Here is a 122,340-nt window from a genome sequence, read left to right on the forward strand (position 1 = left end):
GAGTGGGGTGCCATCCAGTGGATGTTGGCAATTTGATCTCTGGTTCCTCTGCCTTTTCTAAAACCAGCTTGAACATCAGGAAGTTCATTTCACATATTGCTGAAGCCTGGCTTGGAGAATTTTGAGCATTACTTTACTAACTTGTGAGAATAGTGCAATCGCTAAGGCGCAGGCGGCTGCGACTGGCGCGCTAAAGTGCGGCCTAGAGGAGCCACCCCACGTCCAAGGTCAGGGGCAGTGGCCGAGAGTACCAGACTGCGAAGGCGCAGGAACGGCCAAGAAAAGCTACCCCGCGTCCGAGGTCAGGGGCGGCGACGAGAGGAGTTACCCCGAGTCCGAGGTCAGGGGCGGCGACCAGAGGAGTTACCCCGTGTCCAAATGCTCTAACAGCTATCTAAACACAGAGTAATCCCATGGCTCCTCTGAAATGCCTTGGGAGTGAAGAGCGAACCTCCCGCCCCAGAGCCCCCTTGCCGCCTGCCCTTCCCTGGTGGGGAGGTGAGGGTGTTTGCATGGCCGGCTCCCCGGTGGGGCTACACTCACCGCAGCCCTCAGGGCGCGGCTCTAATGCCCGGGCTACCCCGTCCCCACCTCCCCGGTGTAACTCGCACCTGAGCTCCAGCAGCCCGTCTCCGGGTCTCTCCGCGCGCCAACGGGGCGAGAGGCCCACCGCGCAGCCCGCGCACACAGAGGCTTCGAGGACGCGGGGCGGCGGGGGTCGCTGAGGAAGTGGCGGCGTCCCCGGCGCGCGGGAAGCCGCCGAAACCGACCTGCCCACAGCCACGGAGTGGAACCACAGGCACACCCGCCATCTTGCACGCGGTTGTGCAGCCCCAGAGCAGCGGCCCCGGGAGACGCCCGCCCGCCCCCGGCCTCACGGCGCCCCGCCTCAGGTAGCCTTCCCTCGGCCGCGCGGGGCAGCTCCCGGGCCGGCTCCACGGGCTTCTCGCAGAACACGGCGCGGGCGCCGGGCGGAGAGCTTAGGCCGGGCGTCTTCGAGGGTCGGCGGCGCACAGAGGGCGTGTGAGCAGCCAGCACCACGCCCGTGCCTGGGGGCGGGGTTGTGTGGGCGGCGAGCCGGGCGGGCGCCTGCGCGGGGGGCGTGCGGCCGGGGAGCGCAGGCCGGCGTCGGGGGTTGTGAGAGTGGGAGCGCCGCACGCCGCACGCCGCACTGGGGTGAGGGCAGCGCGCGAGAGGCGAGCGGGGCCATTGGGGAGCGGGGAGAGGGGTGCGTGTGAGCGGGAAGCATGAACCGAGAGCGTACGAGCGGGGAGCCCGGCCGGCACCGCAGGGGGCGTGTGAGCCGGAAACCGGGCCTTGCTGGGAAAGGCGCGCCGGCGCCCGGGCCCTGTCAGTGGGAAACGCGCACCGGCGCCCCGGGGCCCTGTGACCCGGGAGGGCGGGTAGTCACCCTCTGGCCTGAGGGCCGAGCTGCTGGCAGTTGAAACCGGGCCCCCTCCGCGTGGGGCGGGCGAGGCGCCCGGAGAAAGCTGTGAGGCACCAGCAGTGGGCTTGGCCAGTGCCTGTGTCCGGCCGCCACCGGGCTCCTAACTGTTTTTAATTTGAAGATAATGACAATATCCTGATTTTTTACCCTACACTTTGGGTTCTGAAGTGACGTTTATCTAAAAATTGCTGCATTATTCCAGGTCAGTCTATAGCCAAATGTTTGTGTCTCTTCCTTCCGTTCTCCCCTCGATTTTTATTGGAGTACAGTTGATTTACATTATTGTGTTAGTGTCAGGTGTACAGCAGAGTGAATCAGTTACGTGTATATATCAGCTCTTTTTAAAAGCATTTTTTCCGTATGGGCTCTTACAGAGTGTTGAGTTCCCTGTGCTATACGGTTGGTCCTCATTAGTTATCTATTTCCTACACAATAGTGTGTAGTGTGTATGTGTCAGTCCCAGTCTCCCAACCAAATGTATGTTTCTTTGGTACATGTGCACGTGTAAAACTGCTAGAGAGCGTCAGAGAGCAACAGGCTGAATTGTGTTTTTGTTTGTTTGTTTTTTACCACTTTGGCCTTGAAAAGAGAGTTCTTGAAACTTGAAAGTATTACTGCGTTTGAATTGTCAAGTTGATCTGCAAGGAACATTTCAAGGGACGCAAAAGTATGGGGGATAGTGATAAATCTGTGGGCTTATGACAACAGCAGTTTGCTTTAGTGATGTTTTAACAAGGGCTTCCCTGATCGCTCAGTTGGTAACGCATCCGCCTGCAGTGCAGGAGACCCCAGTTCGATTCCTGGGTCGGGAAGATCTGGAGAAGGGAAAGGCTACCCTACCCACTCCAGTATTCTGGCCTGGAGAGTTCCATGGACTGTATAGGGCATGGGGTGGCAAAGAGTCAGAGACAACTGAGTGACTTTCACTTTTACGCTAATAATACAAAGCATTTTGGATGTGCGGAGTACCTTTATGGCAGCCATACTTGAAGTAACGGAAAGTAAGGGTGCCCTGTTTGAAGGTGGCACCAATGGAAGGAGATAGGAAGGGCCTGCTCTCTTCGTTGCAGGCGGCTGCTGCCTGGTGATCCAGCACCGTGCCTCAAGTCAGCATCCTGGTTCTGACACTTAGCAGCTGTGGGATCTTGGCAAAACCTGTCTTACCTGGATTACACGTGGGCAGTTTGTAAAAGTAGGATATTTTCTTAGAAAGGGTTTAGGAAATCTTCATGCAACTCAGTGTTCATTTTAACAGAGTATCTCTGAGAGCCTTCCACAGAAGTATGTGGATCATTTATCTGGAGCTGCTGGTCAAAGAGGAAAAGAAGACATTAAATGGACAAGTAGAAGGTAAGAACTAGATTTGATAGAAAGGTCATTTGACAGAACGTTGAATTAAAATGGGACTGCTGACGTATTCTAATAGCCAAAGCAAATCACCTGTTGGATGGGTAGTGAGGAAAAAGTCGAGGAGGGATATAGTGTATCTTATCAGGTGTCAGCCACAGATTAAATTGAGAATGCCATTTAAGGAGCTAAATTATGAGTTCCTGGACTTCCTTGGAGGTCTGGTCCAATGGTTAAGACCATGCAGTTAAGACTCTGATGCAGGGGGTGCAGTTTCGATCCCTGGTCAGTGTGATCCGTGGCCGAAAGAAAAAAATTACTAGTTGTGTTTCAAGATGCTCTACAACCTCAGGAAGGTTGAGAACTAAGAGGAAAGAGGGAATGAAGGATGAGAGAGGCATAGGGTTCAGGGAGGAAATGAAGGAAAAGGAAGGAAGGGTCTATGGGGGAAGGTGGCAAGAAATGTTAGGTCTTTAGAAAAAGGGAGAGTATTTGACATGGGCGATGAATTTGAAGTGAGCTTGTCTGAGAGGAACAGCAGAGTTTTCCTTGTCTTATTGTTTTTCTGGCTGTGAGAAGGCATTCAGGATTGAGGTCCCTGGGCACGCAGAGCTGTGTGTTAGCCTCTGTGCAGGAACATGGGCATAGGCGCTCAGCTGTAAATGTGTGCAAATTGATGTCATATGAGATGATGCCTCTTCATAGGATGGTGTCAGCTAGGCCAAAACAAAAGAACTGGAAGGAAGGAGAGAGCAGGGGCCATGATGGGGAGATCAAGGAACCGACAGCCTGCTACAGTGTCCACTGGAAGTTTCCAGCTTCTAATGCAGTTTCAGTTTGGAGGGAAGTGTCTCCAAAGTGAGGGGAGAGTGAAGGTATGTTGCTGCTGCTGCTAAGTCACATCAGTCATGTCCGACTCTGGGCGACCCCATCAACGGCAGCCCACCAGGCTTCTCCATCCATGGGGTTTCCCAGGCAAGAGTACTGGAGTGGGTTGCCATTGCCTTCTCCTGAGGGTAAGTTGAGGCTAAGATTTTAGAAGAATAAATTAAGTTGAGGTCATGTAGAAGCAGACTCAGTGTAGACCAGAGTTTCTCACATTTGAATTAGTTGCCTGGGGATCTTGTGGGAAGTGTACTTGCTGAGCAGGAGATCTGAGATTCTGTGTTTCTAACAGGCTTTCTGAGTAGCAAGGGTGTAGCCTTGCCTTTAGAGAAATCTGGAAGAGGAGCATCGGATAGTGCAGGACAGAACAGGATCGAGAAAAAGCATTATTTTGTTTTTCTTTCTGAGCATGTTTATAGCCAGAGGGAAGCAAAGAGTTGCAGTAGCAATTACAGGTGTAAGATACCATTGCTAAGCAAAGAGGGAGAAAGAAGTGGTGGAGATGATCCATAGAAGGAATGTAAAGGGGGAAGAATTCAGACCGCAGATCCAGAGATTACCCTTTGGAGAGGAGAGATTCTAGTGACAGGAGGAAGGGAGGAAAGTAAGTCCTTAGGGAGGTGAGTTTGGAGTTGATGAGGACACTTGAGAGAATTCCTTCTAGATGGCTCCAGTGTATTTCCACTGAAAGAGAAAAAGTCATTGTTGCTCCAGAGAATACTGGGGGTGGGGGAGAAGGGTGGTGGTGCTAGAACTAGGGGAAACCCCACCCCTCTAAGTAACTCTCAGGCATCAGAGGTATATGTTGTATTGGTATTTATTATTTGAAGTAGACTAATTTGAATATGGAAGGCATTGACTTTTTTTTTTTTAAGATAGCTGATTTTTTGGCAGTTGTTTCACAGAAATCCTCTGAAGCATTAGCATGATGTCGCAAATCAAACTAAGTTTTGAAACAAAACAGATTAATAGGGTTCATCCCCTAAATGCTGGAAGTGTTATTTTCAATAAATACTACACTGATTTTGAAACATGCAAGATTTTTAATATCTAATAATTCTGTGGCAATTAAATTATTCACAAAGTTCTTATGGAATACAGAATAGGGAACAAACAGATTGAGTGAATCAATGTAAGTAATACTAGAAAAGTAAAAAGAAAAAATGAGACAAACTAGTTAGTATCTCTTCATAAAGAGACGCTTAGAGTGAGTGACGTGTAAGATACAATAAGCTGTGAAGCAGTAGTGAGTTTGAGGGGAGAGGACAACGTGGAAGTGATTCTCTGAAATAAGAGTTTGTAGAAGGTCGTCAGAGTTGTATTCTTCCTCACGTTCTAATAAATGGAGACTTTGTTTTCATATTTTTCAGGTTGGGATTCTACTGGTTTGAGCCTCAGTAGTGAGACTTGTCAAAGAGCCAGGCATTTGCAAGTTGATGATCAGTGTCTGTTGATTTCACAATCAATGACCAAAAATCAGTCAGCATCCACAGAATTGGGACAGATGACCTTGTTAGGTAGTTAGAATAGGAAAAACGAATCCAGAATGGCGGTGGCTAAAAGACAAGGAAGGGTAGAGTCCGCAAAGATAGAACAAAGGAAGGTCCGAGGACCGGAGTGAGGACCTCAGGTAGAAAAAAACAGCACTCCTGGCTAGCCCAGTTTACATGGGGCAAGTCCAGGGGGAGGAAAAAAACATGTAAAAAGAGGGGCCAAAGGGCCGGGGGTCTCTCTCCCATGCATGTGCGCTCTGTCTCTCTCCCTCTCTCTCTTTCTCTCTTCTCTCTGCATCTTTTGGGTCAGCATGTCCTCACAACTCATGGATGTATTTTCCAAATAAAACTGAGCTGTAACATGGAGCTGTAACACTACCTGAGAGCTGTGACGCCGAGGGCTTTAACGTCTGTCGCTTCAAATGTTTATTGTGACAAGACAGAACCGAGGAAATTACACACTCCCCTGACAACCTTAATAGATAAAGAAAAGGTGAATATTGGAGTGGTGTTTCTGGCAGGGACTTACACGCTCTATCAGCTGTGCAGGTCTCAGCTGCCAGAAAACAGAGAAAGCAAACAAGGTAGTGAAGAAGCCCAGAGCTTTCAGCCCTGGGCCACTTGGGCACTGACGTTTCCAAAATTAGATATTGTGGCAAAATCTACCGTGTGCTGACTCCTTTTATGCCACCTACAGCCAAACGGTATTTCTTAGAAAGGTGTTTGCATTCTTCCTCTTACCATAGTACGACCATCATACCTGACAAAGAGAGTTAGGAGAAAGTAAATTCATTTAGGCTAGTATGTAGCATACCTGATAGTGGTAGCAGGTTTATATTTAGAATTTTGCATCTAGTTGGGAGACCTAGGTAGACATCTAGAGATTGCCTTCTCAAAATGTGGCTTCCTAGCTATATTTTTACATAGCTCTGAATTCATAAGTATTTGTTATAAATTATACTCAGTATGACTGCAAGAGCACCTCTGAAGCCAATGCTAAAGTATTTCTTGTGTTTTCTATGACTTTATATATTTTAGAATTGGCTTTCCTAGTGATAATGGGAGTCATGGGAGAACGCACTGGTCATAGCAAACACCCTCTTCCAACAACACAAGAGAAGACTCTACACATGGACATCACCAGATGGTCAACACCAAAATCAGATTGATTATATTCTTTGCAGCCAAAGATGGAAAAGCTATATAGAGTCAGCAAAAACAAGACAGGGAGCTGACTTCGGCTCAGACCATGAACTCCTAATTGCCAAATTCAGACTTAAATTGAAGAAAGTAGGGAAAACCACTAGACCATTCAGGTATGACCTAAATCAAATCCCTTATGATTAAACAGTGGAAGTGAGAGATAGATTTAAGGGACTAGATCTGGTAATACAGTGCCTGATGAACTATGGATGGAGGTTCATGACATTGTACAGGAGACAGGGATCCAGACCATCCCCATAGAAAAGAAATGCAAAAAACAAAATGGCCATCTGGGAAGGCCTTACAAATAGCTGTGAAAAGAAGAGAAGCGAAAAGCAAAGGAGAAAAGGAAAGATAAAAGCCTCTGAATGCAGAGTTCCAAAGAATAGCAAGAAGAGATAAGAAAGCCTTCCTCAGCGATCAATGCAAAGAAATAGAGGAAAACAACAGAATGGGAAAGACTACAGATCTCTTCAAGAAAATTAGAGATACCAAAGGAACATTTCATGCAAAGATGGGCTCGATAAAGGACAGAAATGGTATGCAACTAACAGAAGCAGTAGCTATTAAGAAGAGGCGGCAAGAATACACAGAAGAACTATACAAAAAATCTTCAGGACCAAGATAATCATGATGGTGTGATCACTCACCTAGAGCCAAACATCCTGGAACGTGAAGTCAAGTGGGCCTTAGAAAACATCACTAAGAACAAAGGTAGTGGAGGTGATGGAATTCCAGTTGAGCTATTCCAAATCCTGAAAGATGATGCTGTGAAAGTGCTGCACTCAGTATGCTAGCAAATTTTGAAAACTCAGCAGTGGCCACAGGACTGGAAAAGGTCAGTTTTCATTCCAATCCCACAGAAAGGCAATGCCAAAGAATGCTCAAACTACTGCACAATTGCACTCATCTCACACGTTAATAAAGTAATGCTCAAAATTCTCCAAGCCAGGCTTCAGCAATATGTGAACCGTGAACTTCCTGATGTTCAAGCTGGTTTTAGAAAAGGCAGAGGAACCAGAGATCAAATTGCCAACATCTGCTGGATCATGGAAAAAGCGGAGAGAGTTCCAGAAAAGCATCTATTTCTGCTTTATTGACTATGCCAAAGCCTTTGACTGTGTGGATTACAATAAACTGTGGAAAATTCTGAAAGAGATGGGAATACCAGACCACCTGATCTGCCTCTTGAGATTTGTATGCAGGTCAGGAAGCAGCAGTTAGAACTGGACATGGAACAATAGACTGGTTCCAAATAGGAAAAGGAGTATGTCAAGGCTGTATATTGTCACCCTGCTTATTTAACTTATATGCAGAGTACATCATGAGAAACGCTGGGCTGGAAGAAACACAAGCTGGAATCAAGATTGCCGGGAGAAATATCTATAACCTCAGATATGCAGATGACACCACCCTTATGGCAGAGAGTGAAGAAGAACTAAAAAGCCTCTTGATGAAAGTGAAAGTGGAGAGTGAAAAAGTTGGCTTAAAGCTCAACATTCAGAAAATGAAGATCATGGCATCCGGTCCCATCACTTCATGGGATGTAGATGGGGAAACAGTGGAAACAGTGTCAGACTTTATTTTTCTGGGCTCCCAAATCACTACAGATGATGACTGCAGCCATGAAATTAAAAGACGCTTACTCCTTGGAAGGAAAGTTATGACCAACCTAGATAGCATATTGCAAAGCAGAGACATTACTTTGCCAACAAAGGTTCGTCTAGTTAAGGCTATGGTTTTTCCTGTGGTCATGTATGGATCTGAGAGTTGGACTGTGAAGAAGGCTGAGTGCCGAAGAATTGAAGCTTTTGAACTGTGGTGTTGGAGAAGACTCTTGAGAGTCCCTTGGACTGCAAGGAGATCCAACCAGTCCATTCTGAAGCAGATCCGCCCTGGGATTTCTTTGGAAGGAATGATACTAAAGCTGAAACTCCAGTACTTTGGCCACCTCATGCGAAGAGTTGACTCATTGGAAACGACTGATGCTGGGAGGGATTGAGGGCAAGAGGAGATGGGGACGACAGAGGATGAGATGGCTGGATGGCATCACTGACTCGATGGACGTGAGTCTGAGTGAACTCCGGGAGTTGGTGATGAACAGGGAGGCCTGGCGTACTGCGATTCATGGGGTCGCAAAGAGTGGGACACGACTGAGCGACTGATCTGATCTGAACTGTTTCCCGATGGCAGGTGTGTCCCATAGGCAGCTGGTGTCCCTGTGAGACCACCTCCCTTTCTCTCTGATGCCCTTTCTCTCCTCTCCCAATTGTGACTTGTTACTTGAGGAGCCCTAGACACATGTGTACTTCTTTAGAGCAAGGTTTACAGGAGGTCTGCTCCGTGTTTTCAGTGTTCAAGCAGTTTATTGGGAATTCCATATACTATATGGCAACTTTAAAAATGCAAATCATTAAGTTGGTGTTTTCCATCTTCCGCAGGACTCATGAGAGGCTGGCAGTGATCAGCACCAAACTTGAGGTAGAGAAGCAGCAGAACAGATCTTTATTCAACACTGTAAGCACGAGGCCAGTCCTGGAGCCCCCTTGTGTTGGAAATTTCAATAATCCTTTAGTGCTCAATGGAAATCTTACTCCAAGAGCAAACGTACGTTTTTCTACCTCAATTCCACGCCCTTCGAATAACAGCATGGAGACTTACTTGACCAAGGTTAGTTCTATTATCTTTTCTCCACTGGGTTTCAGATTTCTGATATGAATGATCCTTGTTTTTAATTTGGTGAACTTCTGAGTTGTTTGTGTGACTGAATGCACACTAAGTAAAAGTCATAATTAGCTGTGCTAATAAAGGAGACAGAAATTTTATGATTTTTTTTGTCCCAGAGTTCTTGATTTTAAGAGATATGTACTAAATTATTAAATTTCTTGAAAAGCTGCATTTAAATTCTACTTTAGAAATGACATCTTATTGCCTAGTATCCAAAAGTATTCTTTCAGATGTTTCACTTCCTTTCTAATTGATTTCAGTTGGCAATGGTTCATAATCATTTCCACGCTCTGCTGTACCCAACGAAGTTTTTCTGCCTCTAAGCATAAGTGAATCACTGGCATCTAAACACTAACATAGATGCAAAAATCCTTAACAAAATTCTAGCAATCAGAATCCAACAACACATTAAAAAGATCATACCCCATGACCAAGTGGGCTTTATCCCAGGGATGCAAGGATTTTTCAATATCCGCAAATCAATCAATGTAATACACCACATTAACAAATTGAAAAATAAAAACCATATGATTATCTCAATAGATGCAGAGAAAGCCTTTGACAAAATTCAACACCCATTTATGATAAAAACTCTCCAGAAAGCAAGAATAGAAGGAACATACCTCAACATAATAAAAGCTATATATGACAAACCCACAGCAAACATTATCCTCAATGGTGAAAAATTGAAAGCCTTTCCTCTAAAGTCAGGAACAAGACAAGGGTGCCCACTTTCACCATTACTATTCAACATAGTTTTGGAAGTTTTGGCCACAGCAATCAGAGCAGAAAAAGAAATAAAAGGAATCCAAATTGGAAAAGAAGAAGTAAAACTCTCACTATTTGCAGATGACATGATCCTCTACATAGAAAACCCTCAAGACTCCACCAGAAAATTACTAGAACTAATCAGTGACTATAGTAAAGTTGCAGGATATAAAATCAACACACAGAAATCCCTTGCATTCCTATACACTAATAATGAGAAAACAGAAAGAGAAATTAAGGAAACAATTCCATTCACCATTGCAATGGAAAGAATAAAATACTTAGGAATATATCTACCTAAAGAAACTAAAAAAAAAATAAAAAAAAATAAACACTAACCACATATGGATGCTTTTTGTTTAAAGGAATCCCAGATAAATCCTTTTTATGAATTAAATAAACTTACAATGAATTAAATAAACTTACAATACTAAACCAAAACACTAATTTCTAGTTTTAGCTTAACCTTTTTTGTTATTTTCTTACATAAATTTTGTCATTTCTTACAAAAATGACATTTTTGTTATTTTCTTTAATTGCTATTTTACCTATAGCATTTTTATTTAAAATTAAAAAAAAAACAATCTTGCTGAGCATTTGTAGAATATTTCTAGATTTGTAGTTATTTCAAACATTTAAACATTATAAATGAAGCTCACTTTATCTGTATCTTGACATCACCTGGATGAATGGTATCTAAGATAGCAATGATGGAGAGTCTTTAAATTGCAACCAGTTTTCATTGTTCAATCATTGTAATTAAAATATCCATTTCAGTCCGTGCACACAGGTTTATAGGTTTAATGGTGTTTTCCTGATGTTTGTGATGCACGGAAAAGTAGCCCTTGTTAAATGCAGTCTCAACCTGTTTTCTCATTTGGCTTCTTGCCATTGTAGGAGAGCAATTAAGCTTTCTTTCACAGCACTGCATCTACGTTAGGTCTTAGTACTTCAGAGCTGTGAAACTGGAGGACATGCTTTAGCTGTGTGGTCATAGTGGGCCTCCGAACACTTCATCCCAAGTCAGACACTTCCCCACGCAGGCCTAAGAGGAGGAAGCAAATGCTTGACCCCCGTCCCAGACACAGGCTGCCTACTGCACACCCAAGTTCACAGTGCTGTGGGCACATACATCTTTTCAAAGTAGAGATTTGGAACCAAGCAAGCACTTTGGGAGAAGTTCCTTCTCCAAAACTCACCAGTTAGGTAAATCTCCTCACCTCTCGTAAGGAGGGTAGAAGTGTAACTCCTCACCTTGAAACTTTTCTCCTTCAAATTCCCTGTAGTGTTTTTTTTTTTTTTTAATTAATGCTTTATAAATTAACTATCAACTGCTACATATAGGAGTTTGACAATAATGTATTCTTGTTTAAAATATGATTTAGTTAGAAAGCTATGTCATGTCATGCCACAAGGATTATTGAATTATATAAGAAAGTTTTGCATATTCATTTTCTCTGCATTATAGTTAAAAATATATGTGTTTTTTCTTAATCTGAGGAAGTAGCTGGCATAGGACTCTGGACTCAGTAAGAAAGTCATTGGCTTTGTTACTTCTTTTGTAGAATTACGAACTTTGCCTAAATCATGACTCTCATACCTTAAAAAAAGTTTTTTTTTTTTTCAAAGAAAACAACCTTTCTTTAAAAAAAAAAAAAAAGCAAACTTTTGTGTGGAACCATATTATATAAAACGGAGACAAGTATAAAGCCTTTTAACCAAAGGAGTGGCCAGAGGTCCTGCACTTGTGACTTCTCAGTTCCTCAACCCTGCAGTGACCCCTGTGGGACCTTCCCCTTCTCTGGGACATAGTTCGGAAACTAACAGTTATATGTTAATCCTTCTCACTAAACACCTTTAGAATAAAAACTTGCTGGTACATTGTTTTCTTGTGTATAATTTTCTCACCTTTCTGTGTTTTTGTTAAATGGAAAAGTTTAAAGAAAACTGCAGATGTGTTCTCCTTCATAACATTCAACTCAAACTACTTCCTCCATTTGCACAGGATCCTCACCTAGAAATCAAAGTAAAGGTCTCAGAAGTAGGTATTTAAGGCAGGAGCTGTTAGGGAGAGAAGACAGTAATCTTATGGGTCATTCCTAGGATCATGGGTCATTCTCTAATTCTTTGAAATTATGTGTACTCGATAGACTGATATTTGTTGTACTTTTTATCAGATTAAATAACGTTCCATATAAGCAGAATAAGTAGGAATGCATTTTCTTTTATTTATGTGATTATTTTTCTACTTAAGTAATCTTCAAGTTAGGTCTAGTCTCTAAAAGTATTATTTAAATGTCACATTTAGTAAGCTGTATAACATTCCTATGATAATCTCTTGCTTAACTTAAAGATAAATAATATTTGACTTATTTCAGATGTGGCAGGAGTTGGACAAGAGTATAACTAGAGAACTAAGAGAAGGTATGTTGCCAAAATGTATGAATTAAATTTAGACATTGATTTCTGAAATACACTGTAAACAATAAATGGCATCTCTTTCCATTGTTTGTTTGGATAACAGATGCTATGTTAAATATTTTTGTCTTATACATAGCTAATGAGAAATGTGAAAGCATGAGCAGTCATAGTGAAAAATATTCTTCTTCCTCATTTATTCATCATGTTCCATAGTTTAAAAAAAACGTCAAAAGGTCTATGTATTTCTATTTATTTCTGGCTGTATCCTTTCTCTACTACTGCCATCGCTGTGGAACTGTCCATCTGCACCCTGACACCATTTTCAGAAAGCATGGAGTTCATCAGCGTCTCGAGTGTCTGGTAGTGGTCAAGGCTAGAACACCCAGACTCAAGCAGTCATGTTTGCGTAGCTGTCACTTGGTGGGCGACTTAGTAATTTCTGTGTCATTGACTTTGTCACTAGTTTCTCTCTTGCCCTCAGGAAAAGCTCCAAACACCTGCATCAATGTGGGTCCTTCCAAAGTAGTTGGCCTTATCTCTTTACCACCTTACTCTGGCCCTTAGCTGTGCATCTAACCAGCCAGACTGTGTAGGATCCCACAGATTTGTTTCCTCACCTCTGGTCTTTGTATGTGCTTCTCCCCTCTGTCTCTTGTACTTCTTCCTGTCCTTCAGGTAGCTACTTCCATAGCACCTCCACCAAAAAGCTGGCAGCATTGACACAAAGCCGGCTGTCCCTTCTGAATGTTCCTTGTGCCATCTTGTATACCTGTCTTAGTATTTATGACTCTGTATGGAAATTGTCCATCTATTTTTACAGTTTATGGCATTATCATTTCTCAGGTTGACTGGGTCACCTTCATCTTGTAATTCCAGTGTTTGTCACGGCACCTTAGCAGATAGTTATTGAGTGAATGAATGAAGAATGAGAAAGCCAGAAGCTCTGATACTCAGCCACATGTGGGACCGTAGGCTGATTATATAATTGTAATCTTGTATTTTGTTTTCTGTCATCTATAGATATGTTTCATTTTTCAGAGCACTTAGATATATCTCAGGTTTGTTTTTTTTTTTCCCACTAATACTGAGTTAACTCAAGTATTTTAGATAAAGAATGTAATCCTTTTTTTTTTCCAGCTGCTGCTGAATTTGAATCTGAGTCCTATGGATTGTCTCCTCTAGGAGCTACAGATGGGTCAAATCTGTCTGAGGACCTGCTTTTGAAAACATCACAAGAATATGTACAGATTTGGAAGAAAAAAAAATATGATCTGAAAGATAAATAGTAAAAATTTCCCTTCTTGACTGTTTTCATGACATTTTAGTTGTTTCTCATTCAACATGATGAGAAAATCTTTATTAAAGGGAAATCTTTTTTGTGTGTATGATGAAAATTTATATGGTATTTTAAAAATACTACTTTTAAGTAGTATTAGTACTACTTTTAAACAGTAGTATCCAAGTACTTTTGGTACTAAGTATTTTCTCTGCAGCTAACTTAAGCGATTTAAAAACCAGCACTGTTAAGTTTTCCATATTCAAAGTGAAAGTGTTAGTCACTCAGTCGTGTCTGACTCTGTGACCAATGGACTGCAGCCTGCCAGTCTCCTCTGTCCTCCACTATCTTGTGGGGTTAGCTCAAATTCATGCCCATTGAGTTGGTGATGCTATCCAACCCTCTCGTCCTCTGTCGTCCCCTTTCTCTTTCTGCCTTCCATCTTTCGCAGCATAAGGGTCTTTTCCGATGAGTCGGCTCTTCACATCAAGTGGCTGAAGTATTGGAGCTTCAGCCTCAACATCAGTCCTTCCAGTGAGTATTCAGGATTGATTTCCTTTAGGATTGACTGGTTTAATCTCCTTGCAGTGCGAGGACTCTCGAGAGTCTACTCCCAACACCACAGTTCAAAAGCATGAATTCTTTGGCAGTCAGCCTTCTTTATTGTACAACTCTCATATCCACACATGACTACTAGAAAATAGTGTATATATGTTAATCCCAATCTCCTAATTTATCCTTCCCCTCATGTTTCCCCTTTCATAACCATAATTTGATTTTGAGATCTTTTTGAGTTGGTTTGTATAAATAAGCTTATTTTTATTAAATTCCACATGTAAGTGATGTGATACTTGTTTTTCTCTGAGTTACTTCACTTAGTATTGTAATTTCGAGATCCATCTGTGTTGCTGCAAATGGCATTATTATTTCTTTTTATGGCCAAGTAATATTCCATTTTTGTTGTGTGTGTGTGTGTGTGTGTGTGTGTGTGTGTGTACACCGCATCTTCTTTATCCATTCTTCTGTTGATGGACACTTGGGTTGCTTCAATGTCTTGGCTACTGTAAATATTTCTGCAGTGAACATTGGGGTGCATGTACCTTTTTGAATCATGGTTTTCTCCAGATATATGCCCAAGACCGAGATTGCTGAATCATATGGCAACTCTGTATTTAGTTTTTAAAGAAGCCTTTATAGAGTTTTCTACAGTGGGTGTACCTAATTGCATTCCATAAGCAGTGTAGAAGGGTTCCCTTTTCTCCACACTCTCCAGCATTTGTTGTTTGTATATTTTTTGATGGTGGCTATTCTGACTGGTGTGAAATGATACCTTACTATAGTATTTCTGCATTTCTATAATAATTAGTGGTGCAGAGCATCCCTTCTGAGCATCCCTCATGTGCTTTTTGGTCGTCTGTAGGTGTTCCTTACAGAAATGTGTATTTAGATCTTATACTCATTTTTTGATCAGGTTGTTTGTTTTTTGATATTGAGCTCTTTGAGCTGTTTGAATATGTTGGAGATTAATCCCTTGTCAATTGCATCATTTGCAAATATTGTGTCCCATTCTGTGGGTTGTCGTCTGTCTTGTTTACGATTTCCTGCACTGTGCAAAAGCTTTTAAGTTTTATTATATCCCGCTTGCTTATTTCTGTTTTTATTTTCATTACTCTAAGAGGTGGATGAAAAAAGATCCTGCTGTAGTTTATGTCAGAGTGTGTTCTGCCTATATTCTCCTCTGAGTTTTACAGGACCTGTCTTATATTTAGGTGTTTAGTCCATTTTGAGTTTATTTTTGTGTATGATGTTAGGGAGTGTTCTAATTTCCTTCTTATACATGTAGCTGTTGAGTTTTCTCAGCACCACTTATTGAAGGGGCTGTCTTTCCTCCTTTGTATAGTCTTGCCTCCTTTATCCTAGATTAATTGACCCCAGGTACGTAGGTTTCTCTCTGGACTTTCTGTTTTGTTCCATTGATGATTAAATGTATTTCTGTTTTTGTGCTAGTACTGTGTTTTGATTACTGAAGCTTGCAGAGTAGTCTGCAGTCAGGGTACCTGATTCTGTCGGCTCTTGCTTTACTTTCTCAAGATTGCTTTGTCTATTTGGGGTCTTTTGTTCCCATACACACTGTAAAATTTTTTGTTCTAATTGTGTGAAAAATGCCATTGGTAATTTGATAGAAATTGCACTGAATCTGTAGATTGCTTTGGATACTATAGTTATTTTGACAGTTACACAGTTATAATGTCACTTTCATTTCTGTATTTATTTCAGTTTCCTCTCTTTCCTTCTTAGTTTAGGTAAGGGTTTGTTGATATTGTTTGTTTCCTTCAGGACATGAACTTACAGTTCTTGCATATGAGCACTGGGCAGTCTGGCACAACAGGCCTCTGTGCGCACGGGCAATGTGTTTAGAGGTGTCGCTTAGCAACGATCATTCTGGGATGAAAGATTCCAAACCGTTGAGCTTCCCAACTGGGAGGTTGTGGCGGGACAGCTCTGGCTTACCTGTAGTGCTCGTGTTGGGTTTAGGGGACTGTGAAGAGCCGACGGAGCGGTGAGGTGTGTTCGGAGTCCATAGGCTCTGCAATGAAGAAGATTTTTGGCTTCAGGAGTAAGAAGGGCAAGTCGCCCTCAGGCTCCTCCATCAACCCGGTGAGAGACAGCAGTCATGGAATCAACCTCCAGCCCAGGTACCGCATCCGAGACAAAGACCTCAGAAAGATCCACAAAGCTGCCATCGTGGGCAACGTAGCCAAAGTGCAGCATGTTCTGTTGTTTGGAAAAAATGGCCTGAACGACAGGGACAAGACAAACAGGTAAGCGTGGTGGAAGGGCCTGGCAGAGATCCCGCCTGTGAGTTTCCCCTCCAAGGCTCCTGGATACCTTCCTGGGATCCAGCACCCTCGCAGACTTGATAGGCAGCAAAAAGCCTTAGCTGGTTTTGGACCCACTTATAATTCCCCTTATAGAGCTTTACTGATAGTTTTGAAGTCATTTAACTGAATGTTGGTAATCACAGACATGAAAGGAAACATGAATAGCATCTGTTTTTCCTTTCTTCCTCCTACTTTTTATTTGCATGGGTTAGCATGATGTACTCATGAGTAAAAGCTCTCAAGTTATATAGCCTTCAAGAAGTCTTGTGAACCTCCTGGCTCTCACATTTTTTCTCATGTGATTTCTGAAAGCACTTCTTCATGGATCGCCTATCGTGGATCATGGCAGTGGACAGATTTCTGATGTTGTCAATATCTTATTTTTTAATATACACATTTTTTATACCGTAAGGTTATATATTACAGAAAACTGCATAGTGAGCAAAATAATTCCCCTGCCAAGTCAAATTCTGGATTAAAAATTCTTCAGATACAATTCAAGATCCACTTTATATCAGTGTACACTTAGGTATATGTGTTCTTTGCTGAAGGACCTTAGAAGACAGCTTTGAAGTAGGAAGCTGGCTGTGTCCTTGAGTAGGAAGACATGTTCTTAGGATGTATGGTCTTTTCTGTATTTAAACCAAATCAATATTTCATGGTTTTAAAGATTTTGGGTTACATATGCTGTCTTTAATTGTTGTGGTGAAATTAAAAGTTTTGTATAGTAGAGGAAGATTTGCCCTTCTAGATATCAAAATGTGCTATAAGTGCCCACAAAGTGTTCATTTACTGACAACTGAAAAGATGGATAAATGAATGGAACAGAATGCCCAAACACCCAAATGTATGTAAAACTTTAGAACTTGATAATGATGACCTTTTCTTTTAGAAATGATAAACTGTGTGTAGATGGTGGAGAAATAACCTGGTAAAAGAGAAAAGTAACTCAATTTTTATCTTACCAAAAAGTTTCAGATAGAGTATGGATCAAACATTTCAAACATGCACAGTGAGAAAAGTACCAGAATAAAACTCAGATTCCTATTTATACATTTTTAATCTGCTGACAGAGACCTTCTGTTTTTTCTATTTCTGTTTCTTAACCTTAATTTTTTTTTTAATTGGAGAATAATTGCTTTACAATGTTGTGTTGTTTTCTACTGTATAACGTGATAAATCAATTGTAAGTATACATATATCCCCTTCCTTGTGAGCCTCCCACCCCAAAGACCTTTCTAAGAATGATTTCAAAGTAAGAATTCTGGAGTTTCATGGATTTCGGCACAAAGAAAAGAAAAGAAATCTGGATGTTGGTTTAACATTTTAACAACACACACAATTTAAAACTCTCAGTAGATCAAGCTGTCTCTGGGCAAGTCGGCTGAGCAGACAGCCTTGTCTTTTTGGCACTAGTAGAAATGTGGCACAGATAAAAATGATTACTCACTTTCAATTTTTTTTAGAATTTTTTTTGAGGATTGATATTTTCTGACAACTTTCAGCCTTTTCAGAAGTCAAGGGAATCTAGGGAGTTCCTTGGTCGTCCAGTGGTTAAGACTCACTGCTGTGGGCCCAGGGTTCGATACCTGGTGGGGGAACTAAAATCCTGCCAGCTACCAGGATGTATTGTACAACATGGGGAATATAGCAAATATCGTAAAATAACTTTCAATGGAGTATGACCTATAAAAATTGTGAATCACTATGTTGTGTACTGTAATGTATAATAATATGTAATATGCATCATCTATACTTTAATTAAAAAGAAGCAACCTTAGACAAAAAGACCTTATGGTAATTAGATCAACAGGAAAAATAAGAAATGAACAAACAAAAATGCTACAAATTACAGTTGTACAGACATTGTGAATTATAAATTTCATTCCAATGTCAGAGACGTTAAAATGTGAGAAAATGAACGTATTAGAATCATTGAAGTACAGTGTTGTCTCTAATCCTCAAAATGTATCTGCAAAGGAGGTGTGATATCCTTTGACTTCGTTGAGATGTTGTCCTTGTCAAATAGTAGTAATAGTAATAAGTATGATTATATTATCTAACAGTTACTGAGCTGTTAACCTGTGCCAGGAACGGTTCTAAACTCTTTGCATGGATCTCATTTAAGCATCGCAGTGCTGTCCTGTGAGAGAACTACTTCTCTCTCTCCATTTTGTTGATGAGGAAATTGAGGCACAGAGAGGCTGAGCGACAGCTGACAGAGTGAAAGTCAAATTCAAACCCAAGTTGAGCTGAATCTCAAGGTCATGGTCATTCTATTCAAGTAAATTGTTCTTTCATTACTGTGTTAAGCAGAGCTAATGCTAATATATAATGTTCTTTCTCCAGAAGGAAACGAAATATTTGTTTTAGAGCAGTAAGAATATCATGCTATTGAATATCTTCAATCACAGGAACAATTGTTTGTTTTGAAACAGTAACACTACAGTTTCCTGAAAACTCCTCTTGCTTTCATAGGACTGCGCTCCACTTGGCCTGTGCCAATGGCCATTCAGCGGTGGTCACTCTGCTCCTGGAGAGAAAATGCCAGCTTAACCTCTGTGACAATGAAAACAGGACCGCGCTGATGAAGGTATGGGGCAGCGAACCGTGTCCACACGAGGTGGATGTGATCTAACTACTGAGACTCAAAGTGAATTCATCTCATTTAGATATAGCAAACCGGTGAAGCCTGTGGCCTGTTTACTTTGAATTCCTAGAATTTACACTCTGTTTCTTGGCACAACACTGACAGGCCGTAGAATGCCAAGAAGAGGAGTGTGCGACTCTTCTGCTGGAGCATGGTGCCGACCCAAATGTCATGGACGTCTGTGGGAACACCGCTCTCCACTATGCTGTCTTTTGCCAGAATCTATCACTCGCAGCAAAGCTGCTTTCCTGCGACGCCAATATAGAAGCCAGGAACAAGGTATATCTCAACTATATTTACAAAATATTTGCGAAGCATTTTTTTAAACTAGAAGTGTTTTATTTCTAACTATGTAAATAGGTAAACTGAAGAGTGTCCATCAAGCCCTGTTACCATGGAAACAACTCCAAAACCAATGCAGGGGGTGGGGGAAAATGTTGGAGCCCACAGAGAGGGCAAAGCTCTGTCTCCCAGCCAGCCGTCTACCCCAGAGGAAGATTTCCCATCAGGACGTGCCCGGGAGTGGGTGGTAGGCTCAGAGCCCACAAATGATGAAGGCCTGGGAAGAGTGAAGTGATGTGACGAGTGGCTGCTTCCAGGGGTTCAGGGAATGGGTGCCCCTGGGGTGGGTGGGAGGAGGAAAGAGACCCAGTGCCCATGAGGGGAGCCGGGTGAGTGCAAGTGGGCCTGGAGGCAGCAGGCCTGGAGCCCTGAGCCCTCCAAGACCCTGGTTCTGAGATCCGGCCAAGAGGGTCAGGTCATGTTTGACTCCCAGCGAGGGCATTCACTTGTGCTGGTGACCGCTTGGTTTGCGATGTACACCTCGGGGTCTCCCGTGCTCGGCCCCGGGTTGCTGCTCGGTGGGGTTTCAGCTGTGCATGTGGAGCTGGTGATGGCGAAGCTGCCCCTCCTGCTCTTTCTTCAGGACACACGTGACATCCTGCAGCTGCAGCCCCGCCAGGAAGTCCCTCCACTCTCACAGATGAGCTCAGTTTTCCATCTTTGGAAGCTGCAGCCTTCCCTGAGTGAAAGTATTTTGAAAGAAGCAAATTGTCTAAGATTTCACTTTAAATTGTGATGTTTCTAAAGAAGCCTTAGAGAGTAGAGTGTTCTCTTATGTGTTTATGGCAGATACTTGTGGTAACACTGAACTTGTTAAAGGTAGAACTTTTTCCAAATATATTCGCCCACTCAAGTTTTTTTTTTTTTTCCTAGTCTAAAATAACACAGTGAAACAAAATTTCCCTCTGAAGTAGACTTTGTCTTAAAATTAAAACATAACAAAAGCATTTTACATAATAGAAATCTTGCTGCTGTTCACAAATTCCCATTTTATGAAAAATGATTTATATAAACATGATTTCTCTCTCATAGCCCAAGTCTTAAGAGGGTAAAAAGAAAGGAAAAGGAGCAAGCAAATGAAAAATGCAAGTGAAGTTGGAATTTTGGCAATTGGGAAATACCAAGAAGGGGATTTATTTATTTTAATATTTATTTATTTGGCTGTGCTGGGCTTAGTTTCAGCATGCAGGATCTAGTTTCCTGACCAAAGCTTGAACCCAGGCCCCCTTTCCTGGGAGCACTGAGACCCAGCCACTGCACCACCACGGAATCCCGAGGTTTTAGTTTTTGGTTTTTATTCCCTTCAGTTTATATATTTCTGTAAGGTGCTTTTCACTTTTCAGGGATAATAGTTGTTATTTTAAGAAAGAGAATGAGTGAATTGTAAATTTGCCTAGATACCAGAGTCTTTAGGAAGACTCTGAGGAAATCAGACTGGCAGTGAACAGGTGGCGATTAAGTGGGAAATAAGAGAGAAGAACAAATAATTAACTGACATCTTATCCTATTCTGGCAGAAACAGCCACTTAGATAAGAGTCTAGACTCTGCTCTCCAATCTAGAATGTCTTGATGGAAAGTAAGGGGTTTATAACTAATGAGATCAGGTTGCCTTTTGAGTTTACCAGTCCCTGTTCTAACACTGTTTACTGAGAAAAATTAAAGAATTTGCAGTCTTGATGACTCTTGCCTCTTACACTTTTCTTTTTTTTCAAATCCTCAAGTAATAGAAGGAATTGGCCATGTGGGTAAGAGATGAGACTGGAGTGGTTGCTGCACTTATTCTTGCTAGATTGTGCTGGTGAACTGCAATCACTTGGGAAAACTTATTTAAAAAATGTATAAGCCTAGGCTGTTCTCTGAAGATTTTGGCTGAATAAATCAAGGAAGGCTTGGACGTGTGTATTTAGAATTATTTCCTTGAGATTGTGATACAGTCCTTGATGAAGAACTATGGAGTGAATAAATATAATTTCTAAATGCACCTGCTGCTGCTAAGTTGCTTCAGTCATGTCTGACTCTGTGCGACCCCATAGACGGCAGCCCACCAGGCTCCCCCGTCCCTGGGATTCTCCAGGCAAGAACACTGGAGTGGGTTGCCGTTTCCTTCTCCAATGCATGAAAGTGAAAAGTGAAAGTGAAGTCGCTCAGTCGTGTCTGACTCTTAGCGACCCCATGGACTACAGCCCACCAGGCTCCTCCGTCCATGGGATTTTCCAGGCAAGAGTACTGGAGTGGGGTGCCATTGCCTTCTCCGAACTAAATGCACCTATCTGAAAGAAAAGTAATCTCTAGAAGAGTTGGAATTTGATAAATGCTAGGTCCTTCCATCAGCTCCCTCCTTTCCAACAATATTAGCCTTGACTTTTTCTCTGTCCCTGTGATTGAGAAGTTAAAACAATATTATTGCAAATATCTATTGGCTTGAACAATAACTCCTTTTCCTTCCAACCACTAATCATTCAGTGGCATTCCAGAAGTCTTTAGAGATTTGCTCATGGCGAAGTCACTTCATCTGTAGAATCTGACCCTTTAAGGATTTTGCACCTTCTCTTATGATCCAGGTCATTAGGTCAACAGATGTTTGTTAGCAACAGGGCTTTCCTGACTGCAGTAATAATAACTCATGAGCCTTTTTTTGGTGTCATCTGCAGGACAGACTCTTGCAGTGTGTCTGTTTGCTGATCCCTGGCATAAGCAGATGAGAGCTTTAAAACCCATGAAGTTCGTAACAGTACAGATGGGAATTGTTTTAATAATTTAGTTTCAGCAGTCTTAGGACCTCATTATCCATTTGATTAACAATCTAGAAGAATTCTGGAGACAGATTGTAGTTTCAACAGGCAGTGGAAACATTCTTGATGTGTGAGTTCTGAGTCTTTTTAAAAGAATTTATTTTTAATTGAGTTATGAGTCTTAATAGCTGTATTTATTACATATTGGGACCCGTGTTTTTTGTGAAACATATGATACTAAAGAAAGGAAAGGTTTCACATACAAGTATTTGCTTTATATCCACCTGTTTGGAAAAAGTAAACATAAAATCACAAGTGGGCCATAGACCAGACGTGGCCCTTGGATATGTTTCGTTTAGTCGACACACTGAGCCAACATTTAAAGTTTAGGAGACTCATGCAGAAGTCTGCAGGTCAGGCTTCTCCAGGAACCAAATCTGCTCCCCCTTGAGCCCATCCTACTCTTTGGTCAGCATGCATAGGCCACCCCTTCGATATGGGGCATGTGTTCTTGGGTTTACTGGCCTTACCTGGCTTTTTCACTTACTCAGTTCACCAGCTTTTCCTCCATAAGCATTTGAGTTTCCAATTTTTGTTTTATAGTTTATTTTGATAAATATTTCAAGGTTTTAAAGACAATCTAAGTAATCATCAATGTCATATTTTGAAAGGATCTCTTAAGAATGGGATTGAATTTTTCGAATTAGAATTTTTAAGTTGATTGTGGTGGTTTCGCACTGAATAACTCTCAGAAACACACAAGATTATAAGAGAGAGCGCAGGGAGAGCTTGCAGAAGAGCAACTGCCCAAGAAAATGCTGAGCATGTTTTTATTGGTAACTTATCTTGTAATCTTTAACTAAGAGCAGTAAAACAAGACAAAGACCAGAACTGTGGGATTGTGGAAGTTTCCTCCTGGAGGTCTGGAGGTAATCATATGAGAGTCATCAAGAAAAGTCTTTGAAGATAAGGTGGGGGAGGGGTCATTTTGCATGCAAATACCATCTGGCTAATGCTGACCTGTCTTAAGGGGGAGTGAGTTGGGGAAGAACAAGCAAGGAGGAGTGAATGAGTAAGATTAAATTCCAGGAGACATTTCTGAGAAAGCAGTAAAACATGTGTTCCCACATTTGGTTTTTTGAAAAAAAAAAAAAAAGTTTTCTGTCTGCATGTTCATATAGAGAATAATATTCCCACTGGACTGTCTGTAAACTTTATGAGTTTACTCATGGTCATCCTTGGATAGGTTATGCATGCTACAGATAATATATATTTCTGCCTCAGCATTGTTCCTAAAATAGGCAGTTGATTTAGTAGCTAAACGAAACCCAGACCCCCTGCACTGGGAGCTCAGGTCTTAGCCACTGGACCACTAGGGAAGGCCCAGAGGAGGAGCAGATTAAAGAGAAAGAAGGTGCACAGGGGGATGAGGAGGGGGCTCCCTTTTATTTACCTTCTGAGTTATGTGTTTCAGTTCAGAGAATCTATTGCACGATTTTAATTTCAGTTTAGAAATAGGTTAACTGTGTACATTAGAAATGGTTTTCCATTTACAGGATAACCTCACACCGCTGTTACTTGCTATAATTGAAAGGAGAGCGCAAATGGTGGAGTTTTTAGTAAAGAACGGAGCAAATATACATGCAGTTGATAAATTGAAAAGGTACGTTGTTCTTTTTCTTTTTAAAAACCTTAGTGTTGTTCTAGGGTGGTAATACCAAGATTAAATGAATAAGAGGATTTGTTTGTGATCAACACATCATCACTTAGGTAGAAAATCAATTTTTCTGACTGGGAATTATGAACAACAATATATAGCAGGAATATACAGCAGGATTCATATTCCTTTATAATATTGACTGATGTCATATGCAACCTATCTTTTTTTGTTTTTTGGTCCATCTTATAGTAGCTGAGGGATTTCACATTAGTTTTATTAGCTTTATAAAATATTGATTCTGCTTTTTAGTTTACCTTATGACAGTATTGAATTTCTTAATTCTTTAAAATAATTCTTTAACCTCTACTTTGTATATACATATATTTTTAAAAGATGCATACTAAACATAAAGGACTTGATTTTGCCTTTTGGATAACTCTTTGCATTAAATTACTTTCTCTGAAGAATGCTGATGTTATTAGTTTGCAAATGAGTCAGATACAACTAAACAACAACAACAACAGCAACGAAAAAGTCATTATTACTCACTGTCACCAGATCCTGTGGGCTCATCAGTTTTTATTCTTTTTCATTTCTAGTACATTTTGATGTTTTCATTTTTAATGCAAGTAGGAGGAAGAAAGACAGCTTTAATTGGATAAACAGTTCCTTTAACAAAGACAAGTCAGAGGTGGATGGTACAGATGAAAATGATGGGCTTTTAGGTTCAGACTGGGTTCAATTCCTAGCTTTCCTGCCTGTTAGGGTTATGACCCTAACATTACTTATCATTGGGCACATTACTTATCATCAGCAAATAAGTTTCCTGATACAAAAGGCGAATAGTAATGCATCTTTCAAAGTTGGCTATGTGTAAGAAAGATTTTATATATAGTTTTTTCATTTAGTGCTTAGCACATGCTTGTCAACATCATTAACTGCCACCATGACTGTTTTTATTCCCATTATTGTTAATATTTTTGTTTTAAACCTGCAAGTAGCCTTTCCTTAACCCAACCTCCAGCTGACTTTGAAGCCTAATATATCAGACTAAGGAGGAAATGGGGAATTCATCCCTTAAATAGTCACCTGCCTCAGATAAGTGACCTAAACATTGTTTTTTGTCCATCAAGGACTTTATTATTTTTTTATAAACATTTATTTATTTATTTGGCTGCGTGGGGTCCTAGTTGTGGGGACTCTTAGTTGCAGCATGTCGGATCAAGTTCCCTGACCAGAGATGGAACCTGGGCCCCCCTGCATTGGGAACATGGAGTCTTAGCCACTGGACCACCAGGGAAGTCCCCATCAGGGACTTTTGAAATAGTAGCTGCTGCTGCATGCCATCCCAGTGGGACAGGAGGCTTCTTTTCCATCCCTTCATTTTAACCTTGAAGGTAATTTACAAAGATGAACACGAGCCTGTAAATGGTCAGTTCTTCATGGAAAGGCAAGATATTAACTTGATAAAGCATATCAAATTAGTTGTTTAAGTAAGTTAACTCAACTTCCTGAGGCTGAAGTCATCTCTCTATTGTTTTAGAACAGCCCTCATGCTTGCTGTCAATTATGGATCAACAAATGTAGTTGGTCTTCTTCTTCAGCAAGGTGTTGACATCTTTTCTCAAGATGTTTTTGGACAGACTGCAGAAGACTATGCTATTATTAGTGGCTTTAATATGTAAGTGTTCCCATTAAAACGCCAGTTATCACTAAACTGCAGCCAAAAATAATTTTAACTGTTACTGATACCTGACCAGTGAGAGCTCCAGTTTGGTGCAGGCAGTTTGGGAATGGTGGTGAGATGTTCCCCCTCATCAGCTGAAAGCCAAGCAAAGGCCAATTAGTTACATGTGGTCGTGGGTTCGGGATTCTTTATCTCAGGACATGTAGACCTTGATCCTTAGAGAGCCTAACATTAGCCATTTCATTCCCATTGTAACCTCTCTGTATGAAGTACAAATAGTGTCACAGTTGTGATATTTCTAACTAGTTATTTGGGTCATGAAATATTCAGCAGCAAATCCTGTGTTTTCCCTTGAGGACTTGCCTCTCTCTATGCTGCTCCTGCTTGAATTTTCCAAGAACCCCGCGGATTCCCTAAGATCAACGAGACAGTCCTCTTCCACACGTCATTTGGAGGGAAAAAAATAATTCCTTCTCATCATTCTGTTGCTTGTATTGATTCTATTGCTGCAGCACTGCTACTACAACTAGTCTTGACAGGGTCTCCTTGGCAGCTGGATCTGGAGTCTGGATGTTGCTCTATAAAGACCTTTACTAAAATCATTTTAAAAGAAGAAAAAAAAAAAAAAGAAACTCGTCCTGCAGTCAGCTGACAATTGACCTCTACTCCCAGGCTGCCCCTGCGGGTCCAGGTTCCCCAGTCTTCATGGTGATGCACACGTCAACTTCAGAGTCACAGCTTCTTTGTTCTCATATGTATGCTTGTAGCTCAAGTCACTGTCGCAAAGCACCAGCTCTGGCAGCTGGGCCTCCTAGCTTCTCCCCCACACTCAGAAGCCTTACGTGGAGCCCACGTGTAAGCCTAGATCTTCACGATGAGGTGCGGTCGAGGGTCTTATTTATCTTTTCTGCTAGCAGATATCAGTGGGGACCATTTTAGGCTGTCAGAGAGGTTCAAGTCCTCCTGCAGGGATTGAACAGACTTCCTTTTCTCCTTGGTTTCTAGACCTGAACCTCAAGGCAGCTTTCTGTCCTGTGGGGGCACCTTTTCTTAGGTCATAGGTTCCCCGTCATCCTTCCTAGGGTAGTGGCTGCTGGCTCGCCTGAGATTCCAAAATTACGGTTGGCCCCTCATGGGATCTGTTTCCTGTAATAACAAAAATCTTCCAAAGGATTTGTATCTGCCTCCACCTTAAATGTTTTCAGAGTCTGCCTCATAAGGAACCCATTCACCAGATTTAGAAATCCCTAAATCTCAAGTAAGATCGTTGAATTCAGATAGGTAAGCCCTGTCTAGGACTTGCCAGTATCTACTGTAGGAGTAGGAATATGTCTTCCAAGTAAATTGGAGATGATCATGGAGATTAAGCATCATTGTCAGAAAGATCTGCTGGTTCAGAGTCTGAGCAGGTAGAGAAGGAAGAGTAGTGGTCCAGGCCGGGTCTTGATTGTGATTAGCTCTTGGTGTGATTAGCTGCAGTGATGGGGGCTAATTATGTTATCTAATGTGGTGAGTTCATATTTTATAAATAAATTAAGGTACACATTATATAAGAGCTGAGATTCCCTAAATTACAAACCACAAAGAATTAATAACAGTTCGTGCAACCCTTGAATGTTAAATGTACGAAAAAACACAAATTGGGTTTTACTTGGAATTCCAAAGTAGTTCCAGCAATAAAGTTTGAGAACAAATTATTCCAATCTTTGTTTCTCCAAGCATTTGGGGGGCATATTAGCTCATTAAATTCTCCTTAATCCCCTTGTGAAATAAGGCAGTAAGATCACGGTTGTATAGAGGAAGACTTTGAAGTGAAAAGAAGCAACTTAACCAGGAACAAAAAGCAGCTGGTTACAGAGCTAAGATTTCCAAGTTCGAGAGCGTTTTCATATGCCAGGCTAAGTCTAGTTAATTAACGGAGCTATACTGCCCTCAGTTCATGACTACTTCATCTTCCTTTTCTTTCTCCTTTAAATACATGCTAAATAAAAATTTATAGAACTTAGAAACTTGAAATGTATGGGACAATTGAAGTTTTGATATTATCTCTGACCTTGTCTGATGATATGATCTAAGAATTTGATGTTGTTTTTCATATTAGTGTTAAAATATTATTTATTACATTTTTAATGCATAGCATTCGCCAACTGATTTCTGCATATAAAGAAGAGAGACCTAAAACTCCTCCTGAAAATAGCAACCCAGGTATGTCATCTGCTAAAGAATTACTCTTGGTGATTCTACCATAGAAAAAGTAGGAGTGAGGAAGTTTCAATAATGAAAGAACTATGAAAAAGTTAGTGTAAATTGCATGTGTATTTTATTTTTTAAATTAATTTCTTAATAGTCTAGTATTCAGAATTGTTGAAGAAGTTAATTGTAGGTAATTTAAAATCAGAGACAGTATTGTCTGAAAAGAAATTCATGTATTTAATATGGCCCTACATTAGATCTTTGTGTAAATAAGAAAAAAAATTTAAGTTAGTATGATATATATTTCATCTATCATCATATTATAGCAGATTGGACTTCTTATGAAAGTGAACTTTAACTTCTACAAATGGTTTACATTTAATGAATGAATAGTTATTAGTTACTGTGTAGTGATTACTCTCACTAAAAAAGTTACCATCATTAAAACTGGGAACCTCAATAATCCCTTCCTGGTAGGCTAAGAAATGATAAACAATAAGAACTGCAAAGCTGAGCCAGTGTGCAGCATACCAGTGAGAGATTATTTTTGAAAGATACTTACCAATAGTACAGAAGGCAGGTAAGCAGTGCCTGGTTGAGAACCAGTTATTTTGCCTATTGTACCAACAAGGTCTCTATTACCAACTTCATTCCTTACAGATCCAAAAAGAGTGAGATAGGTTGACTTCATTAGGACCAAATGTTTACTTCTGTATTGGATAATTGTCAAGACAGTATAGTTTTGAAAGAACAAGATGTTCTCTTGCCATCAGTTAAAGATTATCATAATAGATATTCAAATAGATGAACTTGAGACTCTGCAGTTTCTAATAAAAGCACTAAAAATGCTTCACATTAACAAAAACAGTGTTAGGTCCCCTCATTGTGGCATTTAGCACATCGTACAAGCTGTCTGAGGACACCTTTAACTTAGTAAACCTCTGTCTAATCAAAGGGTGGCTCAGTAGTTAGTGAAGAATCTGCCTGCCAATGCAGGAGTTATGGATTCGATCCCTGGGTCGGGAATATCCCCTGGAAAAGGAAATGACAACCCACTGCAGTATTCTTGCCTGGGAAATCCCATGGACAGAAGAGCTTGGTGAGCTGTAGTCCATGGGGGTCGCAAGAGTTGGGCACAACTTGGTGACTAAACATACAGTTCCATACAGAACTGTAGGTTGGTTTAATATGTCAGAGGAGATACAGAGATGACCTAGAATCTTGGTTTTCAGTATGCTCAGAATAGAATAGAGTTGTCCCTGGTTACTTTCTGTATTTTTCTAAACAAAATTTTCAAAGAAAACATGTTTATTGTTCATTTGTTCACTAAACAGATAACTGTCAAATGTCTTTTATGTACTAAGCATTGTTCTGATGTCACAGGGTGCAAACATTTAAAAATCACTGCCCCTGCCCTCCAGGCTCGAGCTACCAGGACTCCTCTCCCCCTGAATTCACTGCATGTGAGTCATCCCTCCAGCATCAAATCATGACGACACATGTGAAATGTTGTCCAAGAGCACCGGAGTCCATCACCCCCTCCTTCCTTCCATCCCTCCCCTTGTTCATCAGCTTCGGATCTGATGATGTATGCCTTCCAACCTGAAGAAGCATGATTTCTGTCAACATTTGCCATATAATGGGGAGGATTGATATAATGATATCCCTCACTAGTACACAGGACTGTTTGGACCATCCTGCTCTGTGTGATTCAGATACTCTTGAGCAGTGGAAGGACATAGTCTCAAGAGATTCTTTTTAAATACATTAGTGTATGTGTGTATATATATACACATATATATATTTAAAACTTTTTTTAAAGTTCAGCTTGTGTGTACCCTACTGCCTGCTCACCACAAGTCTAGTCCTCATCCCCACCACCCAGCTGACCCCCTTCACCCATTTGCCCTCCCCCACCTCCCTTTCAAGAGATTATTCTTTCTAAATCTGGAATCACTACATCTTTCATACTTCTCTTGCATCTGGAAAGAGGGCCAGGAAAACTTTGTTTCCTATGTTTTCCCACGCTCTGAAGTTCAGTGCCTGTAGACCAAGCTTCCCTGTGAGAGGGCGTTTTCATCCTGAACTGAAGAGCCAGAGAAGTTGTGTTATGTCCCAGCAAGACACCTGTTCCTCTGTTCACTGCTCCAGGCAATGGAAGTCCAGGAACACTGTGCTGTTTAAGCGTGCTCTTGTCAGCTTATCGTACTGATTCTATTAATGGTATAATATAATTTTCTGTCAGTCTTCTACAGTTTGGTTGGGATTATTGTCATTGTAACAGCAGTTCTTTCTTCTTTTTTTTTTGTTTTGCATTTGATGACTATAAAGGAGAGGAGTGATTCTTAGGCATTAATGGCCTGCGAGTATAGTACAATCACTGTTCCCTCTAGTGTGGTCTCCAGGTATGGTCCCAAAGGAATACTTTTAAGCAGAGCATCAGTCTTGAGGTTTTAATATTCTATACTTTTCTTTTGTTGATTTTAAATGTCTTGCTTTTTTCTTTAATAGTGGATGAGAGTTCTGAAGAAGACTGTCTATGCAGGTAGGATTTTATGGATGTTTTAAAATTGTATGTTTAAGGGAACACGGGGAAGAGAAACTAATGTTTGTTGAGTGTTCTACTCTGGGTCAGACACTGCATTATGTGCTTAACATCTGTGACCTCCTAGAGTCATCTCAGCAGCTTTGTAAAGTAGCTGTGTCCTACTTTTACTTAATTAGCCAACTGTGGTTCAGGAGGTTGATGAATTGACCCATGATTCCATGGTTAAAGTGAGTTGACCTGTGATTTGACAGCTGGCCTGCCTGTTTCCCATGCCCACTCTTGTGTCCCTCAGCAGAGATTGAGAAGTACCCGTGTAGCATATAATCTAAAGATATAATGTAGTTCTTTGACTTGTGTCCATTTTAAGTTTTAGACATTGCACTCCCTTTAGAGTAAAGGGGAGAAGTGGGACCTTCTCAATAAGTGTTTCCCCTGCTGAAGAACCAAGACTGCCATTTTTGATGGACACAGATTAGTCTCTGAACCAGGGACAGACAATGGAGAAGGAGCAGCTTATCCTTCCACTTTGTTTTAAGTCATCAGGTTTATTCCAGCTTGGGGAAACAAAAGTTATGTCAGTCGATCAATTGGATTTTTAAGTTCACCTATTAGGACTTGGTGAAAACAAATTATTTTCAGGCTCTGCCAGTATATCGGCTGTCACTCTTTGTTATGGAAACTAAGAATGAGCCTTAACTAGATATTTCATAGATTGGGAAAGATAGAAGCAGAAACAGGTGTAACTAAAGACTGTTTTGGAGACTTCCCTGGGGGTCCAGTGGTTAAGATGCTTAGTAAGACTTCTCCTTCCAATGCAGGTGGTGTGGGTTCAATCCCTGGTTGGGGGAGCTAAGATCCCACATGCCTTGGGGCCAAAAAGCCAAAATATAAAACAGAAGCAACATGGCAACCAATTCAATAAAGACTTTAAAAATGGTCCACATCAAAATATGTTAAAAAAAAATGTTTTCACTCATTGTTGTTGTCTGTTTTTGCTGTAAAGGTTTTCCAGCAAACCTGGTGATGATTTATGGCTTACATCAAATGATGAAGTCTTAGATTTTGAAACCAAGGTAAAGCGTTCTGTTGTGAAATTAGTTTTCGTGCTCTGAATTTAGTTTCCTGTGACATTTACTCTTAAAATTCAGCAGTGGTGTCCCTCTCACTGTTTTCTGTTTGCAGTGGAAAATTGGTCAGAGCAAACTATTTTATAAACATATGACTAGTTGGTTTTTTTTTTTTTACTTTGATAAATATGGAAGGTGGGGGTGAAGGAAAAAATGGGCTGAAAAATACATAGTGACAGAAGAATCGTATCAGAAAAAGCTTGCCCACAGTGGAGGAAATACGAAATTTGGTCAAGGATAAAGAGTCTTTCTGTGAATTTTAAACCATAAGGACATGACTTATGTAATACTCATAATGATATCTTTAGTGGACGTAATTCCTTATTGTAATGATCATGGAATCTTCCTGGAGCCTTTCAGTTCCAAAACTACATAGCCTATATCATCTAGTTTCTGCCCCCAACCCCCCGGACACTTTATTTTGGTTTCTTAGAGTTGTTAGGAGGGTGGTTTTTTTAATTTTTTCTTTCTCTGTTTTGTTTTGGCTCTGCATTAAGACTAAAATAATTGTTGATATGATGGAGATTTAGAAATTAAAATTCTGTTTCTCAAAATCCGTATTATAAAGGGATTCCGCTGTGTTTTCTAAAGCATTCTATTAAGAGGATATTCCCAACTCTTCATCTCATTGAAGAATACATGTTTTGCCTAAAATAATAACCAGCTGTAGGAGCAGAGACTTTTAATAACTGTAAGATAAAACGTACAACCTCAGATTTATTTTTCTATTGTAGTTTTTAAAAAACCTACTCAAAGTCCTTGTGTCACATTCTGAAACTTCAGAATTCAGAGATTTTGTATTATTCTCCTTCAAATATTCATCTTATAGACCCTGTATCAGTATAAATGAGTGAAGTTCAGGAAACAGTTGTGCATCTCCTGGAGTGTGTAGCATAGGTCGTGAATGTAAGAGCCATTTTAATAGTTTTTGAATGTGAATTAGTGAAGAGACAAATGGAATTGTATATAATGTTACAGGTAATATAATATACATAATATATCTCTGTTAAATCTGAATTCTGAAAAGATGACTTACTTTTATATTCCCTTTTTCATATTTAGGATGTAGAAGTTGACTTGAGTTATGCTGAGGAATGAGGTCCTGCATAGCATGGAAATAAATAAGAAATATGTGATAAGAAAAAGATGACACTGTATTTTTCAGTGTCCTCCAATTGTGAGCTGAGAATTTTAGATTAAAAGTTGTTGACCTTCTTTTTAGCCCCATCTTGTGTTCCATTAAATATTTCTTTTCAAGCCATACATTCTCCTCAGAATTCTGAAGCCAGTTCTGTTACTTAGCAGCTACGGGATCTTGGCAAAACCTGTCTTAACTGGGTTCAAAGTAGGCAGTTTTTAAAAGTCGGGTATTTTCTTCCAAAGGGATTAGGAAATCTTCATGCAACTCATTATTCACATTAATTTTAGCAGAGTATCTCTGAGAGCCTTCCAGAGAAGTCTGTGGATTGTTTATCTGGAGCTGCTGGTCCAAGAGGAAAAAAGACGTTAAATGGACAAGTAGAAGGTGAGAACCGTGTTTTATAGAAAAGTCATTTGGCAAAACGTTGGATTAAAATGGGGTTGCTGATATGTTCTAATCGCCAAAGAAAATCACCGTCAGAGACATAGTGAGGAAAAAGATGAGAAGGGAAATTATGTATCTTATCAGGTTTCAGCCACAGATTACATTGAGAATCCAGTTTAAGGACCTCACTTATTGGTTCCTAAACTTCCTTAACAGTGCAATGTTTAAGACTCTGTCCGATTAAGACTCTCCAATGCAGGGGGTGCAGGTTCGATCCCTGGTAAGGGAACTAAGATTCCATGTGACACATGACCCCCCAAAAAGTATTAGTTCTGTTTCAAGATACTGTACATCCTAAGGAAGGTCAAGAAATAAGAGGCAAGAGGGAATGAAGGATGAGAGAGGCAGAGGGTACAGGGAGGAAATGAAGGAAAGGAAGCACAGGTCTGTGGGGGAAGGGGGCAATTAGTAATGAAGGTCTTTAGATAAAGGGAGAGTATTTGATATGGACAATGCATTAGAAGTGAGCTTCCAGTACCAAAACTTGTCAGAGAAGAACAGCAAAAATGTCCCCCTCTTCCTGTTTTCCTCATTGTTAGGAAGGCATTCAGGATTGCGGTCCCTGGGCGTGCAGAGCTGTGTGTTATCCTCTGTGGAGGACACGGGCATAGGTGCTCAGCTGTAAATGTTTGCAAACTGGTGTCATAGAAATGTTGCTGCTTTATAGGATGGTGTCACGTAGGCCAAAAAAGAGAACTAGAAAGAAGGAGCGAGCAGGGGGCGTGATAGGGAGATCAAGGAACCTACAGCCTGATAGTCCAATGAAAGTTTCCAACTTGTAATGCAGTTTCACTTTGAGGGGGAGTGTTAGAGTGAGGAAGTTGAGGCTAAGATTTCAGGAGAATAAATTAAGTTGATGTCCCTGTTAGCTCAGTTGGTAAAGAATCCGCCTGCAATGCAGGAGACCCCGGTTTGATTCCTAGGTCAGGAAGATCCCCTGGAAAAGGGATAGGCTACCCACTCCAGTATTCTCTGGCTTCCCTTGTGGCTCAGCTGGTAAAGAATCCGCCTGCAATGGAGGAGACCTGGGTTCAATCCCTGGGTTGGGAAGATCCCCTGGAAAAGGGAAAGGCTACCCACTCCAGTATTCTAGCCTAGAGAATTGGACATGACTGAGGGACTTGCACTTTCACTTTTAATGTAGAAGCAGACTCCGTATAGACCAGAGTTTCTCAAATTTTAATTAGTCGCCTTTGGACCTTGTGTGAAGTGCACATGCTGAGCAGGAGGTCTGAGAATCTGTGTTTCTGACAAGCTCTCCGAGAAGCAAGGGTGTAGCCTTGCATTTAGAGAAATCTGGAAGAACGTTGGATAGTGCAGGACATAACAGGATCAAGGAAAAGCATTATTATTTTTTTCTTTCTGAGTGTGTCTATAGCCAGAGGGAAGCAAAAAGTCGAAGTCGCAATTATAGTGTAAGATACCACTGCTAAGCAAAGAGGGAAAAAGAAGTGGTGGGGATGATCCATAGAAAGAATGTAAAGGGGGAAGAATTCAGACCACAGATCCAGAGATTACTACCCTTTGGATGGGAGAGAATCTAGTGAAAGGATGAAGGGAGGAAAGTGGGCCTTAGGGAGGTGAGTTTGGAGTTGAAGAGGAAACTTGAGAGAACTCCTAAATGGCTTCAGAGTATTTACCCTGAAAAGAGATAAGATCATTGTTGCTCCAGAGAATACTGGAGGTGGCAGGGGGTGCTAGAAGTGGGGGAAACCACAGCCCCTCTAAGTAACTCTCAGGCATCAAAGACATGTGTAGTATTGGTATTTGTTATTCAAATTAGATTAATTTGAATATGGAGACACTGACTTTTTTCTTTTTAAGATAGCTGATTTTTTGAAAGTTGTTTTACAGAAATCCTTTGAAACATTAACTTGCTGTATCAAACCAAACTAAGTTTTGAAACAAAACAGGTTAATAGGGTTCATTCCCTAAATGCTAGAAATATTTTCAATAAATACTACACTGATTTTAAAACATGCAATATCTAATAATTCTGTGGCAATTAAATGCATTATTTCCTTTTTGATCATTGTATTTCAATATTGAGAATTTAGTATACATTATTTCCTAGATGTGTCTTAAATACCTTCTTCCGTGAGTGGATCGAGAATCTTTAAGATGGCCCAACTAGAGGAGCCAAGACATGTAGACATACCAGTAGCCTACATGGATATGGGAAAAGAATGAATATTTTTATGAGCCATTTTTCTACAAGTGTGTATCCAGGCTAATGAGTTCACTACTCTTTTTCCGATGAGAAATGAGCTATACATTCTGGTGAACTGTCATCCCACTGTGCACTTCTTAAATGACTGGGCAGATTGAAGAACATGATAAATACTTGTAGTATAATGGTGGAAATGATAGCTGCTATACTGCATTCAAGATGTACTGGTGCATTTTGCCATCAGCTTTCATGTTTATCTTCTTGGGGTCATGCTTTGCTCCTCTGATTAAGATCACTTTTCTCCTCATCAGTCGACAGGTTCACATTGATCTGTGTGCACTTTAATATTTTATAAAGTCATTGAAAACGTAATGTTACTTTTGAAATCTTAACTATGTTTTGTTAAACCTGTATTTCTATTTTTTCTTCACTATCCATTGTGGATTCCTATGTCTGTTTTGCTGGTGTCCTAACGTACCCCTAAAATCAAGACACTAAAACCGAATGTATTCACTGCCAAGGCTGAGTGCCAGGATTCTGCTGAGTCCTAACTCTGCCTGGATGTACAGCTGGCTTTCATGTTTACATGAAATTACCTCTGTGTCCCTTTTGCCTTTTAGATTCTCCTGGGAAATATCCTAATGTGAAGGTAAAAACATTTATGTTTTTATCTTGAATTATGAACTGTGGATTGTATCATATGTACGTTATTTACTAATGAACTTGTTTCCAAACCCATTCAGCCTGCAGTCTTAGTGAAAGACTCTGTTCCTAGTAAAACAGTCGGAATGAAGGATTTACAAACATCCAGTTCAGGTAAATTTTGCAATACACATTTAACTCTGGAACGAAAGGGAAAGGGAAGTCGCTCAGTCGTGTCCGACTCTTAGCGACCCCATGGACTGCAGCCCACCAGGCTCCTCCATCCATGGGATTTGCCAGGCAAGAGTACTGGAGTGGGGTGCCATTGCCTTCTCCATAACTCTGGAAAGAGGGACACTGAAATATTTGAAATGCTAAGTCTTCATAGTCCTAACTTCTTTTGGCAAATGTAATTGAAGAGTTTGACATACATAATCCAGATGTTATTGTTGGTGTCCGTGTTTTGAAAAAAAAGGTAGGTACAAGCATAAAAACAAGAAATTTTTAAAATGTAAGCTTGAACTCAATATGTTTCCGTGTATGTTTCGATACCCTGAAGTTCTCTGTTTGGAACCTCTGTGCTTCTCAGGAATTCTCAGAGATTAATTATTAGATCGAAGATTTTTCCAGTGCCCAAAAATGCTTACTTGATCTCTGACCTTTACCTAGAGTAAAGCTTCACTTGCTAAATTGTCAGTTGTATTTCGGTTTATAATTATTTCATTTTAGTGTTGTTACACAGATGAATGTAGCCCTATCAGATGTTTTGGTTAGCAGATGGTGTGTGTGTGTGTGTGTGTGTGTGTGTGAGTTTATGGTGTCTTTGATTATTAAAAGTAGGGGAAGTAATCATACTTCAATGACTATTTGATGACATAATATTTTAAAATAGTGATTCTGAAAGTTTTTGGCTTTAGGATCCTATTATACTTTTAATACTTAAAAATTATTGAGAATTCCAAGGAGCTTTTGTTTTTGTCTATTGATGTTCACTATATTGGAGTTCAGTTCAGTCGCTCAGTCATGTCCAACTCTTTGCGACTCTGTGGACTGCAGTACACCAGGCTTCCCCGTCCATCACCAACACCTGGAGCTTACATAAACTCATATCCATCGAGTTGGTGATGCCATCCAACCATCTCATCCTCTGTCTTCCCCTTCTCCTCCATCCTTCAATCTTTACCAGCATCAGGGTCTTTTCAAATGAGTTGGTTCTTAACACCAGATGGCCAAAGTATTGGAGTTTCAGCTTTAGCATCAGCCTTTCCAATGAATATTCAGGACTAATTTCCTTTAGAATTGACTGGTTTCATCTTGCAGTCCAAGGGACTCTCAAGAGTCTTCTCCAACACCGTAGTTCAAAAGCATCAATTCTTTGGTGCTCAGCTTTCTTTATAGTCCAACTCTCACATCCATACATGACTACTGGAAAAACCAGAGCTTTAACTAGATGGACCGATATTGGCCAAAAAATGTCTCTGCTTTTTAATATGCTGTCTAGGTTGGTGTTAACTTTTCTTCCAAGGAGCAAGCATCTTTTAATTTCATGGCTGCAGTCACCATCTGCAGTGATTTTGGAGCCCAAGAAAATAAAGTCTGTCACTGTCTCCATTGTTTCCCCATCTTTTTGCCATGAAGTGATGGGATCAGATGCCATGATCTTAGTTTTCTGAATGTTGTGTTTGAAGCCAACTTTTTCACTCTCCTCTTTCACTTTCATCAAGAGGCCCTTTAGTTCTTCACTTTCTACCATAAGGGTGGTGTCATCTGCATATCTGAGGTGATTGATATTTCTCCCGGCAATCTTAATTCCAGCCTGTGCTTCATCCAGCCCAGCATTTCTCATGATTTACTCTGCATACAAGTTAAATAAGCAGGGAGACAATGTACAGCCTTGACGTACTCCTTTCCCTATTTGGAATCAGTCTGCTGTTCCATGTCCAGTTCTAATTGTGGCTTCTTGACCTGTATACAGATGTCTCAGGAGGCAGGTCAGGCAGTCTGGTGTTTCCATCTCTTTAAGAATTTTCCAGTTGGTTGTGATCCACACAGTCAAAACCTTTGGCATAGTCAATAAAGCAGAAGAAGATGTTTTTCTGGAACTGTCTTGCTTTTTTGATGATCCAATGCATGTTGGCAATTTGATCTCTGGTTCCTCTGCCTTTTCTAAATCCAGTGTGAACATTTGGAAGTTCACGGTTCACGTATTGCTGAAGCCTGGCCTGGAGAATTTTGAGCATTACTTTGCCTAGCGCGTGAGATGAGTGCAATTGTACAGTAGTTTGAACATTCTTTGGTATTGCCTTTCTTTGGGATTGGAATGACAACTGATCTTTTCCAGTCCTGTGGCCACTGCTGAGTTTTCCAAATTTTCACAGCATCATCTTTTAGGATTTGAAATAGCTCAACAGGAATTCCATCGCCTCCACTAGCTTTTTTTGTAGTGATGCTTCCTAAGGCCCATTTGACTTCGCATTCCATTATATCTTGCTCTAGGAGAGTGATCACACCATGGTGCTTATCTGGGTCATGAAGATCTTTTTTTGTACAGTTCTTCTGTGTATTCTTGCCACCTCTTCTTAATATCGTCTGCTTCTGTTAGGTCCATACCATTTCTATCCTTTATTGTGCTCATCTTTGCATGAAATGGTTCCTTAGTATCTCTAATTTTCTTGAAGAGATTTCTAGTCTTTCCCATTCTATTGTTTTCCTTTATTTCTTTGCATTGATCACCGAGGAAGCCTTTCTTTTCTCTCCTGATATTCTTTGGAACTCTGCATTCAAATGGGTATATCTTTCCTTTTCTCCTTTGCCTTTAGCTTATCTTCTTTTCTCAGCTATTTGTAATGACTCCTCAGGCAACCATTTTGCCTTTTTGCATTTCTTCTTGGGGATCATCTTAGTTACTGCCTCCTGTACAATGTCACGAACCCCCATCTATAGTTCTTCAGGCACTCTGTCTATCAGATCTAATCCCTTGGAGTCTATTTGTCACTTCTATTGTATAATCCTAAGGGATTTGATTTAGGTCATACCTGAATGGTCTAGTGGTTTTCTCTAGTTTCTTCAATTTAAGTCTGAATTTGGCAATAAGGAATTCATGATGTGAGCCACAATCAGCTCCTGTCTTCTTTTTGCTGACTATATAGAGCTTCTCCATCTTTGGCTGCAAAGAATATAATCAATCTGATTTAGGTATTGACCATCTGGTGATGTCCATGTGTAGAGTCTTCTTTTGTGCTTGTTGGAAGAGGATCTTTGCTATGGCTAGTGGTTCCTCTTGGCAAAGCTCTGTTAGCCTTTGACCTGCTTCATTTTGTACTGCAAGGCCAAATTTGCCTGTTACTCCAGGTATCTCTTGACTTCCTACTTTTGAGTTCCAGTGCCCTACAATGAAAAGGACATCATTTTTAGGTGTTAGTTTTAGAAGGTTTTGTAGGTCTTCATAGAACTGTTCCACTTCAGCTTCTCCAGCATTAGTAGTCAGGGCATAGACTTGGATTACTGTGATATTGAATGGTTTGCCTTGGAAATGAACAGAGATCATCCTGTTGTTTTTGAGATTGTATCCAAGTACTGCATTTCAGACTCTTTTGTTGAGTGTGATGGCTACTCCATTTCTTTTGAGGGATTCTTGCCCACTGTAGTAGATATAATGGTCATCTGAGTTAAATTCACCCATTCTAGTCCATTTTATTCACTGATTCCTAAAATGTTGATGTTCACTCTTGCCATCTCCTGTTTGACCATTTCCCATTTGCCTTGATTCATGGACCTCTTTCCAGGTTCCTATGCATTATTGCTCTTTACAGCATCAGACTTTACTTCCATCACCAGTCCCATCCACAACTGGGTATTGTTTTTGCTTTGGCTCCGTCTCTTCATTCTTTCTGGAGTTATTTCTCCACCGATCTCCAGTAGCATATTGGGCACCTACTGACCTGGGGAGTTCATCTTTCAGTGTCCTGTCTTTGTGTCTTTTCATACTGTTCATGGGGCTCTCAAGGCAAGAATACTGAAGTGGCTTGCCATTCCCTTCTCCAGTGGACCACATTTTGTCAGAACGCTCCACCATGACCCGTCCATCTTGAGTGGCCATACATGGGTTGGCTCATGGTTTCATTGAGTTAGACAAGGCTGTGGTCCATGTGATCAGTTTGGTTAGTTTTCTGTGATTATGGTTTTCATTCTATCTGCCCTCTGATAGAGAAGGATAAGAGGCTTATGGATGCTCCCAGATGGGAAAGACTGACTGAGGGTCTTGTTCTGATGGGCGGGGCCATGCTCAGTAAATCTTTCACCCAATTTTCTGTTGGTGGGCGGGGCTGTGTTCCCTCCCTGTTTTTTGACCTAGAGGCCAACCTATGGTGGAGATAGTGAAGATAATGGTGACCTCCTTCAAAAGGCCCCATGCTTGCACTGTTGCTCTCAGTGTCCCCGTGAACACTGCAGCAGGCCACTGCCGACCCACGCCTCCACCAGACACTCCTGGAAGATAAAACTAAAACACATAAAGCACGACACACACAATCCTAATGGCTGATTCCATTAGTCATTAGAGTTTTGCTATCACATATGCTGTCTCTGAAGAACTCCACTGTGCACTCAGAACAGAATGAGAATGGAAGTGACGTTTAGTGTTATTGTGAAAATAGTTTTGACCTCTTAGACCCCCTGACCCAGTGGGCCTCTGGACTTCAGGATTCTCAGGGTACGCTTGGGAACCATCATTTGAAACCATTGACATGGTTGGATGTGAAATGATAAAGGGGCCCTTGTGCTGACACAGGATTTAAAGTTTCACTTTTACACTTCTTGCTTGTTTCTTTGACTTCTCTTAAGAAATTAAGACCCAACAGTTCCTTTTTTTTAAAGCAAATATTTCTGTGTTGCAATCATTTTTGCCCCATGGTGCTCTGTGCTCTTTGGATCCAGTGTGGTCCTAGACTCATCCTATTTTCACGTGGAGACAATTAGTGACCCACAAAGCTATCATTTCCTATATAAGTTTATGATGTTTATTCAAGGCTTAAAAAATCAGTTCTGAGGATACTGATAATTTGAGGAAGACCGTCTCGTTGTAATTAAAGCAGTTGGTGGTGGTGTTCAGTCGCTAATCATGTCCAGCTCTTTGTGACCCCATTGACTGCAGCACACTAGGCCTACCTGTGCCTCACCATCTCCCAGAGTTTGCCCAAGTTCACGTCCATTGAATCAGCGATGCTATCCAACCATTTCATCCTCTGCTTCCCCCTTCTCCTCCTGCTGTCAATCTTTCCAGCATCAGGGTCTTTTCCAGTGAGTCAGCTCTTCACATCAGGTGCCCAAGGCATTGGAGCTTCAGTTTCATCATCGGTCCATCCAATGAGCATTCAGGGTTGATTTCTCTTAGAATTGACTGGTTTGATCTCTTTGCTGCCCAAGGAACTCTCAAGAGTCTTCGCCAGCACCACAATTTGAAAGAATCAGTTCTTCGGTGCTCAGCCTTCTTTATGGTCCAATTCTCACATCCGTACATGATACTAAAAAAAAACATGGCTTTGGCTGTATGGACCTTTGTCGACAAAGTGATGTCTTTGCATGTTGTCTAGGTTTGTACCATTAATTAAAGTAGTTCAGTTCAATTCAGTCGCTCAGTCATGTCTCACTCTTTGCGACCCCATGAATCGCAGCACGCCAGGCCTCCCTGTCCATCACCAACTCCCGGAGTTCACTCAGACTCACGTCCATCGAGTCAGTGATGCCATCCAGCCATCTCATCCTCTGTCGTCCCCTTCTCCTCCTGCCCCCAATCCCTCCCAGCATCAGAGTCTTTTCCAATGAGTCATCTCTTCGCATGAGGTGGCTAAAGTACTGGAGTTGTAGCTTCAGCATCATTCCCTCCAAAGAAATCCCAGGACTGATTTCCTTTAGGATGGACTGGTTGGATCTCCTTACAGTCCAAGGGACTCTCAAGAGTCTTCTCCAACACCACAGTTCAAACGCATCAACTCTTCGGCACTCAGCTTTCTTCACAGTCCAACTCTCACATCCATACATGACCACTGTAAAAACCATGGCCTTGACTAGACGGACCTTGTTGGCAAAATAGTACCATTCATTAAAAGTGTTTTTAAAAACCATGGTCTCTAGAGCATACAGCATTGTAAGGCATAATTAAATGTAAAATAAATTAGATTTATATATTGTCAATAAAATATTTGTATGTTGAAAACAAATAATTATTAGTAAAGTTCTTATGGAATACAGACTATGTAATAGAAGTTGAGTGAATCAAAGTAAATAATACTAGAAAATTAAAAAACAGAAGAAATGAGATACACTAGTTAACGTCTTTTCATGACTGCGACACGTAAGATACAATAAGCTGGGAAGAACTAGTGAGTCTGAGGGGAGCGGGGGACTTGGAACTGATTCTCTGAAGAAAGACTTTGTACAGTTAGTCAGAGTTGTATTCTTACTCACATTCTAATAAATGGAGACTTTGTTTTCACGTTTTTCAGATTTGGCTTCTACTGCTTTGAGCCTCAGTCTCGAGACTTGTCAGAGAGCTGGGCGTTTGAAAGTTGGTGATCAGTGTCCATCGATGTCACAGTCAACGACCAAAAATCAGTCAGCATCCACAGAATTGGGACAGATGACCGTAACAGATGAAGTAAAGAGGAATATTGCAGTGGTGTTTCTGGTAGGGAATTCCACGCTCCATGACCCGTGCCAGTCTCAGCTGCCAGAAAACAGAGAAAGCCAACAAGGTAATGCAGAAGCCCAGAGCACTCAGCCGTGCGCCACCTGGGCACGGCCTTACCATCATGCTGACGCTTCCAAATTAGAGGTTTTGTGGCAAAATCTACCTTGTGTTGACTCCTTTCACGCAACCTGCAGCCAATACCAGTAAATACCTCTTAGCAAGATGTTGGCATTCTCCCTCTGACCATAGTAATACAATAAATAATAAAGAGAGTTAGGAGAATGAAAGTTCATTTTGGCTAATATTTAGCATACACCTGAGAGTCAGTAGCAGGATTATATTTAGAACTCTGGGACTAGTTGGGAGACCTAAGTAGACAGAGATTGCTTTCTCAAAACGTGACTTTGTAGCAATGTTTTTATATAGCTCTAAATTCGTAAGGATTCGTTATCATTATATTCAGTATAATTGCAAAAGCAGCTCTGAAACCAAATATTAAAATATTTCTTGTGTTTTCTATGACTTCATATATTTTAGAATTGGCTTTCCCGGTGGTAATGGGAGTCATGGGAAATTTGCTACATAGTACCTCCTTCTCAGCTCTGTCCACATAATATCAACTTGTTTTGTTATTTGTAATGAATTAAGAGTTCACAAGGGATATTGGTTTGAAGGAGTGCTGTATCATTTAAAAGCAGTATACAGAAAATCAATTCTGATTCTACTAGGATGCCCAATCTATTGAGTAACCATGTCTAATAATGTGTTGTCCATAAATACTAATTAATTTAGTGCCTTTAATCAGTCATGTGGTCAAGGCTATAGTAAGAAATCATACACTGTTTCTTTTTACACTCCTGTAGTTATTTCGTTTCTATCCTCACCTTTGCATTTACAGAATATTCTCAGTTATCTCCTAGAATAGTGACTACAAGCTCTAAACTCAAAGTGTTTGTCCTTTTCTTTTTTTTTTAATCTATACAACTGAGTCATTTGCTCTTGTTTCTCCATGAGCTTGGTAAGTCCAGGAAACACAGATTCAAATAAAACGGCTACACGAGTCCCTCCAACACTGGACGGTGTGAAATAGGAAAACTACAAAATAAATAGAAGCAGCTTCTGTCAGTTCATGTTGATTGTTTCTCTTCTCAGTCGATACCTTTTATAAAATATCAAGCAGAATCTCCTCCTTCAGAGTCCCAGGATTTGTACATCTATTGGTTTCTTAAAGATTGATTCTATACGAGACCCAGAAAGTTTTATATCCTAAATATTTCTGGAAACATCCCACAGTTCAGGTCTGCATCACCTTTTTTCCCCCACCGTTAATGCCTTCAGATTCATCTTCCTCGTTTTATTTGCGTGCTCTTCAGTTTCATCCCTCCCTCAGCGTTTAGTCACCAATCTCAAAAGCACACGTGACCATGAAGCACTCTAAAGCACATTAATGTCTAGACCTCTGAAAGCACCATTAATGCTTTCATAACCTGACTTCTGCCTGACTCTCCATCTCTCTCTCTTTCTGTCCTTTGCCCTGGAATTCTGAACTGCTGTTGATGTCCCCCTCACCTGTTCCTGTTGTTGTTGTACAGTCGCTCAGTCATGTCTGACTCTCTGTGACCCCATGGACTGCAGCACACCAGGCTTCCCTGTCCTTCACCATCTCCCAGAGCTTGCTCAAACTCGTGTTTATGGAGTCGGTGATGCCATCCAACCATCTCATCCTCTGTCATCCCCTTCTCCTCCTGACTTCAGTCTTTCCCAGCATCAGGGTCTTTTCCAGTGAGTCAGCTCTTCACATCAGGTGGCCAAAGTAGTGGAGCTTTAGTGTCAGCGTCAGTCCTTCCAATGCATATTCAGAACTGATTTCCTTTAGGATGGACTGGTTAGATCTCCTTGCAGTCCAAGGGACTCTCAAGGTCTTCTCCAACACCACAGTTGAAAAACATCAGTTCTTTGGCATTCAGTCTTCTTTATGGTCCAACTCTCACATTCATACATGACTACTGGAAAAACCACAGCTTTGACTAGACAGACCTTTGTCAGCAAAGTAATGTGTCTGCTTTTTAATATGTTGTCAATGTTTGTCATATCTTTTCTTCCAAGGAGAAAGTGTCTTTTAATTTTATGGCTGCAGTCACCATCTGCATTGATTTACGAGCCCCCCAAAAATAAAGTCTGTCACCATTCCCATTGTTTCCCCATCTCTTTGCCATGAAGTGGTGGGGCCAGATGCCATGATCTCCGGTAGTCCCTGTCCCTGTACTTTGACAATATCTACCCTGTCGTGCGTGTGCTTCTGTCCCCATCTTGCTGCACCCTTAAGTGCTCTCCCTTTCCTGCCCTCTGTTCCCTTGAAGTCTCTGCTCAGACATTATCTCCAGAAGAGCCATCCCTGACACCTTTTATCTACATTTTTCTTTAAACTGTGGTATCTAGTACTGAGCAGAAACCTGAGAAATAATTATTGAATAAAAGAAATAAAGACTATTTATACCAAGGTGATTTTTAAAATTTTATGTCTTTTTTTTTAATTTTATTTTTTAACTTTAAAATATTGCATTGGTTTTGCCATATATCAACATGAATCCGCCACAGGTATACACGTGTTCCCCATCCTGACCCCTCTTCCCTCCTCCCTCCCCGTACCATCCTTCTGGGTCGTCCCAGTTTACCAGCCCCAAGCATCCAGCATCGTGCATTGAACCTGGACTGGCAACTCATTTCATATATGATATTATACATGTTTCAATGCCATTCTCCCAAATCATCCCACCCTCTCCCTCTTTATTGGAGGATAATTGCTTTACAGAATTTTGTTGTTTTCTGTCAAACATCATCATGAATCAGCCATAGGTATACATATATCCCCTCCCTTTTGAACCTCCCTCCCATCTCCCTCCCCATCCCAGCCCTCTAGATTGGTAAGAGCCCCTGTTTGAGTGTCCTGAGCCATACAGCAAATTCCTGTTGGCTGTATATACCAAGGTGATTTTTAAGAGCTTGTCGTCTGCAGTTTAGGAGCCAAGAGGATTGACATGTGAAGAAATAATTTACAGTTCAGATGTGTGTCTATCACTAGGAAAATCTAGAAAGATACACTAGAAAAATCTTTAAAGTACTAAGGTAGCTACAAGGAAAGAGATACCTTTTATCTGGTGAAAGATAGCTGTAATCAAAGACAATTTCACAAAGCAGGTTGAGTCTTAAAAGAGGAAAAGTAACTTGTCAAAAGAGTACAGGGAAGCATTTCAGATTAAGGAACTGACAAAAGCATAAAAAGTAAGAGGAATTTTGTAAACCATGAGTAATGTTGCAGTCAAAGCTTGGCATGTTTTTAAAAAGGTATTGTTATGAAGTAGAGAAGAGAATGTATTGTGACTTTATATGTCTGTCCTGTATTTTGAAATTTTGTTTGGTTTCTGATTGTTTTGTTCACTGATGTTTGGATGAATCTGTGACTGAATCTTTGAGCTGTATGTGTGCCTGTAACCTGGTGACATCTGGCATTTCCCAAAGGATTTGGTTAAAATTTTTAGATCATTGGAAGTATTTCTTAAAGAAGTAGATATTCAGTTGAAGATTAAGATTGACTTAATCTGTCATTTGATACAATGTTTTAGATCTACGTTTTAAATGAAGATTATGTCTTTTATCTAAACATTCTAAGTAATTTTAACTAAACATACAGATTTGTCAGCAGAACTAGACTTGGAAATGATATCAGAGGAAGCACAGGAAAAACCTGATGGAGATGAAAATAACCATTCACAGGTATGTAAAACTGTAAATTTCAACTTCTGGTTTAATACTGTATGAGAAAATGTGTATCAAACAAGGCAAATTAGAATGGAAAGATAAGTTAAAACCCATCACAAATGAGTTAAAGCAGAAGTTCGGTGAAATACAAAATTACCATTTGTCCTGAGGAAGATTCACTACGTGATAACCCTAAAAAAGGAGTAAACAAAAAGGAAATATCTCCTAATATGACAAATAATATACTTGATTGTGAGGGAAAAGATGCATTTGGAGTATCTATGTCTCTAGTATTCCCAGCATTTCCTGAACAAAAAGAACCCAGTCTTGAAAACTTTTTCCATTGTCTGTAAACTCTGGGTCCCTGGGATATGCTTGTCGGTCATCTTCAAAGCTTTGTTTCACTGAAAATAAAGTAGACGTTGAAAATGATCAACTAGACATTGAACACGTGTTTATCAAAATTGAGGAGAGTTTTTATAATGATACAGAAAATAAAAATGGAGCAGACCCAGTAGTTACATTTGAAGTGAAAGAAGAATAAGAGTTTGATATGCAAATGTCACAAAATATGAGGCAAAATCCTACTAATTGGAAATTAGACATCCGACAGACACATCAGTCTAGTCTGTGGCTTGTCTGCTCCGGGAAGATGAGACACATTATTCAAATAAAAAGCCACAGTACTCCCGCTGTTGTTACAAATACTGATCAGAAAAGCAAACCAATACAGGACTGGTTCCAGAAGCCACTGCATGCGGATAATTGTAGTGCTAGTAAGGATAAAAGCATGGAACTCAACTTAGAAAATGGGAATTCTTCACCGAAAAGTCACAGAGCATCCAAAGTGTATGTAAATGAAGAATTCCAGAAGGATATGCAGAGATTTAAGAATGAAATAGACATGTTACAAGTAGAGTTGCTGGCTTTGGAAAAAGAAAATTCAACTTTCAAAAGAGGTAGAGGTTCCTTTGCTCTTGCTTTGGTTTTTCTCTTTCTCAATGATCTGGTCTGTTTGATTTTCCACTTATGAATAAAGTGGGGTCATCTAAATAGGTAATTGTGTAGAAATAGATTGTCTGCCATCACAATAATAGGAATGCAGGAAACAATTTTCATGGCTTTTGTCCTTCAATCAGTCTAATATCTAATTCTGTCTCTGTCAGTCTTTCATGTGGACTGGGAAACTCATTTAGCTATGTACCACGTGATCTTCTGAGCCTGAATAAGCACCAGGGAAATTGCTTAAGAAGTATAATCAGCTAGGGTTTTGCAGTTTGTTTTTTTTTTCCTTTAACTCTGTCAGATTAAATATGTTGTATTTCCATAGAATGGGAAGAGAGCAGTGACTGAGAGAAGGGACATAAACAGGTGTTCCCTCTAATCTCTTCATTGTGGTTGAATGTGTGTGATCTTCTCTGCTTTCCACAGTCACTGGGCTCTTAGATTCCCAGCATGGCTGCTTCAGGATCTTTTCAATAACAAATACATGTGCTCCCACATAGGCTTTAATCACCACTCTCAGATGTTTATTTTGGGACAGACCTTTCCATTAAGTTTTTTACTAAAATGTAGTAAGTTTTGACATGTGTGATTTTGTCACATAGGGTGTGTGGGGGTGTGTGTGTGTGTGTGTGAAAGTTGCTCAGTCGTGTCTGACTCTTGGCGAGCCCTTGGACTGTAGCCTGCCAGGCTCCTCTGTCCTTGGTATACCAGAGTGGGTAGCTGTTCCCTTCTCCAGGGGATCTTTCCAACCCACATCTCCCGCATTGAAGGTGGATTCTTTCATATTTGAGCCACCAGGGAAGCCCATAGGTAGTATAAAACCACAGCAAAAAAGAAAAAATATTGTCTTTATCTCCAAAGGAGAAAACTGAGTTTTGAGACGCTGAGAGATTTTTCTTTCTTCAGTAATAGGTTTTTAAAATTGTTTGTTTGCTCTTTTGTGTAAGAGGTGCTTTAACTGAATTTGAACAATAGACAAGGGGAAAAAAAATAAAAACCTCTATGTATTTTCCGGTAAAAAAAAAAAAGGAGATGAACCCTATCCCCAACTGCTGCTGCATCACTTCAGTCGTATCCGACTCTGTGTGACCCCATAGACGGCAGCCCACCAGGCTCCGCCGTCCCTGGGATTCTCCAGGCAAGAACACTGGAGTGGGTTGCCATTTCCTTCTCCAAAGCACAAAAGTGAAAAGTGAAAGTGAAGTCGCTCGGTCGTGTCTGACTCTTTGCGACCCCATGGACTGCAGCCTACCAGGCTCCTCCGCCCATGGGATTTTCCAGGCAAGAGTACTGGAGTGGGTTGCCATTGCCTTCTCCATATCCCCAACTAAGGCATTTAAAAATACTCTGCCAAAGTCACGCTTTTAACTTATCTGATTAATCTGATGAATTCATTTGGTAATTTATCACATTCAAGGTTACAGAATTGTATCATTTCTTTTGGTGCCATAAAATGCTAGGGAAAGCCACTTTAGGGGCTTCAAACAAAACCTTGAACTTTTTTGAATTTTATTGCTGTTTTTGGTAAATAGTGGGGCAACAGTATGCAATTATTTCTATACCCTCTAGCTGTAAGGTTTGACGGTTATTGCATGTGGAATTGGGAAGCATTACTTACATTCCAGAATTCCACACTAACAACTCCTCAGTTTCGTTCTGCTCCTTGTGTTTTGGTAAACTTAGGTAAACTTTTTCTCATATATTTTAGTGAACACCATCACTTTTTTGCTATCTCCGGGATCCAGGTGAAAAAAAGAATTGTAAAAGGCAGAGGGAAAAGAATAGCTTTAGTGCAGAAAGAATGTTTCCTTTCTGTCTCTGAGGCACTAAGGTGTCACATCCTCTACATCTGGCTGTTTAATGGAAAATCCAGGTGGTAAAGACTGAAGAGGACAGATTTTGTGTCTTTGTCTTTTTATTTCTCTGTCTCTGCCAGTCAGATGGGGAAGACTGAATGTGAATAATTGCATCTTATGAAGAAAGCCATTTTTGAAATTTGGGGAATTTTGTTTCTTTTCCTCAAACAGAAAGGAGCAGATTTTACAAAAATTTCAGTGACTTGTAAGTGGTAAAATAAGCACAAAAATGTTTTTATCACTTAAATTCAGGGCAAACGCTGAAGCAAATAATAAAATTGAAAACAAAGATCTTTATAATAAAGAAGTAGCAATTATTCTTAGTGTCAAACTTTCACTAAAGGTTCAAGAAAAGAAGCACAAAAGTAGTGAAGTGGAAGTATCAGACAACGAATGTGATGCTGCTGCTGAGAGTGGATTGATTCAGCAGAGAAAGAGTGGAAGAAACAGCAGCCAGGAGTTTCCTGCTGCGGAGAATGAAGATTTTGATAGGTAATCCTGTATCAATATTTCACATCAGATCATTTGTTATTTTCCTATAAAATAATTTCTAACTTGAACTAATGTTTGTGATTTACACATTTTATATTTCACTAGGGATATAGTTATTTTGAATACTCTTGTCCTTTAGCCTCAATACTAGAGTTCCTTTGTTAACATACCACCATGTTACAGTATTAGAGTATTCTGGAGTTGACTGCATACTTGCCTTAACCAGTGTGTTGTAAAGTTAAATTTATGTCACTAATGAGCATCCTTTCATTTCAGTCTGAGGACTTCCTTCAGCGTTTCTCATGAGGCGGGACTAGTGGTGATGAACTCCCTCAGGTTTGCTTTGTCTGGGACAGTTTTTATTTCTCCTTCATTTCTGAAAGACACCTTTTCTGGATAGAGTACTCTTGGTTGGCAGTTTTGTTCTCCTAGCACTTTGAGTATGTCCATGGATGGAGCCAGATTGCTGTTGGTGGCGGGAGAGCCGATGAGGCACCTGTTTTTCAGCCATGATGCTCTTGTCACCCCATCATGTGGGTGGTTTAAAAGTAAACTCCCCCCACTCTGGCCAAATATTTCCTTGATTTCTTCTCTCATGGTACATGTACCTCATGTCATTTAAAATATTATCTAAATTAAGTATGGCTTTTTTCTGTGAATTCTCTTTTTAGTTTATTTTTGGCTGCGCTGGGTCTTTGCTGCTGCAGTGCTTGGGCTTCTCAGTGTGGTGGCTTCTCTTGATGCTGAGCGTGGGCTCTAGGGTGCTGGCTTCAGTAGTCGTGCAGCACGGGTTTCGTTGCCCCGTGGTGTGTGGGATCTCCCCTGACAAGGAATTGAACCGGTGTCCCCTGTATTGGCAGGTGGACTCTGAAGCACTAGACCACCAGGAAAATCCCTAAAGTCACCATGATTATATTTAGAAGCAACACAAAAAATATAGTGTAAATCTAATTATGACTCCCACATCTAAGAGTCATGGTGTTTAGGCAGTGGACTCCAGGTTTTCAGTGTAGCCCTTGAGCTTCTTCCAGATGCATCTCTCTACTTTCTTCCATATATTTTGTACTTTTCCTTCCAGGTTCCTAGGAAACAACCTAGATGCCACGTGCTGATGTTTGTGCTCACATTCGAATCTCCAAGTAGAATGGTTTTCTCCCTTTTCTCTTTCTCATGACCTCCTGTCTTCACTTCTCCTATAAATCTTTCCTTATTACACTTATGACTTTCATATGTCAACTCTTACATATCATATTGTATCATAACTGTATATCTGTGTTTGAAGGAAGAATTTGTTTTCTTGCATATGTTTGGTACTTCATAACTGTTTTGAGAGTTAATCAATGACTTAAGATGGGCAAGAGTTGGAATTTTACAAGAATTGGTTTTTTATTCTTTATCAATTGAATTATTAGAAAACATTGGCTTTTTTTGTGAATTTTTTAAAAGTAGCTACCCTGGTGTGCACAGGAAGGAAGTAAAGAAAAAGAACAACGCCAAACGGACACCAGAAGGCTGTGTCATTGCACCGATATTTGAAAAGCCCGATTCACTGACTGGTGGTCTGCTGCACGTGAATGATGAAAACAAAGTGAATCAGGATGATGACAGGTACATTCTACAAATTCTTTGTTTGTAGGATAAGTAATATTAGCCCTGAGTACTTCTTCTGGAAATAGAGCAGCATAATACACTGCACAGGCCAAGACAAGGCATTCCTCAACTCTAGTGGACAAACTACAGTTGAAAGTTGCTGAAAGGTTAAGGTGAGGACCAGTGACTTTGGCTGGAAGTTGTTCCAGTGAAGAGTCCCCTTGGAAGCTGAACTGCAGTGAATACATGTAAACAGCTCCGTAGGGAGTATTATTGGGACAGGCCATGAAGAACTGGATGGTAATTGAAGAGGAATGTGGAGTTCAAAGGTGTTTCTTGTTTTAGGTTAAGAAGGGAGCTTTTAGAGTGTGTATGCTGTTGGAAATGAGCCAGCGAAGGATGTGTTTATTTAATCTTGTTTGCATTTCCAATATTGGAAAGCTTATTGATTGCATGACATTATCTTTAAACTATTGCTGCTAAGTCACTTCAGTCGTGTCCGACTCTGTGCGACCCCATAGACGGCAGCCCACCAGGCCCCTCCGTCCATGGGATTTTCCAGGCAAGAGTACTGGAATGGGGTGCCATTGCCTTCTCCGTTTAAGCTATTACAATAAACTAATGGCACATAATACTTCTGCTCATATATAGTTTTATGGTAAAGGCTTGTTCATTGGTTCTGAAGTGTAATATTCCTATATAATTGAATATGCAGATGACTACTTAAGTTAATTCGATCACACGTAGATTTTCAAAAATTCCATAATTGTGAATTTACAAACACTTAGGCTATCCTGAATAGGATTTGATAATTCCTTGATGATTCTAGTTGATAGTAGCTTTGTGAGTAGCTATGATTTTGTAAGGTACTCTGAAACTTCACATCATATTAACTTCATAGTTGTTTATAGATTGCAGAGAAAAGGGGAAGATTTTGTTTATATAAAATAGAAAAAAATATTAACAATCTTTCACAGATGATTCCTTTTGGATGATAAAGATCTAAATGACAAAAACCATGCTTCCTGTATTAAGAGTGTCATTAACATATATTGTGTGCTCGATAAGTGGATGTCAGATGCATGAAGAAACAGCAGAATGGTTGAATGGATGCCTATTGATGAATTCCTTTACGAAAAACAAATCTTTATTGAAAGTAGATTTCCAGACTTGCCTACATCTGGTCTTTTTATTTTTTGAGAAATACATTTTAAGATTCAGAAATTATTATTTGTAGTTATAGCTAGACATGGAATAATGCTATGGATTCATTCGCCATCATGTTACTTAAGAAGACTTTTCAATATTACTTTCTCAGCATATTTTGGAAGAGCAGTTTTGAAGCCAGATGTCCTGGGTTTGAATTCTGGGTCTGTGGTGATGTGCTGTGTGGGCTTGGGCGAGTTCCTCAGCCTTTCTGTGCTCCATTTCTTCTTATACCTATCTCCCAGAATGACTGTGAGGATGAAAATGCCTTTAAGACATGTCAAGTGCTTATAATAATGCATAGCAGTTGCCTAGGAAGTCCTCGCAAAGCTAATATCATGGTTATTCAAAATGGGTTTCTTTCTTAGAAGGACTTAAGGACTATCTCCCAGATAGGTTTTAGTGCCATAAAAATTAGTTCTTGTTGAAAATGACAGGTGCAAAAACCCTGGTATGCTGCTTTCTATCACATAACACAAGTAACGTTATGTTTTTCCTTTGCCTTGGATCTAAATTTAATGCTTTATTAATATTACTGATATATTTTCTTTGTCCTTTAATGCTCCTCTTACTGATTGTTGCATCCTTTTATAGAAAATTACTTACCAATGCAGAGTTTATCTAAAAAAGAAAAGTTTAGGTATTGTTTGTATTTTTGAGTATTTACTATTAGCCTGAAAAGAATCATTTGTTTTTTTAGGCCTGCGAGAAAAACACCATATGACAAGAAGAAGGTATAGTGAAAAAAAAAAATGAACTTTAAAAAATATTGTCCTAGTAAAAAGTACTTTGTAAAAGGAATAGTGGCAAAATAGAAAATCTTCCTTTGTTGTAGAGAACTTTACTTTGAACACATCATTTAGAAACTGATAAAGTTATCCTTTTGATAAAAATCTGTTCTTTTAAGAAGTGTCTGTTTTTGCTTTGATAAAGAGAGTTATCACCTCTGTACACTTAATATATTTTATACATATTTTAAGGACATTGTGAGACAATATTGTTTATGTATAGGTCAGAGAACAAATTAATTATGTGAACCACTTGGATGACTTAACTCAGCCTTCTGAGACTGTTTCTGAGGATGACGACGTGCGTTACTCTACAAATTCCATGTTGCAAGTAGAACCACTTGGCTTGGGGCATAAAGGTAGGACCGCAGTGTAAATATTAACAGAAAGCCTCTTTGTGTACAGAGTAGTGATATATGCGCATCTTATCCAGTACTGCTCTAGAGCCAGGGATGTGTTACAGTGCTGTGCATCTCAGAAGTAGGTTCTGTATTAAAAGAACATGAACGTGAGTGGATACTCTGCGCCACAGGCCTGTGATCATTCTCACTCACTGTACCTTCTGTTGACTCTTTCTTTCCTGTGCCTTCACCCAAGGTCATGTTAGCATCGTTTTCCTCCTAGAATAACTGAAATAATCTCAGAACTTCTTTCCCTGCCACTCCACCTTGAGGAACCTTGGTCTGCAGAGCAACTTTAATTATTAACTATTTTTAAAAATTCAGATCTCATCATGTAACCCAAGTGTTGCTTCTCTTTGCTGCGTAGTTAAAGGCCACAACTGTCTAGTTTCATCTGGTTTTATTTTTATTTTTTATTTTTTTTTTAGTTTGAGCTAAGAGAGGTTTTAAAAGATGCCCACTGACACTATCAAGTAGCCTCAGGGTAGAAATGACTCTCAGGCTGCCAAGGCTGTAGAAAATGTGCAGGACAGACCGAGATTACATACAGCTTGTGTTTAAGATTAAGAGGGTAGAAGAGTTAACTGCTAACCCAGCACTACGACTGTACTTGTTTGGGGGAAAAAAAAAAAAAAACTGCTCTGTTTCAGCGATGGTTTCGTCTCTAGTTTCTCTCAGGCGGGTAGGGAGTCTGTTTCCTCGAGTTTCACCCGTTCTTGTTGATAGACCTTGTCTCGTAAGCTGCCATCTGCTAGGATAGCTGTGGGAGTCCTCCGGGGGTCTCTGAAGTGTGTTGTGTACACGTGTGTCTGAGAGCTCACAGAGCTCCCTTCCTTCCAGCATGTGGTCCTTGTTTGCTCTCTGGTTGGATAAAAGTACTTGCGATGTCTCCTTTCCACATTCCCTGCCATCAAACCCAGTCAGGTCCAAAATCCTCAATCAACCACAGGTTTTAAAACTTGGGAGATGGGAGTAAGGTGTGAGGGGGGGAAAGTTTGTGCACAAGCCTCCCGCTCCTGAGCGGAGACCTGTGCTCTTAGCTTTCCCCACAGGTGTCCACTTTCCTTCCGGTAGCTGACCGTTCAGCTCCGCCCCCGAGGGGAACACGCCACGGGGAGGAGGCACACGCTCCTCTTCCTGCAGTCCTCGCTCCCGGTGTCGGCTGTCCCGCCACAGCCCCTCAGTCTGCCGCGTGTCCTCTTCCATCTGGACTAAGCAGTGCCCTCCGGGAGCTGGCCGTGCTGCTCAGACCCGCCGTGTGCACGCCGCGTGGACCCCCGAGCAGAGTGGGGGGCGGGTGGCCGGGGGTCTGGGTGGACGCTAAGGCACTTTCCTCTCCACACAGCGGCAGGCGGCCCCGCCGGCGCTCTCCCGAGCAGACGACCCCAGGCAGGCCGGCTGCCTGTTCAGGCAGCTGGTCGCTGACGAGGAAGACTCGGCCGCACCCTCGCTGTTCAAACTCGGGTGGCTCTCCAGCATGACCAAGTGACGAGGACGCTCCGTCTCTCTAAATAAATACTCTGGCGTTATTTCTCCTAGAAGTGACTCTGCCCCTTTTTTTCTGAGCCACACCAGTCTCTGCGGTGGCCGTGGTGGCACGTGGCCCCCTCGTTCCTGTTGGGGCGGGCATGACATTACACGTAGAGCCAGTGAAGTCCATGCCCCAGAGTTCACAGCAGTCGTGACTCCAGGCCTCAGTTCCTATAGCTTTTACTGCATCAGCCTTCACTGGTGCCTTCTCACACGGCAAGGCGGTGGTTTTATTTTTTACCCTTCTTTCTACATGAATTTTAGAATCAGCGTGTCAGTTTCCTAAAATGTCTGCTGGTCTTAATGTTTTCGTTTTCCTTCAGTTCAAAATACTTTGTAATTCTTCTTTTCATTACCTCTTTGATCCAAGGGTTATTTAGGTCCGTGTGATTTAGTTTCCAAATGTTGAAAGTTTTCCTTCTGTGCTCTTGCTTCTCATGGATGTGTTAGGTGCATCCAGAGGGGGCCTGAGGCTAGGGCTGATTATTTCCTGCCTTGGAGGCCAGACCTTGCTGACTACCCTGTTCATTCTGCTGGTACCTAGGAGTTTTTCCAGCCTGGCTCATGAGAATAGATAGAATTCCTGGGACTGAGTGAGCACCAGTCACAGGTTCCTATGGTCTTTTCAGATGGTTTCTCCCTGGTCTCAGGTGGTTCTCCCAGATGGGCGCTGTTTGTTTCTCTGCTGAATACCCGAGGGGCTCCTCCTCAGATCTCCAGGGTCCTTTTTCTCTCTGTCCCACTCTCTCCTCTCTGCGGTTCTGAGCTGTGATTTCTGCCCACTTTGGTTTCACCAGACTGTCAGCTTCATCACCTCCTGTCAGGGAGTCTGGCTGACTCAGCTTCTGTTCCTTCTCCCCGTGTTGGGCCCTGGAAATTCTCTCCAGGTGGTGAGCTGGGGCGTTCCTTAGGCTAACCTGGTGTGTTTCCGGGATCATTGTCCTTCACTCCCTGAAGTCCTTTGTCATGAAATCATTGTTTAATGTATTTTGTCAGCGTTGTTTTTGCTCGCTCCACTCAGGAAGGTAAATCAGTAGCTGTTCACTCTGTCTTGGTTAAAAACATATGGCAGCTGGAGACTGTCCACAGGGTTGTTCTTCCTACTCTACTTACTACTTCCTGCTCATCCTTCATTTCTCAGTGTGACAGCTCTTCCCCAGGGAAATCTTTCCTGGACCCAATCTATCTCAAGTTCTGTTATGTGATCATAGAACTCTCTTTTCTTAGAGTATCTATCTGAGTTCATAATTATTTTATTTGTCTTTCTCTTCTACTAGACTTCAAGCTAAACAAGACCCAGGGACATCTGTTTTATCTGCAGAGCTTAGAATAATGTCTTCCAATTACAGACACTTAATACTTGTTCAGTGCGTGGATGAGTGAACGTGAAAGGCACAGTCCTTTATACTCAAAAATTACTCACATAATTTTTTTTTGTTTCTATCTTTGTTTTCTTCATCATGCAGATTCTGTTAGCTTGTTGAAAATTCAAGATACAATTCTTTCACGTGAAAGATTAGTAGGTTTTCAAAGAAGCCATTGTGAACTACTTAGAGAATTTTACAGAATGAAAAGTAAGGTTCGTGGGCTACAGAAAGAGCTGTCAGAAACCAAAGAAGTGAAGTCACAGTTAGAGCATCAGAAAGTGGAGTGGGAACGAGAGCTCGGCAGCTTGAGGTACTGTACATCTCGCTTTTAAAGAAATACGTGAACTGTTGTTTCCTTTAATACTGCAGAGACGTAGACGTGTTATAAGGACTAACTTATCCTCTAGGATTTTACAGGGGAGAAAGTGTCACTAGTATTGTGGAGTGTGAAATTCTTGGAAATAATATGGCAGGTTCTTAACAGTGAATGCTTCTAATAACTTAATGTATATTTTTCCAAATCATCATTTTCATGACCATACAGAAGTCCACCGTAAGGAAACCCCATTAAATATTTACCAAATTAACTTTCAGTTGTTTTTCACTTTTCTGTATTCTATTTAATACTGCAAGGAACACCTTTTCTATAAATTCATTTCTACCTTTCTAATTATTTTGAATACATTATCTTTAATAATATCATATTATTTGGTTAAAGTATGAGAACTTAAAAAAGGTCTGTGATCTATATTTCTAAACTATTCTTGGCAAAGTTTATATTACTTTACATTCCCACCTGCAGATGTATAAAGTAGCCATTTTTCTCAAGAGAAAATGAAAACAGTTGTATGCAGTTTTATTCTTAACCCTCTGTCTGAAAACAGTGACTATTATTAAGTGCTTTTCATTGTATTCCCTCCACATTTACTATTTTAAACATTGTAAAGATGGAACAAAAGTTATTGCAGCAGTGAATAATCTCATGATTTTCTAAGAAGAGCTTTAAATTTGGCAGATTCACCTTAAAGCAAAAAGAAGAGAATAGAAGAAATGCCGATATGTTATGTGAAAAAATGAGGGAGCATTTAAGAAGAAAAGAAGACGAATATAGTAAAGAAGTTGAAGTGAAACAGCAACTAGAACTCACTTTCCGAGCAGTAGAAGTGAAACTGAAGGCTGAGAGAAATAATCTGAATCAGGTAGAGTAATCTTTGGTGAAAATTTCAAATTTCTAACACTATTTCATCAATAGTATTTATAATATCCCCTTTTTTAAAAAAAAAAAAATACCATTTAGTGTTGCACCATTTATTTAGTGTCATTTTGTTTAGTGTTATAGGAAATTTTAGGTTAATTGTTAAAAATAAAAGAAATTCAAAATTCCCAAAGTAATAAGGCCAGAAATAAGAATTGTATGATCCTGACATGCTGGGTGCACTTTTTCGAGCAGAGGGAGGAAAAGGTCACGTCAGTAGTTCACACAATAGATCCTGAGAAACCACAGGGTTGAGAATGGTGTAGAAACTGGAGGTTAAGCTCTCAGCCCACCTCGGGCAACAGATCCTTCTGCCTTGAGGGACCATTAGGGACGATCGTGCCTAATTTTACATCAAGTTGCCTCTGGCCTTCAATCTGGCAGGTGGCTGAGGGTCGTGGACCCCCTCCTTCTGTGCCCGTCAGCCCTCTAGGCCACCTGCCCCGTGAACAGCTTAGAGCTGGCTCCAGCTTTCCCAGCTGGGTTCTCCCTCACAGCAGAGTCCTCAAGGACAGGTGTTAACTGGCAGCCTCGAGAGGTGCAGGAATTTTTTTCCAGCAGTTGGTAGAAACCAGACACTCTTGAAGTTGGTTGTCCTTCATTCTGCAGAGTTCTCGAGTGGCATCTCAGAGCAGAGGAATTTGCTCCCACACCTGATATCCCTCTCAAACATGGACTGGGTCCCATCCCTGAGGTCCTAGCAGCAGATCTCCCACAACGAAAAGCTCTCGGGAAGAGCTCGGGAAAGTAGTATTTGTAATTCAAATCCATTTGTCTAGAGCAGTCAGGTAGTGACATAGGATGGCCTTATCCAAGGAGAGGCCTTTAATATTTTCCATAGGAATTGATCTCAAATCCTTTGTGACTATCTCGGAGGAGCCAGGACCCTGATTGTGGTTTAGGCAAGGAAGACTGTGTGTGTTCCCCCATCGACTGTGCTACCCAACCAAGTCCCTCTGCTCTGGAGTGAGCGTGTCGGTCACTCCACGCACGTCGTCACCTTCAGTGTCTGAATCAGAGTCCGTTCTTGGCTCCACTGTCATTTCTTTAATATCCTGTCAACGACCTTTTCACATCATGTACTGGTTTTCATTTTGTAAAAACTGTGACATCAGTTGTAAAAGCACTTTTGAACACTTTAAAAAAGTTGTTTCTTTAGAACAACTTATAAAAGTGCCCCCCTAACCCCCCACACACACCAAGGCGGGGGTGGGGGGGAAACTCTTGCTACTAATAATAGATATTCTGGGTTTTGGTAATGATTTCACTTCCTCGATTGATCATTAGGTTAGTTTCTCACTTCCCTGATGGTAAGGAGGAAACTATAGGCAGTTCAGAGACCACATTTTGTGTGTCATTCTTCTGCTTGTGAGAAAATGAGCACTCTGTTCTGTGAGTGTCCTGTTTCAGTACAAAGAACTTTTGAAAACAGTGATAGATATGCCATAATATATATTTAGCGATAGTTATTAAGTGTTTTTATTGTATTTTCCCCGTCTTACTATTTTAGACGTTATGGAAAGATAATGAAAGTTATTGCTGCAGCAAATAATCTCATAGTTTTCTAAGAGCTTTCTAAATTTTACCTTATTTACCATTAGTGTATGTATCATGAATGAAATAGGAAGCTTATTTTGTATTGATATGTTTGTACTAGAAACATGTGGTTTGATGTAAGAAGACTAGTAGAGTCGAAAGACCTGGCGAAAAGGCTGCAGCTTACTCGTATTTTTAACTTTTTCCTTTCCAGAATCATTATAGCTAATGAGTTAATTAATGTTTGTAGAAGTGCTTAATACAGTTGTCAATAGGTGTAATTCTTGTAATTCCCTATTAAAATGTTAGAAGGTAGCATATTCTCAAGGAAAAACTTTTTGTACAAAATGTAGTCTATTTATACAGAGTTAAGGCTCTTACTGTGAAGTAGATGTATAGGAGGTATCAGATGCAGTGTTTATAAACCTAGCAAGTGGTGCTGTTTATTGAATTATAGTTGATTAATAATATTCTGTTAGTTTCAGGTATACAGCACAGTGATTCAGATATATATGTACATGTGTGCGTGTGTATTATATAAATGGGGCTTCCCTGCTGGCTCAGATTGTAAAGAATCTGCCTACAATGCAGGAGACCTGGGTTCAATCCTTGGGTTGGGAAGATCCCCTGGAGAAGATGGAGAAGGCAATGGCACCCCACTCCAATACTCTTGCCTGGAAAATCCCATGGGTGGAGGAGCCTGGTAGGCTGCAGTCCACGGGGTCACTAAGAGTCGGACACGACTGAGCGACTTCACATTCACTTTTCACTTTCATGCATTGGAGAAGGAAATGGCAACCCACTCCAGTGTTCTTGCCTGGAGAATCCCAGGGACGGGGCAGGCTGGTGGGCTGACGTCTATGGGGTCGCACAGAGTGGGACACAACTGAAGCAACTTAGCAGCAGCAGCAGCAGCCTGGAGAAGGAAATGGCTACCGACTCCAGTATTCTTGCCTGGGAAATTCCATGGACAGAGGAGCCTGGCAGGCTATATAGTCTATGGGGTTGCAAAGAGTCAGACATGACTCAGTGACTAATACACATACACACTCACTCACACACACGCTCACACGTACACACATATTCCGTTTCAGATTCTTCTTGCAGAATATTAAGTGTAGTTCCTTATGTTGTACAGTAGGTCTCTGTTGGTTAGTTTATATCTACTAGTGTGTATATGCTAATCCCAACATCCTAATTTATCCCTTCCCCTACCCCACTTTCCCCTGTGGTCACCATACGTTTGGTTTCTGTGTCTATGAGTCTCTTTCTGTTGTGTGAATAAGTTCATTTTAGAGTCTACATATAAGCAGTATGATATAATACTTGGCTTTGTCTGACTTACATCACTTAGGGTGATAAAGTCTAGGTCCATGCCTGTTGCTGCAAATAGCATTATTCCATTCTTTTTTATGGCGTACTAGTTTTCCATTATATAAATATTCCATGTCAGATGCAATTTTTAAGTGTAATCAGGTCTATGAATCTTTTATTTGAAGGCTTCTGGGTTTGTTATAGTTCAGAGAGAAGCCTTTCCAGTTCTGAGCTTCTTGAAAAGTCTCTTGGGATTTCTTTTTGACTTTAGTGGATTCATTGTCTTCCATTAAATTTTTGAACCTTTGGGAATTTATGCTGGTGTAAAGTCTGAGGATTGTATTGAACCTTATTTGTTCCTGTTGGAGACACACTTGGTGCAGTCTTTTCATTGTATAAACATACAAGTTAGTCTTTCATTTCAGAGGAAATCATGGAATGTCACTTTACTGAGTACTAGCTAAACATCTCCTTTGTTTCACTTAGGTTTCTGATAGTTGTGAAAAAGCAAAAGACCTGTTGCGCAAAAACCACATGCTGCAGGAGGAAATTGCCATGCTAAGACTGGAGAGAGACGCGCTGAAAAATCAGCACCGGGAAAAGGAAGAGAACTATTTTGAGGACATTGAAATTCTCAAAGTAAAGAATGATGACCTTCAAAAGACAATAAAACTGGATGAGGAAATGTTAACAAAGACTATATCCCACTATACAGGCCAGCTTAATGCTCTGACAGCTGAGAATGCAATGCTAAACTCTAAGCTGGAGAAGGAAAAAGAAAGCAAACAAAGACTGGAAACGGAAGTGGAATCCTACCGTTCCAGACTGGCTGCTGCCTTACACGATGGTGATCAAAGTCAGACATCAAAAAGAGACCTGGAACTTGCCTTTGGGAGAGCAAGAGACGAGTGGTTATGCTTGCAGGACAAAATGAAGTCCGATGTGGCTAATCTAAAAGATAACAACGAGATGCTTTCCCAGCAACTATCTACAGTGGAAAGTAAATTCAATAAGCTGAAAATCAAGCTGCATCACACGAGAGATGATCTTAGAGAAAAGACTTTGATGTTAGAACATGTCCAGAGAGACCTACACCAAGCAGAGGGTCAAAAGCAGGAAATTGAACACGTGTATCGGAACCAACAAGGCAAAGTGAATACATACCTTGGAAAGCAGGAATCCTTAGAGGAGAGATTATATCAACTCCAGAGTGAAAACGTGTTGCTCCGACAGCAACTGAACGATGCGGGAAACAGAGCCGACAGTAGAGAGAAGATGATCATTAGCATCCAAGACCAGTTTCAGCAGATCGTGAGAAAACTTCAGGCCGAACGTGAGAAACAAGGTCTAATGCTGGAGGAACGAAACAAGGAGTTAGTCAAGGAATGTAATCATTTAAAAGAGAGAATGTGTCAGTACGAAAATGAGAAAGCAGAAGGAGAAGTGAGTATCCAGAAGGAGAAGTATCTCAGACTTCCTGAAAGAAAGTTCAAAGTGATTCTTGATTCTGGCTAAATGTTGAATCTAGTTGAATATAAAAAATACACAGGCTGTGAATCTATGGTCTCTAAACCAGCCTAAAAGCACACCTTGTATCCAGCAAATAAAAATTAGACCGAAGAAATCCTTTACTTTGAATAGGGACATTGTGTCATTTATGAAATGCTAAGAGATTTAGTTCTAAATTGTTAACGTAGACAGGTACTAGTAATCTACTCTTTATTAAGGTAATAATTTTAACCTTTATGTTACCACATTTCAGTATCATGATGAAGCAGATAAATGAAATGCTCAAACCTGAAATGAATATTTTGAAATGAAGCTTCAGTTACCTGGATTATCTTGATAGTCAATTCCAGGTTTCCCAGAGGCTATATTTTGTATACCGTACTTTGGCTTCAGTAGCTTCTCATAGCTTTTTGTTATATTTGTTGGTACAATTTTATTTTTTATTCATGTCAGTTTGAGTTAATACGGGAAACATTTTAGCCTTGAATCATTTGTTCTTAAAGCCTCTCAACTCTTCAAATGCATCTACTTATCATTAAATCATAATTTGGGACTCAGGTGGTGAACTTTAGCAAAACTATTCTTGATTTAATCTTCCCACTGCTGTTTATGATTTACTTAATATTTTTACAAACAATTTGCTCATAATTCTCATTTTAAGTATCAATTACTATCATTTGAATACAAGCTTGTCCTCTAAAAATGAAGGACGGCAGGATTCGTGAGCAGCAGGAATGGAGTGAGTCAGGGAGAGGGTTGTAGGAGCTGCGGTCTGGAGGCAGGTGGAGCCAAGTTGCTCCAAATGGGAGCAACCTCATTTTTTTAATTTCATTTTTCTTTTATATTGGAATATGGTTGATTTACAATTTTGTGTTAGTTTCAGATGTACAGGAAACTGATTCAGTTATACACGTATCCATTCTTTTTCAGTTCCTTTTCCCAGGTAGGTGACTACAGAATACTGAGTAGAGTTCCCTGTGTTCTCCAGTAGGTCCTTACGGTTAGCCAAGGGCAAAGGTGGGGAGGAGGGATAAATTAGGAGTTTGGGATTAACATAGACACCCTACTAGGTATAAAAGAGATAAGCAACAAGGGAATGGCCCCATTTTTCTGCTGAGGTAGGAATCTATTGGAAAGATCTGAGCACTGGTTGGAATCTGTGAAGATCTCTAAGTTAATCAAAGCTTCTAGTAAAAAAGGAAAATGTTTCCACAGTGTGGAATTTTCCACCACTTGTCCCACCTACACGCTCATTTCTTTCTGGACGTGAGGTGGTGACGCTCTGCAGATTTATTGGGAGGGGCAGGGCGTGGACAGTGGGGCCGCATCCTTTGAGTAACTTAACGTCAGGAAGGCTGGAGGGTGGCCCCTTCTGTGTCTGTAACTAGATTCAGTGAGGAGGGAAAAGAAGGTGAGTTGCTGTCTGTGGCGATAGTTTTCAAAGTCCATATGTTGGAGTTATCTGTTATTAACATAACATAATAGTAAAGTGATTTGATAAACTCAGTGACACAGCATCTTATTAGGCAGTGGTGAGACAACTTCAACAAGAACTGGATGACGCTGTAAAAAAGCAGTCTGTGTCGGAGGCTTCACTGAGGGTCACGTCATGTTATTGTCCTAAGTTAGAAGCTGAGGCACAGGATTTGAAGAACAATTGTAAACTACTACAACCACGTCAAGTCACAAGTCAGGTATGTTTGAAATTGAACGTGTTAACAGTTAATATGTAGGATAAAGTGTTTTAGGACACTCATTTTCATGGTCAGCTTTCTTCTGTAATTTTGTTACAAGTAACTTACTACAATTTTCTTATTATCTTTATAATGCACTCGTTTCTTAAACTCAGACGTTCATCCTGCCATTTGCATTATATTGTTTTTTTCTTGTATTATTTACCCTTAGGAAAGTTGAGAATTGTGCCTCATTATACACACAAGTTGAGAGCCTTTTTTTTCTTTGCAACAATACTTTTTTAAGTGATAACTGTATTACCATGATGAAGCAAGCCAGATTAAAATCAGAGGATAATATTAGCTTAATGGAACGTTCAGAATATTATCATTTCTCATCTTTCCTTTTGTGAATGGCTATAGAGTTCTGTATATATTTATTTCGTGGATTTCAGAATATCTTCTGCAGAAAAGGTATTATATAAGCCAGTTGAAGTTTAGGCATTGCCTTCTTTCCTTTTCATTTTAAGTATATTGTAAAAGCATGGAGGTATTCAGATGGTGTAGAATACGTACATCCAAACTAGAGAATTAAGAAGATTATCTGGGTCCTGCATTGGACTGGATTTTTTTAAAAGCTATTGAGATATAATTGACGTATCATAGAATTCACCCACTCAACATGTGTAGTTCAGTATCTCTTAGAGAGGTGTAACCGGTGACTACAGTCAATTTTAGAGCATTTCCATCACCCCCTAAAAGAAACCCTGCATCCCTTAGCCGCCACCCATGGCCTCCCATCTCCCTCAGCCCCAGGCAACCCCCAGTCTAATATCTGTCTCTCTAGACATGCCTGTCCTCAGTATTTTATATAAATGGAATCATGCAGTATGCTCCTTTGGGATTAGCTTTGCTCATTTGATGTCATGTTTTCACAGTTCATCCATGTGGTAACAAGTATCAGTTCTTCCATTTCTGTTGGTTGTCACAGTAAGCTAAGCCATGTATCCATCATCACTAGATGGAGCTTTGGGTTGTTTCCGCTTTGGGGCTATGAATAATGCTGTTGTGGACACTGATTTCCATGATTCTGTGTGCACATGTTTTTATTTCCCTGTGGTTGGATCTTATCCTCAGAGTTAGCTGGCTGATTTCACCTTTCCTTGGCCCTTGCTCAGACTGTCCTTTCTGTCTTTACAGTTTCTTTTCCTCTTGGGTAGTCCTTCATTATTTCAGACCTGGTGCCCAGTCTCTCCTCCTTCATGGAGCTTTCCTGACTATCCAGCTCTTTGAGCCTTTTCACATCAGTGCTTGTTACCTAGGCTCTGAGGAACAGTTTAGCCCCTGATTTTACACTATTGACATTTCTTCCATGAGGGGGAATCTTGGCTAAGTATACATTGGTGTAACAGGGAATATTTATTGATGTGCACAGCACTTGTCTTGCATAAATGGACAGTAACAAAGGATTACAAGAATGAGGCATTTTTTGTTGTTGCTGTTCAGAAAAATGTGTGGATCATCTCTGTAAACTGTTAGGAAATGGGATTTCTTTAACTTTGCAAATAATTCTGTTTGGAATGCAATTCAAATTAGCAAAACGTCTTTGTACTTCAGAAAAAGGCTTATGGGATTAGAATCCATATTTACAAGATTTATTAATTAGAGTCTTATTCTCATAGTCTTCTTTTGGAAGGGATTTATTAACTTAGCCCTGCGAAGTCACTTCAGTCGTGTTCGACTCTGTGCGACCCCATAGACGGCAGCCCACCAGGCTCCCCGTCCCTGGGATTCTCCAGGCAAGAACACTGGAGTGGGTTGCCATTTCCTTCTCCAATGCATGACAGTACAGTATCCCTCAAACTTCTTTAAAATCCTGGGACATTAAGATGGGGGGAGGGGTAAGAGACATTCTACTAAGAGGTGACTTGTAGTCATTTTATGGAGGAAAGATAGAAAAATATTATTGTAGAACAATAAAAGAGTGTAAAACCAAGTGCAATTGTTGTGTGACAAAGATGACAGTGAAGAACATATTTTGTGACTCTTGGTGGTGAGAACATATTTCTTGATTCTCTGAGTAATCCCTGGTCCTACATTCTACAATACAGATGCCATCGTATTTATTTCATCCTGGGTTTGAGTTAGGCTGTGCTCAGTCCACTTTCTTCACTAGCAAACACTATCTTTATATTCTTGAAGACTGATGATTTTCCAGCAGAGCTGGAAACTGCATCTTCAAAAGGTCTGTACCTAGATGCAAAAAATCAAGTTTTTCAACAGGAGTTATTATCTATGAAACTAGTGCAAAGAAATGTAAAAAACTAGAGAGGAGAGAAAGAAGTTGGAGCAAGAAGTAGTGACCCTCAGAAGTCATACAGAAGTGAATATGATAGAACACGGTCAAGTAGAGCAATATCAACAGGAGAGTGAAGAAAGAGCGAGACAGGATCTCGTAGAGAAATTAAGAGAAATCACCATGTTTTGCAGATTACTTTGTTGGTCTGTCCTGTGCTTGAGTTCACTCTCCCTGCACAGTACATTTTGGATGTATGCAGCGTAGGTGTTTCCTCTGCCTCCCTTAGAGCAGTTAGTTTTGTAGATTTCTGGAAGGAAGGGGGGCTCTTGTTTTCCCTTTTAATATTTCAATTTCCATCACAGTTATCACTAAATTGACCTTTCAGAATGATTCTCACTAGAGAATCCTTTTACTTATAAGACCAATTGGTAAAAAACAAGACCATTAGGAAGAAAAGAAAATATTGTGGTTTAGAACTGGTACCATCCTCTTGAATTATTATCTTGTTCAATTTTTAAAATTTTAAGTTAATCCTCTTATTCTTTGAATTATCAGATTATATAAGTACTACTGTAACAGTGATTCCACTTTAATTTTATAATTCAGATTTAATTCACTTCACATTAACAATAATTGTTTTAAACTTCCGCTCTCTCTCTTTTTTTTTCACCTTTGAAATCGCTCTCTGAATCACTGACTCAAAACTAAAGGCAATAAATGTAATTTTCCAGGTTAATGATTATTTTAAAAATGTTATCTTTTTCAATTTGCCTTAGACACAAGCTGGATTTCAACAGATGGAAGTCAGAATTAAAGACTTGGAATCTGAACTCTCCAAAATGAAAAGTTTGCAAGAAGATTCTAATAAAGCAGAGTTGGAAAAATATAAGCAACTCTACCTAGTAGAATGTGAACTTATAAAGTTATTGGAAGATAAACTAGACAAGTAAGTCAAAACACAGAATCACAGAAACGAAATTTAGTTCATTGATTTGTCTCTAAAGCCTAATTTTTATAGAGTGGGGCATGAGATTCGTAGGAAGGGAAAGCTAACTAGATGGCCACTGCTAAGGGGGCGCCCTAAGACCGACTGTTAGCACTGTGTCAAGGCTTCCCGCACTATGTACAGGCGTGCTTATGAAACAGGGGAAATGAACACATGGGTTAGAGGCAGGGTAAGTCACAAAGTGGCTAAAAGTAATGTAGTGACCCGACTGAGGGGTGTGGAGGATGGAAAGGGCAGATCCCACCGGCAGTGCCCAGTCCAGGCTTCCCCACTATCTGAAAGCAGAGCGCTCCTAGGAAGCCTTTCAAAAGCCAAAGCAGCATAAAGCAAAGAAGCAGGGACCTGAGGACACATTCTGCTAGTCGATACATGAAATGAATATGCACAAGTGAAGCACAGGTGCTCCCAGACGGGGCTTAGGGCTGTGGCGACTTGATGCTGAGATGTGGGGTGTGGCTTCCCGGAAAGGAGCTCAGTGGGGCCAGTCTCCCTGCTTGGGGAGCACGATGCCTCTCACTGTAAAACGTACACTGAACACTGTTTAGAGTTTTGGCTTTTTAAATGAGACCAGAAATTGTCTTCAGATTTTTTTATTTTTTTGATCATCAAAAACAGGTACTGACATAGGCCCTTCGGAGAAGTGAAGTAACATAAAGTGAACTTTGGAAAAGCAGGGGATACTTGTAATTGTTCCTGGGGCTGTTTAGCTCTTTTCAGCCTTAGCCTTTGACTTTCTCGTCCTCCCTTGAGATTGTGGCTCTAGGTGATTCCTCAGAGCCAAAAGCTGAATTTCTCTGAGGTCATGAGTGAAACATGTATACAAGGGTGGTGAAAGGAAGCACTTGAACATGGCTTTGTGGCATGGGGTGTTTCTTCATCCCTGAACTGTTTCCTGGAGGCAGGTTTGTCCCAGAGGCAGCAGGTGTCCGTGTGAGGCCACCTCCCTTTCTCTCTGATGTCCTTTCTCTCCTCTCCCAACTGTGCCTTGTTACTTGAGGAGCCCCAGACACATGTGTACTTCTTTAGAGCAAGATTACAACTGTTATTGTTTACAGGAGGTCTGCTCTGTGTTTTCAGTGTTCAAATAATTTAATGGGAATTCCATTTACTATATGGCAACTTAAAAAATGCAGATAATTTATGAAAACATGAATGAAATTGGTGTTTTCCATCTTACCCAGGACTCATCAGAGGCTGGCAGTGGTCAGCGCCAAACTTCAGGTGGAGAAGCAGCAGAACAGATCTTTCTTCAACACTGTTAGCACGAGGCCAGTCCTGGAGCCCCCTTGTGTTGGAAATTTCAATAATCCTTTAGTGCTCAACGGAAATCTTACTCCAAGAGCAAACTTAAGGTTTTCTACCTCAATTCCACGCCCTTCGAATAATAGCATGGAGACTTACTTGACCAAGGTTAGTTCTATTATCTTTTTTCCACTGGGTTTCAGATTTCTGATATTAATGATCCTTGTTTGTAATTTGGTGAACTTCTGAGTCATTTATTTGACTTATGCACACTAAGTAAAAGCTGTCATTAACTGTGCTAATCAAGGAAACATTTAATGATTTTTTTGGTCCTAGATCTCTCGTTTTTAAGAGATACTTTTTAAATTTCTTGAAAAGCTGCATTGAAATTCTACTTTAGAAATGAAATCTTATTGCCTAGTAACTGAAAGTATACTTTAAAATGTTTGACTTTCTAATTGATTTCACTTTGGCAGTGGTTCATAATCATTTCTGAGCTTTGCTGCACCCACCGCAGTTTATCTACCCCTAAGCATAAGTGAAAAGGCAATGGTACCCCACTCCAGTACTCTTGCCTGGAAAATCCCATGGACAGAGGAGCCTGGTAGGCTGCCGTCCATGGGGTCTCGAAGAGTCAGACATGACTGAGCGACTTCCCTTTCACTTTTCACTTTCATGCATTGGAGAAGGAAATGGCAACCCACACCAGTGTTCTTGCCTGGAGAATCCCAGGGACGGGGGAGCCTGGTGGGCTGCCATCTATGGGGTCGCACAGAGTCGGACACGACTGAAGCGACTTAGCAGCAGCAAACATAAGTGAATTACTGGCATCTAAACACTAACCACATATGGATGTTTTTTTATTTGAAAGAATCCTAGATAAATCCTTTTTATGAATTAAACAAACTTGTAATACTAAATCAAAAGATTAATTTCTGGTTTTAGGTTAACATCTTTTGTTATTTTCTTGTACAAGAGTATGTCTTTAATTGCTATTTTACTTATAGAATTTTGATTTAAATTTCTAAAAACTATCGTGCTGAGCAGTTGTAGAATGATTCTAAATTTGTAGTTAATGCAAACATTTAAAAATTATAAATGAAGCTCACTTTATCTCTATCTTGACCTCATCTGGATGGATGGTATCTAAGATAGCAATGATGGGGAGTCTTTAAATTGCAACCAGTTTTCATTGTGTAATCATTGTGGTTAAAATATCCGTTTCAGTCAGTGCACACGGGTTTATCGTTTTGATGGTGTTTTCGTGATGTTGGTGATGCAGAGAAAAGTAGCCCTTGTTAAATGCAATCTCAACCTCTTTTCTCATTTGGCTTCTTGCCATCATAGAAGAGCAACCTAAAGTTTCTTCGACAGCACTGCGGCTATGTTGGGTCTTAGTACTTGAGAGCCGTGAAATTGGAGGATGTGCTTTAGCTGTGCAGTCACAGCGGGCCTCTAAACACTTCATCCCAAGTCAGATACTTCCCCACGCAGGCCTAAGGGGAGGAAGCAAATGCTTGACCCCCGTCCCAGACATAGGCAGCCTACTGCACACCCAAGTTCACAGTACTGTGGGCACCGACATCTTTTCAAAGAAGAGATTTGGAACCAAGCAAGCACTTCTTAGTTCCTTGTCCCAAACTCACCTGTTAGATAAATCTCCTCTCTTCTCATATGGAGGGTAGGAGTATAAGTCTTCACCTTGAAACTTCAGGCTGAGGAAATGAAGTTGAACTGTAATTTCTGACCAGATTTAGATTATAATTGAGATTACACTCATGCTTTTTGTATAAACTAATGATGACAGCTTGGATAGAAGTATGCTAGACAGTAAAGATGGATAAGGCGATGGCACCCCACTCCAGTACTCTCGCCTGGAAAATCCCATGGACAGAGGAGCCTGGTAGGCTGCAGTCCATGGAGTCTCGAAGAGTCGGACATGACTGAGCAACTTCACTTTCACTTTTCACTTTCATGCATTGGAGAAGGAAATGGCAACCCACTCCAGTGTTCTTGCCTGGAGAATGCCAGGGAGTGGGGAGCCTGGTGGGCTGCCCTCTATGGAGTCGCATAGAGTTGGACATGACTGAAATGACTTAGCAGCAGTAGCAGCAGCAGACAGTAAAGAGAGATCTGTTGAGTGTTTTAAATTTTGTTCTAAATAACCCAAAATGTGGATAATTAATTGTTGACTGATTTTAGTTAACCAGGTTTTATCTGAAGAAAATGAACATCCTTTTAAGGACGAATCTCTTCAGTTTTGGCCTGCTTGATTCAAATAAAGATTTTTTCCTTCCAGTTCTCTGTCCTGTTTTTAAAAAATATTTATCCTTTCTAAATTAACTATATCAACTGCTACAAATAGGAGTTTGATATTGATTTATTCTTATTTATGCATTTAAAGTGCATAATTTAGTTAGAAAGTCATGTCATGCCACAAGCATTGTTCAATTATATAGGAAGGATTTATATATTCATTTTGTCTATGTTATAGTTAAAAATCTATGTGTTTTTTCTTTACCTGAGAAAGTAGCTGGCCCAGGACTCAGTAAGAATGCCATTGGCTTTGTTACTTCTTTTGTAGAGTTAGGAACTTTGAGTAAATCAATGAGTCTCATACCTTACAAAAGTTTTTTCTGCAAAGATGATTTGGGAGAATGGCATTGAAACATGAATAATATCATATATGAAACGAGTCGCCAGTCCAGGTTTGATGCACGATACTGGATGCTTGGGGCTGGTGCACTGGGATGACCCAGAGGGATGGTACGTGGAAGGGGGAAGGAGGAGGGTTCAGGATAGGGAACACGTGTATACCTGTGGCGGATGCACATTGATATATGGCAAAACCAATACAATATTGTAAAGTTAAAAATAAAATATATTAAAAAAAAAAAAAAAGAAAACAACCTTTCTTCTAAAAAAAACTTCTGCGTGGAACCGTGTTATATAATGTGGAGACAAGTATAGAACCGTTTAGCTAAAGAGTGGGCAGAGCCCCTGCAGCTGTGACTTCTCTGTTCCTCAACCCTGCAGCGACCCCTGGGGGACCTTCCCCTTCTGTGGGACGTAGTTCGGAAACTAACACTGATGAGAGAATCCTTCTCGCTAAACGTCTTCAGAATTAAGTCTTGCTGGCACGTTGTTTTCTTGTATATAATTTTCTCACCTTTCTTTGTTTTTGTAAAATGGAAAGGTTTAAAGAAAATCACAGATGTGTTCTCCTTATTAACATTCGACTCAAACTACTTCCTCTATTTGAACAGGATCCTCACCTAGAAATCAAAATAAAGTCTCGGAAGTACATATTTAGGCCAGGAGCTTTTAGGGGAGAAGATAGTAATCTTGTGGGTCATTCCGAGGATTATGGGTCATTCCCTAATTCTTTGAAATTATGTGTACTTGATAGACTGATATTTATTGTACTTTTTATCAGATTAATCTAAATAGCATTCCATATATATGTTCTGTGTTGTCTATAAGCAGAATAAGTAGGAATTCATTTTCATTTGTGTGATTTTTTTTCTACTGAGGTAGTCTTCAGGTTAGGTCTAGTCTCTAAAAGTATTATTTAAAAGTAACATTTAATAAGTTATCAACATATAACTTGTTTATGTTAAAGATAAATATTTGACTTATTTCAGATGTGGCGGGAGTTGGACAGGAGTATAGCTAGAGCACTAAGAGAAGGTATGTTGCCAAAATGTATGAATTAAATTTAGACATTGATTTCTGAAATACACTGTAAACAATAAATGGCGTCTCTTTCCATTGTTTGGATAACAGATGCTGTGTTAAATATTGTTTTATATACATAGCTAATGAAAAATGTGAAAGCATGAGCAGTCATAGTGAAAAATATCCTTCTTCATTTATTCATCATGTACCATAGCTTGAGAAACAGTCTCTGAAGGTCTGTGTATTTCTTTTTATTTCTAGCTGTATCCTTCTTCTACTTCCTCCATCCCCGTGGAGCTGTCTTCCTACACCCTGACACGATTCTCAGAAAACGTGCCGCTCATCAGCCTCTCAAGTGTCTGGTAGTGGTTAAGGCTAGGAAACCCAGACTCGAGCAGTCACGTTTGTGTAGCTGTCACTTGGTGGGTGACTTTAAAACTTCTCTGTCACTAGATACGTCACCAGTTTATCTTTTACCCTCGGGAAATGCTCCAAACACCCACGTCAGTTTGGGTCCTGCCAAAGTAGTTGGTCTTATCTCTTTACCAGCTTACTCTGCCGCTTAGCTCTGCATCTAACCAGCCAGACTGTGTAGGATCCCACAGATTCGCTTGCTCACCTCCGGTCTCTGTACGGGCTTCTCCCCTCCGTCTCTTGCACTTTTTCCCGTCCTTCAGGTAGCTACATAAATATCACCTCCACCAGAAAGCTGGCAGTATTGACACAAAGCTGGCTTCCCCTCCTGAGTGTTCCTTGTGCCATCTTTTATATCTTAGTATTTGTGACTCTGTATGGAAACTGCCTGTTTGTCTGTTTTTCCAGTTTAGGGCATATCATTTTTCAGGGTGGACTGGGTCACCTTCATCTTGTAATTCCAGCGCTTGTCACAGAACCTTTGCATGAATACATGAGTATTCATCATTTCACTCAATTGCATGAGTACATGAATGAAGAATGAGAAAACCAGGAGCTCTGATACTCAGCCCCACATGCGACCATAAGCAGATTAGAAAATTGTACTCTTGATTAGTATTTTGTGTTGTGTCATCTATAGATATATTTCATTTTTCAGAATACTAGGAAAGGTCTCAGGGTTTTTTGTTTGTTTACGAATCTTAGTTAACCCAGGTGTTTTAGGTAAAGAATATAATTCTTTCCTTTTCTTTCAGTTGATCCTCAGTTTGCATCTGATGCCTTTAGAGTGTCTTCTCGAGGATCTACAGATGGGTCAAATGTGTGTGATGACCTACTTTTGTAAACAGAAGAGCAAGATATACAGATTTGGAAGGAAAAATACATGATTCAGAAAGATAAATAGTAAAAGTTTCTCTACTGGACCATTTCCATGCCATTTCGTTGTTTCCCATTAAACATGATGAGAAAATCTTTATTAAAGGAAAATATTTTTGTATTATGTGTGTATGATGAAAATTTATATAGCATTTTAAGTGATGTTTCTCTGCATCTAACTTAGTTTTTAGCAGATTTAAACATCAGCACTGTTGAGTTTTCCATATTCTAAGTGATAGTGTTAGTCACTCAATCGTGTCTGACTCTGTGCGACCCCAGGGACTGTAGCCCACCAGGTTCCTCTGTCCATGGAATTCTCCAGGCTAGAATACTGGAGTGGGGAGCCATTCCCTTCTCCAGGGGATCTTCCAGACCGTGGGATCAAACTTGGGTCATGTGCATTGCAGGTGGATTCTTTACCATTTGTGCCACCAGGGATGCCCTTTACAAACTCACACTGAGCCCTAATACCAGCTGTTTAAACAGCACCCAAAGAGCCAGACTTGTCTTTAATTTTTAGTGGTGTTGATTGATAGCTTTTTTGTATTTTTCAGTTTTTATCACTATATATAGACCTAAAGATTTAGATACTGCTGTATGGCTTCCGTCAATCTTTTGATGTATTACAGTTGTTAATAGTGGCATAAAACTTGCTATATATAACTTTAAACACAGATTCATAGGCGTTTTCTCATGGAGAAATAAGATTTGCCTGAGTTTTTGCCTTTTAAATGAATTAACTTTTTATAATTTTTGTTTTTAATTAGAGGATAATTACTTTACAATATTGTGATGGTTCCTGCCAAACATTGACCTGAATTGACATAGGTATGCGTATGGCCCCTGCCTCTTGAACCTCCCTCCCACGTCCCTCCCCATTCCACCCCTCTAGGTTGTCACAAAGCACCAACTTTGGGTTCCCTGCATCATACAGCAAATTCCAAAAAGACACATGTACCCCAGTGTTCATTGCAGCACTACTTACAGTAGCTAGGACATGGAAGTAACCTAGATGTCCATCAACAGATGAATGGAGAAAGAAGCTGTGTATTATTCAACTATAGAAAGGAATGCTTTTGAGTCAGTTTTAATTGACTTGATTTACTTTTGGAGACAGTGTTAAAATTAGAGAAAGTTCCTCTCGATAAATAAGATTTGCCTAAGACTTTTCACCTTATCTTTACCTATCTACCAATCTATCTATTTTTGCTTTGCTTTTTGGAAAAAGTCTTAGAAGACTTTTTTTTGGAGAAAGCACCAGACAAACAGACATTATCACAAAAGTCCCCTAACTCCCATATATCCTCCTAAGGTACCATTTATCCTTCCTAAATGTTATTTGTTCTCCCATAAGTGCCTCGCTCAAGTCACCTGTTATTCAGAAGATGCCTTTTTCTCCTACTCCCTATCATTTATGAAGTAATATATCAACTCCCAGTAATTCCATTAATGCTGAAGAAGCTGACATTGAACGCTCTATGAAGACCTACAAGACCTTCTGGAGCTAACACCCAAAAGATATGTCCTTCTCATTGTAGGGGACTAGAATGAAAAAATAGGAAGTCACGAGATACCTGGAGTAATAAGCAAATTTGGCCTGGGAGTCCAAAATGAAGCCAGGCAAAGGCTAACAGAGTTTTGCCAAGGGAGCGCACTGGTCATAGCAAACACCCTCTTCCACCTACACAAGACAAGACTCTACACATGGACATCACCGGATGGTCAATACTGAAATCAGGTTGATTACATTCTTTGCAGCCATTCAGGTATGACCTAAATCAAATCCCTTATGATTATACAGTAGAAGTGACAAATAGATTTAAGTGATTAGATCCGATAGAGTGCCTGAAGAACTATGGACAGAGGTTCATGACATTGTACAGGAGGCAGTGATCAAGACCATCCCCAAGAGAAAGAAATGCCAAAAGGCAAAATGGTTGTCTGAGGAGGGCTTACAAATAGCTGAGAAAAGAAGAGAAGCTAAAGGCAAAGGAAAAAAGGAAAGATATACCCTCCTCAATACCAAGTTCCAAAGAATAGCAAGGAGAGATAGGAAAGTCTTCCTCAGTGATCAGTGCAAAGAAATAGAGGAAAACAATAGAATAGGAAAGACTAGAGATTTCTTCAAGAAAATTAGAGATACCAAAGAAACATTTCATGCAAAGATGGGTGCAATAAAGGACAGAAATGGTATGGACCTAACAGAAGCAGAAGGTATTAAGAGGTGGCAAAAATGCACAGAAGAACTGTACAAAAAAAGATCTTCATGACCCAGATAACCACAAAGGTGTGATCACTCATCTAGAGCCGGACATCCTGGAATGTGAAGTCATGGCCTTAGGAAGCATCACTATGAACAAAGCTAGTGGAGGCGATGAAATTCCGGTTGAGCTATTTCAAATCCTAAAAGATGATGCTATTACAGTGCTGCACTCAATATGTCAGCAAATTTGGAAAACTCAGCAGTGGCCACAGGACTGGAAAAAGGTCCGTTTTCATTCCAGTCCCAAAGTTCGAACTACCGCACAATTGCACTCATCTCACGCGCTAGCAAAGTAATCCTCAAAATTCTCCAGGCCAGGTTTCAACAGTATGTGAACCTTGAACTTCCAGATGTTCAAGCTGGATTTAGAAAAAGCAGAGGAACTAGAGATCAAATTGCCAACATTCAGTGGATCATCAAAAAAACAAGAGAGTTCCAAAAAAACATCTACTTCTGCTTTATTGACTACACCAAAGCATTTGACTGTGTAGATCAAAAAAAAACTCTGGAAAATTCTTAAAGAGATGGGAATACCTGATCACCTGACCTGCATCTAAGAAACCTGTATGCAGGTCAAGAAACAATAACTGGACATGGAACAACAGACTGGTTCCAAATCAGGAAAGGAGTACGTCAAGGCTGTTTATTGTCACCCTGCTTATTTAACTTATATGCAGAGTACATCATACTAAATGCTGGGCTGGATGAAGCACAAGCTGAAATCAAGATTGCTGGGGAAATATCAATAATCTCAGATATGCATATGACACTGCCCTTATGGCAGAAAGTGAAGAAAAACTAAAGAGCATCTTGATGAAAGTGAAAGAGAAGAGTGAAAAAGTTGGCTTAAAACTCAACATTCAGTTTGCATTCCCACCAGCAGTGTAAGAGGGTTCCCTTTTCTCCACACCCTCTCCAGTATTTATTGCTTGTAGACTTTTGGATCGCAGCCATTCTGACTGGCGTGAAATGGTACCTCATAGTGGTTTTGATTTGCATTTCTCTGATAATGAGTGATGTTGAGCATCTTTTCATGTGTTTGTTAGCCATCTGTATGTCTTCTTTGGAGAAATGTCTATTTAGTTCTTTGGCCCATTTTTTGATTGGGTCATTTATTTTTCTGGAGTTGAGCTGTAGGAGTTGCTTGTATATTTTTGAGATTAGTTGTTCGTCAGTTGCTTCATTTGCTATTATTTTCTCCCATTCTGAAGGCTGTCTTTTCACCTTGCTTATAGTTTCCTTTGTTGTGCAAAAGCTTTTAAGTTTAATTAGGTCCCATACAGTGTGGAGATTCCTTAAAAAACTGGAAATAGAACTGCTGTATGATCCAGCAATCCCACTGCTGGGCATACACACTGAGGAAACCAGAGGGGAAAGAGACACGTGTACCTAGATGTCCATCAGCAGATGAATGGATGAGAAAGCTGTGGTACATATACACAATGGAGTATTACTCAGCCATTAAAAAGAATACATTTGAATCAGTTCTAATGAGGTGGATGAAACTGGAGCCTATTATACAGAGTGAAGTAAGCCAGAAAGAAAAACACCAATACAGTATACTAATGCATATATATGGAATTTAGAAAGATGGTAACAATAACCCTGTGTACGAGACAGCAAAAGAGACACTGATGTATAGAACAGTCTTATGCACTCTGTGGGAGAGGGAGAGGGTGGGAAGATTTGGGAGAATGGCATTGAAACATGTATAATATCATGTATGAAACGAGTCGCCAGTCCAGGTTCGATGCACGATACTGGATGCTTGGGGCTGGTGCACTGGGACGACCCAGAGGGATGGTATGGGGAGGGAGGAGGGAGGAGGGTTCAGGATGGGGAACACATGTATACCTGTGGTGGATTCATTTCGATATTTGGCAAAACTAATACAATATTTTAAAGTTTAAAAATAAAATAATTACGAATAAAAAAATAAAATAAAAACTAAAAAACACAAAAAACTCAACATTCAGTAAACTAAGATAGCATTTGGTCCCATCACTTCACTGCAAATAGATGGAGAAACAATGGAAACAGTAAAAGACTTTATCTTTTTGGGCTCCAAAATCTCTGCAGATGGTGACTGCAGCCATGAAATTAAAAGATGCTTGCTCCTTGGAAGAAAATATATGACCAACCTCGACAGCATATTAAAAAGCAGAGACATTACTTTGCCAACAAAGGTCTGTCTGGTCAAAGCTATGGTTTTTCCAGTGGTGATGTATGTATGTGAGAGTTGGACTGAAAAGAAAGCTGAGCACCAAAGTATTGATGTTTTGAACTGTGGTGTTGGAGAAGACTCTTGAGAGTTCCTTGGACTGCAAGGAGATCCAACAAATCAGTCCTAAAGGAAATCAGTCCTGAATATTCATTGGAAGGACTGATAGTGAAGCTGAAACTCCAATACTTTGGCCATCTGATTTGAGGAACTGACTAACTGGAAAAGACCCTGATGCTGGGAAAGATTGAAGGTGGGAGGAAAAGGGGATGAGAGATGAGATGGTTAGATGGCATCACTGACTCGATGCACATGAGTTTGAATAAGTTCCGGGAGTTGGTGATGGACAGCGAAGCCTGGCGTGCCGCAGTCCGTGGGGTCGCAAAGAGTCAGACACGGCTGAGCTACTGAACTGAACTGACTGCTACCAACCCCCAGTTGTAGTCACCCCTTACAGTCACATTTCTTTGTGAACCTCTCCATGTTATTGTTTTGTTGCTCAGTCGTGTCCAATTCTTTATGACCCCATGGACTGCAACACGCCTTGCTTCCCTGTCCTTCACCATCTCCCAGAGTTTGCTTAAACTCACGTCCATCGAATCAAACATGCCATCTAATCATCTCATCTTCTGTCACCCCCTTCTCTCCAGCTCTCAGTCTTTCGCAACATCAGGGTCTTTTACAATAAGTTGATTCTTCGCATCAAGTGGCCAAAGTATTGGAGCTTCAGCATCAGTCTTTCCAATGAATATTCAGGGTTGATTTCTTTTAAGATTGACTGGCTTGTTTTCCTTGTTGTCCAAGGGACTCTCAAGAGTCTTCTCCAGCACCACAGTTTGAAAGCATCAGTTCTTCAGCGCTCAGCCTTCTTTATGGTCCAACTCACACATGTGTACATGACTCCTGGAAAGCTTGAATCTTTTGGAGATTAAATCTCCTGTCAGTTGCATCATTTGCAAATATTGTCCCCCATTCTGTGGGTTTTCTTCTCTCTTGTTTATGATATCCTGTGCTGTACAAAAGCTTGTAAGTTTAATGAGGTCCCATGTGCTTATTTTTGTTTTTATTTTCATTACTCTTAGAGGTGGGTCAAAAAAGATATTGCTATAATTTGTGGCAGAGAGTGTTCTGCCTATGTTCTCGTTTAAGAGTTTTATAATGTCTATCCTTACATTTTGGTCTTTAATCCATTTTGAGTTTGTTTCTGTGGATGGTGTTAGGGAGTGTTCTGATTTCATTCTTATACATGTAGCTGTCCAGTTTTCTCAGCACTGCTTATTGAGGAGGCTGTCTTTTCTCCACTGTATAGTCCTGCTCCCTTTGATTGCTATAGCTTGTAGTATACTCTGAAGTCAGGGAGCCTGATCCCGTCAGCTCCTGCTCTTCTTTCTCAAGATTGTTTTGGCTCTTCAGGGTGTTTTGTATTTCCACACACACTGTAAAATGTTTTGTTCTAGTTCTATGAGAAACACCATTGGTAATTTGATACAAATTGCATTGAGTCAGTAGATTGCTTTGGGTAGTATAGTTATTTCGACAGCAGGAAACGGTTTATTCAGAGTGGTTCTAGGTATGTGGTGGCTGCCTTGAATTAAATCAGATTAAATCAGATTCATTAAATCAGATCTGATTTTCCCAGCCTATGGCTCTTTGTGTCCTGCAGAAGGCGCCAAATGACTGGCCAGAGCTCTGATGCTTTGGAAAACGTGAAATGTAATTTTAAAAGGCCAGCATCTTAAAGCATTCAGTGATCTGTCTGCGACCCTTCCCTTTGCTTCATTTTAGTGTGGTGTGGGTCAAAATGAGAAGCAGACAGGAAAAGGGTTGCCTCTCCTGGCATGTGGTAACATTGTGGAATATGGAAATGTGAGTCAAACACAGAGACAGCCCCGTCAAACAGCACCTAAACACAGAGGACGGGAGTGTGTCCTTGGTCTTCTGAAAAGATTATACAGTAAAGAATGGAAGTGATGAAACATGCTTCAGAAACAAGATAAAGAGAAAACATTTTAGAAAAAACCTATAAAAAGAATAAAAAGTTGTAGATGAAAGAGAGAGGAGAGCTCAAAGGAGCATGAGACCAGGGAAGGTGGATGAAAGTACTGACATGGGAGCTCCCAGAGGCAAGATCCTAGTCCTCTATTTCTTGCAGTTATAATCATAATAAGTGAATTTCAGATGAATATCATAGTAGTGGACAAGAGAAAATACGCCAGGTCATCTGAAACCAATGGAATTCTTTATTGCAAGGGACTCTATATAATTTTTATATATTTTACATATATCTTACAGACTGCATTGTGTGTGTGTGTGTGTGTGTGTGTGTGTGTATATATATATATATATCTGCTGCTGCTGCTGCTAAGTCACTTCAGTCGTGTCCGACTCTGTGCGACCCCATAGACGGCAGCCCACCAGCCTCCCCCATCCCTGGGATTCTCCAGGCAAGAACACTGGAGTGGGTTGCCATTTCCTTCCCCAAAGCATGAAAATGAAGAGTGAAAGTGAAGTCGTTCAGTCGTGTCCAACTCTTTGCGACCCCATGGACTGCAGCCTACCAGGCTCTTCCATCCAAGGGATTTTCCAGGCAAGAGTACTGGAGTGGGGTGCCATCGCCTTCTCCATATATCTATGTCTATATATATATATATATATATGACAATGTCAGGTGCTAAGTTTCAAATTTTCAGTGATACCAAAGAGAGTGTTGCAGGAATTTAGGAGGAAGTTGCGTGGCTATGCACTTCTGTGGTCAGGAGAGAAGGACAGCAGCTCTGGGAGGGGCTGGGACATGGCCTGGGCCCTGACTGATGGGAAGTGAACAGGATATTTGAGATGAATGAACAGAATTCACTTCCTATGCCAGTTGTTAAGCAAGGGCATTATGAACATCCATAAATCTAAAGAGTGGAAAAACATGGCCAGAGATTAAAAGAATAATCTTGCGAACTACCTTCAGAGGGGTTATAGTGGATGAGAAGCCACAAGTTCCTGGTTCAGCAACATCATCTCAGTGCTTTTTCAGTGTTCTGGTGCCAATAGCACCATTTTTAAAAAAAGTTTAATAAGTTAACAAATGATGGGAAAGCTTGACATGACATTTGTTATATATATAATATATGTATCATATTGTATATATATCCTGCTTGATGCTTTAAAAAGTTAAAATTATGATCATAAGATACATGAAGGGTATAGACAATTAGCATCTTAAGACCAGTATCAGGACTATTTGAAACCAGAGGAGGAAGATTAGCCTCATTAAAAGTTACTTCTTATTTAATAAAGAGAGCTATATTCCTCAAGACTTACACTTAGACATAGTGATTATTTTTAGCTATGTTTTTGGAGAAGGCAATGGCACCCCACTCCAGTACTTCTGCCTGGAAAATCCCATGGACGGAGGGGCCTGGTAGGCTGCATTCCATGGGGTCACCAAGAGTCGGACACGACTGAGCGACTTCACTTTCACTTTTCACTTTCATGCATTGGAGAAGGAAATGGCAACCCACTCCAGTGTCCTTGCCTGGAGAATCCCAGGGACGGGGGAGCCTGGTGGGCTGCCGTCTATGGGGTCGCACAGAGTAAGACACGACTGAAGCGACTTAGCAGCAGCAGCAGCAGCAGCAGCTATATTTTGCCTATCTCATTACATGAAAGAAATTTTAATCTAGATACTTTGTTTTCTTTACCCAGCTCTTCTTCCCCATCCCTCTTTCAAAGCATTAAAAGCAAAATACTTAAGCTGATTTTGTCCAGGAATTTTCACCATGCATGTAGAGTATCCTGCTCGTGGCCTCCCTGTGTGGTGTTTATTCCCTGGTACTTTACTGGCAGGTTTCTCTGAACCTTAACGTCTAGAACCCATGACCTGAAGTGCTGAGAGATCTCCCCCTTCAGTTCAGTTCCTCAGCTGTGTCCAGCTGTTTGCGACCCCATGGACTGCAGCACGCCAGGCCTCCCTGTCCATCACCAACTCCTGGAGTTTACTCAAACTCATGTCCATTGAGTCGGTCATGCCATCCAACCATCTCATCCTCTGTCGTCCCCTTCTCCTCTCTCCTTCAATCTTTCTCAGCATCAGGGTCTTTTCCAATGAGTCACTACTTCACATCAGGTGGCCAAAGTATTGGAGTTTCAGCTTCACTATCAGTCCTTCCAATGAATATTCAGGACTGATTTCCCTTAGGACAGACTGGTTTGATCTCCTTGCAGTCCAAGGGACTCTCAAGAGTCTTCTCCAACACCACAGTTCAAAAGCATCAATTCTTCAGTGCTCAGCTTTCTTTATAGTCCAACTCTCACATCCACACATGACTACTGGAAATACATAGCTTTGACTAGACGGACCTTTGTTGGCAAAGTAATGTCTCTGCTTTTTAATAGGCTCTCTAGGTTGGTCATAACTTTTCTTCCAAGGAGCAAGTGTCTTTTGATTTCATGGATGCAGTCACCATCTGCAGTGATTATGGGGCCCCAAAAAATAAAGTCAGCCACTGTTTCCATGTTTCCCCATCTATTTGCCATGAAGTGATGGGACCGGATGCCATGATCTTAGTTTTCTGAATGTTGAGTTTAAGCCAACTTTTTTACTCTCCTCTTTTCAGTTTCCTCAAGAGGCTCTTTAGTTCTTCTTCTCTTTCTGCCATAAGGGTGGTGTCATCTGCGTAAATGAGGTTATTCATATTTCTCCCAGCAATCTTGATTCCCACTTGTGCTTCATCCAACCCAACATTTCTCCTGATGTACTCTTCATGTAAGTTAAATAATCAGGGTGACAGTATACAGCCTTAACGTACTCCGTTCCCTGTAGGCAAAACATTTGATTTCTGCTCCCCTTGTCTTCCCATAAAAGGGAGTTTTGGATGATAATTTCCCAGGAAATCTCCAGTGGTTTTAAGACCAAAGACTGGTTTTGATGCTTTGTCTCATTCCTTCCAGCTGTTTTGAGTTCTGTTCTCCTTGGTTAACAGAGGCTTATAAAAATGCATTGGTTATTTTGCAGCTTCACAGGTAAGACAGCAGAGGCTTCCCAAGGGCCAATCCAGTTCCATTTGAGGCTGGACCAGTCATCCATGTGGTTGGCCTCTGGTTCTCATCAGCTGTCTTGTTCTGTGCAGAGTGAAGACGGTGTGCAGAGTGAAGGTACAGGCATAATGCTTCACAGTTCCTGTGTTCCAAGAACAGAGATGCTCCGCCAGCTCACTCTTCAACCTTGTTCCCAGCAGGTATGACGGATTTGTTTGAGTTCTGAGCTGCTGTCAGAGTGGAGAGTCTGATTGGATCTCCATGCTAACCAAAATGTTCAGCACTGGTGCATCGCATATTGACTGATTTCTAACTTGAAGTCCTGGGGTCTTCCTGGAGGAAAGGACAGCAGGGACTTGCTCTTGTGTATTGCCAGTGGTGGTGTCTTAGATCAAATGCCTGCGAAGTTCCAAAATGTGACCCAAGTCAGGTGACCCAGCCCTCCTTCCCATGTAGTGAACAGCGTCGGGGATGTCTCTCCCCAGCGGTGGTACTTGAACTGTGTATTCTCATCTTCATCATGATAGTGTAGCGAACTTTTTGTGCTTGGCAATGAAAGTTGGACAATTCAAACCAGATGATTATAATCCACGTGGCTCTGGATGTAATAAAAAACAGTCATATGATGAGACACAGTCTATTTCTTACACACACATTCCACTCATATATGTTTGATTTTAATTGTACTCTGCATCTAATTATAGTCCTTTCTTGGCTAGTCCCACATCGTCATGGACCGTGGGGCCCAGAAAGACAGCTAGGCAGGCACCAAACTGACCCTCCACTGGGCGTTATTTGAGAGCTGATCATAAGGCTTCAAGTTCATGGCTGCAGTGGGTGCTGCCCCCACATCAGTAGCACAGAAACCTTCCTGTTGTACCAGAACGTCCATCTAAAAATGGGTAACATCAGTAGGAAGGCTGGGGCAGAGGGTAACACTGCCCTAGCAGGTTAACAGCCCTTGAAAACCAACCAATCTCAGGTCCCCTGGAAACTAGAGAGGCCTGTAGCTGTCATGAACAGGTCAGACCATGTATGAACTCACAGGAGACTCAGTCTGGCGCTCTGGGGATCAGAGCAGATGATTTAAAGTCTCTATATATCTGTGTGTTCTTTGAGAGAAAAGATTGGGGTGGAGAAGCAAACTGATCAAAAATTCTACTCTAAAGAAAATTAAACAGCTTTCTTTAGCCTTTAATATTCTGGTTTGATTGCAAATCTCTAAGAGGGGGAAATAAAAGGGAGCTTTTCCCAAATGTTTTTCAACTGTGATTCCATCTTCACTGGGAATCACTCAGATTTCAATATGCACAAATGCCCCCCCCCAACCCCCACCCCAACCCAGTTTGGAGAATGCCAGCTGGAGAGATCGGGGAATCTCCCGCTGTCCAGGGTTGCCAGTTCTGCTGAGACTCAGCTCCCAGGTCGGTGCTTTAGCAGTCCAAAGGGGTAGCCTTCACAATTGGACCCCCACATGCTTGGTGGTATGTGAATGCTTGCTAAAGTTACATCAATACGTGGATTTAAAAAAAATTGTCAATCCACAGCCTGCCTGTGCACCCTTTCCAAAGGTTACTCTGCCGAGAGCTGAGCAGCAGTGAGCGGTCCCAGGTGGGCAGAGGGGCTTGCTTCCTACAAAGATCTCTCCATAAAGGTGAGACCTGCCTCTCTCCCTCTGCTTACTATGATGAGTTTCTCCAGGACCCACAAATCTTTTGAGTGCCAGACAAAGTAGTGTTTTTTGAGAAAGTGAAAGTCTGTCGATTTAGTATTAAATCTTTTTCCAACTCAGATGATTTCTAATACTTTGCTTTCATGAAATTTGAGAGAAGACCGAGTTGAGCTCTGTCAAAAGTTAGATCATTAAAAATCATTTTGATGATAGATCACCCTATCAGAGGGAGCTCTGTAATGGACATTACTATGCTAAAGTTCCTTTCATTTTCATGAAAAATGTTGCATAGTTTGTACAATAACTGTAACAACAATAATTGTAAAGTGAGATTAATGTTGGTGAGGATTGCTATCTATTTTAGGGAATAGATGCATCTTAATTTAGCAAGTCTGATGCAAACTGGTTTTTCCAATAACATTGTACTTTTTATATGTAATAATTATTTATGAAATCCTGTTGTGATAAATCACATATTAATAGTACCTATCATGATAGTTCAGTCTAGAATTATTTCTTTAATATCTAGAGCTACTTGGCCACAGAATTTAAACATTACCTTCAAATTAAAATGTACAAAATTAAATTCAAGTTATATACACACTTTTGCTGTGGATAAGTATAAGTGATCAATGAAAGGATTTTAGGCATAAAATGTATCACATTAATATAAAATTATGTGAGAAAAGTAGAGTGGAAATACAACTAAGGAGTAAATGAAATAACTTTTGCCTACCAAAGATGAGCTTGTAGGTGTATATTAAAATGAATTAAGGTGGATCTCAAATTGCTGTGGCATTGGATTGTCCTGGAAACAGTAAAGAAGTCATATTAGGATTTTACTTTTAAATGTTTCCTATTTCTGTTTCACCGGAGATTATATCCTTTGCAACTATTTAGATTGATGAAGAAATGTTTTAGATGTTAACTTAAACAGGTATGAAATGTCATATAGTGGGGTTTTTTGTTGTTAAAAGATAGTATTAATATGCATTTTGAAATATGCACAAATGAATAATTAGAAAAGAGATATAGTTTAAAGAATTATTTTAAGGGGTAACCAAGCAGGAAATTGGAAGTCTCTGTATCCAACAACACATAATAAAAATGAAAAAACAGGGGTCCAGAAATGGCTCCATTTGGTCTGGTTCAGGCTCTTTCCGCACTTCCTCCCCCTGCCCTCCCTCTAGTGCAGGATCCAGGGCTAACAGGTCCTCAGCTCCCAGCTTAATGTCCCACGTTACCACTGCTCTCCTCCTCCCACGTGTGGCACTCATTTCTTTCACACTTAATGACAATCATGTTGACTTGACCCCGGGACCACCTCATGGAACTATCCAGGGAGTCATCATCCCCTGGCCCATGCTCCCTGCCTCACTCTTGCCTCAAATCGCAGAAACCCTCAGACAATAGAAAGCCCAAGTTTAGGCCTAGGCCCTAAGCCCTTGTCCATCTATCATCATCTGAACGATTGCTATTAATTTGCGCATTTGCAGTTCTCAAAGTGCCTCCCTCTTTTCCTGTATACCACAACCTGCTGTGATAGATGAAGGTAGAAGATGGATGGATGGATAGGTAGGTAGGTAGAAAGAAGAAACTGGGGCTCAGAGGATTTAAATGGTTTGCCTGTGATGACACAGCAAGAAATGATAGAGTTAGTATTTGGAACCAGGTCACCTGTTTTCAGACTCTTCGCCTTATGCACAACATCACTGAACCCAAGTCCAAGGTCAAAGAAAAGCAATTGGAATCTTTCGAGCCTGGGGTGGCCCACTCAAACCTTACTGATCATGTAACCCTGGAGATAGTGGTGGGTGTTAGCATGTGGTCCTTGTCCGATGGCTACTGTCTGGGGCCTTCACACTTCATCCAGGTTCTCTGCCAGACATTTGGAAAGGACTTACAGCCGGGGAAATGAACACATTTGTGTACTTCCACGTACCGTGGGACAAGATTACTTAGAACAGGACATGATGGTGTGGAGCTAAGAGAGCTGAGTACAAGCAAACATTCACATAAAAATGGGCAAGTTTTGCCATGAGTGGTGTTTTAGTCTGGATAGCTGTACCGGAAATAAAACTTGGGTAGATGTCAAAACACCAGTCATCTAACTTCAGCTTTATTTTTAATTAAAGACACTGACTTTTAGAAACCAAGAGAATACTAAACCTGTTTCAGCTCACCTCAGAGGTGCCCAAATTAATAGTTATTTCTGGCTAAGTTGACTTCACTTATGCTTTTGTGTCGTTTTTTGGAAAACTTTTGAGGATACTTTTTTTTTTAAGTGCATTCAGACATACAGTTTAAAAAATAATTACTCCTACTATGGAGCTTGATATTTTTATTCTTCATTGTGAGGTATTTCCTTTGAGGCTGAGCCCTTAAAACGTTTAGAAGTTAGTTGGGATTCAGGGTCACAAAAAATTCCGACACAACTTTAGCAACTAAACAGCAACTGAACGACAGAGTGATTGGTTCCCTAGAACTTAAAGGAGTCGATCTGTAAGTCAGATACACAGTGAATAATTTTAGTTCACTTAGCACGCACAGGGCATAGTTTACTAAAGAAAGGACCATGGCTTTATAACCAGCCGAAGGTTGCTCTCCAAGACCACCTGGAAGTTCAGGTGTGCAGATGGCCAGGAGTTCAGCAACCTGGACTTACCCTACCTGTCCTCGTGGATGGGCCCCAGCTGTTTCCTTCTGAGCACAGCCAACTTGCTGAGTAGTCAGGCTCACTGTCAGTGACCGACATGCGTAGACTGTCCAGAAGGGAAGGGTGAAAGAGACCAGTGTAAGTGACCTCCCCTGGCATTTGGGGCAGGCAAATCTATTCCTGTGAAACTTTGCTGTACAGGAGAAACAGCATCCAGACCCCTGGTGTCTACACATCAATAATGCTTCTGCTACGATTAGGATGAATAAAAGTCACCTCTCCCAGAGTTTCAAATATCAAGGATCATTTTACTTTCAGCTGCCAGTGCTGCATACAGAGAGGACACAGGGCTCTAGAGAGGTGGAGGGGCTTGCCTGAGATCATAATGCAAGTTATTAATGGTAAGTCAGAATTTTTTCTGATATCTCTTGACTCTAAACACCTGCCTACTACTATCCACCTGTGAATTTGGAATCAATTTACAGATTAATTTACTATTTGTGCCAGTGTTGTGAAGTGTTGTAATGTCCTATGCCAAAGATACTTGTGTGCATGCTCAGTTGCTAAGTTTGTCCCATTCTCTGCGACCCCATGGACACTGGCCTGCCAGGTTCCTCTGTCCATGGGATTTACCAGGCAATAATACTGGAGTGGGTTGCCATTCCCTCCTCCAGGGCATCTTCATGGGCTCTCCTGCATCTCCTGCATTGGCAGGCAGATTCTTTACCACTCTGCCACCTGAAAGGGCTTCAAAGATGCTAATGGTATTTTATTAGTATGATTTGATATCTGTTTATAGTGTAAGGCAGTAGCAATAGAATATAAGCTATAGAAGAAAAATTTAAGTTGGAATCCATTCTGAAAGTACTTGAAAAAAAAAGAAAAAAAAGATCAGGGATGGTTAGAACACACCTGTGCCCAGACTGACAGCTTTCGGAGGAGTGGGATACTCCAGTCTGGAGTAGTCTGGAATATTCTCCATGTACCCCAGTGCCGAGCACCCAGCCTGGCTCAAAGCTGACAGCCAGCCAGCGTGTGTTCATCCAGACTGAAGCACGTGCATGTTTGCATTTGAGCTGCTCTCTTAGCTCATCGAAAGGAGTATCTTAGAGGTTTTCATTTCTGATTCCTCCAGGGGTTCCTATCAGGCTCCCCTGGATTACTGCGAGGAAACTGGACCCTGAAAGTAGCCCGGGTGAGTGGGAACTCAGAAGGCATGAGTTCTTGCCTTGAAGTTCAGAAGCTTGAAGCAGCCATGCAAGATGTGGCCAGGACGAGCTGCCAGTGCGGCTGGGCTGGTGTGTAGAAGAGGCCCCCTGGCCAGCTCATCAGTCGTCATGCCCAGGAGCTCTAGCATCCAGAGCAAGGTGCTGGCCCCCAGGTGCTCCGAGCTGCGGGCGCGTCATCCATATTATTGTTTCTAACCTGCTGATGCAGGCTGCGTGTAAGTACAAGGAGAGGAGCGACTTGGGTTCACCTGCAAATCCTCCTGAGCACCCCAGCCTGCTGCTGCCTTCCAAGAAGAGATGCGGCGGCTCTGCTGCTGAACCTCGGCAAGTCCTCTACATGTGTTTGTGATAGGAGCTTCCTCTTCCAGAACAGATACTGTTGGCTGTTTTGCTGAGACAATCAACTTTTGTTCTTTCCCAGCAGAGCGCCTACACAGCCCTAGGCTTCTGTTTCTCTGGACTGTGGAAACACTGGTCTCCTTTTCAGCTCTCCTTGGAAAACTGTTAGGGACCTCCTAGAGAGGACAGCTATAGCTTGGGGTTCTAAGTGGATCCAGGAGAGGAGGAGGGTAGTGTGGGCACAGATGTTATATGCACCAGTTTCACCAAATGAGACAATGCAGAGTGTCCACAATATCAAACGATACGCCTCTGGAAATCATAGCTGGCCACGGGATTCCACAGTTTAAGAAATGGCTTTGCAACATGTTCAGAGTGTGACAAGTCCTTCAGGACTCTGTGCCCAGTATTTTGTAGCTACTCAATGACATGGGAAAGGGGTTAGAAATGTTCTAATGTGAAAGAAATGTAAAAGAGACCTAAGTCACATAATAATAACCTTACATAGTGTTTCAAGCCTATGATACGAAAGAGTTTTTTAGGTATTTGAGGAACTTTTGGATATTTGAGGACAAATAATAATTTGTCCATATCTGCAATCAGATTTTTTGGTATATAATTGTTCATTGAAGTCTGTAATGATCCTCTGTTCTTGTATCTTATCATTTGTAATGTCTTCTCCTTCATTTACAATTTTATTTCAGTCCTTTCTTTTTCTTGAGTCTAAGTAAAGATTTGTTTATATTTTTAAAAAAACAGAGCTTATTAGTTTCATTGATATTATTTTTTTGTTTCTATTTCATTTATTTCCATTCTGTCCTTTGCCTTCCTTATATTAATTTTGGGCTTGGTATGTTATTTTTCTGGTTCCTTATTAGGTTGCTTATCTGAGCGCATTCTTTTTTCTTAATGTACACATTTATTGTTATAAACTTTCCTCTGAGAACTTCTTTTGCTCCATCCGTTAAGTTTTGGTGGTGTTTGTTTTCTTTCTCTCTTTTTTTTTAAATTTAAATTTCTAAACAATATCTTGCTGAGCAGTTGTAGAATGTTTCTAAATTTGTAGATAAATCAAATATTTAAAAATTGTAAATGAAGCTCACTTTTGTCTCTGTCTTGACATCACCTGGATGAATGATGACTGAGATAGCAATGATGGGGAGTCTTTAAATTTTAACTAGATTTCATTGTGTAGTCATTGTGATTAAAATATCCATTTCTGTCAGTGCACACAGGTGTATCGTCTTGATAGTGTTTTCATGATGTTTATGGTGCAGATAAAAGTAGCCCTTGTTAAATGCAGTCTCAACCAGTTTTCTCATTTGACCTCTTGCCATCATAGAAGAGCAGTCTAAGGTTACTTCGATAGCACTGTGGCTATGTTGGGTCTTAGTACTTGAGAGCCGTGAAACTGGAGGACGTGCTTTAGCTATGCGGTCACAGCGGGCCTCTGAACACTTCATCCCAAGTCAGACACTTCCCCACGCTGGCCTAAGGGGAGGAAGCAAATGCTTGACCCCTGTCCCAGGGGCAGGCTGCCTACTGCAGACCCACGTTCATGGTGCTGGGGGCACATCCATCTTTTCAAAGAAGAGATTTGGAACCAAGCAAGCACTTCTTCGTTCCTTCTCCCAGACTCACCCGTTAGATAAATCTCCTCTCTTCTCATACAGGAGGGTAGGAGTATAAGTCCTCCCCTTGAAACTTCAGGCTGAGGAAATGAAGTTCAACTGTAATTTCTGACCAGATTTAGATTATAATTGAGATTACACTCATGCTTTTTGTATATACCAGCTAATGATGAGAGCTTTGGATAGAAGTATGCTAGACAGTAAAGAGAGATCTGTTGTGTGTTTTCAATTTTGTCCTAAATAACCCAAAATGTAGATAATTCATTTGTTGACTCATTTTAATAAACCAGGTTTTATCTGGAGGAAGCAAACATTCTTTTAAGGACGAATCTCTTCAGTTTTGGCCTGCTTGATTCAAATAAAGATTTTCTCCTTCAAGTTCCCTTTCCTGTATTTAAAAAAATTCATGCTTTATAAATTAAATATATCTTCTCCAAATAGGAGTTCGATATTAATTATTCTTATTCATGCCTTTAAAGCATATGATTTAGTTAGAAAGCTACTACATCATGTCATGCCACAAGCGTTATTGAACTACGAACAAGGTTTTACATATCATTTTCTCTATGTTATAGTTAAAAATCTATGTATTTTTCTTAATCTGAGGAAGTAGCTGGCATAGGACTCAGTAAGAAGGCCATTGGCTTTGTTACTTCTTTTGTAGAATTAGGAAATTTGACTAAATCAATGAGTCTCATACCTTACAAAAAGTTTTTTTTCCCCCCAAAGAAAACAACCTTTCTTTCAAAAAAAACCAAAACACTTTTCCACAGAACCATATTATATAAAATAGGGACAAGTATAGAGCCCTTTAGCTAAAGGAGCGACCAGAGAGCCTGCAGCTGTGATTTCTCTGTTCTTCAACTCTGCAGTGACCCCTGTGGGGCCTTCCACTTTTATGGGACATAGTTTGGAAACTAACAGTTACGAGAGAATCCTTCTCACTAAACATCTTTAGAATTAAAACTTGCTGGTATCTTGTTTTCTTGTGTATAATTTTCTCACCTTTCTGTGTTTTCGTTAAATGGAAAAGTTTAAAGAAAATCACAGATGCGTTCTCCTTATTAACAGTTTGATTTCAAACCACTTCCTCCATTCGAACTCGATCCTCACCTAGAAATCAAAATAAAGGTCTCGGAAGTATGTATTTAGGGCAGGAGCTTTTACGGGAGAAGATAGTAATCTCGTGGGTCATTTCTAGGACTATGCATGATTCCCTAATTCTTTGAAATTGTGTGTTCTCGATAGACTGGTATTTATTGTACATTTTATCAGATTAAATAGCATTCCATATATATGTTCTCTGTTATCTAAAAGCAGAATAAGTGGGAATTCATTTTCTTTTATTTATGTGATTATTTTTCTACTTAAGTAATCTTCAAGTTAGGTCTAGTCTCTAAAAGTATTATTTAAATGTCACATTTAGTTAGTTCTGTGTCATTCCTATGACAATATCTCTTGCTTAACTTAAACATAAATAATATTTGACTTATTTCAGACGCAGCAGGAATTGGCCAGGAGTATAACTAGAGAACTAACAAAAGGTATGTTGCCAAAACTTATGAATTAAATTTATTCATTGATTTCTGAAATACACTGAAAACAGTAAATGGCATCTTTTGCCATTGTTTGGATAACAGATGCTATGTTAAATGATTTTTCTTATACATAGCTAATGAAAAATGTGAACGCATGAGCAGTCATAATGAAAAATATCCTTCTTCCTCATTTATTCATCATGTTGCATAGCTTTAAAAAAAATCTCAAAAGGTCAAAGTTATTGATTTAAATACTAATCACATCTAAAATATACCTTCACAGAAACATCTAAACTGAGGTTTGACCAAACGGCTGGGATCATATTCTAGCCAAGTCGACAGATTAATTAACCATCACACTGGGCAGATATTTAAGCTATCAATTTTAAGGAGAATATTGAAATTGTCTAGTATTTCTCCAATTCTAGGCTAGGTTTTATGGAGAACCTATACCACAATCTATTTATGCCTTCCTGTCCTCCTGCAGGAGTTGGTTATTGATTTTGTTACCCAGCCAGACTTGGGTCCACTTGCCCAATACACAGTCAAACCAATCTCCTGACACCAGGTCGTGATGAAGGAAACTGGTGTTTCTTGCAAGGTGCCCAATGTGGGGCCAGGCAAGAAGAACAGAGGGTTCCTTCTCAAAAGACCCAAAGTCTCTGATGGCTTCCAGGGAAGGGTTTTATTGTTGTTGGTGTTTTTTTGTTTTTGTTTTTTTTTAATGTCAGTGATTTTTTGTTAAGCAAGGCAAGCTACAAAATACTACACAGCGTATTTCCAGTAGGGAGAAATAGCTAGATATAGACACACAAAAACACACACACAGGAGTAGATACAGAGATAGCAGTATAGAAATATATGTCTCCAAGTTTTGTATTAAACTGGAGGACATATATTTGTATTAAACAAGGAGGACAGGCTAGTGTATGAGAGAATTAACAAAATTTTAAACATTTCCCAATAGTTAGAATACTTGGGAAAAAATGAACGCACCTTTTGGTAAACTAGAATAAAGAAATATATGTGGCTTAGGTTTCCTAAGGATGAAAACAATTTTTTAAAAATACTTATTTTATATTGGAGTACAGCCAGCGAACAATGTGGTGATAGTTTCAGGAGCACAGCGAGTGACTCCGCCACACACAGGCTGCTGCTGCTACTAAGTCGCTTCAGTCGTGTCCGACTCTGTGCAACCCCATAGACGGCAGCCCACCAGGCTCCCCGTCCCTGGGATTCTCCAGGCAAGAACACTGGAGTGGGTTGCCATTTCCTTCTCCAATGAATGAAAGTGAAAAGTGAAAGTGAAGTTGCTCAGTCGTGTCCGACTCTTCGCGACCCCATGGACTGTGCAGCCCAGACACACACATGTATCCATTCTCCCCCAAATTCAGGGAAGGGCTTTTGATGGCAGAGTTAGGGGTGAGAGTGTGAGATGCATGATAGCTTGTGTACATCCTTTTGGGCTGATTGGTGGTGAGGTAACTGGGTGACTTTAGGAGTCAGTATCATCGACCATCAGGTTTCAACTGGTCTGGGGTGTACATAGGTTTAGTCAACATGCAGTTAACTTCTTCCAGCTGGTGGGGTGTTTCAGTATCTGCAGAAGAATTCAAGGATATGGCTCAGAATGTTATCTACAGCCCTTGAGGAGGAATTAAAGGTCCTTGACTTTGAAGTTTTAACTATAGTTATTTTGTCTTGCTCAAATGTTTTTGTTGCAACATTTTCTCACTTCTCTGATTTCATTTGCTCTTGGGTCAAAGCCTCAGAGGCTAAAGCTTTTCTACAAACAAAAGGCAGGGTCTGTGGGCAGATCCTCACAGGGTCCTATTCCATTTCCATCGGTTTTTCTTTTTAGTGTGTCCTCCTTTATTTTTAATAGATTTAAGAGGCGGAGAGAGGGTTCCGAGTTAGGAGTTTTGCATTCATAACCCACCTAGGCTGGAACATCTAGAAAAACCTCTCTTCTTAAAATAATCTGTGTGTCATATTCCTCCACCTCATATATTAAATACACATCATGCCCTTCAAAAGCCGCACACCCAAAACCAACCAATTCCAGAGTCCAGTCTCTGCACTGGATGCTAGAGATGGGAAAAAAACAAACAAAATGTGGCTTCTTCTCTCACGTTGGTTGTTACTGGTTGCCACTGGGCCCCTCAACACTCATGACTCTTTGGACTGAATAAAGGTACTTTATGAAACTGCAAAGAAAATGGAAGGAAGTCATTGGAAAGACCCCTTAGCTTCTGAGATATTTATTGGGAGTTGGAGAGATTTGTTCTGAAGGGATATGAAGCCTTGTCCCAGCAGGAAATAATTGTTAAAAAATTTTTATTGGAGTATGTATGACTTATAGTGTTGTGCTAGTTTCAGGTATACAGCAAAGTGAATCATATATATATATAACTGATTATATATGATTATATATAATCATATATATATAACTGATATATGTGATCCACACATGTATATCCCTTCTTTTCAGATTCTTTTCCCATATGGGTTATTGAGTAAATTCCCTGTAATATATTGGTGGTCCTCATTAGTTATCTATTTCTATTTTATGCATAGTAGTATATATATATTAATTCCAATCTCCTAATTTATCCCTCCCCCATGTTTCCCCTTTGGTAACTGTAAGTTTGATTTTGAGATCTGGGAGTTGGTTCCTATTTTGTAAATAAGCTTATTTTTATTAGATTCCACCATTAAGTGATATCTTATGGTGTTTGTTTTTCTCTCTCTGAGTTACCTCATTTAGTATGAAAATTTCTAGGTGCATCCATGTTGCTGCAAATGGCATTATTTCGTTCTTTTTATCACGGAGTAATACTCCATCGTGTGTATGTGTGTGTGTACCACATCTTCTTTATCCATTCATCTGTTGATGGATATTTTGGTTGCTTCCATGTATTGGCTATTGTAAATATTGCTGCAGTGAACATTGGGGTGCATACATCTTTTTAAATTATGGTTTCCTCTGGATAATTGACCAGGAGTGGGATTGCTGACTCATATGGCAACTCTATATTTAGTTTTTCAAGAAACCTCCATACTGTTTTCCACAGTGGGTGTACCTAGTTACATTCCTGTGAACACTGTAGGAGAGCTCCCTTTTCTCCACACCCTCTGCAGCATGTATTGTTTGTAGATTTTTTTATGCCGCCTATTCTGACCGGTGTGAAATGATACCCCATTGTAGTATTTCTGCACTTCTCTAATAATTAGGGATGTTGAGCATCCTTTCTGAGCATCGTTTCATGTGTTTTTAGTCATCTGTAAGTGTTCTTTAGAGAAATGTCTATTTAGATCTTACACTAATTTTTTGATTGGGTTGTTTGTTTTTTGATATTGAGCTCTTTGAGCTGTTTGAATGTTTTGGAGATTAATCTGTCAGTTGCCTCCTTTGCAAATATTGTCCCCCATTCTGTGGGTTTTCTTCTGTCTTGTTTATGATCTCTTGTGCTGTGCAAAGGCTTTTAAGTTTAATTAGGTCCCATTTGCTTACTTTTGATTTTAGTTTCATTACTCTAAGGGGTGGGTCAAAAAAGATACATTAATGTGATTTGTGGCAGAGTGTTGTGCCTGTGTTCTCCTCTAAGAGTTGTATAATGCCTGTCCTTATGTTTAGGTCTTTAATCCATTTTGAGTTTATTTTTGTGGATGGTGTTAGGGAGTGTTCTGATTTCATTCTTATACATGTAGCTGTCCAGTTTTCTCAGCACTGCTTATTGAGGAGGCTGTCTTTTCTCCATTGCATAGTCTTGCCTCCTTTGTCCTAGATTAATTGACCACAGGTGCGTGGGTTTCTCTGGACTTCCTATCCTGTCCCGTTGATCTGTGCAGTATATTTCTCTTTTTGTGCCAGCACCAGGGTTTTGATTACTGTAGCTTGTGGTGTAGTCTGAAGTCAGGGAGCCTGATACTGTCAGCTCGTGCTCTTCTTTCTTAAGATTGCTTTGACTATTCAGTGTCTTTTCTATTTCCATGCACACTGTAAAAATTTTTGTTCTAGTTCTGTGAAAAACATCATTGGTAATTTGATACAAATTGCACTGGATCAGTAGATTGCTTTGGTTAGTACAGTTATTTTGACAGCAGGAAATGGTTTATTCAGAGTGGTTCTAGGTATGTGGTGGCCGCCTTGAATTAAATCAGATTCAATCAGATTCATTAGATCAGATCTGATTTTCCCAGCCTCTGGCTCTTTGTGTCCTGCAGAAGGCGCCAAATGACTGGCCAGAGCTCTGATGCTTTGGAAAACGTGAAATGTAATTCTAAAAGGCCAGCATCTTAAAGCATTCAGTGGTCTGTCTGGGACCCTTGCTTTTGCTTCATTTTAGTGTGACGTGGATCAAAATGAGAAGCAGACAGGAAAAGGGTTGCCTCTCCTGGCATGTGGTAACATTGTGGAATATGGAAATGTGAGTCAAACACAGAGACAGCCCCGTCAAACAGCACCTGAACACAGAGCTTGTATGGGAACTTGTGTGTGTGTCTGTGTGTGTGTGTACTTGTGCTTCTGAGAAAGATTAAACAGTAAAGAATGGAAGTGATAAAAGATACTTCAAAAAAAAAAAGGTGAAGAGAAAATATTGGAGAAAAACCTATAAAAAGAATAAAAAAGTGCGTCATGAAAGAGAGAGAAAGAGAGAAAGGAGAGCTCAAGGGGGCATGAGACCAGGGAAGGTGGATGAAAGTACTGACACGGGAGCTCCAGGAGGCAAGATCCTAGTCCTCTCTTTCCTGCAGTTCTAATAATAGTTGAATTTCAGATGACTGTCATACAAGTAGAGGACAAGAAAAAACACACCAAGTCATCTGGAACCAATTCAGTGGAATTCTTTATTTCAAGGACTCTTTATAATTTCTCTATATTTTACATATATCTTACATACTATATTTTACATATTATATGTTTATATTAATATATAAAATATATATTTATATATGAATGACAATGTCAGGTGGTAAGTTTTGAATTTTCAGTGATACCAAAGAGAGTGTGGCAGGAATTTAGGAGCAAGTTGTGTGGAAGTAAGCTAGTGTGGTCGGGAGAGAAGACTAGCTCGGGAGGGCTGGGACATGGCCTAGGCCCTGATTGATGGGGAACGAACAGGATATTTGAGATGAATGAACAGAATTCGCTTCCTAGAATAGTTGTTAAGCAAGGATGTTATGAACAGCCATAAACCTACAGTAAAGATGGCAGAGTGGCAAAGGGATTAAAAGAATAATCTTGTTAACAACCTTCAGAGAAGTTATAAAGGATGAGAAGCCAGAAGTTCCTAATTCAGCAACATCATCTCCTTGTTTTTTCAGTGTTCTTGCATCAATTGTACCATATTTTTTTTTAATTTAATAAGTTGGTAAATGGTAGGAAAGCTTGACATGACATATTTATTGTATGCTTTTCACAGATCCATATTTATATCATCCAGCTGCTTTAAAGCGTTAAAATTATGATCATAAGACACATGAAGGGCATAGACAATGATCATCTTAAGAAGAGGATCAGAATGATTTGAAACCAAAGGAGGAAGATTCGTGTAATTAAAAGTTACTTCTTGTTTAATAAAGAAAGCTGTATTCCTTAAGACTTACGCTTAGACATATTATTATTTGAGGTTGTATTTTGCCTATCTCATTACATGGAAGAAATTTTAATCTCGTTACTTTGTTTTCCTCACCCAGCTCTTCTTACCAGCCTTCGTACAAAGCATTAAAAAGAAAATATTTAAGCCGAATTTGTCCAGGAGGTTTCACTGAGCATGTAGAGTACCCTGCTCACAGACTTGCTGTGTGGTGGTTATTCCCTGGCACTTCTCTTGCAGGTTTCTCTGAACCTTAACATCTAGAACCCATGACCTGAAGTGCTGAGAGCTCTCCCCCTTCACCTGTAGGTAAAACGTTTGATTTCTGCTCCCATTGTCTTCCCATAAAAGGGAGTTTGGGAGGGTGATTTCCCAAGAAATTTCTGGTGGTTTTAAGATCAAAAACTAGTTTTGATGCCTCATCTTGTTTCTTCCAGCTGTTTTGAGTTCAGTTTTTGGACTGCTGCTGCTGCTGCTAAATCACTTCAGTCATGTCCGACTCTGTGCGACCCCGTAGACGTCAGCCCACCAGGCTCCCCCGTCCTGGGGATTCTCCAGGCAAGAACACTGGAGTGGCTTGCCATTTCCTTCTCCAATGCATGAAAGTGGAAAGTGAAAGTGAAGTCTCTCAGTCGTGTCCGACTCTGTGTGACCCCATAGACGGCAGCCCACCAGGCTCCTCTGTCCTTGGGATTCTCTAGGCAAGAGTACTGGAGTGGGGTGCCATTTCCTCCTCCAATGAGAGGCTTATAAAAATGCATTGGTTATTTTGCAGCTTCACAGGTGAAAGCAGAGGCTTCCCAAGGGCCAATCCAGTTCCATTTGAGGCTGGACCAGTCATCCATGTGGTTGGCCTCTGGTTCTCATCAGCTGTCTTGTTCCGTGTAGAGTGAAGACAGTGTGCAGAGTGAAGGTACAGGCAGAATGCTTCACAGTTCCTGTGTTCCAAGAACAGAGATGCTCCGCCAGCTCACTCTTCAACCTTGTTCCCAGCAGGTATGACGGATTTGTTTGAGTTCTGAGCTGCTGTCAGAGTGGAGAGTCTGATTGGATCTCCATGCTAATCAAAATGTTCAGCACTGGTGCATCACGTATTGACTGATTTCTAACTTGAAGTCCTGGGTCTTCCTGGAGGAAAGGACAGCAGGGACTTGCTCTTGTGTATTGCCAGTGGTGGTGTCTTAGATCAAATGCCTGCGAAGTTCCAAAACGTGACCCAAGTCAGGTGACCCAGCCCTCCTTCCCACGTAGTGAACAGCGTCAGGGACGTCTCTCCCCAGCGGTGGTACTTGAACTGTGTATAAGCGAACTCTTTGTGCTTGGCACTGAAAAGATGGACAATTCAAACCAGATGATTATAATCCACGTGGCTCTGGATGTAATAAAGACAGTCATATGATGCACACATTCCACTCATATATGTTTGGTTTTAATTGTACTCTGCATCTAATTATAGTCCTTTCTTGACTAGTCCCACCTCGTCATGGACTGTGGGGCCCAGAAAGACAGCTAGGCAGGCACCAAACTGACCCTCCACTGGGCGTTATTTGAGAGCTGATCATAAGGCTTCAAGTTCACGGCTGCAGTGGGTGCTGCCCCCACATCAGTAGCACAGAAACCTTCCTGTTGTACCAGAACGTCCATCTAAAAATGGGTAACATCAGTAGGAAGGCTGGGGCAGAGGGTAACACTGCCCTAGCAGGTTAACAGCCCTTGAAAACCAACCAATCTCAGGTCCCCTGGAAACTAGAGAGGCCTGTAGCTGTCATGAACAGGTCAGACCATGTATGAACTCACAGGAGACTCAGTTTGGCGCTCTGGGGATCAGAGCAGATGATTTAAAGTCTCTTTCTATATAACTATGTGTTCTTTGGGAGAAAAGATTGGGGTGGGGGAGCAAACTGATTTCAGAATTCTGCACTAAAGAAAGTTAAACAGCTTTCTTTAGCCTTTAATATTCTGTTTGGTGGCAAATCTCTAAGGGAGGAAATAAAAGGAAGCTTTTCCCAAATGTTTTTCAACTGGGATTCCGTCTCCACTGAGAATCACTCACATTTCAATGCACACAAATGCCTCCCCACCCCCGCCACAACCCAGTTTGGAGAATGCCAGCTGGAGAGGTCAGGGAATCTCCCGCTGTCCAGGGTTGCCAGCTCTGTGGAGACTCAGCTCCTAGGTCAGTGGGAATCAACTCCCAGACAGTCTGGTGGGGGGGGGGACCTTCACAATTGGACCCCCACATGCTTGGTGGTATGTGAATACTTACTAAGGTTACATCAGTGCATGGATTAAAAAAACCTGAAGATCCACAGCCTGCCTGTGCACCCTTTCCAAAGGTTGCTCTGCCAAGAGCTGAGTGGCAATGAGTGGTCCCAGGTGGGTGGAGGGTCTTGCTCTCTACAAAGACCTCTCCATAAAGGTGAGACCTGACTCTCTCCCTTTGCTTACTATGATGAGTTTCTCCAGGGCCCACAAATCTCTTGGGTGCCAGATAAAATGGGTTTTTTTGAGAAAGTGAAAGAGTCTGTTGATTTAGTATTAAATCTTTTTGCAACTCAGATGATTTCTAATACTTTGCTTTCATGAAAATTGAGGAAAGACCTAACTGAGCCATCAGAAATTAGATCATTAAAAATCATTTTGATGATAGATCACCGTATCAGAGGGAGCTCGGTAACGGACATTGCTATGATAAAGTTCCTTTCATTTTCTTGTTCATTTTCATGAAAAATGTTTCATAGTGTGTACAACAACCATAACAACAATAATTGTAAAATGAGATTAATGTTGGTGAGGATTGCTATCTATTTTAGGAAATAGATGCATCTTAATTTAGTAAGTCTGATGCAAACTGTTTTCTCAAATAAAATTTTACTTTTTATATTTAATATTAATAAAACCCTGTGTGTAAATCACATATTAATAGTATCTATAGTGATAATTCGGTTTAGAATTATTTCTTTAATATCTAGAGCTATTTGGCTACAGGATTTAAACATTACCTTCAAATTAAAATGTACACAATTGAATTCAAGTTATATACATATTTTTGCTGCAGATAATTATGGATGACCAATGAAAGGATTTTAGGCATAAAATGTATCACATTAACATAAAATTATGTGAAGAAAGTAGAGTGGAAATACAACTTTAAGGAGTAAATGAAATATCTTTTGCCTACTAAAGATGAGCTTGTAGGTGTATGTTAAAACGAATTAAGGTGGATCTCAAATTGCTGTGGCATTGGATTGTCCTGGAAACAGTGAAGATGTCATATTAGGATTTTACTTTTAAATGTTTCCTACTTCTGTTTCACCAGAGATTATATCCTCTGCAACTATTTAGATTGATGAAGAAATGTTTTAGATGTTAACTTAAACAGGTGTGAAATGTCATATAGTGGTTTTTTTTGTTGTTAAAAGATAGTATTAATATGCATTTTGAAATATGCACAAATGAATAATTTGAAAAGACATACAGTTTAAAGAATTATTTTAAGGGGTAACCAAGCAGGAAATTGAAGTTCTCTATATCCAACAGCACATAAGGAGAATGAAAACACAGGGGTCCAGAAATGGCTCCATTTGGTCTGGTTCAGGCTCTTTCTGCACTTCCTTCCCCTGCCCTCCCTCTAGTGCGGGATCCAGGGCTAACAGGTCCTCAGCTCCCAGCTTAATGTCCCACGTTACCACTACTTTCCTCCTCCCACGTGTGGCACTCATTTCTTTCTTAATGACAATCATGTTGACTTGACCCCGGGACCACCTCATGGAACTATCCGGGGAGTCATTGTCCCCTGGCCCATGCTCCCTGCCTCACTCTTGCCTCAAATCCAAGAAACCCTCAGACAATAGAAAGCCCAAGTTTAGGCCTAGGCCCTAAGCCCTTGTCCATCTATCACATCTGAACAATTGCTATTAATTTGTGCATTTGCAGTTTTCAGAGTGCCTCCCTCTTTATACTTCCTCTTTTCCTCTTTACCACAACCTGCTGTGATAGATGAAGGTAGAAGATGGATGGATGGATAGGTAGGTAGGTAGAAAGAAGAAACTGGGGCTCAGAGGATTTAAATGGTTTACCTGTAATGACACAGCAAGAAATGGTGGAGTTAGTATTTAGAAGCAGGTCACCTGTCTTACTCTTGCCTGGAAAATCCCATGGACGGAGGAGCCTGGTGGGCTGCAGTCCATGGGGTCGCTAAGAATTGGACACGACTGAACGACTTCACTTTCACTTTTCACTTTCATGCACTGGAGAAGGAAATGGCAACCCACTCACTGTTCTTGCCTGGAGAATCGCAGGGACGGGGGAGCCTGGAGGGCTGCCGTCTGTGGGGTCACACAGAGTCGGACACGACTGAAGCGACTTAGCAGCAGCAGCACCTGTCTTCAAACTCTTCGCCTTATGCACGACATCACAGGCAAGTCCAAGGTCAAAGAAAACCAACTGGAATCTTTTGAATCTGGGGTGGCCCACTTAGAAACCTTACTGATCATATAACCCTGGAGAGTGTGGTGGGTGTTAGCACGTGGTCCTTGTCTGATGGCTACTGTCTGGGGCCTTCACACTTCATCCAGGTTCTCTGCCAGACATTTGGAAAGGACTTGCAGCAAGGCGAAATGAACACATAAGTGTACTTCCATGTACCGTTGGACAAGATTACTTAACTCAGAACAGGACGTGATGGTGTGGAGCTTAGAGAGCTGAGTATAAACAAACATTCACATAAAAGTGGGCAAGTTTTGCCATGAGTGGTGTTTTAGTCTGGATAGCTGTACGGGAAATAAAACTTGGGTAGATGTCAAAACACCAGTCATCTAACTTCAGCTTTATTTTTAATTAAAGACACTGACTTTTAGAAACCAAGAGAAATACTAAACCTGTTTCAACTTACCTCAAAGTGCCCAAATTTATAGTTATTTCTGGCTAAGTTGACTTCACCTATGTTTTTATGTTATTTTTTGGAAAACTTTTGAGGATACTTTTTTTTAAAGTGCATTCAGACATACAGTTTAAAAGAATAATAATTCCGACTTTGGAGCTTTATATTTTATTCTTTAATGTGCGGTATTTCATTTGAGACAGCCCTCAAGAACGTTGTAAAGTTAGTTGGAATTTCGGGTCACAAAATTTCAGACGCAACTTAGGGACTAAACAACAATTGAACAACAGAGTGATTGATTCCTTAGAACTTAAAGGAGTCGGTCTGAAAGTCAGATACACAGTGAATAATTTTAGTTCACTTAGCACACACAGGACATAATTTACTAGAGAAAGGACTGTGGCATTATAAACAGCTGAAGGTTGCTCTCCAAGACTACCTGGAAGTTCAAGTGTGCAAGATGGCCAGGAGTTCAGCAACCTGGACTTATTCTACGTGTCCTTGTGGATTGGCTCCAGCTGTTTCCTTCTGCTGCTGCTGCTAAGTCACTTCAGTCGTGTCCAACTCTGTGCGACCCCATAGATGGCAGCCCACCAGGCTCCCCCATCCCTGGGACTCTCCGGGCAAGAATACTGGAGTGGGTTGCCATTTCACTCTCCAATACATGAAAGTGAAAAATGAAAGTGAAGTCGCTCAGTCGTGTCCTACTCCTAGCGACCCCATGGACTGCAGCCTACCAGGCTCCTCTGTCCATGGGATTTTTCAGGCAAGAGTACTGGAGTGGGGTGCCATTGCCTTCTCCGGTTTCCTTCTGAGCATAGCTCAACTTGGCTGACTAGTCAGGCTCACTGTCAGTGACCAATGTGCGTAGATTGGCCAGCAGGGAAGGGTGAAAGAGACCAGTGTAAATGACCTCCCCTGGCATTTGGGGCAGGCAAATCTATTTCTGTGAAACTTAGCTGTACAGGAGAAACAGCATCCAGACCCCTGGTGTCTACACATCAATAATGCTTCTGCTACTATTAGGATGAATAAAAGTCACCTCTCCCAGAGTTTCAAATACCAAGGATCATTTTGTTTTCAGCTGCCAGTGCTGCATATAGAGAGGACACAGGGCTCCAGGGAGGTGGAGGGGCTTGCCTGAGATCATAATGCAAGTTATTAATGGTAAGTCAGAATTTTTTCTGATATCTCTCGACTCTACACACCTGCCTACTACTATCCATCTGTGAATTTGGAATCAATTTACAATTAATTTACTACCCATGGCCAGTGTTTGTGAAGTGTTGTAATGTCCTGTGCAGAAGGTACTTGTGTGTACTCAGTTGCTAAGCTTTGTCCAACTCTCTGTGACCCCATGGACTGTAGACCACCAGGTTCCTCTGCCCATGTGAATTTCCAGGCAATATATTGGAATATTGGGTTGCCATTATCTCCTCTAGGGCATTATCCCAAGCTCTCCTGCATCTCCTGCATTGGCAGGCAGATTCTTTACCACTCTGCCACCTGAAAAGGCTTCAAAGATGCTAATGGTATTTTATTAGTATGATTTGGTATCTGTTTATAGTGTAAGGCAGTAGCAACAGAATATAAACTATAGAAGAAAAATTTAAATTCAAATCCATTCTGAAAATAGTTGAAAAAAAAAAAAAAGATCAGGGATGGATAGAACACTACTGTGCCCAGAATGACAGCTTTGGGAGGAGTGGGATACTCCAGTCTGGAGTAGTCTGGATTATTCTCCATACGCCCCAGTGCCGAGCACCAAGCCTGGCTCAAAGCTGACAGCCAGCCAGCGTGTGTTCATCCAGACTGAAGCACGTGCATGTTTGCATTTGAGCTGCTCTCTTAGTTCATTGAAAGGAGTATCTTAGAGGTTTTCATTTCTGATTCCTCCAGGGGTTCCTATCAGGCTCCCCTGGATTACTGCGAGGAAACTGGACCCTGAAAGTAGCCCAGGTGAGTGGGAACTCAGAAGGCATGAGTTCTTGCCTTGAAGTTCAGAAGCTTGAAGCAGCCATGCAAGATGTGGCCAGGACGAGCTGCCAGTGCGGCTGGGCTGGTGTGCAGAAGAGGCCCCCTGGCCAGCTCATCAGTCGTCATGCCCAGGAGCTCTAGCATCCAGAGCAAGGTGCTGGCCCCCAGGTGCTCCGAGCTGCGGGCGCGTCATCCATATTATTGTTTCTAACCTGCTGATGCAGGCTGCGTGTAAGTACAAGGAGAGGAGCGACTTGGGTTCCCATGCAAATCCTCCTGAGCACCCCAGCCTGCTGCTGCCTTCCAAGAAGAGATGCGGCGGCTCTGCTGCTGAACCTCGGCAAGTCCTCTACATGTGTTTGTGATAGGAGCTTCCTCTTCCAGAACAGGTACTGTTGGCTGTTTGTTTTGCTGAGACAATCAACTTTTGTTCTTTCCCAGCAGAACGCCTACACAGCCCTAGGCTTCTGTTTCTCTGGACTGTGGAAACACTGCTCTCCTTTTCAGCTCTCTCTGGAAAACTGTTAGGGACCTCCTAGAGAGGAAAGCTATAGCTTGGGGTTCTAAGTGGATCCCGGGGAGGAGGAGGGTGGTGTGGGCACAGATGATACACGCACCAGTTTCGTTGAGACAATGCAGATTGTCTTCAATATCAAACGATACACCTCTGGAAATCATAGCTGGCCAGGGAGTGGTTCACAGCTTAAGAAATGGCTTTGCAACATGTTCAGAGTGTGGCAAGTCCTTCAGGATTCTGAGCCCAGTTTTTTCAAGCTACTCAATGACATGGGAAAAGAGGGGGGAAATGTTCTAATGTGAAAGAAATGTAAAAGAGACCTAAGTCACATAATAATAACCTTACATAGTGTCTCAAAGAAGCCTACAGTAAGAGAGAGTGTTATAGGTATTTGAGGAACTTTTAGATATTTGAGAACAAATAGGAATTTGTCTGTATCTGCTAGGTTATCAGATTTTTTGGTATATAATTGTTCATCGAAGTCTCTAATGATCCTCTGTTCTTGTGTCTTATCATTGGTAATGTCTTCTCCTTCATTTAGAATTTTATTTCGGTCTTTTCTTTTTCTTGATAAGTCTAGCTAAAGATTTGTTTATATTTTTTAAAAACAGAGCTTATTAGTTTCATTGATATTATTTTTTTGTTTCTATTTCATTTATTTCCATTCTGTCCTTTGCCTTCCTTATATTAATTTTGGGCTTGGTATGTTATTTTTCTGGTTCCTTATTAGGTTGCTTATCTGAGAGTGTTCTTTTTTCTTAATATACACATTTACTGTTATAAATGTTCCTCTGAGAACTTCTTTTGCTCCATCCATTAAGTTTTGGTGGTATTCGTTTTCTTTCTCTCTCTCTCTCTCTTTTTTTTTTTTGGTGCCTAATATCTATTGTTTAGCTGCTGTGCTATAAAACCCACCACAGTGTCATGCCAAAAGGTACAAGTTTCTTTTATCTGACTTTCAGGAAGCTAGTAGAAAATTAATGTTAAGACATGCTGGAGCAAAACAGGAGCAAAAAGCACTGAAGCTTGCAGAGGCCACTTCCACCTAGTGAAGTCCCCGCATACAAGACTGCCACTCAGAAAGAGAGAGAGCCATGGGGCACTCTACTTGGGCATCTCGAAATAATCCCAGAGCTGCGTGTTACAGAGATGTCCTTCAGTCTCTTCTGTTTGTAACTCAAATGTACAGAATGAAACTAGTTCCTCAGGCAGTATCAAAGCAGCTTTCCTCATGTCACAAAAATTTCCAGAAGTTGGAGACTTGGAAGTGGATCCCCAGTGGGGGCAGTGGTGTCAGAGTTCTCTCCCCCACAGCAGGAGCCTGGCGGGGAGAGGCTTACACGCCTCCACTCTCATCCTTGCTCACACACCACACACCTTGTTTAGAACAGGTTACTCTAAATCAACAGGAAATTCCACGCATGGTTAGATCGCACAATGACCCTTCACTGTCTGCTGAGCGCGGACAGTGTGGCCACCACGTTTCAGGTGCAGCGATGCAGCAGGGACGGAGACACCATGCTTCCTGTCGTTGTGGCATTTATAGTCGCGCAACGTCTGAAGTAACCTCATGTATAAAGAGGCAGAAACCTGGTTTTGGTAGATTTGATTGTCAGAAAAAGAGATCGTACCCTTTACACTTTACTGTCCTTCTATTTTCTGTATTTGTGTTTTTCGTCAGTTTGTCCTCCTAGGACTCCAGCTCAGACCAGTTATGTAGCAGTCTAAGAAACCGGCAGTAGTCCACAAGTTGGCTCCAATACCCTTTTTTTCTTTGGTGGGTGAAGTAGCATAATCCACTAAATCCCTAAAATTTTGGTACTGCTCTGTCATCTGGGAGTGCTCTAGGAACTGTGAATTAGAAAAAAGTTGACAAATAAATTAGAAATCCCAGTGAGGTGGTTTGGATGTCTGGGTCATGTGTCCCCAATTCTGTTCTGAGATATTCCATTGATTATCGATGCTGAGACACCATGTCTTATGTTGACCTGGCCTTTGTAAACCAGCAGGGTCCTAGTCAAAAATGTGGTAGCATTCCACTGCAGAATCATAGTATCTCCCTAAGAGGAATATTAACCTTGGTTTCTATCACTAATTGAGAAGATAGAATAGAAGGTTTAAATGCTGGCTCCAGCATTTACTAGCAGTACGACCATGAGAACTTAAGCAAGTTAATATAACCTCTCTAAACTATCGCTTTAGTTCATTATCAATAAATGAGGCTAATAATATTTCCCTTGTAGTGCTGCAATGGTTAAATGATAAAGTCCGTGGTAGAGGTTCATATACACTGTGGGCTTCCCTTGTGGCTCAGGTGGTAAATAATCTGCCTGCAAAGTGGGAGACCTGGCTTCACTCCCTGGGTTGGGAAGATCCCCTGGAGAAGGGAAAGGCTACCCACTTCAGTATTCTGGCTTGCTTTTAACTTGTACCCTGGGCGTCCCCTCACACGCTGATTCTGGACTTGACCATGTGACGAGCCTTGACCAGCGGAGCGTCAGCAAGAGTGATGCAAGTGAAAGCCTGGTAAGTCCTTGCACATTGGGCTCTGTTTTCTTGGAATCCATCTGCCATGCTGTGAAGAAGCATACGCAGCCATGTGGAGAAGCCCACTTGGAGGAGAATGGAGGCCTTAAGCCAACTCCCAACTGGGCTCCCAGCCTGCAGCCAGTACTGATTTCCATCCATCTGTATGAGTCCCTTTTAGACCTTCTAGACATCCAACTCAAAGCCAGCAACTTTCTTGAAGCCTAGTAACCTTGTGGTCAACCCCCAGAGCTGTAAGAAGGAATAAGAAATTGTGAGAAGCCATTAGATTTGGGGTGATGTGTTCTGCAGCAGTCGATAGCTAAAACAGAGCCGTGTGGAGTCCTGCCACCACAGGTGGCACTGGTTTTGTGTCTGGTGGGAGAGTGGAGAAGTCTGGAGGAATTCAAAGAGACTGTTTGGTGCAGGCTGAAACGCAGTGGAGGCTATCCTACTGGAAGCTGCAGGAAAGAGAACTTGAGTTCTATAGCCACAGAACAGTTACCAGAACTCTGCCAGTGGAAATATGGGAACTAGAAGAGGCGCCTCATGAACTTGGGGTCTGGCTAAGGAGATTCCTGGACAGGATGTTGAGAGTGTCATCTGCCTCCGTTTAGACACCTGTGGTAAAGTCCAGGAGGAGCTACTTGAGCTAAAGAAGGAAATGTTTAGATTTCAAGCAAATTTAGAAGAACTAAAAAGGCACTAGAACTTGCTGGTTTGATAATAAAATTGCTTTCATCTCTCCAAAGAAAATTTCTCAACGTGAAAAATGGCCTTGGTTTAAAGATGAAATCCAGAGTGCTATTGGTAAAACATGACCTCAGGGTCAACATCTCTGTTCAAACATGAGCAAGATTTAAAGAGTATCTCAGTGATCCTCTCAGCTAAACAAGAAAACTTCTAAGAATCTTAAAGGTACCATGCAAAGCAGAACTACCAGATCATCCAGAGGAACTGGGAGAAATGTTACATTGTTATTAAGTCTTTAAATATATGGGGGGTTTCTTATGCATCAATAGATCAGCCAAACAGGTCAGGAATGGTTTTTAGATGCGCTTGTATAATGGTAGGATAAAATATTTTTGACTTCACGTTTGACTTCACATTTGACTTTTGCCATATAGTCAGAAAAGGGCTACTTTTGCAAAAATATTCAAAAATTTAATTTTTACCCACTGTATCTTTGTCAACATCTTTATTTTCTCTTCTTAAATTGTTAACTGATCAAGTTGTATATAGGGCTTCCCTTGTAAGCTCAGTTGGTAAAGAATCTGCCTACAATGCAGGAGACCCAGGTTTGATCCTTCGGTCGGGAAGATATCCTGGAGAAGGAAATGGCAACCCACTCCAGTATTCTTGCTTGGAGAATCTCATGGACAGAGGTGCCTGGCAGACTACAGTCCACAGGATTGCAAGAGTCGGACACGACTTAGTGATTAAATCACCACCTTCACAAGTTCTGTATATTCTTATTTATTATTGGCTTGACATATTTCAAGCAGTTCTATGAGATTGCTTTCATCACCTTCATGAAATCCTGCACCTTTTGCAATATTTACAATTTCTTTTCACTTTTACTGTCCTTGAATTTATTATCTGCTATAATGTTGGTAGGATGGAAACTAATGTCTTGAAAGAATGAGACTTTGGTTAGACATTAATTTTATAAGTAGTCAGTTTATTAATGAATAATTTTTTTTTCCTGATATCTCCAATGCCTCAGCAAGAAAACATGCATTGAAAAATTAAGTTGACTCAATAAGTCAGTTACCTACAATGTTATAGAAAAATGGTCTTTACAGGTGGTAATTATGAATTATGATAAATACAGTCTGGAACCTACTAATGAACATGGCCTTACAGAATGAAATATATAAATGCCAAAAGTACTTGTCTGACAATCACAGAAATAAGAACCGTATTCATACTACTTTGCTCATTTCTGACAGAAGTCACTTTACAGAGTCTAGCAAGCAGAAGACGGAAGTTTGTTAAAAGAACAGGCAAACAAACTCAACAATCTAATATTCAGTGGTTTGGATTATGAAGGGAAACCTAAGCTTCAGTCAGCTATACTGATACGTCATCAGTAACACTACCTCTAGACATACCCCATGTCATGGTATCTACTTTGTTCACTTGTCCTTGAACCTATTTTGTGGGCTTTTAAACCTCCTGCATCCCGAATTATCTTCCTATAAGATCATTTCTAAGTTGGAACATGTTTTCACACACAAAAAAGATGGGACTAGATTCCATGGTCATAAAAACCTATTTCATCTACCATGGCCCCTTATTTTTTTTTTTTTTTTGACAGCTTTAATTTTTCAGCACTTTTTTTTTTTTTTTTGATAAATTTAACGCCTTTTATTGCCATACCTCATTTTACTGTGCTTTGCTTTAGTGAACTTTATAGATACATGTTTTTTTTTTTTCCTTATTAATTTTCTGTTTAGTTGATCTATCCATAAGTGTGAGTGGGGTATTAAAGTCTCCCACTATTATTGTGTTATTGTTAATTTCTCCTTTCATACTTGTTAGCATTTGTCTTACATACTGCGGTGCTCCCATGTTGGGTGGATATATATTTATAATTGTTATATCTTCTTCTTGGATTGATCCTTTGATCATTATGTAGTGACCTTCTTTGTCTCTTTTCACAGCCTTTGTTTTAAAGTCTAATTTATCTGATACGAGTATTGTGACTCCTGCTTTCTTTTGGTCCCAATTTGCATGGAAAATCTTTTTCCAGCCCTTCACTTTCAGTCTGTATGTGTCCCCTGTTTTGAGGTGGGTCTCTTGTAGACAACATATGTAGGGGTCTTGTTTTTGTATCCATTCAGCCAGTCTTTGTCTTTTGGTTGGGGCATTCAACCCATTTACGTTTAAGGTAATTACTAATAAGTATGATCCCGTTGCCATTTACTTTATTGTTTTGGGTTCGAGTTTATACACCATTTTTGTGTTTCCTGTCTAGAGAATATCCTTTAGTATTTGTTGGAGAGCTGGTTTGGTAGTGCAGAATTCTCTCAGCTTTTGCTTGTCTGAAAAGCTTTTGATTTCTCCTTCGTACTTGAATGACATCCTTGCTGGGTACAATAATCTGGGCTGTAGGTTATTTTCTTTCATCCTTTTAAGTATGTCTTGCCATTCCCTCCTGGCTTGAAGAGTTTCTATTGAAAGATCAGCTGTTATCCTTATGGGAATTCCCTTGTGTGTTATTTGTTGTTTTTCCCTTGCTGCTTTTAATATTTGTTCTTTGTGTTTGATCTTTGTTAATTTGATTAATATGTGTCTTGGGGTGTTTCTCCTTGGGTTTATCCTGTTTGGGACTCTCTGGGTTTCTTGGACTTGGGTGATTATTTCCTTCCCCATTTTAGGGAAGTTTTCAACTATTATCTCCTCAAGTATTTTCTCATGGTCTTTCTTTTTGTCTTCTTCTTCTGGAACCCCTATGATTCGAATGTTGTAGCGTTTAATATTGTCCTGGAGGTCTCTGAGATTGTCCTCATTTCTTTTAATTCGTTTTTCTTTTATCCTCTCTGATTCATTTATTTCTACCATTCTATCTTCTAATTCACTAATCCTATCTTCTGCCTCTGTTATTCTACTATTTGTTGCCTCCAGAGTGTTTTTAATTTCATTTATTGCATTATTCATTATATATTGACTCTTTTTTATTTCTTCTAGGTCCTTGTTAAACCTTTCTTGCATCTTCTCAATCCTTGTCTCCAGGCTATTTATCTGTGATTCCATTTTAATTTCAAGATTTTGGATCAATTTCACTATCATTATTCGGAATTCTTTATCAGGTAGATTCCCTATCTCTTCCTCTTTTGTTTGGTTTGGTGGGCATTTATCCTGTTCCTTTATCTGCTGGGTATTCCTCTGTCTCTTCATCTTGTTTAAATTGCTGAGTTTGGGAGTCCTTTCTGTATTCTGGCAGTTTGTGGAGTTCTCTTTATTGTGGCGTTTCCTCGCTGTGTGTGGGTATGTAGAGGAGGCTTGTCAAGGTTTCCTGGTTAGGGAAGCTTGTGTCGGTGTTCTGGTGGGTGGAGCTGTATTTCTTCTCTTTGTTCAGTCGCGCTATGGGGAGGGAGGGAGGGATGCTGCAAACAAATGACACTGGCGTGCGCTCGCAGTGCCTCAGCCACACTGGGTCTGCCCCCGCTCACGGCGCGTGTAGCCTCCCTGCCCACACTGCTCAGGCTCTAGGTTGTTCCGCCGGGAACAATCCGAGGCTGGCCCTGGGTTGCATGCACCTCCCAGGTCCAAGCCGCTCAGGTTCAGGCACTCAGGTAGTCCTCAGAGGCGCAGACTCAGTTGGGGCTGCGTTTTGTGCTCTTTGCAGGTCCGAGCAGCTCAGGTGATGAGGTGTTTGGCGAGCGCCAATGCTGCGACGTATCGCCTCCCCGCCACTTGGTTATCTGGGTGTAAAACCGGCGCACCTTCTCAGGCAGATGTTGACCGTCCAGACCCCCAATAAGTTTTAGTTAGCAAAGAAGCCAGTTTTATAGATAATGTCTCTCTGGGGCTGCGATTGCCCCCTTCCGGCTCTGGCTGCCTGTCACCGGATGGGGAAGGTTTGCAGCCGGCTATCTCTGATCAATTCTTTGTTCCATGCGCGGGCCTGGCGGTGTCTTAGGTTGGGGCTGGCTTTTCGCGTGGTAGATATCCCACAGTCTGGTTTGCTAGCCCAAATTATTTCGCTCAGATAGTGCTAAAGGTATTCAGGCCAGATTCTTACTCTCAGCGATGCAGCCCGCGCCGCGCCTCCCTGCCCAGCCCCCGCTTGCTAATGGCGCGTGCAGGCGTCTGCGCTGCTTCTCCGCTGGAGGAGTTACCGTAGGGCTCGCAATCTGTGAGTTTTAATTGTTTATTTATTTTTTCTCCCTGTTATGTTGTCCTCTGTGCTTCCAAAGCTCGGCACGGATTCGGCAGTGAGAAGGTTTCCTGGTGTTTGGAAACTTCTCTCTTTTAAGACTCCCTTCCCGGGACGGAACTCCGTCCCTCCCTCTTTTGTCTCTTTTATTGTCTTTAATATTTTTTCCTACCTCCTTTCGAGGAGTTGGGTTGCTTTTCTGGGTGCCTGATGTCCTCTGCCGGCATTCAGAAGTTGTTTTGTGGAATTTACTCGACATTTAAATGCTCTTTTGATGAATTTGTGGGGGAGAAAGTGTTTTCCCCATCCTACTCCTCCGCCATCTTGGCGCCTTCCCCCTGAATAATTTTTATTTAAGAAGTTTTGCTTCTTTTAAACAACCCATTGGATTCTCATATAATGAGAGGCACTCCGGTACCACTCAATTTATAACTGAACAGGCCCTAGGACCACACAGGGCTTAACGTTCTGGGAGAAGCTGAGTTGAAGTATGTGATTCAGGCTCGCCATCTAAGAGGAGCTTCTGTTTTTCACCCTAAATCTAAATCTTGGTGCAACCTGCTCAGATGTAACTTTGGGGCGGGAGAGAACTAGAGAGAAGTCTGGCCCACTTAGCATGCCATTGTAGTGTGGAAGAGGTAGAGAAAAGAAATGAATGCTCTGTGAAGACAGCTTCTGCACAGTGTGCAGAAGGAGGCTGACAAGAAAGCTCTGCCAATGCGTGTAATCCTCCAAGGCACCATGAGCTTGCTCCTGGCAAGTGTGACCTGAGGCATGTCCTGGGCGCTAGGCAATAAGATCAGTACATCTTCATCTCTTGTGGGAAGATAGAGGAAGGAGTGGATGAAGAAGTAGTAAAGCAGGAAAAGAGGAGTAAAGAATCTCCTGTCTCTACAGTGTCTGTCATACTGGAGAGAATTATCCATTAGCTGATGGGAGGCTGGTTGGTCAGAAAGTAGCGAAAGGAGGTAGGTATTGTACTCAGAGGGCAGATCCCTCTGTATTTCCCTCTTACGTTTCCCCTTTGGAGAGGAGATAAGAGAACTGAGCAAAGGAAGCCACACTTCTGGGCAGCGTTGCTTTAGCAACTGTGATAGAAGCTGGTTACAGGAATGAGCTCTCCTCCAAGTTGAAGTTCAGAAGTTATTGCTAAAAAAAGCTGTAAGAGTTTTTAAAAGCCCATTTTCCCCAAAGTCTGTTACTAGAAATAGGAGGGAATTGACTCCAAGAAAGGATTGAAATGGAATGAGAAGCTTTGGAGTGAAGATCTAGAGATTCGTGTCAGATTAAGCTGAGATTGAGAAGAGGAGAGAGATCCAAAGGAATGTATTGTACTTCAAGTGCATTTCTTTAAAAGAGTTATTCCAGAAGAGTTACCTGCTTCTATTGCTAAGTATTAAGCTTAGGTATTTCCACAAAGCACTCCTTTTTGTAAATAAAGAGTAGAACATGTATAGCTATATTATATTATAGTTATAATCTACTCCCAAAGCCCACATTTTTTTTTAGTTTGAACACACAAATTTAATACATGAAAAGATGACATTTAAACTGAATAAATTGTTTCAGTGTTAGATAAACTTTCAGCTGAGGTTGTACATTTATAGATACAGAACATATATATTTGTCCATTCGTTTAACAATTATTCAGTGCCTTCTCACTGCTTGTCATTACATGTAGTGTTCATATTATTAATGCAGATTTAGAAAGCTTATTTTAAAAGGCTGTAATGTGTAAAGAAGTGTCACTGGCAGTAAGTCATAGAATTTTTAAATGGAAAAAAGTCAGTAATGGAAAATTTGGGAAAAAAAAAAACAGATATTCTTCTGCAATGTACTTTATCTTAGAGGTAGAAGTTGTTGAAATACTGACCACATTATGCCTTTGCAATGAGAGCACAGATAGAAAGGTTAATACATGCAGAAGGCAACTGAAAAAAAATCAGGGGGGAAAAAACATTCTAATTGTGATACCTTCGGGGTTTTGCTATAAATGAACCTGTTGGACTTTTTCCTGATGCCAGAAAAGGGGCTGCAATCTAGTATTGTTTATGTTTCAGTTATATTTATTAACCCTGTTATTCCAATGCTTTCACAATAAACATAAAAATCCCTGAACTGCTTCCAACTTTTCTATTCATTTCTCAACAGTCATCACAGTGTCCCATCAAGCCAAAAATCCGTGAGATCCTTCCTCTGGAATAAGAGCCTGTTTCTCAGCAAGCTTTCCAACAGGATTTTAACTCTTCTATGTAGCTGGCAAAAACATTGAACCAGCAAATTGAAAACACACAGTGGTCTGTATGCTTGGGTCTTAATGAAATTTCCCATGTGTGCTATTCAGTCAGCTTCATACATTCTCAGGACAGGTACTGAAGAGCTGAGGACTCAGGCAAGTGCTCAGAGGTGAGAATTGGTCCAGGATACACAGTGTGTGAATTCACAGTCTAGAGAGTGGACCCAGCTGTGGGTCTTCTCTTTAGCAGGAGGGCTCTTCCCTTTTAAGAACTGTGTCCCATTCCGCCTGCCATGGCTTCTACTACCTCCCCGGGAGACTTCACTTCCTGTGGGAAAGAACCACTCATTGATAATATCTCAGGGAAAGTCAGAGCAGCATTAGAATAATCACACAGATGCCCTCTCTCCACTTCTCAACTGTGGCTTATTTCCAGTTGCTTCCAAGGACACTGATGTGAAAGGGAACAGTGTGATATTGATGTCAATGAAACCCACCCTGCTCTCAGTCTGAGGGTTGGTTATGCTCTGAAATATAAAGGGGAACTTGGTTCCTTAGAGACTCATCTGAGCCCCACCATGCTAAATCTTAACCGTGGTCAGTTCCATGGACTTTATTTAAGTGAAGGTGTTTCAGAGGATGTTGAACAAGGTTCTCAAGCCATTCTTCCCCAGGTAAAGGCTGTGTCTTCCAAGGCAAGCCTTTCTTTGCCCAACCTGTTAATGGCACCGATTTGACTTTGGGTAGATATTTCCCCCAAAAGGAGGGTGCTCTGTTTTATTCACTTCTGTATCCCCAGAGCCTAGAATAGGCTGACACATGGCAGTTGACAGGGAAATGTTGCAAGTTATTTCTTGAAACGTACATGTGATTGACAACAGTGTCAAGATGCTCAGTCTATGCCTAACCACTTCCATTTGGCATCTAGAAACTTACACAAGAGGATGGTGGGGATTTGGTTTGATAGACTTAAAATTGCAACAGGAATTCTTAGACCCTTAGCTCAGCTTCTTGAAAAATCAACTAGTCCCCCTGTTTCTGTTTTGCCAGCTGTGAAAAGGGATCTGGCCAAGTCTTCACTGTGACAGAGAGGGAAAAATGCGAGTGCAGGGTTTAACACCTAACAGAATGATGGATTCTTGAGAGGTGCTTGTCAACTCCACTCTTAGCTTTCTTTTTCTGAAATGCAGACATGGAAAACTATAGAATGAGATGTCTATCAAGAGTCCATCCCTCTTGTTTCTATCTTCTCCTGATAGAATTGTCATGGCTTCAGCACCGGAATGGTTGTTTAGGCTCAATATCGGTCCCCAGATTGGATGGATTGAAGCTATTATAGACAATGCCTACATGTCCTAAACCTGCCTTCTGAAAATGTACTCTATGAACTTGCAGGGGAAGGACAATGTATGTGGCATGTCAGCAGTCCCATAACTTCCCTGTTATGGAACAAGATTCCCACAGAGTTTGAACACAGAATTATCTTTCAGGAAGGCCCTGTTTGGGAGCCAAGGGACCCCAGGCAGGGATTCCTAACCCCAAGCCCCATTCCCAGCATCCCTAACTGCCTGTAGTTATGTGATCAGGGCAAGGCGTTTAACCCTTGGGACTCAGCTTCTTTGTCTGTGAAATAATACTGGCTTCCTGCCTCCCAAGGGGACAGAAGGAAGACTGAATTAATATTTACATAGCACACTGAGAACCTCCAAGAAAGGCACCATACAACTGGGAAATATGATATAATGGGAAGAATGTCTTTTAAGTTGTTGGTCTCTGGTCAGCCTTTCCACATATCTCTGGTCAGGCCTGTTCCACATATACAATATTAAAACGACAGATGAAGGGGTTTGATTGGATAGTGTGCTAGTCAGGCATTGTCAGAAAAACATATATATATATAAAATATCACCAATATGATATGTATATATGTATATATAATATATATCAGGACATACCTCTATTTGTATATACTTAGAATATAAGCATATATTTTTTCATTATGTTTCACTTCATTGCACTTTACAGATATGTTATTTACAAACTGAAGTTTTGTGTCAACCTGGTATTGAGCAAGTTGGTTGGTACCGTTTTCCCACCAGTATTTTCTCACTTTGTGTTTCTGAACTTGTCTTACTCAGGTCAGCCCAAGGCTGAGGGTTTACTCTGACAGTAGTAGGGACCTATACCAATGCCTTATTATGGTCCCAGGAGCTGCCTGTGGCTCAAATCATGAACTCTTTATTGCAAACTTCAGACTTAAATTGAAGAAAGTAGGGAAACCTCTAGGCCATTCAGGTATGACCTAAATCAAATCCCTTATGATTATACAGTGGAAGTGGCAAACAGATTCAAGGGATTAGATCTGATAGACAGTGCCTGAAGAACTACGGGTGGAGGTTCATAACACTGTACAGGAGGCAGCAATCAAAACCCTCCCCAACAAAAAGAAATGCAAAAAGGATAAATGGTTGTCTGAGGAGGCCTTACAAATAGCAGAGTAAAGAAGAGAAGCAAAAGGAAAAAGAATAGGAAAGATATACCCATCTGAATGCAGAGTTCCAAAGAACAGCAAGTAGAAATAAGAAGCCTTCCTAAGTGATCAATGCAAAGAAATAGAGGAAAACAATAGAAAAGGAAAGCCTAGAGATCTCTTCAAGAAAATTAGAGATATCAAGAGAACATTTCATGCAAAGATGGGAATAACAAAGGGCAGAAACAGCATGAATCTAACAGAAGCATAATATATTAGGAAGAGGGGCAAGACTACACAGAAGAACTACACAAACAAGATCTTCATGATCCAGATAACCATGATGGTGTGATCGCTCAACCAGAGCCAGACATCCTGGTGTGAAGTCAAATGGGCCTTAGGAAGCATCACTACAAACAATGCTAGTGGAGGTTATGGAATTCCTGTTGAGCTACTTCAAATCCTAAAAGATGATGCTATGAAAGTGCTGCACTCAGTATGCCAGCAAATTTGGAAAACTCAGCAGTGGCCACAGGACTGGAAAAAGGCTATTTTCATTCCAATCCCAAAGAAAGGCAGTGCCAAAGAATGTTCAAACTACCACACAATTGCACTCATTTCACTTGTTAACAAAGTAATGCTCAAAATTCTCCAAGCCAGACTTCAACAGTACGTGAACCGTGAACTTCCAGATGTTCAAGCTGGATTTAGAAACGGCAGAGGAACCAGAGATCACGTTGCCAACATCTGTTGGATCATAAAAAGAGCAAGAGAATTCCAGAAAAATATCTACTTCTGCTTCATTGACTCCACTAAAGCCTTTGACTTTGTGGATCACGACAAACTGTGGAAAATTCTTAAAGAGATGGGAATAGCAGACCACGTAATCTGTTTCCTGAGAAATCTGTATGCGGACAAGATGCAATAGTTGGAACCAGACATGGAACAATGGACAGGTTCCAAATTGGGAAAGGAGTACGTCAAGGCTGTATATTGTCACCCTGCTTATTGAGCTTATATGTAGAGTACACCATGCGAAATGATGGGCTGAATGAAGCACAAGCTGGAATCAAGATTGCCAGGGGAAATATCAATAACCTCAGATATGCAGATGACACCACCCTTATGGTAGAAGGTGAAGAGGAACTAAATAGCCTCTTGATGAAAGTGAAAGAGGAGAGTGAAAAAGCTGGCTTAAAACTCAACATTCAAAAAACGAAGATCATGGCATCCGGTCCTATCACTTCATGGCAAATAGATGGGGAAACAATAGAAACAGTGAGAGACTTTATTTTTGGGGGCTCCAAAATCACTGCAGATGGTGACTGCAGCTATGAAAGTAAAAAATGCTTGCTCCTTGGAAGAAAAGCTATGACCAACCTAGATAGCATATTAAAAAGCAGAGACATTACTTGGCTGACAAAGGTCCGTCTAGTCAAAGCTTTGGTTTTTCCAGTAGTCATGTATGGATGTGAGAGTTGGACCATAAAGAAGGCTAAGCACCAAAGAATTTTTGCTTTTGAACTGTGGTGTTGCATAAGACTCTTGAGAGTCCCTTGGATTGCAAAGAGATCAAACCAGTCAATTCTAAAGGAAATCAGTCCTGAATATTCATTGGAAGAAATGATGCTGAAGCTCCAATACTTTGGCCACCTGATGTGAAGAACTGACTCATTTGAAAAGACCCTGATGCTAAGAAGGATTGAAGGCAGGAGGAAAAGGGGATGACAGAGGATGAGATGTTTGGATGGCATCTCTGACTCAACGGACATGAGTTTGAGCAAGCTCCGGGAGTTGGTAATGAACAGGGAAGCCTGGCATGCTGCAGTCCATGAGGTTGCAAAGAGTCAGTCACAACCGAGCGACTGAAATGACTGAAGTGACTACACTGAACCTCTTACATCTTGGAAGGAGCAGAGACTTGTCCTCACTGGAGTAGATATATTCTAGGTGTACATCTGCCTTTCCTGGATTCTTCTTCCAGGAACTCTGTCCACAGAACCCACAGAACCCATCTTCCAGCATCGTGGTACTTCCTGTAGCATTGCTTCTGATCAGTGATTTTCATAGCATCTCTTCTTTGATGGCAAAGGGAATACAGCAATGTGCCCTTGGCCGTGGAATTAACTGGTTTTACTGAGGACGCCATCACCTAGAAACAACTGGGCAAATTTTGAAAGCTTACTGAGACAGTGTGACAGCTAAAGAGGACTCAAGTGAGTCGGATGGGAGTCAACATCCTGAAAGGGTGGGGTGCAGTCTTAAAGGGTACTGTGCATGCTGTGAAGGATACAGTGTATATTTGAAGCATAATGGTGCTATCTACCCCCCACAGCCAGAACATATGGGTCTTGTAATCAAGGGGTGGAAGCGGCTTGTTTCACTACTAAACCCACAACTCAGTTGTAGAATTTTTGCTTCCCATCCTGGCTTCCTTGAGCTCTGCTTCTTTGGAGATCTTGGTCCCCAAAGGGGAGCTACTCACCAGGGGACGCTCACATATGTCCAGGGCTCCAGGTGAACAACCCCAATCAGGGAGGCATTCTGCCAGAGCTTCCAGTGAGGCAAAGCATGACTGATGTGTCTATGAAGAATCCAGGAGAAGGACAACCCTCACAGGCCCCTGAATCTGGAAAATGCATTCTGGGTAGTACTGGAAGAGTTTTGATTCTGTCCAGTTTATACAACAAGAGAGACATCAGCTGTGCATACTGATTTTTACTTATTTGTTCATCTAAATGGAAAGAATAATCAGGGTCTTCAGGTCTGTGGAAACAGAAAAACTTTTTCCAGCCCTCTGAAGCACTAGATACAATTTAAAGAAAAACTTCCTTATTCTCTTGTCTGCATAAGTTACAGCACTAACTTAAAATAAACTTAACAACTTAAAATAGAGCAGGGCTGCTGGTGAAAACAAAATTAATGTTAGTCCCTCATTTAGCCATCACTGGTGATTCTGCAAAGGTTATTACTATTTACATATTCAGCTTCTTTTTAAATATTCAGGTATTTATTTGGCTGCACCGGGTTTTAGTTGTAACATGTGGGATCTACTTCCTGGATCAGGGACTGAACCTGGGTTCCCTGAATTTGGAGCATGGAGTCTTAGCCACAGACCACCAGGGAAGTCCCCTCTACTTGTTTCTTGATAAAGGGCCCACCTGTGCCTTTAAAACATTGCTTGTTTTTTGTCCATATTTTAATGCTGTAGTTAAGAACATGAACTCTGAAATCTGATGCTGGTGTTTGAATCCTGGCTCAGTTCCTTTCTGGCCATGTGATCCTGGGTAAGTCAATTAACCTCTCCATACCTAAGTCCCCTGTCTCTAACCTGAGGATGATAGCAGTGCCCATTTTGAGTGTTTGGAGCATTCATTTACGAGAACATAGGCAATATGTTACAATAGTGTATACATATTATGTAATAGTGTATACATAACATGTATACACTATTGTAACATAGTATGTATAATAGTGTATACATAATATGTAATACATATTACAACATAACATACTATGTTGGCAGGTAGTAAGCGGTGAATAAATGTTAGCAGTTGTTATTGTTAATATTATAATTTGGCAATGCTTGCTCTAAGTTAGCGTGCCAGAAATATAAACCATTTTATATCCCCTCTTTCTCTACAAACCTGCAGAACACCTGCTAAATGACTGTTATGGATTGAATTCTGTCCCTTGTTCACATCCCCTCCTCCCTGCCCTGAATTCTTCTGTTCAAGTTTTAACCCCCAATGAGACTGTATTTGGAGATAGCACCTTTATGGAAGCGATTAGGGTTAAATGAGGTCACAAGAGTGCAGTCTAATCTGATAGGCCTGGTGTCCTTAGAAGGGCCAGACATTTCTGTCTCTCTATATGTACAAAGAAGACAGGCCATGTGGGGACATGGAGGAGAGGTGGCCGTTTACTAGCCTGGAACCAATCCCATTGACACCCTGATCTTGGACTTCCAGCCTCCAACACTGTGGGAAATAAATGTCTGTGTTTAAGCCCCTCAGGCTGTGGTATTTTGCCATGGCACCCTGAACAGACTAAGATGTTATGAAACGTTTTAACTCGTATATTGAAGGAGAGACAAATGGGCAGTCCTAACGTAGGATGTCTGATGCCATCCTCAAATGCCATTTCTCCTTGTGCGAAAAGCTTAACTCTACCATCTCCCATGGTGGTGGTGGGGTTGTCGGGAGGAGTCATATACCATCGGGACTACTGTCCACTTGCTTCCCTCAATATAACTGTTTTCTACAGAATTAATCGAGGCTCCAGGCTGACTTCCAGCTATGTAGAGGTTAGTTATTGTCCATGAGGAGCTCTTACTCTTCTTTCCTCTTCCAACACAGATGATCTTGTAGGAATAAGAATCTGGTCCATTGAGTCACCACTTCCCTGGTGGCTCAGATGGTAAAGAATCTGCCTGCAATGTGGGAGATCTGGGTGCGATCTCTGGGTTGGGAAGATCACCTGGAGGAGGGCATGGCAACCCACTCCAGTACTCTTGCCTAGAGAATCCCATGAATGGAGGCGCCTGGGAGGCTACAGTTCCTGGGGTTGCAAAGAGTAGGACATGACTGAGCGACTAAGCACACAGCTGTCCGTTGAGTCACCGGTTGGATTCTGGATTGGTGTGACCTTATGGATCTTTAGCTTTCATTCCCTCAGAAGCTGGGCCACACTGGCTGGAGTCCTGGCCATTTCACTTCAAGGCATGCCCAAAGACTTCCAGGGTCTTCTGGTTCCGTGAGACCATGCTGCTCATGGCCTCTTCCTCCTGAGTCCCTGTCTCACGCCAGCTGGATTTCTGCCCTGTCACAAGAAGCATATATGAATTTAATTGTCCTAACTGAAGACTTGGGGATCACAGGAAGATTTGGTTGTCACAGGATGTGAGGCCTTGGAATTTTCTCTCTTCCCCCCTCCCCACTTTTCTCCTTACCTTTCCTTTCCGAATTCCCTAAGAACTCTTCCTTTCAGTCAGAGATGACTTTGGCTGAGTTCTAAGACTTAAACTTGCAGAAAGCCTGGTTAATAAGATGCTTGCAGAACAAAGAGCCTTCCATTTTACAGCAGTTTTGCTTATCAACTTATTGTAAATATAATATGTATGACATATGTACAATATGTATATTATATCCATCCTATTTCATATATATGATGTTTTGACTGTATAAAATATTTATACTTATAAATAATCTTTTCTTGCTACATGCTGCTACTGCTAAGTCACTTCAGTCGTGTCCGACTCTGTGCGACCCCTTAGACGGCAGCCCACCAGGCCCCGGCGTCCCTGGGATTCTCCAGGCAAGAACACTGGAGTGGGTTGCCATTTCCTCCTCCAGTGCATGAAAGTGAAAAGTGAAAGTGAAGTTGCTCAGTCCTGTCCGA

At 40.9% G+C, this 122,340-nt stretch overlaps 1 protein-coding gene across 1 annotated transcript; it reads left to right on the forward strand.

Annotated features, from left to right (window-relative positions):
• The first annotated feature begins 1,228 nt into the window (after positions 1–1,228).
• Positions 1,229–97,991, forward strand: LOC133258936 (ankyrin repeat domain-containing protein 26-like). Its single transcript, XM_061435676.1, has 35 exons — positions 1,229–1,649; positions 2,703–2,797; positions 5,483–5,665; positions 8,817–9,045; positions 12,249–12,294; positions 13,429–16,389; positions 18,928–19,042; positions 19,205–19,378; positions 23,731–23,837; positions 25,378–25,515; positions 27,659–27,726; positions 29,136–29,177; positions 30,226–30,259; positions 31,266–31,335; positions 32,818–32,914; positions 35,765–35,793; positions 35,888–35,960; positions 42,290–42,538; positions 46,166–46,248; positions 49,438–49,586; positions 49,863–49,922; positions 51,033–51,194; positions 53,083–53,116; positions 53,394–53,529; positions 56,568–56,778; positions 57,484–57,667; positions 61,060–62,016; positions 63,609–63,776; positions 66,831–67,000; positions 68,242–68,470; positions 82,875–82,982; positions 87,429–87,511; positions 88,246–88,305; positions 91,808–91,853; positions 97,548–97,991. Exons 6-32 carry the CDS (start codon positions 16,160–16,162, stop codon positions 87,486–87,488), a joined length of 4,137 nt encoding a protein of 1,378 aa, XP_061291660.1. The 5' UTR covers positions 1,229–1,649; positions 2,703–2,797; positions 5,483–5,665; positions 8,817–9,045; positions 12,249–12,294; positions 13,429–16,159; the 3' UTR covers positions 87,489–87,511; positions 88,246–88,305; positions 91,808–91,853; positions 97,548–97,991.
• Positions 97,992–122,340: the final 24,349 nt, after the last annotated feature.

Source organism: Bos javanicus, chromosome 13 (assembly GCF_032452875.1).
Source record: "Bos javanicus breed banteng chromosome 13, ARS-OSU_banteng_1.0, whole genome shotgun sequence".
Classification (NCBI taxonomy): Eukaryota; Metazoa; Chordata; class Mammalia; order Artiodactyla; family Bovidae; genus Bos; species Bos javanicus.

Coding starts and splice junctions, on each gene's coding strand:
- LOC133258936 (XM_061435676.1), top strand. CDS start 16,160: ATGAAGAAGATTTTTGGCTTCAGGAGTAAGAAGGGCAAGTCGCCCTCA. Junction 49,923..51,032: donor GTGGTGATGAACTCCCTCAG/GTTTGCTTTGTC, acceptor ATTTTTTAAAAG/TAGCTACCCTGGTGTGCACA. Junction 53,530..56,567: donor ACTTGGCTTGGGGCATAAAG/GTAGGACCGCAG, acceptor TTCATCATGCAG/ATTCTGTTAGCTTGTTGAAA.